This window comes from Ammospiza nelsoni, chromosome 14, assembly GCF_027579445.1.
Source record: "Ammospiza nelsoni isolate bAmmNel1 chromosome 14, bAmmNel1.pri, whole genome shotgun sequence".
Classification (NCBI taxonomy): domain Eukaryota; kingdom Metazoa; phylum Chordata; class Aves; order Passeriformes; family Passerellidae; genus Ammospiza; species Ammospiza nelsoni.
This window is the reverse complement of record NC_080646.1, coordinates 2,337,088-2,468,437: the sequence shown is the minus strand read 5'-3', so window position 1 is coordinate 2,468,437 and position 131,350 is coordinate 2,337,088. Positions and strand designations below refer to the sequence as shown.

The window sequence follows — 131,350 nt, the reverse complement described above, 5'->3', positions numbered from 1 at the left end:
TTAGTATTTTTTTCCGCTTTTGCCACGGGAGAGCGTGGAGGGTACCGGCCCGCCTTCAGCAGCCGCGCTCCCCTCACGGTGCTTCCCGGGGATGCCTCAGCCGGCCCCGGGAGCGGCTCCGCTCCCTGAGGGGGTGGACGGCAGGTGTGGGACTCTTACGCTCGCCAGCAGCTCCACAAGCCAGAAACATTTGTAACATTTTATGTGTATTTTTAAATTAATATTCCACCCCCCACCTCTTTAGGGTTTTTTCCCCGGTTTGCCACGGGTGAGCGCGGAGGGCACCGCGCAGCTCCCGCCGTCGCGCTCCCCTCACGGTGCTGCAGGGGACGCCTCCCCCGCCCCGCTGCCCGTCGGGGCTGCCGGAGCTCAGCGCGCCGAGCCCGGCTGGCAGCGGAGGCAAACGGACACCAGTAACCGCATCGCCGTGGCTTTGTTGGGGTTCAGTTTCGAGCCACACTCCTTCAGGTGTATATTGTTCATTGGTCGTGAACCTTGCCTGTGCGGCTCAGCCGACTGTAAAAATAAAGCAAATAAAATACATGGTGTGGCATGTCTGCACCCCATCGCTGAGGAGAGAGGCAGGACCTACCCACCAGCTGAGCCAAGCAGTGGAAATGAGGCAAGGAGATGAGAGATGGAGCCCAAATTTGCTGCCTTCCCGTTTGGCTTGGCTGGGTCCCAGACACAAACTCGCACCAAATGTGTGTGCGTAAAGCCACAGGTGCAGGTTTAATCCTGAGAGCACATGACACCAAGTCCTTTAGGCAGTGGTACCTGGCACCAAACACAAGGGCAGTTGCATCCAGAGTGGGTCTGCTTTGCCCTCCAAAAGGGTATAAAGCTGTCCAGCACAGTGGCACGTTTTATCACAGCAGTGTGGAATGTGGAGGGAGCTTCAGTTATGGAGCATATGAAAAAAGAAACCTTTTTAATCCACACCCTCCTATTTATTAACTAGTATAATGAACTATAAAAACTTAAATGAAACCAGAAAGGCTGTGTGGTGGGAAGTAGGTTTCCCGGGAGTGTGAGTTACGCAACTCCAAGTTCATACTTGGCACTGCCAATACAGACAAGCTCTGAGAGGCAGCAGCCCCCTACTCTGAAGGGATGTGCAGAGGGGCTTTGCCCAACATCAGGTGGGCACTCACTGTGCACCTTGCTGGGAAGGAATGCGTGATAAGGCCACAGCATTCCACTGGCCCCATTCCTGCACCATCTCACCTCCCTGTGGAAATGAAAGTGGGTAGTAATATCCACATCCTTTTCTGCACCAGTCCAGCATGGAGGTAAAGATTACAAACCCTTCTTTCTCTCTGAGTCCTTCCCACCTGCTCCTTTATGTGTGAAGTGGTTTTAAGGGTGCTGTCAAATTGCTTTAACTAGGCTGTAAAGAAATATCTGCTTGTGTCTGCCAGTGGTTTCCTTCAGACACATCCCTGCCCATTTTTCTTCAAAACCCAGACATTTCTTCCTTTAAGGAAGAAACTTTACCTTGCAGGGAGGCAAATCTGACATTAATATAAACAAGGAAAATTGCTAGTTGTCTACAAAACACTGCAAATTCTGGCTAAAAGCACTTGCCTGTGTTAAGGTGTTGACCGAGCTCCATGTCAACAAGCTACGGTTAGCCAGGCTTTGAAAGACCCAGGTTTAACTCCTGTCTTAGCTCTCTACCTGATCTTAGTGTTACTTGATTCCTCTCTGGCACCTCTTTGTCTTCCTGCATGTCTGTGGAAACAGGAATGAAACCAGTATTTCGACAAACCCAAGCTTGCAACATATATTCTTTGAATATCTGTCCCTGGGGAAAAGAAAAAAACACGACTTGGCAAACAGCCCCTGAACTGAGAGCAACAGAAACATCACCCCGAGCACCAGCTCCTTCACACTGACACCACCTGTGCTCTGCAGGAGCAACACCAAGTCCCAGCATCTGCTCGCAGAGGTGAAATGATTCCCTGTGGCACTTCCAGAGGGAGAGCCTGGCTAAAGAGCCACTCAGTAGGTTTGGGAAGGATCAGGTAACTCCCTGGCTGTCAGTCCTTAAAGAACAAAGTGGCAGCAGGCATGCCAACAGAAGGGATGTTCCTTCCCAGACAATGGCACTTCTGCTCCAATACTCAGGCCAGCAAACCCCCCATTTATGTGCTACAGACTCCCCAGTGTTCCTGCTCCTGCTGACGAGGCACTTTTGCCTTTCAATAGCTGCAAGCTTTCCATACCTTGAGAGAAGAAAGTGTGACAGGTGAAGCAGCAGCAGTAAGTGGCAAGTGTTTGTAGTTCAGCTTTTTGTTCCCCCTTTGAGAGACACTATTTCTGTGCTACAAAAATTTTTTGGTGAGTCAGGTGTATGGACAGTGTATCGTACACATGTATTGGTTTTTATAAGATCCCAGGAATAACACCTCACTAGGGAAATCCAGCAAACAGTGCTATAAATTTATGTAGCTCAGCAGGAATTTTGAACATCCAAAGACACATTTTTTTAGGGTGTAAAGTCCCATTTTAATGGTCAAAGCCTCATTTTTTTAGTGTTTTTCCCATGCAGACAGCCTGTAGCCAAGGGGGATCCATGCTTCTTGTAAGGCTGTAGTAGTGCAAGAGACCTTGGAGCACAGCAACACATTACAGAGGGTTCAGAATCAGAACTTCTCCAGCCTCTGAATCCAAACCCACATGAAGAAGCCCATGTCTACTTCCAGCTGGCAGCTGTGGGATTCAGACTACCAGGTTGTAGTTGTATGAGTTACTAAACAAATGCAGGTAAAGAATAACGCCTGCTCCATAAAAAGTCACCCTAAAATAAAAGAAACCTGAACAACAAGGAGAAGGTATTTCAGAGAAAAAGCAGTGAGAAGCAAGAAGATTCACAGCTTAGATCTTTTCTCTCCTAAGCAGGATTAAACTTCCCAGTCTCTAATGCAGCCTTGCTCCATCCCTGACTCCAGACCTGTCTGCAGCGAGGTTGACATTTTATGACGGATTTAAGCAGCTCTAATTACCAGAAGAGTTGGCTGCTCTTTCCTTTGTGACGGCATTAGTGCTTGAATGAGCCTGGAGCTGGACAGAGGAAAGGATGGTGCTGAAAACTTAATTGGCGACAACATTAACAACAAAATCAGGGCCCTGCTCCAGCTCCCTGTGCAATCACTCAGGAGTTAGTGCCAGCACGAGGAAAGCAATGGGAATAGACAGACACAGACATGAGGAAGTTTTCAACAGCAGTACAAAGCTGGATCAGCTCAAACTCACTGCAAGACTTCACCCTTGGTCTTCCCAGAAAAGGAGTCTCTCAGGGACCTTTACCACCAGGACTCACTTTGTTCCCAGACTTCTTCTGGTCTGGCAGCAACTTCAGTGCTGGAGGGAACATTGACTTCCAGACGAGGAAAGCGACGGTGGCCTCCTGTTCCGTATGCATGAGCAATGCCAAACAGGAGCAGCTGGTTGCACATAATAACATGCATGGTGTAAGTGAGCAACACAATGAGCAATTTGCTCAACAACCCAGGGACATCAGGACAATTCTGTATCACAGAGAAGAAAGAAAAGAGGAAAAAAACATGTGATGACCAAACCCTAAGGGAGACTCAGCATCCTACACATCCATTTCATTACGCTTGCTCTTATAAATATTTATTACCCAGCCTATCTCATCATTCTTCCAGGAATGGGTGTTGTGTTATTGTTATACCCAGGGAGGGCTTTCCTTCTTCCTCTGGTCCTGCTGCAGGCAGTCAGCAGTTGCCAAAGATAGATTGGGAGCAAGAGTGTGACATTAACTATGGAAAATGCTGCTTAAAATGGAGCTCAGGGGCAGATATTGGCAGGTGCATTGTTAGGAGGAAAACGAATGGAAAAGGCAGCACGTAATGAGATTTGGAAACTTGTATTTAAAATGTGTTCATGGCAAAAGGGATTTCAGCATGCAAGGGCCCTGGTCCAACAGCCAGAGCCACGGGTGAGGAGGGACTCACACCCTGAAAAAACCTGCACAGATCCAGGATGGGGGAGTTATGATGTAGACAGTGCCAGGCTATGGAGCAGGAATGAGAGGAGAGTGGATTATAAGTACCAATATCATCCCTGTGCCTGCACATGGAAAATATCATGTTAAAATAGGGTATAAAAGCTCAGCATTTACTAAGGTTTGCAGATCAAACTTGGACTGGGTTTTTATGTCTTTGATTTGTATTGCTGTTGGGATGTCCTGGTGCCCTGTTTCTTGCTCTTCCTGGGACTTATAACCGCGGGTGAGGCTTTGCTAAATCAAATGTGAATTTGCCTTACACAGAGACACATCAACTGATTCTGAAGGGAGCCAACAAGAAAGATGGAGAGGGACTTTTAACAAGAGCATGGAGTTACAGGACAAGGGAGAATGGCTTCACAATAAAAGAGAGTAGGTTTAGATTAGATTTTCTAGGTTTAATCTTCCCTGTGAGGGTGGTGAGGCCCTTGCATAGGTTATCCAGAGAAGCTGTGGCTGCCCCATCCCTGGAAGTGCCCAAGACCGGGGTGGGTGGATGGAGATTTGAACAAGCTGGTCTAGTGGAAGGTGTTCCTGCCCATGGTAGGGGTTGGAATGAGATAATCTTCAAGGTCCTTTCCAACCCAAACCATTCTGGGATTGTGTGATCATTCGAGACAAGTGACTTGGGTTGGATTGCTGACAGTCCAACTCAGAAAAAAACATACCAAGGCTGAGATTTTCGATTACATCAATCTGTTTCATTTCAGTTATTCTCCCTTGCTGTCACAGACTTTTTTTGCTGTGTATTTATTAACCAGCTCATTCACTGTCAGCTACAACCAAATAAAAACCTACTAGAACCATCCCAATGAGCCATAAAGCAGTCATGCGGAACATCACTGTGTTGTAAACATACAGGACTAGGAAAAATAATATTTGCTCATAAACAACACCTGTGAACTTCTCCCTAGAGCAGTTACCAAGGACCAATAAAAGTTTTGATCCTAAATAGTCTAAATTTTTTATGCTGCTAAGGTACCCACTAACTGAGGCTGGGTTAGGCATAAAGAACACGTGTAACATCAAGGAACATGCTCCGTCAGAGCTGCCTTCAGAAACACCCGGCAGGCTCATTTGTAGTGGGAAATGTGCTCATGTGCCAAAAATAAGGATCTGTTCCAAAGTTTTATTGGATCTCAGAGCTGGCTATAAAATGCCATGCGGCGAAGCAGGGAGGCTGCCTGGTGCACATCCTCATGCCACCCTCTTGTGGCTAATCCCAGAAAATATAGTGCTGTACACCCAAGGACACAGAGTGTCACCATGGAATGTTTGGGCTGCCTTGCCCCCCACTGATGAGCTCATTATGGGGGCAAGCAGGAAAATCCAGCCTGGTGATACTTGAAAGCAGATTAGGAGTGAAAAGCAAGGTTGAAATAAAACCGTTCCTGCACTTGAAAAACCTTGAGATCTGGATCTGATCTGACTATGAGATTTCAGCTGGTCCAACACACTGAAGGCCTGCAGATGTTCATGGATGTTTGGACAGATGTTTCCACAACCCTGGCTATTCTCTACTCAGAAATTGAGATTGTATACCTGTCCAGTAATATACTTTCAGCTATAAAATTCTGTCCTTGTTAATATTTCACACAGAGAACTTGATGCTTTCGTGCATTTCTAAACCCTATTTCCTTTTACCTTCCAGGGAGTTCCCCAGATGAGCACCAAAAAGGTGACTGGGCAGCTCTCACACCCCCTGCCTCCATCAAGAGTTTACTCAGAAATGGCCAATCTGCTCCAAAAGCAGGTGGTGGCTTTCACAAGGTCCTTGGTGCCCTTATTGTATAATGCAGGCTATTCCCATCCATCACACAGTGCTGCAAACCTAAATAGATGATGTATTTATTTATGGATTACTGACCACCAGAAAGAGAAGCTTTGCACTATTGTCAACCTCACAGCCTTCGGTCTCCTATAAATAATGCATCATTGTTCGCTGTTGGTTTATGGTTTCAGTTCCAATGAGCGGCGCGGACCAGCAGACTCAGCAAAGATGAAGGCAGCACAGGGTATTAGGAAGAGAAATGGGACCATCTGAGCAAGAGTGTTAGAAAAACAAAGCAAAAATGTAATGTTCTTGGAGTTATTTTAACGTCAACTTCAGCAGACCTGCTTTTACCTCTAACTGGGAACGGCACAAATCTCTGCTTATCCCCTGCTTTTCACTCTGCTTTCTCCCAATTGTGAGCTAATTCGATTTCAGATAAACACTAATTAACACAAGAGGTCACTGCCGTGGCCAGCAGGCACCGTTGCAACGTGGCATTCAAACACACCAAGAGATCAAAAGAGCCTCCGCTGCTTCCTTTGAACTACCCAATTAAAACTTGCACAAATAAAGCTATTGTTTTACATCTGCCTCATGCAGGCAGGAGAGAGGGCAGAGAGCTAAGAGATCGTTGCCTTTAATTGGGCTGTTTTCCCTCTCCTCTTACAGGCTTCCTCCATGTGGGTTTTTTCTTCAGACCAGTAGAAGAAAATGATGGCCAGGCCCTTTGCGATGCAGCGATTACACGGCAAGGCTACAGCAGACTGAAAGCAAAGCCGTGGGGAATCCAATTTCCCTCTTGTGAGCAAAAGGGCATCAGTGCCTTTCTTGGAAGGTTTGATTGATAGCCCTTAAGAAGGACTCATAAAATGTGCCTCTCTGGCTATTTAGGCAATTCTCTTTTGAAGATGAAGGAGAATATTAGATTAATCCAACTGCTGTAACAGCATTATCTCCTGCTTTTAAAGACAACATATTTTATGGCGTCCACACTCTAACGGAAACAACCTGCGGCTGCAGGAGCCCTGGGCTGGGGCTTTGCTGCTAGACATACCATGGGAGCCTTGCAAGGGCTTTCATCCACATTCTGGGGAGCTGCTGTGAACACCAAACTTGTACCTCCATCCCACATGGACAGCTTGTGGACAACAGAGGAACCAAGGCTAGGGTGCACCACAGGGTCTGAATTCCACTCCTATCCATAGGGGAGCTCACTTAGACTAAGGCAAATTAGCAGGAGTGTAGGGAAAAGGCTACACAGCAAATGCCTGGGCCCTACAGACTTGGAACATCAGTCTTGAGAGCTGTAAGCACAGAGCATTCTGGAAAAAAAAAAAACAGATGGAAACACTGTTTGAGTGTCTGGTGTTACCCATCTGGAAAAGGTTTAGGAACTGTCAATGCTGGGGAGAAGATGGGTGCACCCTTTTCGGAGCACCCTGCAAAGTGTCCCACAGGAGGGTGCATTCCATCCTCTCTAGAAGCAAGTCACAATAAAATCATCATCCACTATTCAGAATCATCCCCAAGGAGGAATAGATGGGAAGGGAATGTAGAGCAGGTAAGTCCCAAGTGGGACACGTCAGCTCATCTCCACCTCTTGCCTGCTCTGTTCCCAGTTTGGGTCTGCTCCTGGCCTGGGGAACACATCAGCTCGTGTCTGGAAAGGTCTCAGTCCCTTGAGCAAGAATAACCAATTAATGGATTATTCCCTCCTGGAAAGAAATGTTATCTCTTCTCAGTAGCACTGAAGGGAGTAAAAAATCCAGATTGTGACCACAACAGAGCTGGTGGCTTATACTCACTAATGTCTTAAACTCACCTTCTGAGAATTCATTTATTGAGGCCAAAGGATGAAAAAAGATCAGGACTCCCCAAAACCAGAGCAGTTGCCATGAATTTGTGAAGGCCAGCCCCTCACCTGGTCCAGAAGCTGTGATGAGTCCTACCCAGCTCCCAGGTCTCAGGGCAAAGCCAGAGTGTCTGTTTTTTGGCTTGCATCTCCTGTAGTTCCATTCTTGTCCCCTGATTCACCAGCTGAACAAAACTGACCCTGCAGTGAAGAAGCTGCTTTGCCTTAAAATACTCCTTTTCCTTGTGATGTCCTCCTGGATACTGCAAACACTGCCTTGCTTGTCCCAGGATTTAATCAGATTAATTAAGCTGCACTTGTATTAATTTAAATTACAAGTATCTGAGGGCTCAGCCAAATCAAGTGATTTATGGACCATATCAATCTAATTAATACCACCAACTCCTAAAATAAAAACCTAATAAATGAGTTTATTATACATCTGTAAGATCAACTTATTAGCTTTGGGTCTCTAGTGACACAGTCGATTTGATGGAAGTTTTATATCCTTGTTGGAAAAAGGTCTTTTTTTTTCTTTCCTTTCTACTTGCTGTATTTTTAAGAAGTATCTTCTACAGGCAGGAGGAAGGAGAAACAACACAAGCTTGGTTATCAAAACGCCAGCCAAGCCAAGAGATCCCCAAAGTCCTGGTGTACACAAACTGTGGGGGTTTTACACTGGTGAGTGCCCACAGGAGAACAGTTTATCTGACTTGTTGCAGGCAGAACCTGCCCTGGTCTATGCCTTCCAGCTAAGCAGCCTGAAACTGCAGTTAGGCAGGGAATGAGGATACAAAAGGAATAAGAAGAGAATTAAAAGCTTCTCAGAAGCAAATCTGAGCAGGAAGGAGCTGGGATGGCTGAGAAGGCACTGGTCATCAAGGTGACTTTGCTGGACTGACCTTGCACTGTCTGCAGCAGTGACTAAAATGCCACTTGCAGAGAGACAATTTAGAGATGCCAAAGCTTCCCTTTGTGACTGCAGCAAGGGACTTCAAAATTCATCATGGGAATTAATGCCAGGGAATGCAGGAGGCACCTCCAAGGAACAGTGGAGTAAAGGAGGAGCAGGGTTCTCCTCTGCCCTGCCCTTGCCCGCCAGTCCCTTGCCAGCTGGGCTCTGTGCTGATTGGCTTTTCAGCCATGCTTTCCCTTCAGTCCTGGAGTTCATGCTCAATTTCCTGAGCTGTAAGGTTTTTCCCTTGCTTTGCAAATCCCCTTGGAGCAAAGAGCCACGCAATGGAAACAGGAGCAGGCTCCCTCTTTACCCTTTGCTTACAAAGTAAGTTCTTCAAATGCATTTGTCGTATTGTGTTCAGGATAACAACATGCTCCAGCAAAGAGAAGGGACTGGGAGGCCTTTCTGGGGGAGAAAATGGGGCAATTTATGGAATAATTATATAAAGACAGCAGCATCCTGTGTGTCTGTCGCTGTGATTTATTATAGTTACACAGAAAATTGGCTGCTTGGACCATAAAAGATGGCTGCAGGCAAACGTGGACCCCTTTGCTTTCCTCTTTGCCACTCCACACACACAAGCCCAATGAATTAACTCAGCAAATTTGCAGTAATGACCATCATTTCTATTTTAAAAGAGGTGCCAGAGCAAAAGTGCTGTGTGGAGCAGTTGCTCAGACACAGCCGCATTCGCTGTCCCTGCTGCAAAGCCATGGGCTGGCTGTCGACATGGGAAACCTCTGCAGCCCCCCTGGCTCCTTTGCTGATGTACAGCAGGGTCTGGGGGCACTTTGCTCCATTCCATCCAGGGTTATCTGGATCATGGTGAGGGATTTTTGCAGTACCTCTTGCCTCCTCTCTGGCTGTTTCACCTTTGATGTGATCCTGCTGTTTTCCACCCTTTCCATTCGCTGCCCATAATTATTACTTAGCATTTGTCTACATCCAGCTGCATTTTCCATTTTACCACTTCACGTGGCTAAAAACAACCAGATCCCCTTTGTATCCAGACCAGGTGGCTTCTACTGCTTTCCACATACCACTCTCCTTTGAGTTACTTCTATTTATGTAAAATAATTTTAGCAACCAAAGGTGCCATTAGCTGCAAGGGCAGGGACTCTGCTTTGTAGAGGACCAGACAGGAGGAAATTTAACTTCTAGCTGCAAGGAAAAAACAAGCCACAGGATGATTTACAGATGATCCAGTTCCCTGCAAAGCCCAGTGGAGAAGGTACCTTATGCTTTCCAAAACACACCTCCTCTCCAATAATTCCTGCTCATCAGTGGTTAAACTGCTGCTGATCTTGCTGAAAGCAATAGGAGTTGTTGCTTCAGGCTGGTGGTTGACAATCATCAGCTTCTGCTCATCAAAAGAGTAAAGAAACATCTATTTTAGCTAAACCAGAACTCATTTTTATCCTTCCCCCAGAGGAAAGTTACTCACTACCACTCCATGCAGAGCAGCAGGCAAACCTCAGAGATTGTAACTTGCAATGATACAGCAAAACTAATTGTTTAATTATAAAATGCTTGGAAGAGGAAATAATTTGAGGTACAAATAGATTTTATTAAAAATAATTATATGCAGGAAGAGCAGGGACAGGTTTTATCCCAGCTGTGGTTCCAGACAGCATTTCAGGGTCATCATAGCAGGGCTCTGGTAGAGCCATGTCTGGATATGGGGCCAGTTATCACAGAGAAATTTCTGAGTAAAAGCCTGAACTAATCCAGAAATAGTGTTAAAAGGCATAAAATGGCTGAATTGCATGGAAATGTTTAAATTAGTCTTTTGCTAATGGGAAAACTCTGCACAATACAACCAACCGCCAGCAGAAGAGTCAGGTCTGGCCAACAAAGGACGAGAAACAAAAATAGTTGTGTATATAGAGAAAAAGTAACTTTTAGTTCAGTACAGTTTTAGCTGCATTGGAAAGGGTTGGGTTTCCTTCTTGGATGACCTGTATATAAAAAAACCAACCACTTTAATTTAGTACAAGGTCATAGTCTGGCTGCAAAGAAAAGTCAACCTTGGTGTGAAATACGATGATGAGTATGGAAAAATTGAAAACAGTAATCCTGAAAATCGTGTCTGAAAGCAAAACCCCGGGGGGCTGCTGCTCCCACAGCAGCACAGCACAGGTTTTGGGAAGAAATCACCTCTCTGGGATGCTTTGCCCTGCAGTAGCCTGGGGTGTGTTTGCATGTGCTCATGGGCATGAAGGTGCTCCAGCCAGAACAGAAGAGACAACCCAGGATGGAGAGGACATGGGCTGGGATCCTTCCAGGGCTGCAGAACACGCCCTGCTGGGCTGGAAAGGCTCTGGGAATGTGTTTACTGCCCCAGGGCAGCAGCAGGGCTGGTGCTGCCTTGGCTGTCCCCACTGATGCAATACCCAGCCGGGCCATGGACAGCTGCAGCACAGGAATGGGAATTCCTCCCGACCCAGAGAGTGCACAGCAGGGAAGAGCATAATCTCCGTGATTTACAGGCTGCATCTCTAGTTTAAAATACATTAAACTCCAACTATTTAATTACTGGGCACTACCAAATCACAGAGACAGAGGAGTCAGTCACGTCTGCTAATGCCAACATTTATCATCCTATTTATCTACTCCAGCTTCTGAGACCCATATCGAATCACTTTCCTGTATTAGCTAATAACGGATGGGTTTATTCCTTGTACCTCTGGGCGGCCCTCGATGGATATTATCACACTGCTGGCAGCACACATCCACCTAGGGAGAGATAAACTGGTTTAGAGCATATAAAGAATCATAATCACCAGCCAAAACTCAAATCCAAATCAAAGACTTTTTCCCTGCTGCCTCCTGCCCCCAGATACTAATTCTCACCAGAGAGTAAATGCAAACAGTGCTCAGCCTCTCTGGCTGAAAGGCTGGAAACCTCCTGATACCTCTGAGAAATCATTAAATACCTACATTTTATAGTTACAGATACAGAAAAATGAAGTGACTGACAGAGTGGGGGAGCTCCAGCAACATGCCCCTGATCTGCTCACCTGCACAGGGAGAGCAAAAATGAGCTGGTACAGGCATGGAGGCAGAATGCCCATGAAAGAAAATCAGTAGGTGATTTATCCAAGGAAACATACTGGGTGTTCAAAGAACAGCAAGAGGAGAGGAGAAACTGCCAGGTGCTCAGCAAAGCTGCTCCTTGTGCTCAGCCTGTTCCCAGTAAAGTCCTGATCAACTCAACATGATCTTCTTCTGTCTAATTTTCCCACTGGAAATGCTATGCTTTTTATTTTCCTTGCTTATGCTGCTTTTCATAAGGAAAACAATTTTAAATTGCTCTATATGGAAACTTTCAGCAGTCTTATTTTCAGAAGAAATGCTCAGCATCCTCTCAGCTTTGCACAGTTGTCAGTCCTTAAGCTGAGCACGAAGAGGAAGAAAAAGAGGCTCTTTCCTCTTCCCAGGGAGCCCAAAAAAAGCATAATAAAGCATATATCTTTTTATTCCATGGCAGGTTTTGTTGCTGGTGCTTTTACTTACATCACTATGATGATTATATCATTATAGCTTATTTATTTCCCCCTGTCATAAATATATATCTATATCTGTATCTATATCTATCTATCTAGCTAGCTAATCTGGTGATTTATTAACCCCATATCCTCTAGCTAATTCTATTAGCCAAGCAAGTAATCCTGCCTTTTGATGCTTGAAAAATCTGAATACACTGAGCTCTGACCAAGCGGTGGTAATGGAAAAGGCAGCTACGTAAGGAACTGCGGGGAAATCAGGGAAATTATCTGTGAATCTTCACAAAGTCCCCTGGAAGAGTTCAGACATGGAGCTGTCTTAATTGATAGCACGGCCACTTAGGGGACCAGTATCCATAGAAACTCCAGGGCCTTGACAAGATGACAAACAACGCCGCGAGAGCCTAATAATAGGAGGAATAATGAGGTGTGGCCAAAAAAAACCCAACAACAACAACAACAAGAAGCCAGTCATCTCATGGCATCGAATGGGTGGGCCCAGCTAATGAAAGCCTGGCAGATCTCCGTGACGGCGGGAGGGAGGCAAAGCGCGACGGGAGGAGGGAAGAAAAGAGTCGCCAAAGGCGGATGGGATTCCAGTCCCAGGGAGAAGCCCCGCGGCAGACGGTGCCACCGGGGATGTGGCTCTGGGGCTCTGCTCTCCGTGCACATCGGCCATGAACTGGGAGCAGCATCACTGGGAGCATCTCACCGATGATGTCGAGTTTTGCAAGAGTCACCCCATTGCCTGGCCTTGCGGGTGGTGTTTTGGTTGTCCAGTGAGGCTGGGACCCGGGGAGCCCTTGGGAACCGCGGCGGGTGGTCCCGGCCCCTTTCCAGAGCCTCTCGCCGAGCTTTAATCACCTCTCGACCCGAGCTCGGCTCTTCCTGCGCCGTTCGCGGCACAACTTTCCCAGGCGCGGCGCCGCAGCCCGGGCCCCGCCGCCGCTCGGGGCTGCGCGCACGCCGCTCCGCATTGTCCCGGCAGCCTGACCTTCCTCTTAATTAGCTTAAAACCGCACAATAAAAAAAAAAAAAAATCTAAAAAGGGAGAAAAAGGAAGGGAAAAAAATAGAAGGAAAAAACCCCTCGGTAAAAGCCAGTCGCAAATCAAAAGAGGCAACAGTGAGAGCAAGCAATGTGTCACCACAAGTGTCCGAGTCAATGGAAACCTTGTTAGGTGGGGAACAAGGGTCTGCGCTAACAAGCTCTTATCTGTGTTTTTGTTTTCTATTGAAGGTGCATGTCATTAGGAGGAGTGTTAACAAGAGCTCTCAATAGCTTCATATGGCCAATGGCCTCTGAATATTCATGAAGGTGTGAACAGAATGTGGGAAAGCGGTGGAAGAAAAGGCAAGAAAAGCGGCAAGAGGGCTGATTGTGCCGGGAAGAAAGGAGCCAGGGCTCTGTGGGAAAAAGGGATCCTGAATCCCTCAAACAAGAGCGTATTCCCTAGGCAAAACCTGTCCTTCAAGCTGTGGGACGGTATTGATGCAGCCAAGGAGGTGGGATTTTTCTGAGCAGCGCTGGCACGGAACCAGCTCCTGGCACTCGAGGTAACAGTGCCCAGGGTTTTTTTAAACTAAAATCACAGCAGCCACTGGCACCTGTTTTTGGAGCTGTGCAACCCTCTCTCCAGGCTTATTGGATCACAGGAGGGATCCAGAAGGTGGTTTTCCCTGGATGCCCGATATTGAAATGGGGAGGAACTCAAAGCAGATAGAGAAGACAGGAGGCAAAGGAGCAAGTCTGGATTCTGCTCTAGCACTGCGGTGCTCATCATGCCGAGGGAACAACTCATGTACACCCAGACAAAATCCTGGAATCACAGAATCAGAGACTGTTTCATTTGGAAGGAACTGCACACATCATCTCATTCCACCCCCTGCCATGGACAGGGATGCCTTCCACTATCCCAGGTTGCTCCAAGCCCATCCAACCTGGCCTTGAACACTTCCAGGATGGGGCAGCCACAGCTTCTCTGGGCATCTCCATGGCCTCCACATCCTCCTGATGTTGGGAGCCCCAGTCAGACACTGCACACCTGCTGCCCAGCACCTGCCTCCCCTCCTGCACCTCCCTGTATCCTCAGCTCTAGAGAAATCCCTCACTTGCCTCTGGCAAGAGCCCAGCAGGGCTTCCCAGGGGCAGGCAGGATAAGGAAAGATGCTTTTCCTACACACCACCTCTGCAGGCTGTGCAGCCGCTGCTTCTGCTCCGTCATGGGGCTAGGGATTTCAGCTGGGCTGGTTTAACACAGAGCTCTTGCTCTGCTCATTTTGGAGCAAAATTATACTGCAGAGTTGCCTCTTCTTGAAAGGCTCCAATCTCATGTGTCAGTGCCAGATAAATAGTTTTCATTCAACAAATCAATGAATAGAAACAAAGTACAGCAAAATAATGTCAAGTCATTTCACTGATAACGACAGCTGCTGGGCTGCAAGGAGACAGGGAGAGCAGGAGGGGGTGTGGGGGAATAGATTAAAAAATGTAAAAAGCAATGAATCACAGCTGGGGGGGAAATCATAAAACCACAAGCCACCGCAGCTCCCACACAAACGTACACGGTATTTACTCATCTCTTTCTAACAAAATTGCAAGTAGAATAGAAAGGAAAAGAGGGAGGGCAATGGTGAAAGCAAATTGTTCAAACTATTTTTGTTGGAAAAGCAAAAGGGCTTTTCTTCCAGCAGGAAGCAAACAGCATGGCTCCAAGAGCTGAGGGAGGGAATGCACTCCCGCCCCTGCACCACCACTCCTTCCTCCCACAGGTCCCTACCTTGCTGCTTTTGGGTCATCATTTCCTTGCTGCTGGTTTTCACCTTGGAGCAGTCTCTTGCTGTTTGCTTTTACAAGAGGAAATCCTGATTTTGGAAATGTGCAGCCACGTAGGGCCAGTCCAGTGGTGTGTGCCAGTGCTGAGGAACTCAACAGAACCAGCACTGGTTCTCCATAGGTCTGTTTGGCAGGAGCAGTCTGGAAAATTATTATCCTGAGAAAAGACTTGATGCTGGGGAGGAAAACACAGCCCTTTATTCCCAGCTGCCATTTGCAGTTTTGTTATTAATCCCATAAGATAACAGGAGGGTTAATTGTGCTCAGATTACAATTACAACAGGAAAGATTTTCCTGCTGTCCGCTCCCAGACCAGCACTAAACACTAAAAATATACCACGCCTTTAGCCTGAAAGAACTTTGCTAAATCTTCACTCCTTCCCCTCACACTTCAGAAGCTTTCACGGATGCACACTAAGGATTGCAAACTGGGAACCTTATATAGGAATGGGGCAGAGCACAAGCCAGTGCTTGCCCCCTCCTCCGGAACAGGGGGTGCTTCTCTGTGGGTGAAAAACCAGGAACGAATGAAAACATGAATTTTATCTGCCTTGAGCCACCCCCTGACCTTTTGGGATAGCACTACATGGAACTGGGGTGCCTGCAAAACCCATTCTGCTCAGAGACACAAACAGGAGGCTGAGCACAAGGTGACTGCACGAAGGGCCATCTCTTCTCCTGCACTGCTCATTCCAGTCACACAGGTTCCTCTGCCGGGGCACTGGGGCCACCTCCTCCCCGTGGCACTTGTCCCACCTCGGCGAGGCTGCGCCTGCAGTCCCCGGTGCGACAGCTCCGGCTGGTGGCTGCCGAGGGCTGTGACCAGCATTCACATGGAAACACAGGAGAGGGAACACGGCTGTGCCAAGGAAACGCCTGATCCTTCTGATGGTATCCATCTCACAAACCACAAGGGACAGGAACCATGGCAGATGCTTTTGTGGAACACCCGACGTGCATCAAACACACATCACTGCTGCTTTCCAAAGCACAACCAGGGCACAGATTTAATTACACACAACTCTCCTAAATCAAGGAGAGAGACAGCTGAAAATAGGGTGGAAAAAAACCCAACATTTAATTCAATTTATTTAGCAGCATCTTTATTGCAACAAAGGTTTTGTAATAAAACGCAGCAAAACTAATGTCTCCACTTTACATGATTAAAAGCCATGGAGCTCGGGAGGGGAGGGAGGGAGCCCAATAAACCCACTGGAGTGAGACATGCAATTCTGTTAACACAAACAGCAGGCACTTCATGTTCTCAAATTAAACACCTGAACTTCTACTGTGCAGAACAGCCAAGGAAAATCCGCAGGAAGAGCTCTCTGCCCCTTCCACAGGGGCACATGGAAAGTCTCTGTGGGGTTCTGGCACTCAAGGAAACAGGCAGCCCAAGGCAGGGCCCTCACCTGGCCAATGTTTCCCTTACTCAAACTCTGTCATTGCCTGGGCAGGGTTGGGTGTCACAGCAGCACCAGGACAGCCAGATACACAGACACATACAGCAGGAGCACAACCCACTTCTCCTGGCAGGGAATATGGGTTGGAACTTGGAGTGTGAGAATTCTCCATAATTTCCTACCCAGGTTCAGGCACAGGTTCTCCAGGGTTAAAGCATTACTACACTATCCCACTCAGAAAGTTTTTCCATAGCCTATTTCCAAATGCCACTAGTAAGTAGGGAATGCATTTTCCATTCTAATACAATGAAGTTAGTTATTTTCAAAGCTTTGCTTGGTGCTTTGAGCTCATTTTTCCATTGAATTTGTAAAAATTACGCAGTTCTGGGTAGATACTAATTTTACTGTGTTCTGAATAAAAAGAGATCATTGAGAACAAAAGGAGGTGGGGGTGAAACCCAACAGCTTTGCACATCCCACACTAACAAGGCATCACTGGAAGCTGCACTAAAATGGGGTGAAAGAACGTGCTTTCACCAGGAACAAACACAACCAAACCCAAGCACCTCAAAAGACAGGAAACTGCCTGCACCAACACGCCACAGCTTCAGCATCTCAGCACTCAGATCCCCATATTTCATATATGTTCTTAAACATATGAAAACATTCATCTCAAAGACACCTGTGACACTAAATATCCACCATGCAAGGAAGGCTCAGTCCTGCTTCTGCTCAGAGCAGGGCAGACACAGAGCCTCTGGAAGGCAGAGGGGCCTCCACAGGGACACAGCAACCTCTGCTTTGGGAGCCACAGCAAAGGCTCCTCCTCACAGCTTTTTGCTCCACAACCTCCCTTGCATTTGCTCCCCCAGGATCTCATCAGTTCTGCTTAAAACTCACGTTAACCAAGAGATTTTTTAACATGCAGGAAGTGATGAAGTACAATCCCAAATACCAAACAGATTGGAAACCTCAGTGACATTCCCATCTCCAGGACTGTACGGTACAGCCTTGTCCTGCTCCTAGGCCAGGCCAACACTTCCCGATATGAGGTGCAGGAATACCACTCCCCCCAAAAATAAGGATGCAAAGTCCCTCAGCACTAACACCTTCCTACCTCTGCAGTCTCGATACAACGGGGCCTTTCTCCACTGGGAATTTAGCTGGAATCAGACTTCATCTAAGGCACCTCTTTTGCAAGAACTACAAAACTCTGGTGATAAATCCTTCCAGCACTTCCACAGGATAAGAGAGCACGGGGTCTTAAAGTGCTTAACTACAGTAAAAAGAAAAGAAAATGGTAGGAAAGAAAGAATCCATAATTTATGTTGCAAAACAGAGCAGTTACAGTATATTGTACTTTAATAGCTTTTTGATGTATATATTTAAACATTGGAAGGATGCATTATTAAAAATTCTATGTCAGCACTTATAATCACATCCTGCCTCAAATCCAAATCCAGCCCAGTTTACTCACGCAATGTTTAGTTCTTCAGTCCCCCAAAAAAGCACTGTTTGATGAAGGCCGTTTTTGTTCTGTTTTTTAAACAAAAGGATCAATTTCATCTTAAAAATAATATACATTTACATTCAAGGGTAATCACCTCTAGAAAAAGAACAAAAAGATCCCAAAAAAGCAAGTTAATTTAATATTGAACAAAATATAAACAACCTTGGAAAAGGTGAATACTATCCATGGGTAATTTTATACATATATGTATATATGAACAGATATAGATATATGTATATATAATACAGCATAAACACGTTGGGAACACAATGGAATTCCAGAGGAACAGCTTATTTTTGTCTTTACCCACTGTTGTGTTGCACCTGTGCTCCTCTCTCTCGGTGCTGACTGTAACACTCCTCAGGGACGCTGCCCTTGCTTCAGCCACAATGAACCGCTAAGAGAAGACATCAAGAGAAGACATTCCTGGAGCTGGGCTCCTTCTCTGCCTCCTTTCCCAAAATCAACCCGTTATTGACTTGCTAATGGTGGTTTAAATCTGAAAACCAGCAAGCAGCCGAACCAAGGCTCCCCACTGCAAAGGAAGCTCCCTGCAGCCTGTTGTCTTTGGCTCCTTTGTGCATCCCAAAAACCAGATCCTGTTCTCACACACGGTTTTTACAGCCGTGCAACCGCCCCAGCTCCCCTCGGTTTAACTGAAAACCATGCAGTTTGATCCGATACAGCCAGACTCTGCTAAAGCCCAGAGTTCTGGGATCAAGTACAAAATCCAGGAAAGTACAAGGTTACAACATGTGGAGTTCTAAGAGCGTAAAGACCGATTCCAGATTTTCAGCAGATGAAAAGAAAATCACGCTCTGCTTCTCTCTAGGACCAAAACAGAAAGAAAAGGAAGTTCTTGGGTTTCTAAGAAAACCATTAAAACTTATCAGAGTCTCAGAGGCAAGTCCCAAAGGGAGAATTTTCTGGATTAAAGAAAAAAATTTTCTATGGATTTCTAGCCTAAATTACCTGTTGCCAGTTAAAAGTGCCTTCACACTCTTATGCTTTTCAGCCAAGCCTGCTGCTTAGTTAAAACCTCAGTAGCAAAAACACAACTGGGACTGCAATTCCTTGAGGGTTACCTGAAGCTGTACAGAAAAGGGTTCTCAAAGACAGCATCATCATCATCATGCACAGTAGTGCTAGAAAGGACCCAGGAACAGGGGACTGGACAGGGCATGAGCCTGGGAAATAGCCCCTCATACATGAGGAAGGTCAACAGAACAGCTCATATTGCCTCACATGTAAGGTCTCCCCACACATACTCTGCAGACCCTGGAATAAGAGTATTGAATTTCTACATTGTAACAGGATGCATACATATCATGCTGATGTAAGGGTGAGGAAGGAGTATTGCAAACCCAGCTCCAGAGTGAACATCAGGGAAACATCTCAACAGGATGCACTTTGAAGCTTGTTTGAAAGTTTACAGTTTCTGATTTTTAGCTTAAGTTAGTTTGCACCTCAGAATAAAAGATTGTTATGCCCATATCACAGTAAAGTATCAATTCACTTCTCCACTGAAATCAAGTACAATCAGGATAGGTTCTCAAGCTGCTGGAAGAAAAGAGAATTATTTATCCTACGGGAGAAGGAATCAAAGAACCTGGCATCAACTGATCTAAATCCAAACTTTAAATATGTTAAGAGGCAGCTTAAAAGTCTTTCTTCTTAAAAAACACTTAACATCTAGACAGGGGATATGTCCAACTTGTGACCACCTTCTAAGGAGTGAGACACATCCCTTTTCACAAAGCATAAAAGCTATATGATAGCATTTAAAATTAATAAAAGTTGTAACCATTCAGGTAAATTCTTGCTGTGTAGTGAGTAGATCATCCAGTATAATGTAATAAGATACCAAGGAACACACTGTAAAAATACATCAATTATGCCATAATTCTTCTAAAAAGTGAAGATCTGGTGCTATAGAAGTACGTTATTTTCAGTTTCAGCTCGTCCCCCAAGAGAACACCCATGGTACTGTATTATACCACAGACATTGGATTTTATTTACAGCTTAAACCTAAAGTTTAATAACTAAAGTTATTAGATCAGCGTACTTTAATTTCCCGTATGGCACCAAATTGACTTTTAAAAAAGTGTCTGTGAGGGTGTGTATGTGTGGCAGGCACCAGAAAGCAACGTTCCATTCTACTCTCTCTAGCTTGCTACACCTCCCTGTCCGGAGAGCAGCTGTGGAGCAGAGCTCTGAGGTCAGTCACATGGCCTTCATGGCAGCAATGCGAGAGCCCAGGTTCTCCTGCAGGTAATAGAGCAGGTGCAGCTCATAGTGCTCGCCCGACTCAGGCACCCTGATGCTGTGTCTCTCCTGAGGGTAGATCTGAAATGAAAAATAAAGTCATGAACATCCACGCCAGTTGAAGGTGCCAATGTCTAAATCAGTCCCAGAGCCACACTGCACATGTCCATGGAATGTCCCTGCAATAACTCTGCACCTGAACTGACACACCTCATCCTCCACTGTCTGAATTCAGGAGAACCCACTGGAATCCAGCTGTGCTGGAGGGGATCAGCCTGGCTGAGCAGAGGCAGCTCCTGGCCAGAGCACATTCCCACTTCTGCAGTGTGGTGTTGGATCCCTGGCCTCCACCTGCACTGAGCCACCAGGGTTTAATTAAATGCAGAACCCTTCATGAACACTGCTGCTCTGCCTTCCAGGTGCAGATCTCCTCAGGAACAGCCTTAACTGCCTATTTGCCCATTTTTTCTTTTTGTTAACTCATAAAATATTAACATTAAAAAAAATGCTTGGCTCAAATGCTACAATTTTACTCCTAGAATTCCAAGGTGTCCAGCACAGCCACGGTACAAGTTCCAATTCTGGACTCCTCCAAGACACACACATTATTACCTTTACCACCCTGGTTCTGGCCTTACCTGTAGGTCATAGGGTTTCCCAGCTCTCACCAAAAAGCTGAGCAAAATACTGGTGTGTGCAAAGTGAACGTTCTCATCTAAGAATCCATGTAGCAGCAGCAAGCGGTTTGGTCTGGGAAAGCAAGAGACAAACAGTTCTAGACATCATCCCACTCATTTCACAGTCCACACACACCCCTACAAAAACACTCCCCAGAAAAGAGTATTTGCATTGAAAGCAGTAATTTCACAGTTGTAAACTGCTCTGGATAGACACGTTTCTCAAACCTGCTCCTTCCTCCTCTGAAAGTTCTTCCTGCACATGCATATTACAGACAGACATTTAATCTGAATAGCTTATTTATTTCTCAGCAATGCTTCCTAGCTTGGACAATATGAGGCCTTAAACCTTGCTGATTTCAACTCTTCCGCAAGAAAGCCCATGGCCCCATCGTGCTCTGCTGAGACAGCCTCAGAACATAGAAAAACATCCCAATTAACTAATTTTTGCTTAGCTTAATGTAGCTCTAAAGTGCTAATCAAACTTAAGATATGTTTTTCATTTCTTTAGACATAAAATATAGTATAAAAAGGCTTACAGCAAATGGTCTGTAATTATGCAAAAGTTCATTTGAGTATTAAGTTTAGTAGTGTTGGGTATTGGTTTCTTTATTTTTTTAAATATTATTTAATGTGAGCATTTGTGATTAGAGAAATACCAAGAACAGGGAGAAAAAATGTGTCTATGGGGCTTGAACTTTCCTGGTAGGAAAAAGAAGACAAGAGCCAGAAGGAAACTCACTCAGAAGGAAACTTCTCAGCCTGCATGGCCACGGATCCCAGGTAGTAGCCCTGCTCGTTGTGCTCTGGGTGGCCCATGTAGCGCTCCGTGTAGCCCGTGTCGTAGAAAATCCACAGCGTGACGGGGGCTCCAGCTATGGCCACCTGCCAGTGCCACAGAGAGGGGAATGTCAGCACTGCCCCCTGAGCTGGGCATGGCCCCCTGAGCTGGGCATGGCAGCACTGCCCCCTGAGCTGGGCATGGCCCCCTGAGCTGGGCATGGCAGCACTGCCCCCTCAGCTGGGCATGGCAGCACTGCCCCCTCAGCTGGTAATGTCAGCACTGCCCCCTGAGCTGGGAATGACAGCACTGCCCCCTGAGCTGGGCATGGCAGCACTGCCCCCTCAGCTGGGCATGGCAGCACTGCCCCCTGAGCTGGGCATGGCAGCACTGCCCCCTCAGCTGGTAATGTCAGCACTGCCCCCTGACCTGCCCACGTCCTTCCCTTCCACGGCTCCATCCCACTGTAACTGTGGAAGGAGCAAAGCAATCCTGCTGTCCCTGCCCAGCTCACACACAGCACAGCTCAGCTACCATCCATGTGTGCTGAGAACCAGGAAGAGCCTACAGGTAAACTGGAAGCAACTCTAAGCATATCCCCTGCAAGGGATGCTGAGGGAAGTGCATTCTGTGAGGTTTTGTGGGTTTGGGTCCATTTGCATGTCTAACAGAAACATGCATAAACTACCCTAGGATTCCACAAACTACCCTGCATGGCTACCACCAGCTTGCAGAGAGGCTTATGGAAAAAAATACCCAGAAAAAAAAAACACTGCAAAACCAGCTAAAACGCTTTTGCAAGGCAGGTGTAAAGGTAAAAATACAACAATTGTTAAAGGATTGAGACAAGTAATTATTAAATGTCCCAGAAATATTAAGGTTGGACTTAAAGAAAGCAAGAGTAGCCACAAAGAACAAAACACATCTCAAGGGCTGTTGTAGTTGTTCAATAACCAGCTCTTCCTACACCGCTACCCAAAAGGCAGTCTGGCTGTTATAGTTGTCAAAAGTCAGGCAGGCACAAGAACCTCTCTCCAGTACCTCTCCCCTCCCCAGGCTGTCCTCCTGGCTGCTTCAGAACACACTGCTATGCAGCAGCATGGGCAATTTGATCTGGAAATAGATCAGTCTGCAAAGGAACTACTCTCTCAGGGCCAAACAGAGGATGAGAAGGAGGTGTTGTTTTTCACCAGGATAATTTCCCTTACCTGGTTCACAACACAAAGAGCTCAGCTGGCACAAAGTGGGCAGCAGTTGACACTACCCAAGGTACCTTCAGCACAGATAAGCTGAGAGGTACAGGAGCACAGCTAAGTCATTGCAAGCTCAGCAGTGCAACAGTTGCTAGAAAAGCAACTTCCCTCTGAAGTCACCCAAACAGAAGAGTGTTGAATGAAACAGCCATTGCACTGTGTCTTAGCTTGTCTAGAGCAAACTCCAAGGTTTTTGTGCTGTCACCACCCATGGAAGTCACACTATTAAAAGAAAAATTCTGTCTGCACCACCAGAGTAAGTACTCAATGCATGAACATACCCTGAAGATATCTGACCTCTGTGTTAAAGCCATTAGGGAGAGGTAGCCTCCATAGGACCAGCCGTGGATGCCCACACGCTCCAAGTCGATGAAGTCGTACTGTGATGCCAAATACTGCAGCCCTTCCACCTGGTCATCGATTTCTATCTGTCCCTGGCAGGGCAGAGACAAAGTTCTGCTAGTTACAGGCAAAAGTTACATTCTCAGGATTGCCCAAGGTAACCACATTCAGAGCTTTGGTACTCAGGAGTGATCCATGCTCAGAATACAACTGCCCTGCTTCATGTGAGCTGCAAATTGTATCTGTGAGGAGACACAGCCTCATTATGAACCACCCTCTCTTAGGATGCAGCTGGTTCACAACCTCAAACCATGACATTTTATCTTTCCCACATCAAGCATCTTTCCTCCCTCAACTCTCACCTATACACACTTCCTGTCCCCAGACCCCAGGAGTGTCACACAGGCAGTGCTGGGCTCCTTCAGCACTGGTAACACTGGCACTCAAACCCATCTCTGGCTGAGAACAGAGCCAGACTCAGAGCCCACTTACCATTTTGTACTTAAAGGCTCCTTCAAACTTCAGCCCTCGGTGGCAGGAGCCCCTGTTGTCAATGACAACGACAACATAGCCTAAAGAGGCCAAGGTGTTCAGTCGGAAGTACTTGATTCCTTTAAACCGGTTGTTCACCAGCTGTACCTGGAATACAAGAGCAGCACAGAAGCCAGAGGTCACCTCTTAATCAAATTTCAGGTTTTATTTATATTTACCTTCCTTTAAATGCTTTTAACAATTTTATAATGCAATGTTTTCAAGATCCCTACTGCAGGATTCCCTCTCTCTGCTATGCAATAAACTCCTCTCCCAGTAAAACAAGCCATTCTGCGTCACAGCTATGAAGAGCTCAGCTGAGGTCCAGTGAGACAGAACTGGGAACAAGGACTACCTAAATCCCTTTTGTCCCAGTTCCAGCTCTGCTACTCCATACCTGTCCTCAGACAAGTGGCAGTGCCTGGATGCATGACCTGGGAACAATGAATCCTTACAGCACCTTTGGCCAAGCACCCACTCACCAAACAGGCAAAATGTCACCTGCTGCCCTCAGGACAGAGCAGGAAGTGTTCCTCAGGAGAGCAGTGGAGTGATCCCTGCCAGCCCGTCCCACTGCTCACCAACTCACCTGAGGGCCTCCATAGATGAAGAGCACTGTGGGGTACTTCTTCCCAGGCTGCAGGTTGTGGGGTTTGTACATCATTCCATACAGTGTGAACCCCGTGGAGCTCTCAAAGGAGAACACTTCAGGGGGAATGTAATCGGGGAGAGGACCTACCATGGGAGGGAACAGAGAGCCTGGTTGTAACAGGAATGGATGAGTAACACAGCTCTGCTGCACCACTGTCCTCTCACCAGTCTCACTGCAATCCCAGGGGAGCTCTCCCACACTTTCCAGTGGGTGTAGCTGGATCCAGGCAGAGATTGGCAATGCCCCAGCCCCAGGTGAGCTCTCTGAGCCCTATCACATTGCCATCCCTGCTCTCCTGTGAATGACAGTAACTCTTCTCCCCTGACACAGCCATTACAGATGTCCCATCCCTTCCTAATCCCACTTAGGACTCCCTACATTAACACATGGAAAGCACAGGACATGGAGTATGCCTCAGGTAAGGAGAAATGAAAGGCAACAGAGACCCAGTGGAAGATTACAGCCCAAGAGCTGTCTCATGAAGACACAAGTAGGCAGCAGCACACACTATTTAAGAAGTGCACCTCCCTCCCCAGGAACACACTCTTTAGCAGGCACATCACACAGAGCAAGTGAGTGCACTTAAATCCCTCCCTGAACTAAAACTGGCAGGAGAAAATTGGTAATTTCCACTCTAAATTCCTTCATGGTCTGTTTATATCCATTTGTTGCTGAGCTGAAAATGTCCCTTCTGTACTTCACAGAACTCCTCATAAAAGCCTGAGTTTCAGAGACAAGGCTGGTCAGCCACAACAGCAAATCTCAAGCAAGCATACACTGGGATATCTTTCATCCTGTGATCCTGCTTGTCCTTTTCCTGTTCCTCACTCATGCCATTACCTGCTGAATCTAAAATGGTAGCCCAGAATTCCTTAGTCCTATGAGCTGCATCATCTTCTGATCCTGTCAGCCGGTACAGTGACACACAGTGGGGGTTCTTCTGATTACTGTACTTGCTGATGAACATGTCACAGTCCTGGAGAGAAAAAGAACACACCTTGGACTCCTCAGTGCACAGCCACAAGCAAGTGATCATTTATTTTGCATTTAGATCTTTCAGAAGATGCTTAAGGGCCAAATTAAACCAGAAATCTGAGCACTTTTGCCTCTGAGACACTACAGTCCAAACCCAAAGATACACCTGAAAATCAAAGAGTGGCATGAGGAGCTTGTCACACACCTTCTTCTGGGCCATGGATGGATTCCTGGAACTCCAGCCAATGCTGCTCAGGCTCATCTCCTCTGGTGATTGCTCTCTAGTCCACTGCAGGCAGGGAGTCAGGCTCAAAGAGTTTCAAACAATTCATCCCAGCTCCTTTTGCCTGAAGTGAGCTGGAGAGCAATGGAACCGGGAGGCCAACTCTGGTTTCCAGGGTGGTTTTACACACTGACTGTACAACGTACAGGAGGGCACAACCCTAAAATCTGCTTTTATTATGTATCACCACTGCCCTGTCTGCTGAGCCCAGGCAGGCACAGGTACCTGGCTGACACAGCAGGCGTGCGAGTACCCGCGCTCCGTCAGGCGCTTCACCTCCCCGGGGTTCTCGTAGTTAACAACGTACAGGTGATGCTCCAGAGGTGAATCTTTCGTGCCTTGAAAGTACACCAGCTTTTTGGCTTCATCCACATAGATCTGCCAGGAACAAAACAAACAGCACATCCCTCAATATCCAGTTCTACCACCTCAAAGTCTCCCCCAGTCCCTCCTGCCCCACTTCCATAATGCTGAGTTGGAGCCCAGCAATCTGCAAGGGATAAACCAAAATACTGTTCTCACTGTCTGCAACTCTGACAGTTTGATTCAAATGCTCAAAGAATTCATCCAGCTCAGAGCTAGAAGAGCAGTGGTTTGGGGACCATTCCCTCCCTCCTTGTGCAAGTTCACAAGTTACACAAAACAGAAGTACTGTGTATTTTGGCTAAAACCACACTGGATTAATAGATTTATGCTGATCCCTCCAAGGAACCATCTCCCTGCAGTGTGTGTGGCAGGATATCCATGAAGCAAGAGCAAGACTTACGTTGGATCCATGTCTGCCAAGCACTTCCCATTCCCCACTGGTAATTGCTATCTCCTCTTTGATGAGGCACTTAAAGTCACCTGCAAATAGCCAATGTACAGAGATTTTTATTACTAAAAATATTTTGTCACTTGCATAGAAATATACTGAATAATAGGCAGGCAAAGGAAATATGAGTTGTTAAAAATGGAGAATTTTGCAAGAACCCTGCTTTAATAAGATGATTTTATTTCCCTTAGAATGAGGGAGGTTTAGCAAGGAAAAGAAGTCAGATGCATTTAGAGAAATCGAATCAGCCCAAGATATAATGCTATATGGGAAAAAGACCTGCAACAGTTGCATGAAACTAGGACCTCTAGTAAAATTAAGTGTATTTTTTGTGCATACAGAGGTCAGTAGGTGCCTTCAACACATACTAAGTAAATTAAGTATCACAGCATGAAACTGTGAATTTAAGAACACATGCTGTGGAAAAAACCACTCTGGGAGCTTTGCACACAGCAATTTCCTGCATCTGAGCAAGACCAAGTTCCAGCAGTGAAGAGGAAAAGCCAACTATGTCTCACAGTATCACAGGGAGCTTGTTTCCCATCTGGTTTTTGGAAACTTTTCCTTCTAGTCCATAAGGAAGGATCAGGGTTAAAACTAAGGCATGCTGAAAACAGAATAATCCCTGTACAATTTCCAGAGGAATCACTGTGCACTGAAGTGCTTTCCTGGACAATAGCAGAAGTTTCCAATAAGACCCTAATTCCTGCCAGCTGGAAGGACATTTATTTCCTCACAGGTCAGCAACAAATGCCCAATTAAAGCCCCAGAACAATTGCCCTTACTCGGAGCAGGGAGGCTCCCACAGGACCGTTTGTACTTGCTCTCCTTCAGAACCGACGTCACCTTGTACAGGTGCCGGAAGCCCGTCTTGCACTCGGAGGCAAAGATGAACTCTATCTCATCTTCGTGGCTTTGAGGGAACACATGGAAGATATCGTGGATCTGAGGAGACAGAGCAGTGGGTTATTGTTGTCAGCAGGACTCTGCAGTCACACAAAATATGTTCCTCCTGCTGCTCAACACAGACCACGCAGTCCAGGCTAAATGGATGCAGCACTGTTCCTTACTGGGAGAACCAGTCACACGTGGGGCCAGGGGGGGTCTGCAGCCAGTGCCACATCCCTGCAGCTCCAACCTTCTGCCAGTCTAACTCTATATCCTGGTCACCAAACTGATTCAGTTTTTCTGCACCTGCCCTTCTAGCTTAGACACAGAGGCGGGTCCAGCTCTGCAGACCTCTGTCCTGTGCTGCCTGCAAGTGAAGGATTATTCAAAGAATGATGAGCTGACATCATCTTCCCACTCATCAACATGCCAGCTCTTGCTGCAAGGGACAATCTCTGGAGGACTTGGGAGCATTTTTCTTCACAGTATGAGCTGCCAGTCAAGAACCATTTCAGACAGTAAAAATAATGGAGAAAGGGAAATTCACTGCACCATCCTGAAACCAAACAGTAAGGAGAGAATGTGGTATCTAAGAGAGCAGTATAGTGACCATTCACTGGAAGGCTTTGTGCAAATGCTCTCTGAAAGATGCAACCATGTGTCAGTGATTGAGGCTCCCAGGCACGCCTCCAACGGGATGTCACTGCAGAGACAGCATCTTTCTGTGCAGCAGTGTGAGGAGAGGCACAGTTTACAGCAGTGACCAGGCACACCCATGACTGCTCTCAGCACAGGCCCTGCAGCTCACCTCCCAGAACATCACACCCTTCATCTGTTCCACTAGACCAGATGTAGTTCAGGAGGGGTTCAGTGCCTGTTAGCTGACTCTCAGGACTGTTCACCCAGTGCCATCTTGATCCATGTTTGTTGCCTGGAGAATATTTCATCTGGTGGCACTGCTGGTGCTAACAATTGGCACCAAGAAACTGGAGAGTGCCAGTGACACTGGGGAAGGGGCTACCTGGGAACACCCAGAGCCCTGGGCTCTGCTCCAGGCTCTGAGTACTGCATCAACTCAAGCACAGCAGGTCTGTTTTCACCTCCCTAATCTGTTCTCTGCATCCTGTTTTCTACAGCAGGAAGCATTGAATATGCACAGAACTTGCAAGATGGGATCAATCCCCTTGGCAGCACAGTAACATCAACAGTGCTCAAATGCTACAAACTGTCAGAGAAAGCTGAAATTCAAATTCTTACATTTATCCAGATGTCTGTCGTTTCTTCATAAATAATGAAAGGTGTAACAGAATCTGGTACAGCATCAATAAGTTTCTGTCTTTCCATTGCATCATCTTCTGTGGGGATGAATAATGCAGGAGGGATCAGGACTATCTGAAGCCGAGTTTGGGAGCGATCCAGCAGGATGGACCAGATGCTGTTGAGGACACAGATATTAGAGAAAATAACATGCAACCATGAGTATGGCACAGGTCTGAAAATCCCAGAGACACTCAGTAGCACTAGGTGTTTTGAGGGAGTCAAGAATATTCAATTGCAGATTAAGTCACGTGCAAAATTTCACCCACATAAACAAATCTCTTCCATAATACAAGAACCTATTTAATTTCATTTTAATATTGCATAAGCACTGCAAGTTCAAAAGTTTAACTCATGCTATTCTCCCCGATTTGAATTGTGCTTCAAGGGAGAAAGAGAAAAGAAAAATCAGAGGGAATAATGAAGCAGAAAAAAATTTCAATTGAAATTTCAAGGTCCTTGTGAGAATACTATTGTTGGATCTACACCTGGCAGAGAATAACACCGGCACCCAAAGGGACTAGCAGCAGCCCCTGCCATATTCTGATGGCTTTATATGTAGCTCCAACAATAATTCTGCAAAAAGCAGGATAATACAGCAAATGTGTCCCTGGATTTTCTTTCAGATTTGGATGGGAAAGAAATTAAAAAGGTGAAAGCCATCCTTAGATTCAAAACCTGGAGGAGTGCACTTCTCTAAAACCATGGAAACATCTGGGTTGGAAAAGACCCTTAAGATCATCGAGTCCAACCATTCCTCCAGCACTGCCAAGCCCACCACTAACCATGTCCCCAAGTGCCACATCTACACAGCTTTAAAGTCCCTCCAGGGATGGTGATTCCACCACTGTCCTGGGCAGCCTGCGCCAGGGCTGGACAACCCTTTCAGTGAAATATCCTTTTGGAGAAGCTTCTGGTGAGTTAGAAACACTGTACTACATCATCTACAGGGTTAAAATGACATGCAAATGTAAGTAGCACTTACAGCAGGTTTTCTGATCAGTAAGTCTGGTCAGCAAGGATGGTCCAGTGGTTAGGGCGCTAGCCTAGGGCCTGGGGGACCTGGGCTCATTTCTCTCCTCAGCCACAGACTTCCTGCGTGACCATGGCAAGGCACTTAACCTCTCTGGGCTTCAGTTCCCCATCTGTAAAATGGGGATAATAGCACTGCACTCTCTCTCACAGGGATGCTGAGAGGACACACACACCAAAGGCTGCGAGTGCCCAAACCCAAAGCAGTAGGGCCAGGGAGCAGAGAAAGACACAAGGAGGGCTCTGGTTTGGCTTTTGGAAAAATGGTCCCCTTTGCACAAACAAGTTGGTAGCAATGTAAAAGTGAAAGCAGGCTTAAGCTGGAAGAAGACAGAGAGCACTACAATCTGCTTCTGACTGTATGACCCCAAACCCTCTGAGCAGAGACAGGATTAACATACGCACTATTTTCCTTCTGGCGTCCACCCAGCTCTAGCAATGTACTCTACTCCTTCAAAGAGGATCTCGAAGGGCTGAACTAGCTCTTTATCCACAACATCTGCAATCTGTTGACAAAGCAGCAATTCAGTGACACTGAGATGAACCCCCACAACCAGTTTTTCATGCACGACAAGAGCCTGGACACAGAAGACTTTCTCTGTGCAGCTCATGCAATTTAGATTGGTCAGCCTTTGCACCACAGGGGACTGAACCCCGTCTGGAGCCAGACCCCAGCACAGCAGGAGAGCTGCACACTGCCAGGACAGCCAGGGCTGGGACCAGAGAAATCTGGATGCTGCTCACAAACCCATCATTCATCTCTCACAACTCATTTGAATTCTCAGATCCCCTCTGTAAAGGGGAGGTGATTTGTACCGAGCTCTTTTGTAGGATTTGCATGGATAGATGCTGAACATGCTGCATGACACCCAGTTATCAATGTGGTTCTAATCCATGAAATGCAGCGCTGCAGTCTGTCCCTGCTGGGCTTGGGAACAAGTCCCAGTGGTACCCAAAGGGTCCTGAAGGGTTTCCCTGCCTGTACTGGCTGACACCAGCATCACTATCCCAGCAGGTGACTGCTGATGGCTGAAGTAGCTCAAGAGTTGGGAGAATTCCAGTAATTTATGGCTGCTAATGTATCTGTTTGATAAGATTAATTTCCCATCTGTCCAAAGATCTTGGACAGGTCTGTGCTGTGGAAATTTCTGCATCTGTTTAAAACATCCCAGGGCAAAAGCAAAGTTCAATCTCTTCCCATATGTTCATGCTTTTGTAAGGTGACATACTGTATTTGCGATCCAACTTTCCCAATACCTGCAGCCAATCAAGAGACAAATCACATAAGAAGGTCTAACCAGCCAGACCTACAACACTCTGCTCTGCAGCTGAGCTTACACACCAGAGGTAGCGAAGAAAAGCACAGCCTTGAGAAATACTGCTGCACACTGAGTATCTGCACATGAGATGAGCCAAGGGCACTGCCCCCAGAGAAGCCAGGAAGCCATCACAACCAGGAAAGTTCCTCTGTATTGAACTGGAAAATGAATTTTACAAAAAAAGAGTAAAATCACAGCAATTAAATGTATTTGGCAAACAAATAGAACATAGACTTACTCTGCCTTCTGCATTGATTGTCACTTCAGAGATCTTGAAAGTGACCTTTGGATTTGCTGTACCTATAAAAACAGATGTTAAGTCAGGCATCAATTGTTTGCTGTGTATTATTGTGGTGTTATTCATACAGAACTGGAAAAGGCAAACAGCAGAATGCTCTTGGATCAAATAGCCTGCATGTCTGAGAGACAGCACAGAACCAGGCAGGGAAAAAAGAAACTGCAAATGTGGGGAGATCCAGAGGATGTAATCCTGCAAACAGATCAAGAGTCACACTACTGTCCCAGTGAGTCCTCTCTCCCACAGTCGGTGGATGCATTTCCAGGGTGGATGTAAATGCTCAGGAGTGACTGGGATAGCAGAGCAAGCTTTGGTTCACTGTTTGGCTGCTATTCCAAGGTGGTACATAGAAAGTGATCCAGTCCTAAAGAGCATCTGTGAAAACTAAACACCTAAAAACCTACTGCCATCACCAGTGCCATTATGACAATAAAGCTACATATTGTTTGAGGCATTTGGGCTTTTGTTACCTTGTTTTCTTTGCATTATATAGAGCCATGGCAAAATACTCTCAGAAATCTGAGCATTCACAAACACCAAAAAACCACAAAGTGTCACCTCTTGCTTCCCAGCCTCACACTGAGCCTTCCTCTATCCTTGATACAAGCAGTAAATCAGGAAAAGCTTTTCCAGTGAATTGGGGAATTGACAAGATATGACTGAATTCTGCAGCTTGAGAACATCAGCCAATTACGAAGATTTCAGGAGCGAGGAAAGAGAGCAAACTACTGTAACCTGAGCAATGTGTCCTGCTGTGACAGCGGGACATCTCAAAAGGGTTGAACTGTTCAAACATGCCCCGCATCTGACAGTGAATCAGCCCTCAGCAGGTCTGCTTAAATCCCACTTCCCTGCTTCCAGTGGCACTCCACTTCAAGCCTGCCCTCAGCCCTTCACTGCTGAAGCCTCTGGACCACCCACCTGTGTGCAAATGTGACCTCAGGTGGTTTTCCTGGCAGGCTGCACCAGGATAGGTTTGCCGTTCAAAGTCCAAGAGCAGTCCTGGAGATCAGAGTCCTCCAGAACTTGAACTGCCAGGGCATTGCCAGCAACTAAACAGAAACCCTCCCAAAACCCCAAAAGGCTGTAATTCTGGAGCTGTTGCCCCAGAAACACAGGGCTGTAATGACAATCAACTCCTCAACAACTCAGGTCATCCAGGATCCCAGAGAGTGGCTCAAACAGTGACAATGAGAGAGGGTTCCTGCCAACTCCTGACACCCAGAGCCCTCAGTATCAGCACAGTCACCAGTGACTCACCCAGCCTCCAGAGCAGCTTCCCCAAACACATTTGTACCACCTAGACACCAATTCAAAGACTACTCAACACTTCTCTCCTCTAGGCTTGTAGAGTCACTGCTGTCAAGCACATGGAATAAAACAGGGGTGTAAGTTCAGGGTCTCACCAGTTTTGGGATACCGGAAGGAATCTGTTCTTCTTGTCTCCAGCATGGGTGATGTGACATGGATAATTTCTACCTCTGACTCATCGTTTTCTTCATAAAGAATTTGAAGAACTTTACCCCCATCCAGTGCTGTAAATGAATTAACATTACAGAATTACAGAACAGAATTATCAGTTATTGCAGGCATCAATACTCTCTCAGGAGCCTGAGCTGATTGGAAGGATGAAGAAAAACCCAATAAAGCCTGTGACTCATGTTTCATTAAGCAAAACACTGAGACTCCTACAATTCCCACCACTGTTGTGAGAAGGGAGCCTCTCCCCCCAGTGCTCACAAAGCCCCTGTAACCTGCCCACTGATATAGACAGCTCCAAAGGAGACAATTTATGAATTGCATAAAGGTAAGAGCAAGAGAGAGCTCTGCACTGGACAGGGCCTGTCAGACACCCTGGATCCCCACACTTACTGGGCTGTGCCTTTGGGCACCACCAGTAGCCAGTGTATCTGTCAAACTCCTCCTGCAGCACAAAAGTAGCCACGCCAGCAGATTTTGGATCCTCCTCAACATTGGCCAGTTCTAAAAAAAGACACAAAGAATTAGTTCATGATGTGCTGCAGAACCAAACCAGTTCTGCATTATCCCAAACACAGCCCAAGTTCACCCCCAGGGAACAAGTACATGATAATAAATCTGACTTCTCAGCAGATTTGTTTTCTGCTTCCAGCCTTCTCTGTTCATGTATTTAGGGAGGATTTAATCCTCTCTGACATGGCAGCTTCTTTTCGGAAAGGAAAGATATTCTCTCTTCTTACTTCTACCTAATCAGGCTCTCAATTAGGCAAGGAAAGAAAATGTTCTCTCTACCTGAGTTCAGTGAATTGGAACTACAACTTAAGAAAATCAAAACCTCAAACCTTTCTGAAGGACTGAAACTGAAGACACAAACATTCAGAAAAGTGAAAGCATCAGTATTTCGTTCACTGTACGAACCAAAATTAACAGACTTACATAACATCTCAACAGGATGACATATCCATAGGGCTTCAATATTTTTCCTGTTACCCTGGAGGTAACTTAGCAGCACTCCATAAATAATTATCATCTGAGAAGGAGTCATTGCTACAGTTTATTTTTACTGTACTTACATAATATTTTAATATTTAGCATTTAAATAGTCTAAAGCATTATTATGAAGTGTTGGAAATTTCAATTTACTAAAATTTAAATTATATAGTTTAAATACAAAATTAAATTGATTTTAAAAGTGTTTTATCCACAATTTCCCATTTTCTTTCTTCCAGGATAAATGCCTAAAACACAGTTGAAGAGGGTAAGAAGTGAGAACCTAAGTTATTGAGTATGAGGGGCAAGCAGAAGCCCCAGTGCTATTCAGAAACTGCCTAAATTGTTTCTAAAAGTCTCTGCAGCCTGATTTCACTGACAGAAACTTTCCTCCAGCTCTATTCCACCCACAGCTCCTCCACACAAAAAAGGCTGTTCCAGTGAAAAGCAATGTGCTGTGTTTCAGGAGAAGAGCCCTTCCATATGCATCCAACAAACAACTCATTCTGCCAGATTGCACAGTGCAGGGAAAAGAATCATCCCACAATATCTGCACTACAGGAAGTCTATAAATGTGATAAACAAGGTGGAAAACAGTGGCCATTGCCCCCATTTCAGAAGAACCTTTAGTGCCATTGCTCAATGCAGTCTAGCAAGAACAAGTGCAGAGGAGGTAGAGGGATTTAATTGAAGATGCATTACCATTGTGCACAAACGTCAGCCTCCTTTCTTCCCTGGATTCTATATTAGATATCCAGATATCATTGCAATGGATAAATGCAATCCAATTTGGATCAGCTGGACAAAGCTTGGGATCCATCCGGATATTTGGACAACTGGTCTCTACCAGAATGGGTCTTAAAGGCTGTTGCTATTTGGAATGAAAAAGAAAAAGAAACACAGTAAGATATGATAACACAGGAACACACCACTGAGTAACCTGGATTTCAGAAGACCACAGCAGTGGGGACACTGACTTCTAATACATGTTTAGAGAGAAATCTATCCGCTTTACACACAGAAAAATACTGTGCAGATATTTTATAGGGAAAATTGTGCCTCTGCCATGGTCCCACCAGGCCTCTTTCCCCAGAGCTGAGGATCAGCCCCAAAACAGAGGGGAGCTTGTGTAGAGAAGCCTGGCACTCTCTTAAAAACAGCACCCTAAGAGAGGGCGGCAGAACATGCAACCTTGTCCTCTAAAAGCAACTCAAGATACAGTAAATTACCCCTGACAACAGGGTTAGACAAACACCAGGCTATAATAATAATAATAATAATAATAATAATAATAATAATAATAATAATAATAATAATAATAATAATAATAATAATAATAATAATAATAATAATTTCAGCTTTGAAGGCCAGCTTCAGCAGAGTGAAGGCTGCTTGTTCTGCAAGTTGTACAGTCAAATGGTGTAAAAATGGTGTAATACATTCAGCACTGACCACAGAACAGTGACCTGGAAACTGCAGCCCAGGGACAAAAGTTGTCTCTGATGCGACATCTGACTCCATGAAAGGGCACAGAGCCTTTTGTTGCTTTTTATGGACACTGCTAGTCATGAAAAATCAAACAATCCGGTGTCATGCCCTGCTGCCACAATTTTACCACTTCTTATAGCCCTGCATTTGAGTATCTACTACCATGGACACACACCCCTGTGGATAACCCTGTTTCCAGGGTTATCAAGGTCACTTCCTGTGCCAGGGCAAAAACTGCTGCTGATCTGCTCTTTGCTCTCACTCCAAGCCAAAGGAGGAAACTCACGGTGAATCCATGGGGGCCTCCATCTTTGACATGATAAATCCCACTCCCTGCCTGGAACAGGAAGGTGCCGCTCTCTCTGTGGTAATCATAGGAGGCAATCCCAACGGTGCCGATCCGCTTCCTCTCCCGCAGCAACTCCTCTTCCCGGGAATACATCCCATAGTCCAGGATGGCCTGAAAACAGGCAGAGAAGCCCAATCAACACCTCTGCTCTGCAAGCCTTACCCTGCTTCCAGGAGCAGATGGCTGAGCAGACATCCTCCTCCTCCAGAATCCTGCTGCCAGCTGGGAGCCCACTCCTGCTTTGCCTCTGCCATCAGCACTCGTAGCTGTAGGCCACGATCAGATCCCACACAAATATAAACTGACAGCCACTCCTACCATAGCAAGGCCAGCATTATTCCCAGTACTGCTTGGTATAAGAAAGCTCAGACTGAGGGTCTGTTATTTCTAGAATGAGCAGGAGAGGCTCTGCTCACTTTCACAAACATGCAGAGACTGGTCTGGTGGGAGGAGAGCACAGCCGGAGTTTCATGTCTGGCTGACAGCCCCGGGAAATAACACGGGGAAAAATCCACCTCATTCCATGTGGGGTTTGTCCCACCTCCTCCAGCCTGCCGCGGTGCATGGGATGGGATGGTGCAGGCTTGCTATGCGCAGCAGGGAAAAGGGAATCCACATCCCAGTGAGTGGGAAAGGGATCCTCTGCTCCAGCATGAGTCACGGAGCCACTGACTGATCCTTGGGGGAATCATCACTTCTCCTGCAAGACAGCAGGGAAGTGATTGGAGGCTCCAGGCTCCTTCAGCAATCCCCAGGATCTCACAGCACAGGACTTGATGCAAATTAGCACCTGTCATCTCTGCCAGCAAAGGAATCATCCAGCACACAGAGGGGATGGAACTCTAACCACTGAGGAGAAAACTGTGCTTCATTTTGGGATGGCTGCACGCCTTGCATGTACAAGGAGAATCTTTAGATTTCTAAGACAATAAACTTCAAATTTTCACTATGAAAACCCCAAATCCCACATGCTTGAAGCAAGAAAGAAATCAGGACCCACCGGAAAAAGATCCAGAAGAGGCTTCCAGGAAAGCAGCAAGACAGCAGCTTTGTTTATGGTTTTGGGAATTTCAGAGTAGAAGAGCGTGTTCTCTCTGTTCTCCCCAGACATTGCTATTGTGAAAATGAGATGAAAAAAAAGTATATTAGCTTTCTGTTAATAACCCAAACACTCTCAAAGGATGCCCAGGAACAGTTTCCCAGGCCCTTCCTACCAGCAGAAGTACTGATGGTCTCTGCACTGCAGCCTCACTCTGGGAATTCCCTGCTTCACAAAAGTGCAAGTCACAGAGCACAGAAGGCAGGGAACAATGACACCCAGGCTTACCCCATGCTGCTCAAAGCACTCTGTGCTTCTTACTGCCCTTTTACTCCATAAGCTTTATAAATCAAGGAGGGCTTTTGTGCCAATCCCTCTGTCTGGGATACACAGACTGTGACCTTTAGGGAGGCATCCCTGTCCTGCTCTTCTCCCTCAGTGATATTCAGATTTCTGAAGGCTCCTGCCCAGACACATGAGGATCAGCCCAGAGAGAGCCAGGAGTATTCCAAGGGAAGGCCAAGCCAGGAAGTGGCACTTGGGAAAGCAGAGCTCATCCTAGGGGAATCAACTTCAACCCACGCATGATGTGCTTGAACTCAGCATTATCCAAGGATTATGACCCCCATCTTGTGAAAAAAAAAAAAAAAAAAAGAGAAGCAATTTTTTGACTATGTCACTGCACAGCACATGCAAAGACTCTGTGAATCACAAACCTGAGCTTAAGCAAGCAGCCTAAGTGGCAAGCACTGGGGCTAGAAAATGGCTTTGACTCTTAGTCCTCTGCTTCAGCCATTGCTTCTCTCTCTAATCCAGGTTTTCATGGATTTATGTTCAGCTACTGCAGGTCCTGACAAAAGCATTCCCCCACCACAAGGCCTGCTCCAAAACACCACTCAGAGGGTTGCTCACAGTACCACTTATGGTGCCAAATCACTTCTATCAAGTGAACATTAATTAGTGAAACAATGCACAAGTGAGGCACTGAATCCAAGAACAAACTACATGAAGTTTTTTATTATTAAGACCAAAAATGTTGAGAAAAGTATTTACTCTTTAAGCTGCCCCTGACCTATGCTGCTATTTATTCCCCACTGGATTCCTGGAAAACCTGCTCCATCGGTAGCTGAGGCACAAAGGACTTTCAAAATTACACTTAAAATCTCTGCTTTGGAAGAAAGCTTTGAAGGAGAACAAGGCTCCACCCAACAGCTGTAATAAGAGAAAAGAGATAAACCTTTCTGCAAAGGCTTCTTTATCTCTGAAAGGAGATAAAGCTCCTGCACAGCTTTTGGAGAGAGTATGACTTGGAGTGACAGAAAAGGGACTGAACAGGCTTCCAGCCTGGGAACATGCCCCAAAGGACACTTCCCAGCTCTTTTCCAGGCCTAATGGGTCACCTCCAATCATGCCACTCCCACAGGAGATGAACTCACAAGTTTTAATGAGCTATTACAATCACAATCATGACTTCTGACCAGCAAGTGTGGCATGGAATCCCTTTAGATTTAACTGCCAGGAACAGCTGTCAGGAACAGTCAATCCCAGAGAGCCCTGCAGTGACACTGCCACAGCCAGCTCACCCAGATAGTAGATCCTATCGGAATGCGGTCCTTCGGGGTCATTTTTTTTCACAAAGGTGAAGTCATGAGGGGCTTTTGCCATCATGTATCCATGATACTTCCGTGTGTCTGTGAGCAGTTTCCGAAGCTGGCTCCAGGAATGCCTCTCTACATAGAAAGGTTCCAGTTTTGGCTGCTCCTCCCTCGGGACCTGCTCCTCATGACCTGCAGTCTCAAAGATTTCCAGGCCCGGCTGTTCAGTTTCCATGGCTGCTGCCATGTTGCATGTTTCTGGAAAAAACAGAGCAGCAGAGCTTCAGCTCCAGCAAACCCTCGCTGCACACTCCCAAAATGCTCCCCATGGCAGAAATGCTTTAAGAAAACCATCCTTTCACATGGGGAATAAAACCCACAGCACAAGGAAGAGAACTAGGAAATATTTTTCTGCTCTGGAAAATAGGCTGGCACCACCCAGCCTTTCAGAAGGGACCAAAGACTTCATGGAGCCACAGATTTATTGTTGTGTTTCCCGTGCCCACACATACCAACCACTCATGTTAGGTCACAAAGTGGATAAATTCTTCCCCTTTAAGCTCCCACCTGCTTCTTTCCCTCCAAGACCTCCACAAATCACCTCACTGCACTGATACCAGAGGAGGGGATCATTAGGAGAGCAGCAAGAGCTGGGACACACAACTGCTCAGAAGAAATAACACTGGTGGCTGATCTGGAACCATCAGGCCACACAACAGGCTTAGGCAGCTTGTCCTTATTCCCATTATTCTCCCATAACTTCTTGGGTTTGTTTGTATCTCCTTTCAGACTAAGTTCAGAAGGGTCTAGCAGAGATCACCACTATTACATTGTCCCAGTTACAAATACCAGAAGGGGACACAGAGAAAAAAGCATTTCCCAAACAGATTTATCTGCAACACAAGCCTTATCTGCCCAACAGGCTGTTAATTCAGCACATATCTCTTCCTACAGGGCTTTACAAAGTGTATCTGAGCTGAAATTGTCAGCCCAGACGTCTGGCAAGAGGAAACCAAGTCCTCCCACTGTAAATCCCAGAGCTGAGGGCAGCTCCAAAAGGATCCGAGCTATGAACTCCTGTCACATAGTTCATTCCTGGAGAGCCCAAGGTGCAGGGTTGTCAATCCTCAAAGGCAGGGAGGGGGTGTCTATATATAGCCTGGAAAGACTGCACAAGTGTTGTGTACGCTGCTGGGGCAGAGCATGCTGGCCTGAGAAAACACTAACACAGCCTAAATAAAGCATTTCCCTCGAGCAAACAGGCACTGAGGACTGCTGGAGCTCAAGGCACAGGCTTGGGCAGCTGGCAGAGCTTTCTGCTGGACTGGCTCCTCCATGGCTCTCCAGAGCAGCTGAGACATCTCCCCAAAGGAGTGAAAAAGATGTGATCTGCACCTTGACACAAACCCATCTTAACACAAATAGCTTAGTTTCACCTTTGGCAACATAATCAAAACAAACACTGGTTTTTCTTCTGCTCACACTATTTACAGCACAAAAATCCAGAACAAAAGAGCCCTGTCCAAATGGAAGAAGGATCCAAGGCAGGCACTGAGCAGTGCTGTGCTCGAGACAGCGTCAGGAGCTGACAATGAACCTTCAAACCTGAATTGCAAATCTCGTTTCATCTGAAGAATTCCAACAAAGAACCTCCTTTCCCCACCTACCCCCAGATGCTGCTATTTCTTAACCCGACCTACATCTCGCAGGAAAAGGGATAGAAACCGAAGAGCAGTAGACGTTAACGAGCCAATGGCAGTGGGAACGGCCACCAGGCACGGGAATGTCAGCCCGGGGGATGCCCCCGGGGGTTCCTCCATGGCCGGGGCAGGTCCCGGGGGGCCGCGGGCACACCGCGGGGGTCCCTCCACGGCAGGGGACAGATCCGGGGGGACCCTGCACAGCCCACAAAGGACCTCGGGGCGTCCCTCCACGGCCAGGGGCAGATCCCGGTGGGCCCTCCCCGGCCAGGAGCACATCCCGGGGGAACCTGCACGGCCAGGGGCAGATCCCGGGGGAGCCTCCACGGCCAGGAGCACATCCCGAGGTGCCCCCAAGGCCGAGGACAGATCCCGGCATGGAGGCGGGCAGAACCCGGGGATCCTTCCACGGCAGGGGCGGCGGCCGGGTGCGGAAGGGGGGCCACCCCGGGTCAAGCCGCCTCCTCTCGCCCTCCTCAGGAGTCCCAAGGCCCCCAGGGGTCCTCCCCGGAGCGGAGCCCCCTACCCGGCCCCCGAGGTTCCCCCAGTACTCACGGAGCTCCGCGGCGGCGCTGCTGCCGAGCCGCCCCGCCGGGCCGCTGCTGCCGCTTCCGCTTCCAGGAGCGGCCACGGGCACCGCGCCGCACCGGGCACGGCGCCGCCTCCCGGCCCGGAGGAACAAGGGCGGGGATGCGACATCCCCCGGGGCGCGGGGACCGGGACATGGGACACGGGGACCTTTGCCCAGGGACTGGGACACACGCACTACACCATGCACGACAGGCAGGTCATGCAACCCCCCAGTGCACAGGGACACACTGCAGTTTCAAAAACCGCGGTTTTGTCCTGCCCAAAAAATGCTGCCACGTCCACACTGATATGCTTCCCACAGGGGAAAGAAATTCCCAGCTGTAATAAGGAGTGTTAAACACCGGGTACATCCAGGCTCCAGTGCAGTGAACCCCCAAGACACACTCAGGCTCCAGCAATGTGACCCCCCCAAAACAACTGCAGGATCCAGAGCAGTGAGCCCCCACCCAATGGTTCTACCCCCAAATTTCCCTTTGCAAAGGACAGTCCCCTTTTTTTTTCCAAAGGAAAATGTTTTTTGAATCCCCATAAACCAGAAAAAATAACTTTCTGCAGGTGCTCCCTCCTAAATTCACGTGCAGGCGGAAGCTTGGGGTAACACTGGGAGCTGAGGGCTGATTTTCCCCACATGTTGCCCCAAAGGGTCTGTGGGGTTTGTGTTCCCAAATAAAGCCCCTGGGACCATTGCTACAGCTCACCCCACCTTCTGTGGTAGCTTCACAGCACCAGGGGCTGGCAGAGGGTGGAATCCTCCGTGCAGGGCCAGGGTGGGCCAGGGACCTGCATTCTCCACAGCAGAGATTCACACGGAAACCCTGAGGCGGGGAGAGGCCATGGCAGGATGGGGCTGAAGGAGAATGGATTTGCTCTTGGAATGAGGATGGCTGTGGGTGAGGGGCCCTTGTGTGAGCTGCTAAGGAGGGAGTGGTGGGCTTTTTGAAAATAACAAGGAAATGCTGTCTTTTTTTAGCCTTATTATGATAGAATGGTCGAATTATGTGAGTTGGAAGGGACCTTAAAGCTCAGCCAGTTCCAGCCATAGGCAGGGCCGCCAAAATCAGGTTGCTCCAAGCCTCATCCAACCTGGCCTTTAACACTTCCAGGGATGAGGCAGCCACAGCTTCTTTGAACAGCCTGTGCCAGTGCTGGGCCAGCCGAAAGTTCTGGGGCACAAAATAATGACAGTGTAAGAGCTGAAACAGGTTGCACGGCTGCAGGATTGCTATTTGCTAAATTCTTATCAGTCTCTCCTGTCATGGCTGGGATGGAGTCACTCTCTTCTACCAGGCAACACGCTACAGGACAAGGGAAATACGCTTAAGTTGTGCCAGGAGAGGTTTAGTTTGGATATCAGTGAAAATTTCTTCACAGAAAGCGCTGTTGAACAGCCTGTGGCACAGGCTACCCGGGACAACAGTGGAGTCCCCATCCTGAAGGGATTTCAAAGCCGCGTAAATGCGAGCATGGCTACCGGTGGCCTCGGCAGTGCTGGGGAACGGTCAGACCGGATCCGGGAGGGTTTTGCCAGCCCAGCAGACGCTGTGGCTCAGTGACTCCCACCGAGAAGGGCCCGGAACCCCTGAGGGCTCCCGGCCATGGCGGCCCCGCCCGCCCCCCGCGGCGCGCGCAGGCGCGGGGCCCTCCCGGCGGGGGTCGGAGTGCGCAGGCGCGGGGGCGCCGCGGGCCGGTGCGGGCCGGGACGATGGCGGGGCCCAGCCTGCGGCCGCACGTGCACTGGGCACAGCGGCACCGCGAGCTCTTCCTGCGAGTGGACCTCAGCGACGTCCGGGTACGGCCGCGACACCCGGGGACACCGGGGGACACCGGGGGAACTCACCTGCGGGGGGCATACTGACCTGGGGACACCCGCGAGGGGACGTCGGCGGACACCCCGGGGGTGACACTTGGGGGACGCCGGGCGGGGACACCTGTGGGGAACTGGGTGAGGGGGGAGACTCACCTGGGGGACCCCGGGGGAAATCACCTGCGGGACACCTGGAAGGGCTCACCTGCGGGGGAAATCACCTGCGGGGGAATCACCTGCGGGACACCTGGAAGGGCTCACCTGCGGGGAAATCCCCTGCGGGACACCTGGAAGGGCTCACCTGCGGGGAAATCACCTGCGGGACACCTGGAAGGGCTCACCTGCGGGGGAAATCCCCTGCGGGACACCTGGAAGGGCTCACCTGCGGGGGAATCACCTGCGGGCGGGGAGCACCTGCGGGACCCCCAGGGTGGCTGACCTGCGGATCCCCGCGGGGACAGCGGCTGCGGGCTCGGCGGTCCGGGCTGGGCTGTGGGGACCCCCCGGGTGGGTGCACTGACCCCGTGAGCTGTCACCTAATGCATGTTCTCCCTCCGCAGAACCCGGACATCACCATCACCGATAATGTCCTGCACTTCAGAGGTAGGGGCTCCATCGGGGGGTCTCAGCCTGGCCCCCACCCCAGGGCTGTCCCACTTGTCCCCATGGCGGGGTGCCTGGTCCCCATCAGTGGCAGGAGCCACTGTGCTGGGCATGTCCAGATCTGCCACATTCCCACCCACAGCCCTCTGTGTTCCAGCCCTGGTAACCACAACAGGCCCTATCTTATCTAACAAGAAAACCCCAACCTCCCCATATTTAAATACCAGTGGAATTTCCATATATCCTTCCCATCCTGGGCCAGCCAAACCCTGGAGATAACTCACAGTAATTTTTCCTTTCACAAAGACCTTGTGTGCAATTCTTATCAAGCCTCCACATCAGGAACTAGTGCTCCATTTGGAAACTAAAGCAGATCTTGCCCTGAAAGATGTTTTTTTTGCAGCTGGACAGAATTTTTTAAGATGTCTCATTAGGAGCTGCTGCCTCCTCGGTGAGCCACAGCCAGGCCATTTGATAGGCGGGTGTTGCACATCATGTTCTCCTTGGGATCAGTTTACAGCGTGGAAGGGTGGGAATTGTACACAGTGTGCAGTTTTGGAGCCTTTCTGGGGACAGGATCAATGTGGGAGATAACAAACCCTGATAAGTGCCCTTCTGCTGCTGGGAGGGACTCCCCATATCACCCTCCTACTCACCCAGCAGCACCCATCTCTCTGGGTGCTCTGTTGTGCAGAGGCTGGATCCCCCAGCAGGAGATTTTCTGCTGGATTTGAGTTATCCCTGAGCAGCCTTTTGATCCCCTCTTTTGGGAATTTGACATGCTGGCTTCCTGCAGCAGGGACCCTTTTGCAGCGTGGTGCAGACTTGCAGCAGCTTTAGCTGCTGACTCCTGCATCTGCCCCTCCAAGCAAGGTTTTGGTGTCTTCCCTGTAATTGTGTGGTTTCCTCTTGCCTCTGAGGAAAGCACGAAGAAAGTGCTGTGAGTAAGTGCTGAATATTTCTGTGTACAAAGCATCCTTTGCAGGTGGAGTGTGTGGAACCACACTGACTGTCAATTCTTGTCTTTTAGCCCAGGGTCACGGTGCCAAAGGAGACAACATATATGAATTTGAGATCGAATTCCTTGAGCCAGTCGAGCCTAAGGTAGGTATTTTTACTTCTCTAGTTCTTGCAAAGAAAAAATAAATTTTGAAGAACTTGAAAGGGAAATGGCTGTGCACAAAGTTCCCACTGTACTGTTCAAATTTTTCTGTTAACTCAGTAACAGCCAGCTTTGTGGCAGTCCTGTGTGCCATTGTCTTGTTTTAATGCAAATCACCTCACTGGAGCTGCTGCTTGCATGGACCAGCTTGAGTAAGCACTTGCTTGTCACTTGTTCCACAGCAGTTTAAAGTTTTTTTAAGGATTTAAAGTGGGAGAATCTGGCAATGTGTTGTCTGATGTAACCTTGACTGGAGCTCAGGGGAACACTGTGCAGTTAGTATGATGTTTCATGGCTTCTTTTGTAGCTGGACAAAAGAAGAAAGTCAGGAGAATTTGTTTCTGGCTTGAGCAGATTTCTTAGGCTGTGGTATGTTGTGGTTCCTGCTGGAGAAGTCTTTCCTTAATCCCTGTTGCAGTGTGAGTGGGAGGAGCTGTCCCTCTGTGTTACTCACAGGTGGCTGTGAAGTCTGTCCCCACTCTCAGAGCCTGGGGCACAGGAGAACTTGGGCTTTGCTCCTGGGGCAGGATTTGTGCTGCTTATTCCTGGCTGAGTTTGGGATAGCTCCAGTCAGACTGGGAGCCACCGTTCACCTCTGCTCTTCAGCAGGGAGGGAGAAGGGAAGGAGACCATCAGAGGGGAAATTTCCAGGCTCTGTCAGCAGGCATGTTTCTGGTGTGGCTCCTGCCAGGTGTGGAGTGGCAGACAGTGAACAGCTCTTGGTTCCAGGGTCTGGTCACTGCCTTATCATCTGCCTGGCCCACAGTGTGGGAGAGGTGCCTGTCTCTGCCTGTGCCTGTCTCCTGTGCTGGCAGACACAGGCTCTGCTGTGAGCCAGGCCTGGAAGGCAAGTCCTTGTCTCTGCAGAGCAGCCTCCTTCCAAAAGTTGTCACTCTGAGTCACTGTGGAGGGACTGGAGAACAGACTGAACTCTGTAACTACAGATGGTCAGGACCAGGCAGCATCACAGTCCAGGTTTTTCTCCTTTAGTTTTGATGTGCAGCATGAGTTCCCCTTGCTGGTGCCAGCAGTGAGAAATGGAGCCTGTGGCAGGCAAGGATGAGGTGTAGTAGCTGTAAATTACAGCAGCAGCCTTCAGATGTGTGAGGAGCATCCAGGCAGCCTTGACAGAGCAGAGCTGCTGTAACATGCTCAGTTAGGAGTGCAGCTTGTGCAGCAGTTTCAGCTGGTCTGACAGGCAGTGCCATGTGGAGCAGCCTCAGTGGTCAGAAGGGCTCCAAGGTGACAGTGCCATGGGCTCCAAGGTGACAATGCTATGGACTGTAAGGATGGAGAGGTTCTGGGCTGCCATTGTGCAGGTGGAGAGGCCTTGTGGGGTGGCAGTGAGCACACTGCTTGCTCTGTCAGCTCACCTTGTGTCCAGGAATTCCCTAAGGCTCTTAGCTCCTTCTCTCGGTGCAGCAGGGGTCACCTGGGGTCCCCTGTTTAGACAAGTACCTGTGGCTGCTGGCAGTGTTATTTTTACTGCTGGCTATAGGAGGTGGGTGGCTCACAGTACTAAGTGCAAGAAGGTGTAAAGCCAAGATCAGGGGTCTGTCTAAGAAGGCTGGCACTGGGGTCTCTGCTAGCTCTGTGGTGGGATGCAGTGGTGCTGTGATATGGGCAGGCTGCTCATCAAGTCGTGCAGCTATCACAGCTGCCATCTTCAACTGGACTGCCCTTTGCTTCCATGTCTTGGTTGGCAGAGAGACATTTGTGCCACCACAGTTGTGTCATCCCTGCCTCCTTGATAAGGGGAGCTTGGCTACCAACTCAGCCTCAGAGCTTGTTTCATTGGACTTTTGCTGATGTGTCTGCCCCCAGCCTGTGTGCAGGATGACCCAGAGGCAGGTGAACATCACTGTGCAGAAGAAAGAGAGTAACTGGTGGGAGAGGCTGACCAAGCAGGAGAAGCGCCCGCTCTTCCTGGCGCCCGATTTCGACCGCTGGTTGGACGAGTCGGATGCTGAGATGGAGCTGAAGGAAAAGGTGAGTCCTGTGGGCACCTGGAGCTTGTGCTGCCACTTACAAAGTAAGGGCAGCTGTTCTCCTGTGCCTGAACCTGCATTCTTCATTTACCAGGAGTTCCTGGCATGTTGATTGTTATTGCTGTTCTATATAGAGTTGGTTAAGTGTAGCATCCCATGAACTCTCTCCTCTAACCATAGACTAGTCCTCCTGGGAGGAAAAGACAGACTCCCACGTGGACTTCCCCTGGTTTCCCCTTTGCCTGTCCCCTCACTGGCTTGGTACCACTGGTGGCTAAGGAGAACAACCCCCTTTGCCCTGCCCTTATCTCCGCCCCCCACCCCTTCCCCTTCTTAAGCTGCCTGCGCTAGTGGCTGCCCTCTTTCTCACCGGGTTCCCTTCAGCCACATGTGATACACTCTGCTGGAATAAACCCTTGCAGAAAGGAGCCTTTCTTGCCTCTCTCGCTGACCAGCTGTGGTGAGTGTTGTGTGGGGATCTGACTGCCCTGCCTGAATGTTAACCCAACGTGCTTTTCTACAGGAGAGGTTTGTTGGGAACAGGTAGTAGGCAGCAGCACCCACCATTCAATACCAGCTTTTTTAGTTAAGTGGTTCAAATTGTAAGTGGGGATTTGGAAATACGCACGTTTCTGGTTAGAATTGGAACTGGAGGCTGTGTGCTGGCTCCTTGCATGTGCCCCTTGCCCAGTGTGCTGATCCACAGAGGATCATGTCACTCTGCCATGTGGAGCCCAAAGGAGAGAGTCCTGGACATTGTCTGTGTGGGAAGCAGGGATTGCTGAGGCTTTCCTGAGCCCCTGGCTGGCCCTGCTCGTGCATTCCCACCATCTGGTGAGCTTGAGCAGCTTACTGAGTGGGGAGGTGCAAGATGGACTTGGAAAAGGCTTGAACAGACCACGTTCCTGCAAATCCTTTTTGCAAAAACACTGCCCTGTTCCCCTCTGCAGCCATGAGCTTAGCAGGGAGCAGAGAGGGGCACTGCAGTGCCAAGGCCCAGGAGCTTTGGGAGAGGCAGGCAGAGAACCTGGGCTGGATGTTCTTTGTTCTCCTCAGGTTGCTGGTGGATCATGTAAGACACAGCACAGTCATAACTGAGAATTAACAGAGAGAGCCGAGGCTCTTTCAGCAAAAGCATCTAATTACTAGAACAAACCACATGGTGAGGGCAGGATAACTGGTTAACACCCTCTGGCTTTTACTGTACTATAATTTCTGGATGATGAATGTTCTGGTTTATGCTGGTGAAAATTTAAACCTTCTAGCTACTGGGTGCTTGGCTGAGTTTTAAACCCACCAGCTTTGCAGTAGTATAGTTAACAAATCACTTGCTAATTACAGTAAGTCTTTAAAACCTTATCCTTCATCTTAAGGAAGAAGAAAAGATTAACAAAATGAAAATAGAATCCAGAGTCCCAAAAGACCGTAAGTAACTGCATATTTTTAATGGGTAAAGTGGGATTTAGGAAGTTTGTTCACACTTTGTGAACCTTGACTCTTAAGGAGTTTTGAGTGGCTTGGTGTCTTGGAGGGGGATGTTTGTTTTGTGAGCTATTAGAAATTTAATAAAAATGGACTGAAGTTTCCAAGGAATGTCAAAAATCTGACTAGCAAGTTCTGGAGTTCTGGCAGATAATGGCAAAAGCAGAACCCCCAGTGCACCCAACAGTGCTTTTATCACAATCAATAACTTCCCTTTTCCTTATAAGCTTTACTCTCAGAAATCCTGGTATGCAGCTCTGTTAGCATTGTACTCTGCTCACCTAATGTGTTTATTATTGATTTTAGCTTTCAAACACCTGAAGAAGGGATACCTAGTCATGTATAATCTTGTACAGTTTTTGGGATTCTCTTGGATTTTTGTGAACATGACAGTACGACTGTTCATCTTAGGAAAAGGCAAGTAATGAACACTATTTTATTTATATTGGAGGGTTTGAGTTGATTTTCAGTGTTGTTTTTAAGACCTTTTAAATGGCAAAATCTAAAGGGAGATATCTTTAGGAACTAAACCACAAGTGCAATGCCAAAGAGCACAATGAAAGCCTTTCAAAGGTCATCAAAGTGTCAAGGGCAGGAAAATACTGTCCCCTTGTAAGTCACAGCTGTGTACTCTGTGAATGATACTTGTGCTCTGCCAGGATCACTTCTAACAAAATCAGCTGAAGCAAAATGTCTCGCTGACTGCAATGTTAATGTTTTTGAAAATGATCTGGACAGAATATTTTGTTTTTGTAGCAAGAACAATCCATTCTGTTGAGGTACAGCACTATTGCCATTTTTGTAAAGCAATTACTGAAATAGCTCTTGATCCTTCTGTGTGTGAAATGGAGCAGTGTTTCTGCCCCAGCTGCTGTGAGTTCAAGATAAGGCCTGTAAAGAACTTATGTAATTATTCATCATGTTTTTCTCAAAAACAGCTAGAATCCTGTTATCACAAGCTGTGCTGCTGCACCGGCTTCCTGAGCATGGAAATTCATTTGTTCTAAAATGCTTGGTTTTCTGTGTCTTACAGATTCCTTCTATGACACATTTCACACCATTTCTGATATGATGTATTTCTGTCAGACCCTGGCATTAATGGAGATCATGAATTCACTAATAGGACTGGTCAAATCACCGCTGATCCCTTCTATAGTGCAGGTTGTATTTCTAAATTCTTCTCCTTGCACTTATGTTTAAAAGTAAATGTTTATTTTACACAAGTGTTGAGACTCTCCTAAAATAAGTGATGCAACCTCCTGGCACTGCACTAGAGGATTTCTTATTCACAAGGCAGGAACCCATGCCTTGGCTGTGACAGGCTGTCTGTCTCCTTCCATCACCTGGGTAAGGGAGTGCAGGACGGCAAAAGCAAGAAGCTGATAAAAGTACATGATTTTGATTTGGTGCCAGTGCCCTTTTTATCCTGGTTGTGGTTGTTGTGCATAAAAATTAGATGGCTGATTTGAGACTGGATCCCTTGGATTGGACCTAAATACAGGGCAAGATTCTTACTTGTAAGAAGTAGGTCACAGCTCAGCTGTGAGTTAGTTGTATGCTCAGAAGTGTGAGGAGTAGATATCTTGTGTTTCTGTCAGCAAGGACTTGCCCTTCCTTCTGATGAAGAGTAAATGTTCCTTAATATGTTTTTCTTTAATAGATATTTGGAAGAAACTTCGTTTTGTTTGTTATCCTTGGAACCTTGGAGGAAATGCAGAGCAAACCTGTGGTGTTCTTCATATTTTATTTCTGGAGTATCATTGAGCTGTTCAGGTTGGTGGGATTTTCCTCCTACCAAGTGTGCACAGAACAAAGTGGTTGTTCCCAAGAAAGAAGATTTTGATCTTTGTATTTTTTGGAAGAGTTGGCCCTAGAGGGCCCTTGAGTCATGGACTGTTCACAGCCTTCCTTCATCTGCCAAAAGCTGAGGCAAGGCTGGAGTCTGGAAGTGATACTGCCCTGTTGTTTATTTCTTTGATGCTTTGAATTTCCATTGTTAAATGAGGCCTTTATCTTTGAACCAAAGTAATTTTGAAGGTTTTATTAGGCAGCCAGGCAGTTGCCTTCATGCCTGTGTTCAGAATGGCCTGAGCTCTGTAAGCTGCCCAGTAACTCTGTGTCCATCATCATCCACAGGGACAATGCCTTGAATATTCTGGTGTCATTTGGGAATTGTGTTGAGCACACAGTGTAGATACACAAGACCAATTCTCGTAGTAGTTACCATTTTAAAGTGTTTGTTTCTCCTCACACTGTAGGTATCCCTATTACATGCTTTCCTGCATTGGAATTGAATGGAAACCACTCACCTGGCTCCGTTACACTGCCTGGATCCCTCTCTACCCCTTAGGGGGCTTGGCAGAAGGTATCTCCTTAAAACAGTTTACTAAATAATGAATTCAAGGCTGGGAAAATAGCTCAATTTCTTTTTTTTGGCAGCTGGACTTAAAATAGTAAAATAGAGCAACAGATAAATAGATTTGCTTTGAGGTGAACTGAATATAAGCATTTTGTCTTTCATACTGAATCAGATATTATTTTCAATTTGATGTAAATCTTCCTTTTGGAGGAAAGACTCTTCCTGGAGGGGGAAGTAAAGGCAATGATGGGTTGCACGAAGAAATGGAATAAGAACAAGCTGCACAGGAGGCCAGTGCTCACTTCCCTCTGCTGAACCAAAGCTTTGTCTGCTGGGCCTGACTTGCTCAGCCTGGCCTGGGTTCACACCAGCTCCCAGGTCTTGATATTTCTTGTAAATGACTGCAGAGGACAGGCAGGGGCTTATTCCTGTGTTGCAAACCCGTGTCTGTGAGCCAGGAGGAGCTTTGGGCATTGCCCAACACCAAGCAGGGGGAGGAGTGTGCCTGTTTCATTGCTGGGGGTATTTCTGGATGGCAAGTCCTGCTGGCACAGGCCCTGGCGCTGCAGCTGTGCCTGAGAACAGAGTCTCACCAGGAAGGTTCCCTGCTGCACCCCCTCAGGCAGGTGATTCCCAGCCTCCTGCATGTTCAACACCTTCAAAATTGCTGTCATTAATCAGCACTGGCAAATTAGAAGGGACTATGCTGAAATAGTTGGTGTGGGCTGGGTAATTATACATTTTATCTGTACTTGGTAATGATGGTGGCCTTCTGCTTTCAGCTGTCTGTATTGTTCAATCCATTCCAATCTTCAGTGAAACAGGGAAATTTAGCCTGGGATTGCCAAATCCACTGAATGTCACAATCCAGTTTCCATTTGTGCTTCAAATATATCTTATAGCCTTGTTTTTAGGTAAGTATTTAATTCTATTTCTCAATATTGAAATAAAAAGTTTCCCCTGAATAACTTGATTTGTCAAAGAAAATGAAATCCCTGCATCTTGGGGACCATGGCAACACAAAATTGCTTGAGATTAAGTGTTATCCTTGTGGATTGTTCATGTAAATTTGTCAGTGATTGAGGGGAACACACCCCTAATGAGAAAAAGGTGATCTTGGTAACAAATTAGCAGCATAAACTTGGGTTAAAGAAATAATTTTTACATGCATTTATAACCATAGTATACTTAGTTTCACCTTTTAGGAGGTATTTGAGCTTTAGAATTATGTAGTGGCAATCTAAACATAATTTCAAATTAAAGTAATTTAGTTAAATGTTGCAATATAATCACAAATGCAACATGATTTCATGTTTTCCCAGGAAACAATATAGAACTTTCTTTTAATAGTAATTTAAAGAAGAAAACCTGCTTGAGACATTGTTGGATTCTGGTGTTAATTTGTAAACACAATTTAAATTCCTGGTACCCACACTCATGCTGGGTATCCACAACTCACCACAATCTAATCCAGAATTTTAAACTGAACTTTCACTAGATTTCTCCTGCTCACAGACATTGCTTAAAGCCACCCTTCAATTGAGTTTCACTCTGAAATACCTGGTTCATCCTCCTTAGCTCTGCACAGCTGGTGTCACAACTTCATGTTAAAGGTGACAAACAAACCTTCTAAGCAGCTCTTTGCCAAACAACCTGTGCAGCAACTCCTGCCTCAGCCAGCCAGACAATACTTGCATTAGCTTTCACTGCTACACACACCCCTAAATAATTTATTTTGTTGTGTGGTGGTTGGGTTAGTTGCGTTCTGTTATTTTTCCTTTAGATCTGGTACAGCCATTTAGCATAAAAAGACGCAGTGATGTCCTACCTAAACACTTCATTCTTTCCCAGGGGTATTTGTAAACTACCGTTACCTCTACAAGCAAAGGAAACAGCACCTTGGACCAAAGAAGAGAAAGATGAAGTGAAGCAGGACTGCAATGATTTCTTATCTCACTTGGGGACAAGATAAGCCTCTAATTCTTACGGTTTTACCCACTGTAATGCAAGAATTTTGTAAAATGAAATGACCACGCTAGATTTCATGATTTCATAGTGAATTCAGGTAACATTCCCTTATATTGGATTTTGTTCCCTTTCCATCATCTATGCATGGCATTTACCATTGAACATTTAAACGTGTATCCTGTCAACCAGCATATTAGAAAGAAATCCTATTATCTGCATATGATATGCTTATAATCAGTGGAGCAGCACTAACTAGAAATAGTGTTTATCTTTTAATTGGAGATTTGCTCTTTCAATATTGCATGCAGATAGGGCTTCTGATGTGGGATATGCTCTTTGCTGGCCTGTGCTGTTCCTGGGAGGCATCCTGATGGCAGGAGGAGGCACAGTCTGAGGCCACTGTGCAGTGTTTGGGTGTTTATCAGCCACTGGGATAAACTTGCTCAGTATATAACCCCCCTTTTCTTCTGCAGCATTATTGATGGTACAGAATTAAAACTGGAAGTAGTTAATGCTGATTTAAATGCTACAACTTAGTCTGTTTCTAGTTAAGCCTTGACAGAATAGGAGCTCTGTGTGGACCATAGCAATGTGTATTCCTGTAGCAACACATCCTGTCCAGTCATTAGGGAAAGGAAGCTGCCACTGAGGGCAGAAATGCTTCCCTGGTTGGTAGAGCAAGCACTGAAATGTAACAAAACAAGGGAACATAGGTACCAGCATTCCCCTGGCATGTGAATCCAACAGAACTCCATCCAACCCATGCAAAGGGAGAATGGGGAATTCTCATGGGACATGGGGCCCCTCTGATCCATCCTGCCAGGGCTGTGGCTCCTGTATTTACAGCCTTCAGCAGGGCAGCAAAGTCACTCTTCTACCTGCATTTAGGGGTGCAGCAGAGAAGTTGGTGTGTGTGGTTGACTGGCTCCTGGGGGGATGGAACAGGGGGGTCAAATAAACTTATAAATAAATATCAAATCTTAGTAAGGGAGGTCCCACGCAGGTTTGAAGGACCCTTTTCTCTTTGCTTGCTTTAACCACCACCACTAAAGAGAAGCTCCCCCCCACATTTCAGGTCATCTGCTGGCTCACCTGGAAACCTCTGGTTCAGCTGACTTTATTTCAGCATGTCCTTCTTCACACTGAGCCTCCTGTAGCTGATCCCAGATTCCTCTGGCCTCCTTAACTCAGCTTAGAAAGGTACAGCAAGTTTAGTTCAAACTGCACTGTGGTTATGAACAGGTTGTTTCCCAACTGCCACTGCCTCAGGCACTGCAGAGCAATGCCAGCAATCCAGGACAGACACAAGCTGAGATTAGCTTAGTGCCATGTTACTATTTATCTTTTTCTATTGCAAAACAATATGAACCCTCCAGAAAATTATTTTATATATATTAAAAGTAACAAACTGCAGAAGGTTTGTGATATGGACCCAGTGCTTGTTACTGTAAATGAAATAGTGTTATGAGACTAACATAGAAGCAGTACAAGCTCCACGCTGCATTTCACAAATTGTGTTCTGTCAACAAGAGGCGTGATACAACTTCTCTTTGGGAGAAGCACAGCCTACTTTACTCAGGAGAGTTGAGCACTATTTACACAATATTTCACTTAACACACACTGTACCTATGTTTGAAGTATGTGAAAGGGTTGAATTAGCTGAGTAACAGAACAGCAAGGATCACTTTCATACTTTGATTTCTTCTCTGGGCATTTAAACCTCTGTTATGAAATCCGTATGTATTCATCAGTGAAACTGTGGTACCTAGTGCAAGCTGTCATGGATCTTACACTACTGAATTTTAGTCCTTCAGAAAGAATGTGTTTCTATTAATAAAGATTTACAACCAAATTTTGTTTTAGTTCAGTTGTTTGTTCTTTCAAATTATACAACTTCCTGAGAAGTTATATAATTTGATATTTAACTTGAGATAAACAGCTGGGACCTGAGCCTTCACCAGGTCAGTCTTTTGGGCCACACCGCCCACTATGAAAATGGAAAAAATCCAACTTAAATTTTCATGAAGAATTACTCTTTATTTGCATTATGCAAATAAAAAAAACATATGTCCCAAGATCAAGTTACTTTCAGAAGCATAAGCACTGCAATGCAAGTGATAATGCTTAGTACAAACAGTCTGTCAAGTTGGGCATAAAGTCAGGGCCAACGCCCCAAAATCAGTTTTGTGTCTGATCCTGCAGGGTGCTTTTCACACCTTTCTTTGGACTAATCAAGTTGATGTTTAAAGTGTAGTAGCTGCCTTTTAGGATATTTTCACCAGCGAGTTCAGTTGTGCAGTAACTGCATTTTGGGGAGGCCAAAATCCAAGAGCTGCCAATGGCATTTTTTTCTCTCCTCACATGTACTAAATAACTTCTACCCATCATCCAACACCACCACTGGGTTTGGGACACTTTCCACAGTTTCCAGGTCTGACTAACAGCCACCACAAACGAGCTACGTTTGTTTAGAGAGCACTGATGCAAAACTTCCCCGTTTGGATAGGAAGTTCTTCAAACAGCGATTGAACAGGCCAGAAGAAAATCTGAACTGCTTGAGCCTTAATCTAGAGAAGCTCCCAAAATGGAGACTTCACATTCTCTCAGTGCTGCTACTGGAAAAGTCAGTCTGCAGAGGAGCAATGTTGTGATCATAGGCAGCATATTCTGAGGCCCCAGTACTTGCCACCTTGAGCTGCTGGGCCGCGTGTGTGAGCTGGAAGGCGGCGTCGGGGTGGGCGGTGTCGGGCAGCAGCGTGCACTCCCGCTCCAGCATGTCTGCCACGCCCTTCAGCAGCTCCAGGAAGCCGAAGGCCAGAGCTGCCTTCCGCAAACGGTTCAGCTCCTGCAAAGACACAGAACCCTTTTAAAGTCACTCCAAGCCTCGACATCAAACGTGGGTTTCTTGTATCTGTTTTTAAAGGTGATGTTACTCACAGTACAGCTGCTGGAAAGTGCCCAGCTGCTCATGGATGATAGAAAATCAGGGCTGAAGATGACAGTGGTCTTCCCTTGATTCTTTCCTATAAACCTCCACTTCTTCCTTTTGTGCATTCAGCTATTGTACCTGCCTGCTTTGTCTGTGTCCCAGCAGGGCTCCAGCTTAGGCTTCACTGACTGACTGCTGCCTTTGACCACAGTGTCCAGTCAAATGTAGATACATTGATTTTTCTTCCCTATAAACTGAACAGTGCTTAGTGCACTTAGGCAGGCTATTCATTCTTCAGGTCTCTGGAGGCTGCAATACCAAACTGCTTCAGCACTAAGCTTGCAAGAGGAATAATTACCTCCAGCTAGTCTGCTTATGGATCATTATGGTGTGGCCAAATGTGCCTGGAACTTTGTCATTCTCTGCTTCAGTTGTAGATAAAATGGAGGAGACATTTTCAAGACTCAGAATGACATCAGGGTTCCTATTCCTCTCTGATCCCTGTTAATTTCTGCCTGGACAACAGCACAGAAGTTCACCATGGAAGTAGCAGAGGTCATGAGGGGCACTTGTAGACATGACACATCTGTGCCACAAAATGTAGTGCCAGACCATTGAAATGAGACCCCCTTGTCTCACCCAACCAGCCTGTAAGTTTTGCAGAGCACTGCAAGCCTGAACAGAGCACACTGTGGTTCCTCTGTCAAATGCATCACCATCGCTGTGGATCAAACTTGGCCACCCTGGAATGTTACTCACTTTATAGAAGGTCTGTGTTTTTTCAGGGAGTTTCCTTGCATTTCTCAAGATCTTCTGTACATCTGTCTGCAGAAAAGAGAAAAAAAATTCAAAAATCTTGCTAGCTTCTGGGGGAAGCTGCAGAACAACCCCCAACGCTTTATGGATAAATTATCCTGACCATTGACAAAACTGCAGCTCACAAAGGCTGAAACATAACTGGTAATTATACTAAATCAAATAAACCAAGCCAGATGCTCCACTGGAGACACAACTCTCATTAAACAAGCTATGCTTTCTGATTGCATTTTAATCATGACATTGTAAAGAGGCAGTGTTTATAAAAATGAAAGAAAAGCAATAAAGCAATTACTCTAAATGGGCAAGACATGCACAGACTGCAGTTCCTGCTGAGATGGCTCCTGCTGCTCCAGGTAAAGCAGCACACCCTGGCTGATTACCTGCAGGCCACTGGGTTTGATCCACACAGTGACATTCTGAGCGTAGCTGCGCTTGTTCTTGGGCTGCAGAGGGAAAGGGCTCTTGTTGTCATCCTCTCCATAAGGATTTTCTTTTGCATCTGGGAGAAAAAATAAATGATAGACTTAGCAACCAAAAATTGCCAAGATCATTCACACAGTGCTGCATGTTTAAGAGTTACTCAGAGGAGTGTGACCAGCACCTGAAATGGGGCCAAGCTGTGCCATCTTCCCCAGCCATGGGAGGGGCTCAGGACCAGGTTCAAAGAGTGACATCATGAGGTTTGATTTCTTCTTGCTATCAGCTTGTGAATAAAGCATTCCATACCACTCTGGCCTGTGAAAAAGAGCAAACCCTCAAAGGCTGAAAATCTTCCACCCCTCTGCATAGAATGTGCCTCCCTCTCACTGTGTGGAGGCTCAGTGTTTGCAATTTGTACTGACAGAAACAAATCTGCAATTAAAAATCCACAGCTTAGTCTAGCAGTGCAGAGTTCTGCACAGAATACAGATATAAATAAGCATAATTTATAAATAAAGCCTAAATGAGCAAAGTAAGAGATTTTTCAGGCAGACATCCAGCTCCATACCCCAACTGGACGAGAGCCACCATGCCTTCCACTTTCAGGCTGCCATGTAATAAAACACAGAAGTTGGGGATTTTCCCAGCAATCTGATTAGCTGAATTCTCATCTTCAGTGTCATCTGTGATCCCAGGTCCCACCTCATCCCCCTCTGGGGAAGAATCAAAGCAAACAAAGAGAAAACATGAGAATAAATTCAAACACAAGAGATCTGTTTCCATGACATTACCCTTTACTGTCTGCCTGCAAGAGTTAATTAATACTTTTGTAGAACAAACAGCTGCAGAATGAACTGCTTGGGCAAAGTGGCACACTAATGATACATAAATGTTCCACTGCATTGTACTCAAGGGCATTAAATATTAATCTTGCACCACGTATTTCATGGCTCATTATTATTCTGAACTGTATGTTTAGCATGTTCTATTAATAATGATGTTGGAAGGACCCTGGCCCCTCTATGAACTTCACAAAGAACACAGGATGCAAAACAAGAGAGCTTGCGGTCAAGGTTTTAATTTTAATGCAACCACACAAATATGTGATTGCATTAAACCTGTCCAAACCTCATTACAAGGGAAGCTTAAAGTAGTTTTTGCTGAAATAAACCCAACTTGCTCACCTCTGTTAAGTGCAATGGGCAGTACCAAGTGTCTGGACAAGACAGGAGGGCTGGAAATGTCTGCAATATCTACAAACCCAACAATTTCTAGATCTGCAGGGAGATAACAGATTTAAATCAGATTTAAGACAGTTTAAGTCATAATTGGAAATAACTGAAATGTATTCAGAGGCTATTGAACATCACCACCACCAGGTTTTCTGAAGCAATGACTAAAGGTGGCACAAGAGAACCCATACTGAACTGGAGTGCAAAGGTGTTAATAAGTTAGAAATACATAAAACACACAACTTTTGAAGATGATTTTCAGCACACACAGACTGCTAACTGCTGCCCACGAGCTGTGCTGCTGGACAGTTACAGAACTGAGCACCTTGATATTTACACTGCACACAATCCACTGCTGTCTTACAAATTCCAAAAGAGAAAAAGCAAATACCTGCTGCTCATGGGAGCTGTGTCCACTAACGGGAGGGCTGGGAAGGTTTTTCTTTGCACAGTTTTTTTAAAAAATAATTTGTCTTCACTGAAGCTTATGAGGGTGTTCATGGAAAGCAGCCTGTGGCTGTTTCCCACACTCTACCCTAGAAATTGTCACCCTGGGCTCTGAAAGTGCCTCTACCTTACTGTACCCCACATGGATGAAGCAGGATGGTATTTTTGTTCCCTGGTGTCACACATACATCAAAAAATTACACAATTGGAGACTGATCCTTGCAGAGACAAAGTGGATGAAGTGGATGAAGTCCACAGGATGAGAGGTGGTAGTGAAAGGGCAGAAATCAAATGGATTTTAGTAAAAAAGCAATCAAAGATTTGTTACCTGTATTAATTGCTTTAGGAATGGGGTCTATTTCCTCATCTATAATGAAAGGCTCTGGTCTGGGAAATACTTGCACATCAGATGTTAAGTGGCCACACTTGAGGACAGCATGGAATGGTGTATAAGCCAGGTCTATTAGCTTTCTAGAACACAGGTATTAAGGAAAACATAATACATATTAAATGAAAATAGTTTGTCTAAGGCACACTAATTTAGCTCCCAAACCTTTTTTAACTACAGTTAATTCAATAGTTCAAATGTTGCTAAATTATGAAACAAAGCAGCATTATCCCAGTCATGGAAAATGAACAATAATTATGGAAATTACTGTCTTCTATCTGCCAAGCATAAACAGATGCCACAATTTGGTTACAATGACTAAATAAATATTGACCACAACTAGTGAAGGCCAAGATGAAATTACAGTTAACAAGATCAAAAAATAAAAATAAAGAGTTTAATTAGAACATCTAATACCATCAGATTTCTTATTGTTTGTGTTTTTCTTTTGAGATACCAACTGGGGACCTTCCCAAAAGTCTGTTATCTACAAGTGCACTCACCCAAACATGGACTGCACGTTCTTCAGGCACAGGGGGCCATCAATGGTGAAAATCTGCCCTTCCCCATTGTTTAAATCAATGAGCCGTTCCAGGCAGTCTAAGGAATCTGTGCTTTGAAGCTGCAGAAAAAGAAAGGAAAATATTTTTGTTGAGTGTTCTTTTTATTCTCTTTTGTACTAACCAGTATTTTTAAAGAAAATATACACAACACAGCAAAAAGCATCTGATTGGATGCTCCCATGATTTTTTGTTCTCTCTCTCCTTTCCAAATAAACCAACATTCTTTGTCTCCCAGGCAATGTTCTCTTATTACTTATCAGAAATAGATTATTTATTTTAAATATTTATTTTAAATATTTTCCCAGTTATTTTGAGACGTTAACAGTGCTTCAATCCACCAGCTTAATCAAAAGGATCATCCTTGACAGAGACCATGAAGCTGAGATATCTAATTGATGCCTAAGCACAAAACCCTTCTGTGAAGGACACAAGAATACAGGTGTCAAATCAAAAGCAATGCTATTAATAAAACTTAATCTAATGAATATTAGTCAAATAGGCTTCTTTTTAAACAAATGTTTATGCAGCAGAATTCTAACTCCTGTGAAAATTTTTAAAGCTGGGATTGAAATTTGCAAGAGAAAGAGAAAGGAGGAAGAAAATGACACCTTTCCTTCAAAACTAAGGGAAGGTGTTTTGAACACTGGCTTGGAGACTTCAGTTTTCCCCTCTCACATTTCTACATACAGCTACTGTGTCTTGAGTGTTAAGCATCTTTGCAGCACAAGTAATTTATTCAAGAACTTAACTGTAGATTAAGAAGAGCCCCAAAAGCATTCAATGTGATTAATGCAGTAGTAATATAAACAGAGACATTAAAATCCCATAATATTCCCCAGGGACAAACTGACATGATTTATAAAGACTATGGTAATAAAGCAGTAGCAGTAGATATTAACAGTGCAATAATAAACCTTTAATTCTCTTTCACCCGTAACTAAGCACCAGAATGTCAACTAAACCTTAAGCACGGGAACATCAACACAAGTGGCCGTTAGCTCAGACAGGACCAACAATTTCCCAATGCAACAAAGAATAAGCCATCACCTCTTCCAGGTTGGCCATGCACATGACGTAGAGCTTGGACGGGAACGGGAAGGGCAGTGGGAACCTGTTGCTGTCGCTGCGCTGGCTGTGGGTGGCCAGGGAGTGGCGCAGGGAGCCCCGGCCGATGCCCAGGCAGCCGTCGGTGACCAGGACAACCTGCGGGGACCGGGACAGTGAGAGACACTTGCGGCTGCACCGCGCACCCTGCAGGAGCCTTCCTGCAGCACCTGCTCCCACACAAACTCCCTATCCCAGCAGGTTTCCTCCACCCAGCTGGGCAAAATTTCCAGAAGGAGCCCCACATCAAGGAGAAGTTGAAGACTGAACCCTCGTGGTTTACACAATGTGCATGGTAAATAAGTGTTTTCTTGGCATTAGGTAATTGCACCAACATTTGAATCTCATACATTTAAGTGTACACTACAAGCACGGTGGCTACACAGCCAAAAACCAGCCTCCTGCGGCTGGACTCAAGGATTCCAGGTTTATTGTCAGATGAATGATAAAGCATCTTTTCTGGATTTCTTCTGCAAAATCTGGAGAGCAACTCAACTTCCACTACAAGCCACAGAAACCTCAAAAAAGGTGATGTTTCCATGGCTTGTAGTGGAAGTTGGGTGATCTTAATGCTTTGCAAATACAGCTGCATTATCCTCACATTCTGCAGCAGAACTACTATATCAAAACCACACTTTTTCATTCAATTGCACATCCAGAGTCAATCCCTGTGGAAACCTGCACTAATTACACTGAATAATGGGATTATTTACACTCAGCTGTGACCCAGCTTCCAGAGGAGTAAAAGAGCTGCTCCTTCAATGCTGCATGGCAACAGCAGGCATGACTTCTGGCTGCTAGGTAAGGAAAATCAAACCCAGCTGAAACTCCACGTGTAATTGCTACATCCAGATTTGTATTCTCCCTGCATCCTCAGTCTCTCTCAGTGTCTCCTCAGAACTGGTGCTCACCAGTGATGTTTTCCACTACTCCAAGGCTGCACAGTTCATTCCTCAGTGCCCTCCACCACCCCAGCAACTTAAGTGCCAGTAAAATCAGCTATGGCACAAATGAGACACAAAACAGTTGAGGTCTAAGCTCTGCCTGGTTTTCACATCTTTCTTGTTGTTTGTTTTCTTTTCTGTCCCAAGGTGCCCTTTGTCCATGTTGGATGATGAAGCAGTGCCTCACCAATAAACCTCTATCCTTTTTCTCCTTTAGGAATATTGCTTCAGGCATCTCCCCACCTCACTGAGCTGCAAAATTACTGAACTTAAATCAAGTGTCTGAGAAAACCAAGGGTTTTATGGCAAACCCTGCCATAAAAGGCAGCAGATTTGGAAGGCTGAGAGCTTGCAGGGCTGAATGGGGGCTGTGAGCAGCTGCATGGCAAATGACTCATTTGGGAGAGAAGTCAGATCAAAACACAGCAGCAGCAGCCCCACGCTGTTGGTAGAGATCTGGGATTGTTAAAGCCCTGGAGGACTGGAAGGGAGAGGCTCCTGATGTGGGACTACACCCTTTCCAAATGCACTGAGGCTCCTGGGACAGCAGACTGCATCCAGATCAGACACCAGGCCTGCACAGAGTGCTCCTGCGCCACGTTTCACAATCCACTGCACCACAAGAACACACTGGGCAGGAAACAGCCTCATTTTTTTTTTGTTGCTGAATATTTTTATAAAGCTCACCTTCTGTTCATACTGCAGGTTTAGCCAAAATACTAATTCTTTGTGGTTTTGCACAAAGCATGCCTGAGAGCATTCCAAACTTTCAAATTACATTTACATTTCTATGTGCAACTCACAGGAACAGAATCAATCACAGAATCACAGGATGCTTCAGGTTGGAAGGGGTCCTAAACATCACCAAGTTCCAATCTCCCTGCCAAGGATAACTGAACATGCAGTGAACTAAACCTAAACCAGAGCAATCAGCCTTACCTGGCAAGGAATTGCTGCCCCCCACTCCTGCTGGACAATATTGCAAACCCCCAGCAGCGCCGACTCCAAACAGGTTTTGTCATAATCATCCATGTTACTGAGGGCTTCCTGCAAAGACAAACACCACAGTCACTGCTGGGGGAGCATCCCTGCCAGGCACACCAGCAGGCACTCCTGCCTTTCAAGGAACTGCAATATTATCAACATATTATCAACTGTATTAATATTATCTTTATATTAATTTATTTGTAGTATATTAACTGTATTAATATTATTAACTGTAATATTATCAGCACAGCTCTTTAACAGTGAAAAAACACCTCTGCATGTCTTAAAAAAGTGAAAACCTGAGGCAACATCTAACACGAAACATTTAGCTGAGAAAATCCTCCCAGGTGTCAGAGCAGAGACCACAAGGAGTTTATTTCCAAAAACTCTTTGGCAGAGAGAGAGTGACAAACCCAAAACTCACATCTGCATCCATAAACCAGCTTTCCTCTTAGAAATTAAAGCCTCACACTTAGCATCACCAGGGTGCAGCTGTGAGATGAACTTGCTAAAGGAGCTGGTTGGGCTCCTGGCTTGTGAAATTCCTCAAACGAACTCTTAGGAAAGTGAAAATTAATCAGAGAGGATGCACTGGCACTCTCCTGCTGAACTGCAAACATAACAGAGAACAGCTTTAAAAATCTCTTTGCCCAATGGACAAACCCAAACCATGGTGCCCTGTGAGAGCAATGTGTCATTTCCCCCTGCATGTGCGGGTCAGCTATAAATGTACAAATTTTACTGGATTCACAGGCTCCAGTGCCTTACTGCATTCATGTGAAACTTCCCTCTTGGACTTTCCACTTCCCATTTCCTCCTCCCAAATCCCACCCCATCTTTGAGGCCTAAAATCACTCATTCTCACTCTTGCACTGTTTTGACCTCAACACACTTTTAGCAGCAGCTTCTCTCTACCAAAGCCTTTCTAAATGCTCCTGTCAGCTGCATTGTTTACCAAGAGCAAACCAACAACCACACATAAAAACAGGGACATTACAGACCCATTTGGGGAGCTTCATCAGGCAGCCCTTCCCTCCATCCCATTTTTAACTCCATTCCATTTCAGAACCAATGAGCCACACCTCAGTGCTCACCTGCAAAGTGCAACTGGCAAAGCACACTGATTTCACCTGCCCTTAAAATGAGGACAAACTCACTCAATTCACAACGTTGTGCACAGCATGATACCAAATCACACAACTTCACCTTGTTTTGATGGCACAATTGGCTGATTTTTAAAAATGTCGACGATTTACTGCTTTAGTGTTCAAAGGCCCTACCTGGAGTGTGTTGTAGTCTCTTGTGAAGGGCACCATGAGCTCCCAGAGGGATGAAAACACCACCAAGGCCGTGAACTCCAGCTTGTAGTTGGTGGCCATGTGCTCGAAGAGCATGGTGAGCCCGTGGGCAGCCAGGTGCTTGCGCTGGTACTCCTCGGAGCCCTCCACCGACACGGGCCGCGTCATGGACAGCGACACGTCCACCACCACCACCGTGGGCATGGCGAGCCGCCCCTGGGCCGCCCTCACGGACGGGCTCGGCCGGGATCAGCTGCCTGCAGGGGAGGAAGGCACAAATCACCACCAAAGCTGCTCCTGGGGAGCCGCGCGTCTCTCCCCCTCACGCTGAGCCCGGGCAGGAGCGACAATTACCCTTGTCCCCCTCAGAACGAGGGGCTGAGCACGGATTAGGTGAATGCACGCTGAACCCCGCACGGCATTTCCAGCCGGGCGCAGCGCGAGGCCTGGAGACGGCAGGAGCCTCGCCTCGCTGGGGAAAGGGCGCAGCGCTGCCGCTCTGAGGGCGGTCGGGCAGGGATCCAGCCCTCCCGGCGAGCCTTCGCCCTCAGCGGGGCTGTCTCGGAGCGCTCCGGGCCGAGCGGCGGCGGGCACGGAGCGGGGCGGCGGAAGGGAAACGCTGCTGCACACCCCGTCCCGCCGCGCCACCATGCGTCCGGCATGGAAATCGTCCGGTCGGATGGCGCGGCCAGGGCGGGAAGGGCCGCGCCTCACGCAGTCCGCCCGTGAGGACTGACCCCGCGTAGGAAGCGGGAATGTGGGATGGCCGTGCTGGGGGAATGTGGTGCCCACGTAAAATAGCGCCACAAATGACCGCTATGTGTGGAGAAGAGTTTATGGATAAGCATCCCGGCTGGGCAGTGCGCCTCCTTCTCCCGCTTCTGCACCTGTGGGAGTGGGGGAGCGGGAGGCAATGAACTCCAGTGCAAAACTGGGGTGTACTCCTGAAACTGTGTGTTCAGACAACAGTTTGCTTTAAAATTATCAGAGAGGCACAGGGTAGTTTAGCCGAAAAAGCCCTCTAAGATCGTCAAGTCCCACTATTGTCCCAGCGCTGCCTAGGCCACCATAGGCCATGTCCCCATGTGCCACATCCATCCAGCTTTAAATCCCTCCAGGGATGGGGACTCTAGCACTGCCCTGGGCAGCCTGCTCCAATGCTGAACAAGCCTTTCAGCAAAGAAATTTTCCTTAATATCCAACCAAAATCTCCCCTGCTGCAACTTGAGGCCGTTCCCTCTCCTCCTGTCCCTGTTCCCTGGAGCAGAGCCTGACCCCCCGGCTGTCCCCTCCTGTCAGGAGTTGTGTAGAGCCACAAGGTCCCTCCTGAGCTCTCTCAGCTCCCTCAACCACTCCAGATCCTTCCCCAGCTCCATTCCCTTCCCTGGACATCCTCCAGCACCTTGATGTCCTTCTCGCCATGAGAGACCCAAAATCAAATCACACATTTCTAATTCCCCTGCAATAAATCTGACTATTAGACTGCTGTGGCTGTTAAATCCTTGGCTAGAGATGATGTTATTTCTTCCCCTGTGAAGCTGCACCATATCAGTGCCACAGAAGAGTCCCAGGTCCCTGCTCTCTCCCTCTGCCTCAGTGCTCCTGGCACAGGCCCTGAGGGATTTTCCAGCAGTGAATGAGTTTTAAACCTTGCTCTGGCATTGCAAAATGGTCACATACTGTGGCAAAGACCAGCAGAGCTGCTTGTCTGGCATCTGGCCTGTCAGCCACAGGAGATGCCTCAAAGTGTTCCATGTTTAAAAGTGTTTATAAATGTGATTTAGCCGCTGCCAGGGCCGTGAGGGTGATCCGTGTCCATGGCTGGTGCTTCAGTGCAGGAGTTTGTGAAGGGGATAATCACCTGTCCTCACACTGAGAATAACCTGTGGTAGCAGACAAAGGTTCAGAGATAGACCCAAATCTATACAATACTATTTAATCTTCTTAGGGGCTGTGGGTATTAAACTGGATTGGGAATTCCTCCACTAACATGTCCTTCACACCTGACCCGCTCTTCTTTTGGGACTCTGCCAGCAGAGGAGACATCCTGAAAATGGGATCATTTTCACCTGCCTCTCTCTGCAACAGCATCTCCCATCTGGTTGTTAAGTACCAAAGAAGTTTCCAGCAATACACTCAGCCTCTGGAACTCCCCTTCCTCCTGGACAGACCTTTGGAAGGTAGGCTGGGGAGCTTTGTGTGATTGCTTGGATTTCGTGTTACTGAGACAGGAGGTTAGAAAAGGAGTTTATTAGGAATTGACCTAAACTTAGAAGACCAGAGAAACAATTCTGAATTCTTCTGGTCAGGAGTTGTGAAAGGCTACAGAGCTCTTAGAACTGATCCTAGTTTTGGATTTCTTTCTGTTTGCAAAACATCTTTTAAGCAGCTTGTTTTGGAGATTTTAAAATAGGAGTGTGTGCATAACTATATTCTCTCTCTGCCTTTTAAGTCTCCTGTCTTTGTTAGGGAAAGTTATTTTCTCTTAACATGCAATTTGTTATACCTCTTGTGCTGTTCTGCCACATGTATGTTTATTTTCTTTTTATGTATGAAAAGCAAAGCTTGTATTATCTATTTATTTAGGCATTCCCATAACCCTCTCTTACAGTTGCCTTACTGATTCTTCCAGTTATTTAAATTAACATTGCCTGTTTTGCAAGGAATTTAGGCTGTTAACTTCCCTGGGTGTTATGCAAGAGGGTGACTGTGTGATAACTTGCATGAAGAGCTTATCTGAGAATGGTTTAGAAAACTATAATTCACAGCTAAAGAATAATGTAACATGCCCACTCTGGGGAAAAAAATAATCCATGAAGAGTGTCATTCTAAGGTAAAACATTCAAGCAGTGCTGAAGAGTGAATTCTGTCCAGCCCCAAATCCTTGTTCCTGTGCTGTCACAGCTGCAAGCACTGTCACTCTGACATTTACAATTTCTCCCCCTTTCTAAATGCTGTTCACATAATTATGCAAGAGATGCTAATTACCCTCTAATAAAAGGTATGATTACAATTCCACTTTGCCAGTTCTGATTTCAGAAAGCCCTGAAAAGATGTAGTCATAGAAACAAATGGCTGCTCAGCACCCCCAGTTTTACTAGAACCACCCTCTGCTCAAACTGAAGGAAAAACCTCACCCTTGGATGGTTTCCTGGAGAGTGAAAGGCTGGAAAGCCATGGAGCAGCATCACATCTAAACCAGTTTCCATCCCCCTGAGGTTGTTTTGGTGAATAACTGGTTTAGCAGAGATATTTGAACAGCTTGGTCTTGTCTTCAGAGCATCATTTTTAGCAATTTAAATTTGGTTCCTTGACAGAAGCCGTATCCACTCCTCCTGCACCACACTGACCCAATTGATAATATTACAGAATAACAACTGGACTCTGCTCAATGCAGTCCTTAACAGCTCCTGGATATGGGCATTTGATGGAACCAGAATTCAGCTTGGATTGGACTGCCTCAGCCAACTCCACTCTCTTAAGCTAAATCTTTCATTATTAATCAGCATTGCCTACAGTCATATTAATAAATAGACTGAAATCTGGATCCAGATCTCTCTTTACTCATTTAAATCCATTTCTTTTTATAGAAAAATAGACAAGCAGTCAGTGAAGGGCTGCTGCCCAAATGCTGGAAAGTTGCAGTACTTTGTTTTTCACACTAGATTTTCTTTTGCAGGATTCCCCATTCTGTGCTGTGCAGCTCCACTCCTGATGCTCCAGATCAGCTAGAAATTGTGCTTGCAGTTCCAATCCTGATGCTCCAGATCAGCAAACTGCTGACCAAGTGAAGTCTTCAGTGGCTTCTGGACACAGGTCTGAGTTTGGAACTTTTAGGAAATGCATTTACCACGCAGGAGGCGGCTACGGAGGAACCGAATCCTTTTCTTGCTTGCCACAGTGTTGGTCCTCTCCTTCTACCAGCTCCAGTCCAGCCCCTCTGCCCTTCCAGCATCACACAGAGCCCCCCAACCCATGGACCCTGCCAAAGTGACCTCCAGGGACCTCCCCAGCAACAAGACTGCTGTAAGAGGCAATGGCACAGCACCCAAAATAAGGCACTGCATCTATGTGGATCCTGAGCCAGCTGTGCCCGTCACCACATCAGTGGGCACAACACCACAGCAAGAAAATTCCAGTGAAAGCTCCCCAGATGAAAAACCATCCTATGAGTCCAAAGGAGAATATCCCCAGGACCTGTTCAGTGTGGAAGAACGCAGGCAAGGGTGGGTTGTACTTCACATCTTTGGCATGATGTATGTATTTGTGGCCTTGGCCATAGTCTGTGATGAGTATTTTGTCCCTGCTTTGGGAGTGATCACTGAGAAGTTGGAGATCTCTGAAGATGTGGCTGGAGCCACCTTCATGGCAGCAGGTGGATCAGCACCAGAACTCTTCACGTCCCTCATAGGTGTCTTCATCTCACACAGCAATGTCGGCATCGGTACCATTGTGGGCTCAGCAGTGTTTAATATCCTCTTTGTCATTGGCACCTGTGCCCTCTTCTCGAGGCAGATACTCCACCTGACATGGTGGCCCTTATTTAGAGACATCACATTCTACATTGTAGACTTACTGATGCTCATCCTGTTTTTCCTAGACAGTGTCATTGATTGGTGGGAAAGCCTCCTTTTACTGACTGCCTATGCCACATACGTGTTCACCATGAAACATAACGTGTTCCTGGAGCAATGGGTGAAGCAGGAGCTGAAAAAGAAGCTAAATGCTGTACAGGCAGCATCAGCAGAGCATATGCGGAAGGTTGGTGTCCTTACAGTTCAGAGGGCAAGTTGGAAATAACTTTTAGTGTAAACCACAAAGAAAAACTGCATCTCCTTCACAAAGCACATATTCAAACCTCAGAATGCAGGTACTGGTCAATAATTATGGGTTTAAAATGGGGGAAATCCAAACTAGTGAGATCTAAGAAAGTGGAGACCGTCACTAACAGGGAGTTCTGCCTGTGCAATTACTAAATATCTCTTGGCTGCTTTCAAAGGTGTGTGGGATTTTGCTTACTTTGTTGTTCAAAAGAAGTTTCAGCAAGAACACTTGCAGAAACACATTTTTGGTCTGGGAATAAGGTTGGACAATTCTGGTACACAGGGTAGAAAAAGCTTCTGTCCCAGCCTCTTGCAACTGAGAGATGTTGGAGGAAATTCTCTTTTCTCTCTCTGAAGCTAGATGTGTTGCTGGGATGCTGGTGGTATCACTCCTTACCTGATCAGCAGCACAGAAAGGCATCTGGCAGTTTTAGCAACCACTGCCTGCTCTCCTGGGCAGCATTCACAGATTGAAGTGCCCAAACCCAATTCCATGGCAGCAGATTTCAAACTGTCCCCTGGCACTGCATGCTCTGCTAGTCAGATGTGTCCCTGGCCCTCAAGCATGCTTTGCCTTCAGATCCTGGCACTTCACTTCATTTAAGGAAAGGAAGGAAGCAGATAAGGAAAGTCAGGGTAGCTGAAGTGGTGCAGAATCAAGAAACTCCTTCTCTTTCCTATTCCTGGTTTGTTGTTCAGCCAGTCCTCACAGCTGGGAGTCCTGAAAGCTCCTGGGTTACATTTCAGTGGGATACATGTGCAAGAAACTGCAGTGACACACACACATCACTGTGGACATCACCGAACATCACAGATTGAATCCAGCCCTGCACTTGAAGTTTGCAGAGAGCTCTCACTAATGTTTAGTAGCATGACAGAGAGCTGCTGAACCTATCCCTTGGGAAAAATTAATCACAGAAATTATAAATGATGGAAAGTAATGCTAATCACTGTAAAAAAACCCTGTCTTTGAACCTTCTCTCTGCTGGAAAATGAGTAAGCATACACATGTTTGGGGATGCAGTCTGGGTCTATCTGTAGCTACAGGAATCAGTTGTGAGTCTGCCCTCAGGTGCCTGCATCCTCACTGGGAGGCTTTAGGTAGAATCCTGCTTTATTCAGAAGCCAATGGGTTTAAGGAGGCTCATGGCTTTGGCTCTTTCAGTAGCATCCATGGACATTTGTGTCAGCTGTGCCACTTCCCCAGAGGCAGCAGCCTGGAGGATCATTAGATCTTGAAGCAGCAGAGGTGATTGGTCATTTCTGTTCTTCATTGCTTGCAGACAAGCAGGGCAGTTGTAGATGATGGAACAACGAAGCCACCAGATGTGAGGAAGCTTCAGGTAGGTCTAAGAAACTTTACAGGGATCTGAAGTAATGGTATTTTGAATCTCTCCCCTATGTCAGGTCATAAATAAAAGTGTCAACTCCTGTGTCAAGAAACCTGGACCAAAGCCTGTACCATATCAGGCACAATGGCCACAGTTTGCTCAAGGAGACACCTGGCAGAATCCTGTCCTTTAAGGAATTTTTACAAAATTTAAGAGACAGCTCAGGCTTCCCAGGTGGATTTAACTAGAAGAGTGCTGCTCATTCTCTGCTATAAAACAGTCGTATAGAAATTCAGACAGTGACTCTTCTTACCTGGTTTCATGGCCAAATTTCTTCCTGGGCTGTCATAGCAGCAGCTGGTGGGGTCTGTCCTTTCCCTTTTGCTCAGCAAACACTGAGCACTGATTCCTCTGTTGCTGTTGAATTGCTGCCCCATGGCCTGGAGAGGCCGTGTCTGGTGTAGAGGACCAAGAAGCTGGAACTGAGTGGTTTTGTGCCTTCCCACAGCCTGGCCCAGCCCTGCAGCGGGGCAGCAGCTCGGCCTCCCTGCACAACTCTCAGATGCGCGGCACCATCGTCCAGCTCATGATCCACACCCTGGACCCCCTGGCAGAAGGTGAGTGCATGCTCCACACCACAGGGCCTTGGCTTCACAGCCCTGAGTGGTTTCACTGGGAATACAATCAGTATTTTGGGGTCAGTAACTCACCCTTGGGGTGCAGCTGAGTATCACAGGTGGTGTCAGGTGCAGGGAGCTCTGTGACAGTGGGATGTGCCCCTTCCGGTTGCGTGGCTGCCAAGGACAAACACCTCATGTTTTGGTCCTGCCATGCCTGCTTTTCCTGTGCCCAACTGGTTACTGCTGTGGTGGCAGCTGCTGCTGGGGTCCCTGGAAGTGGTGACATCCTCTATCTCTGCTGTCTCTCTGATTGCAGTGCAGTTAATGTGAGTTAAAGGCTCCCCCTGTCCCATAGCACATCCCATCTTCCTCTTCTTAGCTCAGACCTCATCCCAGCCCTGAAAGAGCAGCACAAAAAGAGGATAAATCCCTTGAGGAATTCTCTTTTTGACAGTGGTTAAAATCCCAGCTGAGATTCTAATCCTGATGGTGAGGCCAATTCTGTGTGATTCAGGCTGACACCTCTGAAATCCCACCAATCATCACTGCCATGGCACAGTGTGCCCACAGCCCTGTGCAGGCAATGGGCAGCTCCCCAGGGCCAGGGAATGACCAGCTCAGATCCAAGACCTCTTTTAAACTGCCCAGGAAGCCTCATCTCCAGACAGACCAGGGTGTTTGTACACAGCCTTTTAATGTGTTGCTTTATATTAACTTTAATCCAATCACACTGTGGAGGTTTATTTTCAAAGGAGTGAAGCACATTAATAAAAAACATCTTTAAGATTTTCTTTCCTAGCCCAGAACATGCCCCACCCCTCCACTGCCCTACTTGTTCTAAAGAGATTATCTGCTGCTCATTCAAAGAGAGATTGAAGCTAAGCAGATCAACACCTCTCGTGTCCCTCACAGAGGTTACAAAGAGGACTCTCCAGATCAGAATCCCAGCTGCACAAACTGATCAAGAGAACAAGGAGGCTGGAGGAGGACAGCAAGGCAGATCAGTGTCTGCTTTGACAGATTCCAGTGAAGGCACCCAATGTGTTATCAACAGTAGCCTAACAAGAGCCAGACTCATCAGGGTTTGTTCCTTGCCTCCTGTGCCTCCAAAAGGTTGTATCAACAGCACCAGCATAGACCCAAAACCTTCCAAGAGGATGTGCCATTGCCTTGAGCATCAGAAAGTGCCAGAATTGAGGGGCTACTGCCACTCAAAAACCTTCCATCACCTTCTCATCCTTCCCACACCTCTAAATGTCTCTGTGCAGTATCTACCCACCCAAGGCCACCACAAGTTTGGCTTTCTGATCCAGGTTGGTGCCCTGGTGAAACTCTGGGACCCCTCAGCAGGAGAGCTCTGAGGGGCTGAGGTTGGCAGCCAAGGCCAAGGAGAGCCCCAGCCAGTTCAGCCCAGAAGAGGGAGCTTTCCCCTGGCCTTGCTGAAGAGGCTACTGCTCCCCGGCCTTGTGAATATGGAATAAACAGGACCTGGCGACCAGTTTGGATTTTCTCTCAAAGAGAACTTGCCTACTCATTTCATAGAATCACTGCATCCTTTAGTTTGAAAAGGACCTTTAAGATCATCAAGTCCGACTGTTCCCCCAGCACTGCCAAGGCCACATGTCCCCCAGTGCCCCATCCACACATCCTTTAAACCCCTCCGGGCATGGTGACTCCCTGTGCCAGGCTTGAGAACCCTTCGGGTGCAGGAATTTTTCCCGGTATGCAGCCTGCGCCGGCGGCCCGGCAGGATGAGTTCTGTGTGTGCAGCAGCCACTAGATGGGAGTGTGACCGTGTGTATCTGTGCCCGATACTGCAGGGACCGTGCGGGGATGGGCTGCAACAGCCTCTCCTGAAGGGTTTTATAAACCAGAGCCTCTACTTTAATAACGCCACTGAGCTAATGGCAAAACCTCTGCCCCAGCTACATGCCTGCTGCACTCAAGGCTGTGAGAAACAGGACACCACCTAACAAAATATAACAATAAAATTACTGATATTACAACAGCTCAGCACTCAAAAATCAAGGAGCCAATGTGTCAAATCCTGTGTGTCTTGTAGGAGATACTCCTTAATCTGATAACTTCCTACCTAAAGAAAAGAGTTTGGAGAAAAGGAATTTCTGCATAGACTGAGAAAACTAAGTGCCTTGAGGAGCTTGGCCAAAGAGATGGAATAACATCCCAAGGAAGGATCTGGAAAAGGATTTGAACCTGCAAGGCATATGAGGGCTTGTGTTCTGATATGTCAATAGCTCCTAGTCCTGTGTTAACAGCCCTGCAGCCCTGTGGGACCCTGGGGACAGCTGTGCCTGCTTCCCATGGATCTCCAACACTGTCCCTCCCTTTGCTGGGTGTGCAGCTCTCTCTGTACCAGGCACATTTCTGTAATTAGGCCGCCACATAAAAGATGATCCCAAAGCAATATATCTTTCCTCAAGGGCTCTTGTTCCTTCTTGCCAAGGCCTGTGGCATCAGCACTTACAGGCTGTGGAAATGAACACTCAACAGAAGGAAAAGGTTGCCAACAGTTGCTCAGCAGTTCCTCCCTGAACCTGCTGCAATCAGGATTCTGTAGGGTTTCCTTCTTTCAGCTGCCCTTGCTTTTTATTTGGGCAGCACAGAAGTGGTTTCAGGGCAGCAAGGCCCAAAACATAGAAAAGCTGCCAGCACTGGGCCTCCAATCCCAAAAGCAGGGGCAGAAGTCTTGGAAATGCAGGAGCGTGAAACACAAAGCTGCAACACCCCTTGTGTGAAACAAAATTTCTCTTTTGAAGAGTGGATTGAGTTCAGAATGTGGAGTTATTTCTTTTTGTATTAGGAAGGTATCATTATTTAAGTCTTTGTCTCAGAGAGACTACGCGTTTACTTTGGAAGTTCTAATATTTACATGGCATCCTGAATTATATTTTTGATAGAACTTTTTACCTTCAATGTGCCTTTTTTTAAATTAGGAATTTCTAGCAAGTTTGTTCTCTTGTCCTTTTCCCCAGTTCCTGTGAAAATGAGTAGAAGAAGAGCATGAGATCTTTTCCAGATCATCCCATTAGAGACCAGAGGGAACTGTTGGGGAAGTAAAGGCAGTGAGGATTTTGGAAATGCTCAGGAACCCTCTCATTTCTGAACCTCTAGCCTTACCACCAGACTCTTTAAACTCTAGTCACACAGGGAACAAAGCAGAAACCTACATTTCTTTTTGAATGAAGCAGAAGGCTCCAGCAGAGAGGTTGTCAGAGCTGCGTGCCCTCACTATGCCCCAGTTAACAGGGTAATGATTTTGAAAATTAGACCAGAGCAGTGGGCACTGTTGCAGGCTGGAGAAGGCTGAAGGCAGCTACAGCTTCTCCTTGCTTCATTAGCATTCCAGATCCAGAGGGCAAAAAGGAATCACAAGACTTTTTTTATACTTCCACTTTTATATAGCAGAATCTCCAAATCCTTCAGGCTCATGCCAAACTGTAAAGAAAAAATCCTCCCTGCTGATTGTGTTGCCAGTCCTGTTAGAGTGAATATTAGAGCCAAAGAGTGAATTAAATGTAAGAGCCAAATTCAAGGTAGAAGCTCAGCTGCTACCTGAAGTCCATCCTGGATGCTGTCAGTTCAGAGGACAAGACTTCTCCTGGAGAGCCTCTCAGGGCCACTGGACACAGACATGTCCTGTGTGATGGGCTCTCAGCCGTGGGGACAGAGCGGCCAGCAGTGAATGGCCCAGGGGACTGAGAGGGACACTGCCTTGCACAGCCCATGGACATCCTTCCTCCCCATGCTGACCTGCAGATCTGGCCAGCTTAGAGCCAGCTCTGCCTCCAGTCTCAGTCCCTCCTGCAGGAATTGTGTGCCAGAGGAATTACCACCCTTTTAAAGGAGGCTGATCTCATGAGAACTGGCCAGTGGCCTGGGCCTAATCTGTTTATCCTGACAGAGATGCTCCTGGGCTCCTCCCAGCCTGGGGCCTGGCTGAGGGCAGCGAGCCAGGAACTGGAATTTCCATAATCTCAGGCTGAGCCTGACCCTGCTGACTGGAGCTTCTGCAGCAGCTTCAGGGAAAAGCCAAACAGAAGGATGCATTGCCCAGTGCTTAGAGGAGACTGGGAGCAAAAGGTCACCCCTGCACTGAGGGATGTGCTTGTGCACAAGCACAGGGGGAAGGAAGCCAACATTTCACATCCCCTCCAGTGACCTTCAGTATTGACAAGGAGCATGGAAGAGTCAGGCTCTTGAGTCCCAGCCAGCCTTTCCAAGGAGAAGAAATGATAATTTGATTAGAAATTCTTACCTGCAAGGGTGGTGAGCTCCCAGAACAGGGTGCCCAGAGAAGCTGTGACTGCCCCTGGATCCCTGGAAGTGTTCAAGGCCAGGATGGATGGGGCTTGGAGCAGCCTGGGATGGTAGAAGTTGTCCCAGCTCATGGCAGGGGTGTGGGATTGGCCTTTAAGGTCCCTTCCAACCCAAACCATTCTGGTACTCCATGATGGTTTCATCCTAGTCCAACCATTCCAGTGCTCATTGGAAATCCCAGCTAGTGAAAGATGTTTCTGTCAGACAGCAGCAGGAATCTCACCAGTGTAGGACTTGTCCCCTGAGGTCTTCCTGTCTGGGCTGGGCCCAGTTATTGGACATACAGCAGAAGTTACTGATTTTCACAAGGTTCAGCTCACAACAATAGTTCTGCCCACATGGCTGGACATGCTATTTCTATTATCTCAGTGTCACAGTGATTAATAAAATGGTAGGGCCCCACCCTTGAGGCAATATGACAACTGCACCTTCTGGGTGCATAGTCAACAACACAGTAGATTAAATCAGTGTGATAAAACTTTCAGAGAAAATTATTTTACAGCCCTGCACACAAGCCAAACACAGCATTGGCCAATTCTTGTGGCTACTGCCCATGTGCAAAGCCAGTAACCCTCAGTCATTGTGTGTGCAGCTCAACAGAGGACAGAGATTAGAGCAAAATGGGGCTTTTCTTTGAGCCCATTCTTGTTCACTTTCACTGAGAGCAGTAAGACATTTGAGTAAAAAACAACTATAGAGCCACACAGTTCCACAGTTCACTGTAAATCAATAAAAAAAGCAGCTCAGCTGAGTAAGGCAGAGCTTGGTTCACAGTGGAAGAATCTCTCAGCAGTCCCAGAAATAGAGCACCAGACCTGTGCTGCTGAAGAACATCTCTCAGACAGCCTGAACCATGCTGAACCTGGATACCAGGAATTTAGAACAGCTCCAGCAGGAGACACTTGTGTATACTTAGAAAAATCAATCATTTTCCAGGGAATGGGAACATAAAAGGTGTTTATTTTCCATTCCCTTCAGGTGCCCAGGCTGTAAGCAGCACCCTAAAGCCTCTTCAACAGCCACATGGCAGGAGGAAGGTGTGATTTTTAGTTTGCTCATAATCTAGCCTAGGAAAAAAATCAATAGTCCATTGTGATCATGATGATATTGCACTGAAACTCCCCATCTGTTCTTTCTGCATTTTATTCCTATAAAGTACAGATATCCTTTGTATTACTGACCTGAAAAGGATTTCTCATTCCTCTTGATGCCTTGAGAGGCTGGCTAGAACAGAGGCTAGACAGTGTTAAAGGAATAAAGTAGGGATTTATTAAAAGGCCTTCAAAGAATACACCTTGGGCAGTACAAGAGCCTGGCCAGGGCTACACCCGAGATGGACAGCAGGTCACACATTTCCACACTTTCATAAGTTTTGGTCCATTTCCATATTGGAGTTAATTATCCAATTGCAGCTCCGGGTTATGCAGCCCCATCCTCCCAGGTTGCTCTCCTCAGTTTGCTGTTGTTTGCACTTTTTGGGCCTGAAGCTGCAATGGTGTCCTTGGTTCTGGGGCTGGAAAAGGAGTTTTGTCTGAACTGTAAAGAGAACTTGATAACACTGTATATGAAGTTTAGAGTTATGTACTAATGCAGTACAGAATCTGGAAAATATAAAAGCTAAAAACTTTAGGCATCACTCTATATTCTCCTTAAATAGTTCTGTCAAATTGCTGGTGTAATTGCTGTAGCACCAAGCAGTTAAATCCAACAGCTATGAGCACCTAGCAGCAGCCAAACCTGAGCTCACAGCTAGAACAACCCTGGGGCAGCACCTGCAGGGTGAAGGGGGCAAGAGCTCGTGAGTGTTGGGGGAGGCAGGGCCAGGGGGGCTTTGCAGTGACAGCCCCTGATGATCGTGTCCTTCTCACCCACAGCAAAATTTAAAGACAGGGTTGACACCCTGAGCAAATTGGCCAAGGCCAAGGATGAGACCCTGGAAGGACAAGGCTCCCAGCCAGGTGAGTGCAGGAAGAGCCAGCACTGTTTGCCTTGTTTTGCACTGCAAGCCCTCACCCCTTCCCAGCACGCAAAGCCCAAGGGCAGGCAAGGAAACTCTGGGGTGTAACACAAATTTTGTGCTGTTTCTGGGCACAGATGGCTGCTGTAACAATGCAGCAGGAATCGATTGATGCACGCAGCCATCCCCAGAGGAGCTGTTAGTGAGGCAGGGCAGGGAGAGCTGCAAGGGTGGACTGCAAATGCCAGAGCTGACCTGTGCTACAACACAGATTTGTGCTGCCAGCAAGGCTGAAGATTTTGAACACCAAGAAACTTTGGTGTGGAAAGTGCCAGCTCCACACAACCCAGGCACCTGAGCACCTCACAGAGGTGAATGAGCCCAAACTTGAGAGAAACACCGTTTAAAACCCAAGTAAATTCATGGTGTGTTCTATAAATACCACACTGACTTCACTCCCTCATCCCTGCTCCGTGTTATCCATATTTCTGCTGTTCCCAAGAGGTTTCCGTGTTCCTCTTGGCTATGCAGGTTAATGCAGGAACAGCAGGACATTGCAGTTATTTCCTTGCATGTGTCAGCACTTTCCTATTTGCTTTTGAATACCCACCAAAAGATCAGGGATTAAAGTCTGGCAGCACATCCTGGTCATTTCTCAGAAGCCTTGAAGAGTATCGGGTCCCTGGAGAATGCTGTGCTCTACAGAGGGAGGGGGGAGCTGGGGGGAAACCCGAGGAGCAAAGCTTTACATCCTTTCTGGGTTTTAAGGATGGTTTTAATACAAACTTCAGAATCCAGAAAGAAACCAAGAAATGCCCATCAGCTGTAGATGAGGTAATTAGCATTTCCCTGCCCCTTACAGCAGTTCTGCATGAAGGTCAGAGGAGCACCAAGGTCTCAGTCTGTTCCAGGTGGGCCAAATTCTGCCCAGATTTACTATACACAATCACAGCAATCATGGAGGACACGCAACAAACCAAAGCAATCTGAGGGTATTTAACCTGAAATGCCACCACTGTGGGAGGGAGCTGAGACCCTCTGCTGGTCACAGGGAAGGTGATCCCTGATATGGTGGGCACTCATCCAGGATGACTGAAACCAGCATTCCTTCTTATTGCTCTTGCAGAAGAGGGAAAGAAAGCACCAAGCAACGTCCAGGTGACTCCTGCCACTGAGTCTGAGCCCAGCAAGGACACACAGAAGGCAGATGTGCCACAGGATGGACAGGTACCCAAATCAGGAGCACAGGCACTGAGTGCCCACCCAGGCTGACCTTCACATGTCCTTTCCTTCTTCCCTCTCCAGAGCTGTTGGGACAGGACCCAGCCCATGTCACTGCCATCTATAAATAGGCCCTGTGTGTAGTAATCTAAGATGCTGGCTGAAACACTTTGGCTTACAAACACAAATTGGGTCCAAACGATGACACCAAGTGATACTGGATAGTATTGACCCCTCAAGTGACTCTTCTGAGGGTACTCCAGGGTAAGGAGAGATAAGAGCACCTGCCTGTCCTGTGCTCACCAGCAGACTGTTCTGTTTTGCTCCCCAAATCCCTTTTGGGTGATTGGGCAGTTCCAATGAATAAAAGTTTTTTTCAAGGACATGAAATATTTGTTTCTAAAAGGTGGTTCTAATTAATGGATGCCCATTAGTTAACAATACACAGGTGCTGGGTTGGGGTGTGCCTGGGTCCTGTCCCACAAGAGCTGTGACTGCCCTCAGCAGGTTACAAATGTGAGCTCTGCTCAGGTGAGGCCACAGTGAGTAACTGCAGCTCCTTGTTCTGCTCCTTGGGCGAAAATATATTGGCTTTTTGATTTTTTTATTCTGTGTACAGCCCCCCCCGTCAAGCAGTGACACCTCAGACGACAGCAGCTCTGAGAGCCAGGAGGACAGTGATAGTGACAGCACAGAGAGTGATGAAAACGATGAGCCCTTGTCTCTGGAATGGCCAGAATCAAGGACAAAACAAGCAATTTACCTCTTCCTCTTTCCCATTGTCTTTCCTCTCTGGAGCACTCTGCCTGATGTCAGAAACTCGGTAAGAATCCATCTTCCTTCTGCTCCTGGAGGCATGAACTGAGCTACAGATTTCCTCTGGGCCAGAGTCCCTGGGTCCATTTTCCCATGTCTGGAGTCTTTGCATGGCTGAAGGGCTGTAACTACTGCAGGGAGTGGGACAGGAGCCCCAGCTGCAGTGTAATGTCATTCCAGACTTAATTTAATAAACCACAAATTCTAGCAACTACAGGTCACCTAATCAAGCTGAAAAAGAGCAAACAGAGACCAGGGTCCAAGTTAAAGCAATCAATTGCAGTGAAGTGTTTCAGGTGAATAGTTTTCAATGGGGACTATTAACTTCCCTGAAACTTCTCTTTTTTCTTTCCAAACTTGATTTCAACAGGAATCAAAAAAATTCTTTGTCATCACATTTTTTGGATCCATCCTCTGGATTGCGGCATTCTCTTATCTCATGGTGTGGTGGGCTCACCAGGTGAGAGGTTTTGTCCTTCCTGCAAATCCCCATTTCAGATCAAGTAGATGGAGTGAGGGGACAGAATTACTGTGACATTTTATCTGATTAATTACAGCTGCAGTCATCCATCACAACTGTAGAAACTTTGTTTTGTTAGAACCCAAAAGGGAATTTTTGATGTCCTTTTTTTTGATTTGACAAAGATGCATTCATTTCTGAGAGCTTCTAACAGAGTTTGTGCATCAGTAAAAGCACCATCAAGATATATCTTAATTCTGACTTTTCATTAATGAATGTTTCTGTGCAGAACATAATTATCCATTACCTAATTAAAATTCTAGGAAAATATAGGTTCTGATTCTGGAAGATGCTAAATGTTCTTCCCTCCCCCATCTTAATATTCACCTTGTATTCTGGGAAATAACATTTCCATCTTGTAGGAACAGCCCCCCAGTCTGTATTGAGTGATATACAGCACATGCACAGTAGATCTGATCATTCCATAAATCCAAGGGCTGTCATCTCCAAAGGCCCTTAGATCTTGCACAACTGATGTTAAATTTGCAAAGGTAGACAACATCCAGAAGAGGAGGACTGAGGACAGGAAAATTGACCTTGGCTCAGTGCTGGCATCAATGTGGTCAGATTTCCTACACTACAGAGCAAACCCAGAATCAACAGACACAGTAAAATGGAAATTATTAATCCTATAAATCAGGAAAATGCTGCCACACTTATGGGACTTAGAATATTTTAACTCAAGTATGGCACAAACCCTTAACACTGCACAGAGCAATTGCACTCCATGTTCCACTGCTAAAGCCCTACCCAACATTGTGTTGATTAGGTTGGTGAGACAATTGGGATCTCAGAGGAGATTATGGGGTTAACCATACTGGCAGCAGGCACATCCATCCCTGACCTCATCACCAGTGTCATCGTGGCCCGGAAGGGCCTGGGGGACATGGCTGTGTCCAGCTCTGTGGGCAGCAACATCTTCGACATCACTGTTGGGTGAGTACCAGGGCCATGCTAAGAGCTGCATTTCTTCTGAAACACAAAGTTACCTGGTTTGAAACCAACGTGCCTCAGTTAATTTCATTTTAGCTGTAGTTAAGTGAAGGGCAGCTGAGCAACCAGTTCCTTTTGAAGAAACCCAACCCAAATCCAAACCCAACCAGGAAAGACAAACTGTTGTAACTCAGCCCACTATCTTCACCCAATTAACCAAATCACCATTCAACACAAAATTACCAATTTTTCAAGACAAAAATGCAAGACATCTTTGGCTAATGTCCAAGTTGTACAGGAGCCTTACCTGGTCACTCCGACATTCATCTCCTGGGGAAGGTCAGTATCAGTGCCTGCATCTCCCATCCTCAACCATCAGGACATTTCTTTATTATAGCTCACCAAGGCACTTGATCTTAGGTATTATTTTCAAACCCTTTTACTCTTGGATTGCATTATGATAGTGCAAGCATTATCCAAATGTATTTTTGACAGGAAAAACATCCAGTTTAGATTTATGCTGAGTTATATTGAATACAATAATGCATTTTTCCCCCTGTACCAGTTTGGAAAAATTGCTTAGTTATGATGCAGATAACAAACTGCCTTAAAACATTTATTTCAATTACTTTTCCCTTCCTTGCAGCCTACCAGTTCCCTGGTTCCTTTTTTCTATCTTCAATGGCCTCAGCCCTGTGGCAGTCAGCAGCAATGGTTTGTTTTGTGCAATTGTTCTCCTTTTCCTCATGCTCCTGTTTGTGATTATCTCTATTGCTATCTGTAAATGGAAAATGAACAAATTACTGGGGCTCACCATGTTTGCTCTTTACTTTGTGTTTCTGATCATCAGTGTGATGTTAGAGGACAAGATAATATCCTGCCCAGTGTCTGTATGACATGTGGACACTTCAAGATGGCTGTGAGGATCCAGCAACATCAAAAGGGGGCTGAGGTAGCAGTTGTTCTACTGAAAAAAAGCAACCAGAATTGTAACAAACTTACTGAAAATAAGATTCCTTTAACATGCTAAAAAATAAATCATCTTAACTGGTGTGTCAGCCTCTACGGTTTTTCTTTAGGATCAGAACAGTATTAAATGACCAATATTAAATAACACACACTCAGGCACTCGTGGAAAGGCCGATACAATTTAGATGCATCAAAATTTCACTATGGCTGATCCTCTCAAGGTAAAGGAGCTGATTTTCACTCACAGTAATATTTACTCATGACAGGAAATTTTCAGGAACATGCTCAAAATTAGTCAGTGAACTGCTCAAACTCCCTGAAACCAATGAATTTTGCTTCAGTGGGAGGAGAATCAGACTGATGTGGCTGGGCCTTTATGGAACTACTCTGCTTAAAATCCCTGTGGGGACACTCAGACTGCATCGCAGCAGAGAACTCCCTCAAACTGCACCGAGCTCCTTTCAGATCTGTGCCTGATCTTGCAATGCAGTGCCTAAAACTCCTGTAAAGTGCCACTGGTACAGGTGTGATGGCACCTGGGTCTTGCTGCAAAAAAGACTGAAAGGCTCAGGGGTTAGAACAGCACATTACTCCAAATCAAAACTGAAGCCAGGAATCAAATACAACAAAGGAGTTGAATGCTGGGGGTTTGTTTTCATCCTGACACTAATCTCTGACAGTTACAGGTTATTTAGCCAGCACTAATTCCTCTTGTTAACACTGACTTCTATATAGACAAGATGAAAAAATGCCAATGACATCACCAAACCTGAGAGGTTTATTGTTAACACCTCATGGGAGCACACAATGTGGTTAAGAGTTGCAGACATTTCTGTCACTCTAATCAATCTAATAAAATGTTAATGGAAATAACCAGAAAGATTTTAAGCTTTTTATTGACTCACTGTAAAACATCTTTTTTTTGGGATGAGACAGAAAAAAACCTTAACATTGTGAACATTGACTTTGCATATTTTAAAGGAACTACAAACCAAAGCAAACATCCAACATACTGGTTTTTGGTAAATAAAATTTAAACATTACATATTTACAAATCTACAACCATTCATTTAAAAAGTGCTGCTTGCAGACTAACAAAGTACCATTTTTAAATCCCAGTGAGATAATATCCAGAAATACCCCTCTCTATTATTACTATTTGCATCTCCCATTTGTTACACTAAGACTTTACATGCAGGAATTTTCTCTTTTTTGGGATACAAATCATTTAATTTGCCAGTGGAAGTCAAATTCATCAGGCTGTAACTGTACCAACAGCAAGACTTCTCAAATGGGACACAGCAGTGTCAGAGAAACAGCACAATTTCTATTCACATTTCAGTATTTCATCTCCAATAATTATTCCAGTGGAACCATAAGTAAAGCAAAATATATATTGCACTGCAAATGTAAAACCTTTGTTTCAGGTTTTGGACATAAGCCTTATTTAGTACACAAAAGGAGAAAATTAACTTCATACAAAATTTTAAATTGAAAATATGTCTCAAATATTTTATTTATTAATCTTTGTGGTATTGGAAAATATAGTCAAATTGCTTTTCTAATAAAGGAAAATGAGATTTGAAAACTGTTTCAACACTGAATTGTATGATGCTCTAAAAATTATCGACCTCAGGATATGTCTGGAACATTGTGACTTGAATGAGGAAAATTTCCCACTTATAATATGTTGTTATTCTGACTCTGTTTTTATACATTTCTACAGTGGACTGACTTGCAACAGACTTTATAAAACAATTCATTAAGTATAATGATTTCACTTGGTGAGCTACTACATGATAGCATAATTTCAAAGCACACCCAAATTAACACTGGCAGCGCTTCAGCAGAGCCGTGCCGGGGATGCAGGACCCGGGGATGCAGGATGTGTGAGGGCTGCACGGACAGCCCTGCTCCCAGGGCAGCATCCACCCCCTGCCAGTGCTGGGGATGCTGGAAAGAAGTCAGACTGGTTGGGTTATAAGTCTGAAGGCAGTTGGAGTCCTTACAAGGAGGCTGGGACGAGGATGGAGGAAGGGCCACGTGTGACAGTGCTGCCCTGTGCCGTGTCCTGGGGATGGGGACCGGGCTCGGCTCTTCGGCCACCCCGGAACGGGAGTGGGAAGCTGGGTCATAGCTCAGCCCCTCTAACACCCCACGGCAGCTCTGGAAAAAGCACTTGCTCTCTCTCCTTTCATGGTTTGAAGATCCTATAGAACAGTGGCTGCCCCAGTGGCAAATGGGAAACAGAACCGCAGGGAGCTGGGAACACGACCTTCCACAGCACACCCAGCTATGAGCTTAAGTACAGCAACTACTGGAGGCAAGATTTCCATGGTAATGCAGCATTCCTACTGTACAGAGCAGCCATGCACACTAAGGGGTACTTACAGGGAATGTGTTCAAAAATAGCCTGTTTATTTCACAATAGTTCAGAGGAATGAAGAGGATATCTCTACCTTGTACCTGGGTGAAAAAAGGAGCTTCATTTCATGCACAAGGGTACTGTACAAGCGTGGCAGTACAAAAAGAGCATCATAAATTGTTAAAATAAATTAAATGTGAAAGATGTTGTAAGTGTAGCATTGCTAGCTCCACCTCAGGTGGGGGGATACGTTCAAGAAGGTCAGCTACATAATTAGCAGCACGTTAGAGAAGAGGCATTACCTGATGGAAGCTGTATCCAAGACTACATCCTGCAATTATCATCAGCACATACCTGCAGCTCTACAGGTTTGAAATCCTTTCTTAGGGCAGCTTCTTCTTACAACTTTACAGAGGTCTGGGAGGAGGTTACAGAGCTTCATAGCAGCATTACTTTTCATTTAAGCCATTAAGGCTTGCTCTATTTCACTTAATAAAGTAAATCTAGCTTTAAAGTTTATCACCTTTCTGCCTAAGTATTGCTGGTTTATTATACTTGCACACTAAAGATGTTTTTAAAAACATCTACTGGTAGGCAGACTGCAATATAAAATCTAACGTAACAGTTGAATATTTGGAAGTATTATAACAGCAACAACTAAAATTAGACGTGGAAAATAATTAAGATTACTTAAAATAAATCTATTTGTTAAAACATGATTTAAATTTGTTTGGGGTGTTTTATACAGTTCAATGTCTGTTTTCCCACCTCCATGCAAGACTTCTGATATTTTCCCTGTAGCCTACCTTCTGGTGAGGAGTTGCTACGTGACTGAGAGCACAGAACATTTTTTAAATGTCTAGAACAAGAAAACATGAGGCAAAAGCCATGACTCCACCACAAGGACTGATATAGCAGTTTTCTACAAAGGAAACAAAAAGTTGTTTTTCCTGTGAAATAGAGACAGAACATTCCAAGTATGTTTAACTAAGCTTAATACGCCCCAGTAAGTTACACTCCCTATAATTCCCTGTAGCAAGTTTGCTGGATGTACTTGAGTTAGCAGCTTTGGATGGGCATTATGTGGTGCTGTACTGAGTGCCTCAAACACAACCTCTGAGACTCTGAGCGCTGCGTGTTCATGGAGAACTCACTGCAGGCTGGCATTTGCTCCAGCTCACATCTGGAATGAGCCACACCAACAAATGCCAACAGCTGAGATGGGCTGATTCCACAACAAAATCCATAGGACTCTTCAATGTGGTTTCCCTTTCCTAGGGAGTGGGGAGGGAAGGGAACAGGAGAGGAAGAGGAGATTTCTACAGAAGTGTTTCACAGAGACATCAGTGTATTTGTTAGAGTTTTGCAAAATTTACCATACCTTCCTTCTGACTGCTGTGGTAACATGTTTTCCAAGTGTGCATGAGAGAAATCCTGGATCTCCAGTACTGTCTAGGTGAAGGTTAACATTTTCTATTATGCTTTAAAAACAAATCACTCTTCAAAAAGTAACTGGACAAGTTACTATAAATAGCAGTGTACTGCAAAAAAAATAAGCACTGTATTGCTTCTGCAGCAAGTCCATTTAAAATTCACTCCAGTAATTTAAAAAAATTAAAAAAATATCAACTTACTATAAACAATTTAAAATATGTATAATACAACTTTGTATGCTCTTCATAACATCATGAATATTCTATGTAAACAATAGATTCTGAAGAATTTCCTTCGCTCACATTAGTTTCAGTGCATTGTTTCTGTCCACCTGTTACTTAATTTATTTTTTTTTTAAAGGGAGCTGTAATATGTTGTCCCAAGTCAGAGAACTGATTTTGTTTACAGCCTGCCTCTCCACACACTGATTTGCAGAAAGGACAAGGACAGGGAAATAATATTTGGCCCATTTTGCTCTCTGTCCATCTCCACAACCGCAGCCAGGCCGAATTTCCCGAGGCCTCGTGCCGCAGTCCGTCGCACATTCCTGAACACTGAAGACTGAGATGTTCCTTGTGACTGAAGTGGTTATTTTACACAGGGATACGTCATAGATACCACCTCTTTAGCCAGGTACATTTAAAGATATGGTTCTCCAAAAATCTTTCTGCATTCCATCACCCCAGTGCTGGGTGGTCTGTCGCAGTTATGAGTGTTCTTCACCTGACTGGCGGTGAGACGATCATAGGCCATTTTGTACTCTCTGTCAAAAGCATCTGCAGCAAGGGAAAAACAACTTCAGATAGCAAGCTCAAAAACACCACCCAAATGCCACAACAGCTGCATTTATCAGCACAAAATATCTGTAAAGTCCTTTTTATTTGGCACTTATCACAGAGTGGCACACATCTAATCTACAGATTATTTTTTTCTGGAAGCTGTACAACTAAGTTTGCATAAATTCATCATCTGTGCTCATTTGAATAGTTGGCAGAACTCACCTATATCAATGTTATCTCTTCCCAGGGCAACAAGTGAAAGAAACAGTATTTCTCTGTAAAGGCTCCTGAAATGGTAAAAACCCCAGTTTATATACTGCACTGATACAGCACAAAACCATCTCTATTAAAAATAGATTGAAGCATTTAAAGGCAACTTATTTAAAAAACGGCATTTTGAACATAACTCCTGATTGTGCCTCCAAAATATTGTCGTTTCTGAGCTCTGGGGAATGCCCTGGATTCCTCGTGGACATCACCCATGGTAGGTCCCCTGGAAGCTGCACCAAGTGCGTGCAGAGAGAAACACGCACTTAAACACTCAACCAAATTCCACAAAATTTAACCTGGCAAGTAATTTGCTTTTTTGCATTTTCACATTAGCTTGAAAAAGCAGGCAGAGAAGCAAATAAACACCTTGTCAGTGCTCCAGCTGTTGACAAGCCTGTTGTATATCCTAGTATAAATCAGTAAATCCAGGCAAGAAATGAAAATTCACAGAAATTAATGTTCACCAATTCCACTGCTAATGGAAAAATACCCCTGCCTAAATATGAAACATAACTTCTCTTAGCTCCTTTTCTGTACACCCTAGAAACAAGTGTAGGGTTTTTATTTTAAAACACCTACTAATTTATAAATAACATTCAATAACAAAATATACAGATATATACACGATCCCTAGTTCCCACTGTTCAGAGGTAAGAAAAAGAGGTGGCTGTAAAGGGGAGAAGAAAAAGTAAAAAATGGAAAAACTAAGTTTGTGGAAGTTACCATAAAAAAAATTTACCAGAGTGATAAATTTTGAAAACACTGGTGAAAAACACTGGGTTTTTATCTTAAAAAAAAACACACTAGGAAAATATCATTCACCTTAATAAACTGATTATTGCCCAACTCTGCTCCAGCTAGGCACATTGGTTTGTCTTACCTCTGTCTTTTAACATGTGGCCACTTGTTGAGCCTCTCGAGTATCTGACTCATTGGTCCATACACATCATTCATCTTGATGCTTTTCACCATACTCCTCAAGAGCTCCTGGTTAAAGGAGTCATCATCTTTTTGCAATAACTGGACCATTGGGTACTTCTGGGCTGAAAAACATTAGAAAGGCTGTAAGAATAAACAAATTCTTTGTGTAGCAAGTATAGAGTTGTAAAAAAAAAGGCCACAAAATCTGTGAAAATATTGACATGTATGCAGTGAATAAAACATCAGGTCAAACATTATCAATGTAGAACACAAAAAGCACATAAAAAACTCAATGGATGCAATGGGCCATGAGCTATTTTCAGGTGTGTGATCCAATACCAGCAACAAAACTCTGAGTAAGCAAATTCTAAAAATAAGAACACAAGCTAAATGGATGATCAACATCAATGAAATGTATTCCCTCTCATTCCTCCCATCCCAGTGAAGAAAAAGCCACTGGCAATACCAGTCAATGATTTGAAACAGAAATGCTGGAAAAATAAAACTTGTTCAACCAGTTTACTGCTAAGCACAGAAGCAGCCTCCCTCCCAAAACAAGTCACCCAAACTGAGAATAGCAACACCAAGCTTAACACTCACTCTCAAACAAAAGAGTGCGATTTTGACCTGCAAGACAAAAAGCAGTATGATCAAAAATCACTATTGTAGCTCGTGTGAACAATCCACAAAGACATCTTTTCTCAACACAGATGCTTCAGTTGTTCAAAATGAAAATTGTTCTTAAAAAAGAGCACCAAAATCCACACAGAACAAAACTTACTCTGAGCATTCCACAGAATATACAGAGGCTGCCTTGGATCCTGATGCAATTTCATATTGTCCCATAGCATCTGAATAAGAACATATTTACTGTCCTCTGACATACAGTTCCGTGGAATCTGAACCAGAGAATGCACAAAAACATTTTATTACAAAGTCATGACAGAGGAATTCTGTATTTAACATGTATCTTCATGTCTCTATGTCTCATGGTAAAAAGCTTTGCTATTAAAACTACATACAGAAAGCTTAATGAGATAATCAGTGACATGACAAACAAGTGTTTTGCCTATTTTCTACAGCCCTAATATCTCAACTTCCTCCTTCTACTGCTTAGCTACTCAAATAGCAACAAAACTGTCTAGCAACTTATCCCCCTTGAAACCAAGGATCCCAAATTACAGTGGGATGAGTAAGAGCTGAACACTGCCCCCCCACAAGGACTGCTGAGCACATGTTCCAGGGTTCTGAGCATCTTCCCTCAGCTGACACATTCTTTACCAATTCAGGACTGGGCTCAGCACAGTGCATGACAAATTTCCAAGAGCTACTCAATCATGTAATGATTTCCTACATGGGAAAGCAGCCATTTCTCACGTGTCTGTGTTTCCTAGCAGATCCCATACCTTGGAGTTCTTATTGCAGTGCTCTGAAGAAAGTATCAATCCTGGTAAGTTACTGGGCAAGTCCAAGCGCCTGAAATACCACACCAAATTCCAGAACACGATGGGGTGATGATCTACAAAGTCTGCCACTGTTATTGCATGATCCCCTTCATTTTCAAGTAAGCTTTCAAGCTCTTTCCATACCACGAGAGGACTGAGGTAAGGAACTGTTATAGGATCAGGACTAGGCAAGCGCCATTCCAGGCTCAAGGGATCCTGCAGGAACAGAAAACACGCCATCAATTGTAACTAATGTAATGAAAACAACTGTCTTTACAAAGTCTTATAAATGCTTTTGCTCTCTATGACACACACCAACATCTAAAAGCTAGAACTAGCTTTAGTTTAAATAATACAACCTAGCATTTACTGCAATTGAGGAAGGTTAATGCTGTTACACATCTCTAATCGATGGCAAACATGAAAAAATGACTTAAGGTAGAAAAACTACACACAGTTGGTCCTTGCAAAGTAGCAGGCAGGCTACCAGTAGGAATGATATGGCTGATCTTCTGGTTTTCCTTCTCGTCTTCTTCCAAAGGACCAAAAGTACTGATGCTCCTTGCTACAGGGTGACTTGTACATTCTGACCCAGAGGCATTTTGTCTTCTTCCTGAGGGGATCTGGATACTTCTGGCATAAACATTGTCATGTTGCTTGGATTTGCTAGAGGAGAGGAAAAAAAGGAAGAAAAAAGAATCTCAGCTTTTTGTTTTACTGTGAGTGCTCCAACATGTACAGAGACAGACAGAAATTAAATGGAAATAATGGACCTGACAGTTTGAAATCTGCCTTGTCAGTCACCACACTCATTTGTGTTACAGTGCAAGTTTTATTCCCTCTTGCACTGATGAAGAACACAAACATCTTCTAAAGAGTTCATAAAACTTGCAGAATTACAAATACCAACATGAATTTTTGTATTAGGGATGAAATTATGCGTATCAGGCAGAGAAAGCATGATGTGGGCAGATGAGAGATAAGGGAGAGGCAGCAGAGAGATCCTCTCACAAATCAATCTCTCCTTTTCAAAGAATATAACAAATTTATTTCAGTTGATTAAAATACATGCATATGCACAGAGAAGCTGAGGAATTCACATTTACCTATTTGAATTGATATCCTCTTGGACAGACATCAGGGATGTAGTGAGGCCAACAGTGGCTGTGGTGTTACAGGACTTCCCACTCTGATTGGAGAAAAGGGATGGGAACTGCATATTTTCTGTAGAAGGGCTGGATTTCAGAAAATACCTGCAGGGAAAGCAAAAGCTTAACATCCAAAAAAGCCCCCCAAGAAACCTAAATCCCAAAAAAACCCCACATCCCAATATGAGCATTTAAAATTGAGGAAAATTCCAATATTGTTATTACCGTCCAGGCCGCCGCAGATCTCTGATTTCGATGCTTAAAAAAGGCAGAAATAAATTGCCACAGAAGGGACACGTGGTATTGAGATTTGAATCGTCTGCTGTCCAGCCTGCCATGATTTCTTCATCGTGAACCAAACAGTCACAAGTCCGACACCGAGAACAGCTCGAGATGAGGACCTGCACAGGGCAGGAACAGAACCCACTAGAACATGTTCCCAAAGCTACTTTTGTGTCACAAGGCACTTAAAACTACAGCCAAAATCTCTGCCCTTTGATGAATATTCCTCCCACTTGCATACAAGTTCATGCTTTAATTGCTTCTCAGATTAAAATCAACCAGCTGTTTAAGAATATTAACAATAACATGTTATCTATAATCTGCAAGCATAAAAGTAAAGGAATATTTATGCAGCTACATAAATTATGATTAGAATTTAAATATGCTTTTCTAGTGACTGTCAGTATTATAAAAATGGGAAAAAAAAGATGCAAATGAATAGTCATTAACCTAAATCCAGTGGAGGAAAGGGGGGACCAAAGAAGATAATGAAGAGCCACCTCAAACAGCCTAACAGTGAAAAGAAAGTTCTCTTACTAGAAGTTACACCAAGAAGTAGCCACTTCTCTCTTCTGCATTTTTAAATGTCCAGGGCTACTTCACTTACTATTTTCACTTTGAACAAATTTATCTCCACAAGGGATTTAGATACCTGAATTCAATTGCACCCAAAAGCAAAATCTTGAGAACTCAAGCTTAAAGGACCAAAAGATGTGACTGAAATAAATATCTCTCTAGAGCAGGATTTGAAATTAAATCTACTTTGTGACAGAAATATCCATCTGTCTTTCAGTGCTTTAGTTTGGAGCTTTGAACTTCACCAGAGATACAGATAATATTCATATTTAAAGACACATGTTCCAAGTCCATCAATTAAATCAGTAAATCATCCTGTACCTCCATGGCATAGTTCTGGAACACGCTGGTACTGCTGGTGCTGCAGGAAGACACCAGCTCTGATTTGTCAGGTAATGGGAACTTGGAAAGAGAACCTGTTAACAGGAGAAACCCAAAGTACCAGTTATTCATAAAATGCATTTTTAGCACCCTGTTTTTCTGCTCAAACAATACTGCAGTTATAATAAAATGTGTGATGGAAGATGCAACAAATGAGATACACTGGTACGGAACTGTGGAGTGTGAGGCTGCCATCTGCCCAGCACCAAGCAAGGCAAAAATAAAAGCTACAAACAAACTATTTCCATATGTTCACTTGTCTTTGTAACCAACAGTTGGTACCTTGGAAACAAATTTTAATTCATAGCCACACCTTCTGTGTGGACAAAACCTAGGGAAGGGCAAGCACTGCTGTTTGTACCCTAAATTATATCAGAAAGTGATACAACAGTCATGATCAATTACCCAGCACAGATTAGAAAAAAAATCTACAGTCTGTCTGATAATCAGCTTCAACAGTGGCTTCTAGAAAATAACAGATTTTTAAAAAGTATTTTTACTACTTTTAGAAAACAGAACCAGACCAATGAAGTTACCATTAGAATGTTTTTATGGATGTTTTCTGGAGCTGTACAACTTACACAACTAAGGTGTTTACATGAATACTCAAGGACTCAAAAGATTTCCCATTTGAGTAAAAGTTTACAGGTAGTAAAAGAAAAATTTACTTCTTCCACAAAAAGGACTAATGCCTAGGGTGTTCCTAAACTGAGAATTATGAAAGAACAAGTTTTAAAACTGGAATGTTTTTGCTCAGATTGATGAATGCCATGCAAAAGCTGTCTCTTACCACACTGGTCAAACTGCTTAGCTGAGCTGTCATGGGAAGCTGAGCTTTCCAGGCTTGTCTTGCTGATGCTAATTCCCTTAATTTCTGAGGTGGTGTTCTCCTGAGGAGAAGCACTTTCAAAATCATTACAGACATCTTCATCAGTGAGAGAAGTAGATTCTGAGTCCAGAGCTCCAAGAGATGAAACACTTGCTCGGTCTGAATTTTGATCCTGAGAAAAGAAGTTACAGTGAGAAAACAAAAGGAAAGCAAAAATTTTTCCCCAAAAAAGTGACAGACTTCCGTGTCCCAGTAAATTCCAGGCATGACCCTCCCCTCCTTGGAGGATCACAGACCTGTATCAGACCTAATGCAAGACAAGGCAAGTCCCTCTCTAGGTTAAACAGCCACACCAGGATTCTTTTTTAAAGATTCGCCTAACAAAAATAACTAGGTGAAATCATAACCATTTTAATCCTATAATTTTTTTGCTCCATTCCTACAAGAATTATCAGCAGCTGTAGGAATACATTAGGATGGACAAGGCAAGTGTCTCTCTCCATTCCCAAGGACTGGGAACAAAAGTAGTTTTGGTTTGAATTGGTAGCAGCAAATAACATTCTAAGAAAATTACTTCAGATCAGAACTAGCTTGAAATTATTTTGGCAACCAATACAACCAGATTTCCCCCTACTCATAAGAGCAATAAAGACTTCAAGCCAGTATTTGTTTATTTAGTGTTTCTTCTTTAGGTTAAACAGGGAAGACAGAGCAGTCTTTGTTCTGTCAACACACTTATGTTCTCCCATTAAATATATTCAGAACCCAACCTAGACTAAAATCTTATTCCGGATATTAAAATCAGGATTCTGGTATACCAAACATGATTAAAACAACTTAATGTACCCAGTCTACAAGGAGACATGTCATGCAAGGGATTCATCACATGTGAGTCAGTAATTAAACCTTTACAAAGTTTTTTCCTTAAATTATTAATAAACATTTACCTTTGCAGATGCAGCATACATTGCAAATTTGGAGTACCACTTGCTTGCTTTCTCTGCAACTCCTTTTCCAGCAGAGAACATGCTGCTTTTCAGAACATCAAACTTGGGAGTCAGCAGCGTGTCCAGGTTGAACGAGGGTGATGACACAAGTGTCAGGGCACTGCTTGTGTCCTGCTCCTTGGCTGGGCTGTTTGGGGAATAAGCTGGGGAAGACCAAAGCCTGTCCCTTGGCCTTTCTTCATGTTTTGCGTGGTAGCTCTTGGATTTGGTAAGGCTGGGTGGCCTTGGGGAGTTTGGGGGAAGGCTGGACCTCCTGCAAGGCTGGATAATGGTTGGGCTCCTTTTATTGGCATTTCTGTCATCAAAGGGTTTTTGCAGCTCAATGCTTGGGGCACGACTGGACAAAGGGCTGCTCATGTTGTTCATGTACATGACTATTTCTTCAGCTAAATCTCTTCTTGCAGATGGAGTAGAGACACTTCTGTCATCATCATCCTCCTCCTCCTCTTTCTGCTGCTCTGTCTCAGCAACCAGCAGAGACAATGGATCAAATCCAGTTTCAACATCTGTTTTTTCAACTGGTTTTACTGGAAAGCTGCTCTTCCTTTGTAATTTTTTAGATTTTCCACTGGAAGTTTTCACTGCTGTAGGTGTTTCAGGTTCTCCATCCAGGTCTTCCAGATCAAAGATAACAGGAGACTCTGTTTTATCTGTAAAACTGCAATCAAAGGCTGCATCTTCATCACTGGATTCTTTCTCCAGGCTTTCTCTCTTAGACTCTAAAGAGGAAGATCTGATATTAAGAGTTTTTGGCCTTATACTTTTCTGTAATGCACTAGATAGAATTTTGGCATCAGCTCCCAGTTTTTCAACCATTTCTCCAGGGTTTGCTTCCTGGTTGATTCTGTTCATCATGAGTCCCACTAAGCCATCCCCACTCAGGTTCCGGTTCCTGCCTTCCCAGGGCATCTCCCTTAAGTCAGCTTCCACTGCACTTTTATGTCTCTTTCTTAAGGATTTGCTTTTTATAACTTCTGCTTCATTGGCATCCTCAAAAGATGATGTAAACAGCAACCCTACAGAGCTCTCTGAAAAACAAATGGAACAAGGTGCTTTATTTGTTGCTGTACAAGAAAACTGAATGAAATACAGAAGAATGCAAATCTGTCTCATCTTTCCAGCACTTTACAACACAGAGATGGAATTCACTGTGCTGTGCTAGAGGTTGAAATATTGAGCTGACCATCCTAATTTTAGGAAGGGACAGACAATAAAACACTTAAAAGGGAATAAAATCATAGAACCTAAAGATCATTTTGAGAGACATCATCAGATCTCCATTGTATTTACTTCCCTCTTTTGGGGACATTACTACAATGTTTGAAAGCTAAGGATAGCACAGGTATCAAGGAAATTGCAAAAAAAAGCATCACTTTCTAACTTCATGATTTAGAAACAGAGCCAACAAAAGGAATTATTGTCAGAGAAATCTCCATTGTTTTGCCAGAGCATAAAGATGCAGACTTTAAAGTACATTATAATATTTCAAGCATAGCTGACAGTATTATAATAACCAGAACTGACATTACTAAAGACTCATGAAAATGTCTGAAAGTGTCTTTTTAATTTTACTGCATAGAAACCCCTTGTTCATCCTGAAGGAATTAATTACTTGCTGGAGATTATATGAAAAAAACCAAGATTTTGGTGTTTTGTAAGTAGATGCTAAACTACAGCAAAGAACAGAAGAAAATCTGGAAGTGCAGGATATTGCCATGCGTTCTCCTGACACAGCATGTGCTGACTCCAACCTAAACACCCTCCCCCACTTTTCATCAGCCACTGCTATTACAGCAATAAAATACTGCAAGTTTAGTGGACAACAGGACTTAGGAGCACTCCTCAGAAGTCATGAGTAACAGACTGGACAGATGTGTATTTCCCCTGCACTCACCCCTGCTCCCCTGTGCCATGGTGCTGTCAATGGTGCCGTTGAGCCGCACAATGCTGGAAGTGCCTTTGTCGTTCCCAGAGTTCTGGTAATTCAGTTTGGGCAGGCAGTCCCCACTCCCTTTTGTGCTCTCCACTTCAGACACTGCAGGCAGAAAAGGACAGAGTTTTGTAGAATCCAAGCAACATCCCTTAAACCTCAAGTCCCCATTACCCAGTGGACACCTCACAGAGGACTGAGTGGCACCTTGTTGACTCATCCCATAAGGCACAGGCTGATCTCTGCCTGGGCACAGGTTTTCACTATGGAAATTTAACTCCCAGCATTACTTCTGGAATGCTCCAAAAGCTAGAAGTTCCACAAGCTTTGCTACACAGAGCCCAAAAATAATTCTAAAATATCTTGTGGTTGTAAAGATTAAGACCACCTTTGCATAGAAGAAGTGTAAGAGTATTTTTCCTCCTGCCTTTGCAAGAGCTCAGCTTCACACAGATCTCATTTCCCCCAGGACTACACAGGAGAAATGAAGTAAATGTGAATTATTTATATTCAACTCTTTTACATATGAAACAAAAACTCCATTGCAGGTGACTACCCAAAATAAAGAATTACTTCTCTAAAGGATTTCAGACAAGTTTAATATTATCAAGCTGTTTTGAAAAGTGCAAAATGTTTCAGCACATCATATTATAGAGGGCTACATTTGTCTTAATTATGGCCAAAAGTAATAAATTAGGGAAAATTCATTTTGTGCATCCTCAAAAGCTTTATTAAACCTAAATAACTTGTCTGTAATCTTACATATATGTTCTCATGATCATGGGCAAGACAACTTTTCAAGAAAATTGAAGAAAAAAATACTAGAGCTAGAAGGAAGATTGTGGTAAAAACACTGAACTTAGTCCATACGTCCTCAGACTTTTATATCACTTGATAATGGGACAGTTAACCCAAATAGTAGCAGAAAGTCCACTAAAAATGTACATAATTATATTATTAGGGGAACATTTACTAAGAAGGGTATTTTCCATGAATATACATGGGAATCTGTAGTGCTCGTACCATTTTACTACACAATCTGATCTTCTATGTACTTGCATGAAGTTGATGCTGCTCAACTGCAGTTGAAGGAAACAAGAGCAGCAGATGCAAAACCTGAAGAAATTCTGATACATCTCCCAAACTTTGAGAATTCCAAGGAGCTGGGTAATTTAGACTTCTCAGACTTGCAAAATTTCAGCTGCTCTCCTATTACAGGATTTATAAAGAAACCAGACTGGTAGAAAATGCTTTTCTGTAGATTATGCCTATGAGGCAATTTCATTTTTTTAAAAGACAAAAACATTAGGCTATAATTATCATTAAGCCTTTATGCTCCCATTATCACTTATTTGAAACAGGAGAGAAAAAAGAACTGTAATTTTCCAAGTGAAACCATTAGACATCCAGAAAATTACACTTAGAGAAAGAACTTCAGGCAGTGGCATAAACTGGCATTATCACACTCACTCACTGTGAGGAATCAGCTGTCCCACTTAGCTTTTGCTGGAATCCTTATTTATCCCCAATGAACCAGATATCTGTATTCACAAGATACGTACAAGAACTGGAGTCACTCTCCCTCTTGTCCTCCTTTTGTTCTTGGATGTCTTGAAGACAAGTTTTCCCTTGCTTGGCTTCTTCTTTGAGTGAAGTGTTATTGGCAGTGTCTGAAAGTCCCCCTATCAGTGCAGGGCACCATCAGAATAAAGACAGTTATGGCATTTAATAGTGTGACATTGTTCAGGGGAATAAATTGAATACCAACAGTAATTCAAAGGCCTCTTATCAAGAACATTCCAATTAACAATGAACATTTTACCACCAAATTAAAAAAAAGAAAAAAAGGATTGGCTTATTAGAGTATAAACTAAAGCGATGCTTTAGAGGATGAAATTAAAGAGGTAATGGGCAACCTTTCTTTTTAAATACTGAACTAGAGCACTGTTTGATTTTAATTCTGTTGCCTGGTTTATTTGATCAAAAGGTCACATCTCTTCAAGAGCTCCAAGAGGCATCTAAACATGGTTTCATTTAGTGTACAATGTTTCTCAGAAACATTAATGTTAACAGAGATGTTAATGCATGTGATTCACATGGTTTTACTCTAGATAAAAAGATTTAAACAATGCGGTGGCAAACATGGGTTTGTCTGCAAAAATAGATTAAAATGAAACTAACCACCATCACTCCAAAACCCCTGCAAACATTCAAGCCACTTATCTGGTCATTCTCAAGCCAAAACACTGCCCAGGTGTAATTAATATGGTCTCTCTCCAGGATCAAGAGGGTCCAATGTAATTAAAAGTTTCTTTCTCTCTTTTCCCTAAAGAGGCTGCACTGAATGGCAACTGACAGGGTAAAAACCTTGTTGCTATGGTAAAGATAAGAAAAGATTCTGTAATTTATGGGAGTTTTTTGGATTTCCTGAGGAGTCAGCACACATTCCAGCTGTGAGGTTTCATGCAAAGTAATCTTGAAATGTCAGATGATGTCAAAAGCAAATGCTATTAATTATATAAGTGACAGTTATTTCATTAAGGATTATTTACACTTCCTTGGTTTACATAGTGTGAGTTGCAACCAACATTGCTAAGCTCTTGTACAGTGCTTTGCATGGCTGCCTTTCAATGAAATGGTTTATCAGGAAGCTCAACTCCATGAAGAACAGGCAGAAATAAAGCAAAATTGTTCAAGGCCATCCATGAGGTTAATGATAGAGCCAGAAATAGGACTGGAGTCTCTGGGGTCCAGAGAAATAATCGAGCCATAAGGCCATCATATATGTTCTGTTTGTCAGGGCAAAGATTTATTTGTACACATTTGGAATTACAGAACAGCCCTGGATGGAAGGACTTTGAAAGCTGAGTCAGATGACCCACATACATTTATAAAAGTATGTTGTAAAGGTCTTCCAAGGTCAGCCTGCCCTAAACTAAACTGCATTGCTGCTACTTTACAATGTACCATTGTACTTTACTACCAGGAAGTTATAAATATCATGGAAAGTAGTACCTTTAAAAAATACCAATTACAGGCATGGCCATATGACCATTTGATGCTCACATTACCTAAGTTTTCACTGGAAAGAAAAGGAAAGAACCCCCAAAATTTACAGCCTCACATATTTTACTTATATTCTAGATAAAAACAAACATGATCACTGCAGGTGGTAGGCAGAACCAGCAACCAGTACTGCAAACTCAAGGACTAGTTCTAGTTGCCTCTCAGCTAACATTAAAAAAAGGGGAAAATTAAAAAAGCAAGGCTGGACAAAATTTTCTGCCAATCACGCTGGACAAAATTTTCTGCCAATTATAAGACTAGTTATTAGATGAACTAGGATAATTATAACAAATTTCAGTTTCATATTTTGTCTCCATTTGTCTCATAATCTATTCACTTATTATATCAGCTATTTATTTAAGATTCAAAGGCAAAGGAGACTGCTTTTAAAAATTACACAGGAACTACTGCCTTTTTTCTCTGAAACAGTTTTATCAAGCTCATAAAAGAAAGATTTTTGAAATAAACTTCCTCATCAGCATGAAAATAAAAAAAACAGAAGGATGTGAAAACTTTACCAGAAACAGATGTATGTGCAGCGCTTGCTGGTAGCTTTTTCAATGCTTTTTTAAACTGTGCTATTCCTAAGACAACATTTCGTATTTTCATCCAGAGGAAGTAGCCACCTCGATTGCTTGAAGGCCAGGTGCTTTCCAAAACAGCCTATTTTGGAAATATCAAAATCAAGCAGTCATCTTCAGGAACAGCGAGGTGTGAAAACAGAAGCTTAAATTTCAGACTGAGTTACACTGGCAGTAATACAGCCTATTTCTAAACCTACAAAACCAAAACCCACAAAATGATTCTGTCTTGGGTTTCTCCAACTTACAAGAAGTGACAGAACCACACCTGAAGTGCTCTGCATTTTTTCTCCCTTCTATTTGCCTGGATCAAAATGCATTTTTGTCCCCCCCATCCCCTCTCAAGCACACCTTGTTGTAGTAGCCATAGGTGATGGCATTGGGGTCGATGCCAGCCTTCTGCATCTCGAAGAGCACGCGCACCGCCAGCACGGGCTGCCCGTACTGCCCGCACAGCTGCATCAGCACGCGGTAGCACACCTGCGAACACACACCTGTGAGCCTGGGCCCCAGCACTGCCCTGGGCTCACCCCATGGAGCCCCCACGGGCTCCTTCTGCAGCTGGGCCTGCTTTACCTCGTCAGGTGGGTCTATTTTCTTGGTGTGCATTTTCTGTAGCACGTCATAGGCAGTTCTGAGAGCCCTGACTTTGGAGTGGCAGACCTTCACATAGGCAGGGAGGCAGATGAACCAAAGGCCGTAGCAGTGACGGAGCAAACACCTGGACCACATCTGGGGGATGGAGGAGTACTTCTTGGCAATTTTGTGGGCAGATTTAATTTCCTGGAAAGAAACACAGATTATTTGTGTATGTTTATATCTACATCACACAAAGCTACACGTTAAAAACTGAACATGTACTGTTATATTTATGGAAACTGCAACGGTAATATTAACAATAGAATAAAGTGGAAAGGAATATGAAAGCAGTGAGAGTGACACCAACAACAGTCATTGTGCAATATTCCACTGCTAAACCCTTGCATTTCTTTAAATCTCTATTACTTTGAAAGTTAGAGTCCCTCAAGGTCCTGGCCAGTGAAATGCAGTCAAGAAGTGGACATGGAAAATTCATGGAGAACAGTGTGAAGAAAGGGGAAGGGACAGGGACAGCACAGCAAGCAACAACCTGTACAGGGGCCCTTGTACGGTGCAGGCAAGAAGCACATCCAAACAATTTACACAGTGACCTTACAGTCACCAGATCAGTAAAGAACTGAAGAACCACCAGGCTGCAGGCACAGCCAGTCAAGCTGTCACAACCCAAAATCAAGCTGTCCCTTTCCAGAGCACCTCACATGCCAAGAACACCAGCAAGTACCTGTTTAGTTCTTCTGAACATTGGTGATGGGCTGTTGGGGCTACTGGCTTTTGAGGACAGTTTGTTATTTGGTGCTCTGAGAAATCCTTCAGGTCGTTCAAACAATTCTAGCTTTAATACTGGAAATCCATTATAACTGTAAGACAAAAGTGTCAATTCTGGTAAGTCAGCTCCAAAGCAAACACATCACATAATAGCAAAGGAAATCAACTACACACTTGCACCAGAGGCTTCCCAGGAAATAAACACAAAAGTAAACCTTTCATGACATCACTGACAGAAGTGGTTCACTAATCCCTCAGCATGGGTTCATATGCTTGCACAGACTCAACCTGTTATTCAGGTTAGCAACTTAAACTGACAAACGTATTTACTGTCATAACATTTTCTTTAATTAATGTGTCAAATGCATTAGTATTGATTCTAGTTAATTAAATAAAATAATCTGTGTGGCTTAGCCCCAGTGAGCATCACATGACTGAGGCTTATGAAAATCAATGGGAACAATATCAAACTATCTAAAATATTAAATCATATTAGATATGGAAATATTTCTCAGAAATAATGAAGAAACTAACAAACTCCTCTGACACAATTACTATATTAGTAACACTAGTCTTCAGCAATTCTTTGACACGTACCCTCTCCTTCCAAAGAGCATCCACAGTTTGTATCATTATCAGTAATAGCAGAAGGACAAAAAAGGAAGATTGGGTCCACTAATCTCAACTTTAAGCTTAAAAGGTGTCAACAGGCAGCACAATGTAATGTGATCATTACCAGCTTTATTAATTGTTATTGTTTCTGTGTGTACACACAAAATTAAAACTTCTAAAGAACTGCCACAACAGCCATTTCACACACACCTTTTACATGAGCAACATAAAGGGACAGGAAAAATCTCTACTTCCTGACTCTCACAAGAACCTAGAAATTAGACTCTACAAGGGCAGCTGTTAGGATTGGCTGGCATCCTGCTGTGTCCTCAGGCTACCTGTATTGCAGAGGGTGCTCTTCCCCATTTGGCAGATGAGGGATTTCAGGGGGTGTTATGAAAACTGTGTGCTCACTCTTGTAGGACTCATCCAGCTCTATAAGTCGTGTTTCCCCAGTTTTGTCCATATCTACCTGGAGGAGGAAGGTAAAAGAAAAAGTAGTTACCAGAGGCATTGCATTTTCTGCTGTTAACAGCTGTATGATCAACAGGACAGTCTGCATTAGCTTCAAAGAGCAGCATTTTAATGAAAGGACACCTTGCAAAGTTACAATGACAATAATAAGTGTGGCATTGGTTTTGTGAACTTCATCCCAACTCAATAATGAGTGTTTAATGGTATAGTCTGAATTGCCTGTTTCCAGGTAAATATTTTAAGGAGTATGTAGAGATTAATCCTTCTGAACACAACCATTCCTAGAACTATGCTTCCAACAGCAGGAGTAACTTGAAATTTATTTTTAAATATGAAAATAAGGTATTTTCCTCTCTTTTAAACATTAAAAACAATACCAAGCTTTATCAAATTGTCTGATGCATACAGAAGCTACTACTAGCACCATCCACAACTGCAGTCACCTCACAGCACTTAATGTCTTGACAGTTTGCAGAGACTGCAGAAGTACACATGCACTGCAAGAGAATGAAATATAAACGTGTGACCTTACTGAAGTTTAAGGGAGACAGACACAGCTTTGTTTTTCTAATTTAAATTACTTAAATGGTTTAAATGGCAACCAAATGACAGCCAAATGGTAGAATACTTCAAAGAAATGAATAAGCAACCTGTGGAACCCAAGAATGCATGTTTTTTATGCCTTAAGAATTTGGCAACAGAGAGTTAATGTATAAAAAGAAGCATATTCCACAGTTCTCTCCCTCCAGTGAGGTGCAAATGTATCAAGTAGTTTCAGTAAAATTCTTGAATATTTAAAGTTTGATAAACATACAAAGAGGTGTCCTTAATTACACATTTTGCTGCATGAGACAGATGGAAAGCATTAGCAAATTGAACCAGCCAAGTAGCAAGAACATATGGCTCCTGAGAAGCAGCAGTAAACGAAACCTTACTTGCAATTTAAATACTTCTAAGGATGTAAAAATCCCACAGCTACAAGTTTTACCAGTGAAATATAATAAAGTCAGCAGCTTAAATGTGTGTTGAATTGAGGTAATTTTTGAATTCCTGGAAAAATGAAAACTTGTGAGACAATTACACTGTATCTTTCAGCTGACAAAATGGGTAATCAATTACAATCTGCTGCTTGTCTAGGACCAAATAACATAGAAGAGATTACTCTTCATCTTAAACTATTCTCACAAATTATTTAAGATAGGGCTTAGTTGATATTTTATAGATAACTAATTTCACATACATAAAATTTGTCTCAAGGCAGTAGTCTGTAACTACCCAGAAGAAAGCACTGTATCACCTTTCAACTCATGACATCACTCTCTCATCCAAAACCCTGTCAGCTACTGGTTCACCTAATAAAAGATTAAATATAAATATTGGCTTTACTGGAACAATTTAACTTTGATATCTGGTCTTGGCTACAGCTTGAGTTGGTACAGCAGCCCTTGCTATACTTCCACATTTTGATTCTGTATGTTACTGGTAAGAACATCAGAAATAAGGAGAAATCAGGGAGGAGAAGCAGAAAAGAGATGAGGCAAATATATCACTGTTCAAAGAAATCCTACATGGGAACCTGCTCCCTCAGTCAGTGAATATCCAGTTTCACAAGCAATTCTAAAGCCATAGCAAATCCTTAAATCATTGCAATGCCAGTGCCTCAGTTTTCCCACTCTTATCCCTGGCACAGAAGTAGCCATCCCATTAATAAACCTGAATAAAATCCTCACTGCCAGCAATGGAAGTTGGGGAAGTGTACGTGCATTCTGGAAAATTTGCTCTCACCAAACTGTCACGAGCATTTTTATAGTGGAAAGAAGCTGTCCAGGGCATCAAGTAGCAAAATACCTGGCACTAGGACAGACAAGTCTCTGTTTCAGCTGTACAAATGGCTACTTAACCTTTTCTAAAAGGTGAAAGCTGCAACAGCTCCACAGATTATGTGCAGTCTCACAGTGACATCAGCAACCTAAGCATGACTTTTTGGAAAGAGATGTCTGAGTTCCCAGACAAGATAACTTTAGTTTAGGGCATCAACTCCAGCACCCTCACAAACCATTCTATAAAATGAAATGCATCAGATAGAATTTGACACTTACAGTCATTGCATTCTGAATAAACATCCTTTTAAACATCAGCCAGAGAACTAAACTGCAGCACAGAGGAAACCAAGTGCTGCTCAGCAGTTCAGTCACTGGGGTCTATTTCTGTCCAGGAGAGCTCCTGTTTCATGCACAAATTGGCACATGGCAAAGCAAGCACTATGTGTTGAAGGGTTTCTAACAGAGCTATGGGATTGACTCAACATTACAGAAATGTTTGTAACTAATTCCATTTACAAGCCATGAATACCTGCAAATCATACTACAGAACTGGGAAACAGAGTTTTGGAAACTGTTACTACTAAAATATTGAGACTAGCAAAAACCAGAAAGAGCCTTAAATATCATTATTCATGCTTTCACATTTCTCTTAAAGTTCACTGTTTTCAGGCTTATTTTCAAAACAGCTCCTTTTAGCTCTTCTGCACTTCCATGGAAAAAACAGTCATAAACAGGAACTGTAAACAGCATTTATCAGTCTTCAGTATTAATTCCCAAGGAACAAACAGCAGGTGACATACTTTCCAGGAAATCCCAGCAGTGTCCCAGAACAGAGTGGTACAGGTAACCAATAAGATGACAACAAGGTGTGGAACTTCTTAAAACAACCACCAAAATAGGGATGTAAGATTCTGGGTTTCAGTTCAGTTCTCCTTCTTGCACTTCTTACAACAAGCCAGTATTTCAGAAGTGTACATACCAGTGAAAATTAGCACCTCTAATTTGTTCTCATGGTGTTTCATTTACATTCAAGAATGTGAAGCAAACAAGGAAATGAAGCCCAATAAAAAAGGAAAATGGCTACAATGATGAGAAAGTAGGAAAACAAAAGCAAAAACAAACTTGCAGTTCAAATGCATTCTGGTAGATAGGGAGACAACAGCAGAAGTTAAACACTGTAGGCACACCAAGACCTGCTTACTTTATCCACACAGTCATCAAAGAAGGCAAGGCTGGCATCCTTGTCACTGACAAAAGAACATTCCTCAATGAAGCGAATGAACATCTGGGTTTTGGTCATCAGGGTGTAGAACTTCTGATGGGAACGGTCTCTGCTCTTCAGGAACCCTGCAAAGTGCAATCAGCAGCACTGTCAGAATGCACAGAAGGGAAAAGCCTTCACCAGAACTCACTGGTGGCTCTACTCACGTGCAAAAAGCTTCCTGCAATCTTTGCCACTACTGTGCAATTTTGTCTGCACTTATATTTTCCCCCACCATTTACAACACTAACTGTAGATAAAAGAGAATATAAAATAATAAACTAATACAAACAAAACAAATTTATAACTTTTCACCTTGTAGTTCAAAGAGAGAACTTGCATCTGTGGCTGTTTCAGAGGGTGCCTCCGTTATTGGCCTGAGGTAAGACCTGTAACCTTTTAGGATTGAAGCCATGAAACAGAGAAATGCTTCCTGGATCTCCAAATCTAACAGATGCAATTTCTTCCCAGAATTAAAATCATAATCATTCATTGCCAATTCCATTAATGCATCTTCTCTTGGTCGCTGTTGCACTGTAAACAGAACAACATTATAGTGTTTTAATTTTTTTCCCCCTCTCAATACTGGCCAAAAATATTCTCTTTAATTTACTAGATTCAGTGATTAGTGAACTCCATTACATTTAAAATAGGTTAAAATATATCCAAATTCACTCAGGACATGAGACAGTGGATTCCACTTGACCTTCTGTACCTCATATATCTGTGGCTAACACCAACAGCAGGATGCACTGGCCTGCTCAGCACAGGAGTTACTACAGTACCAGGGAACCAGTGAGGACAGAGCTTTAAAAAGCCCTCAAAGAAAACTGTTTGTAAAACCATGGGAAAATTTAGACAGGAGCTGATTAAAGAAGCATATTTTCAGGATAAACACACGGATGAGATGTATTTTTTTTGATTGTGCCTTTCATTTCAAAAAGCAGATAATGCACATTCATTACTGACATACACAGAAAATCACCACTTAGAGGCAAAGTGGAGCCATTGAAACACAGCACTGCAAAATGCTGCTACAGACAAAATGTGGCTCTACAAAAACCTGTGTTCTTTAAGTACGTGCATCAACATTTTAAAGCCATCAGAACTCTAGCTGAGACTTCACTGCTACACACAGAGTTTGGTAACATTCTAATAACATCTCAGGAAAGTGAAAGGATCATTTTATCACTGTCTTTCCACATCATATAATTACAGCTAATCTTACCTCGATATCATTTTTAAGCAACCTACTCTGTAATAAGATTTAAGTTCATTACCACTCTATTTTTACATACAGAACATAAGGTTTAGAATTTTTTCTAAAAAGCCCTTGCAGAAAAATGTATCAAAATTCTGAAGCATCAGATAATTTTCACCACCCATCAGCTACACACTTCTTTGTGCAGCATATCCCAATAAACTGTTTCTGTAAGCTATAATCAGGACACAAATTCTTGTGAGCTCAACAGCTAGGATTGTATAAAGAGCCTTTTAAAAAAGTGGTTTTTTTTTTTAATGAATTTCACTAAAACCACCCCTATCCAGCTTTTTTTTTTTTTTTTTTTTAATGAGGCTAACATTCATAGGAATGGATATCTATTAAGTATTGTCCTCAGTATAGTTATATATGTGAAGTCTCTTCTGTCCCAGAATTCCCCACATAGTTTCTAATCTCTGGATTTAGAGCACAGATTTTGCTATTCTGTAAAAATAAATATTTAGTGGAACTGATAACTTTGGAACATATTTAAATAGCTACATTTATCTGTTTTTGTGGCACACTGTGCCCAGCGTAAAGTTTACTATGTACTTTCCCACTCACATTCTGCCAGTTGCTGATATAAAGTATTCAAAGTGTTCATCAGATTTTTACAAGGTTTCTTTGGTAGGATCTTCCATGCAATAGTTTTCTTGTCTCCAGTTCTGGAAAAAAAACCAAGCCATTCACTGAAATGTGTTCAGAGGTTGTTCCATCACAGCAGAGAAGGAAGTTTCACTCCATTAAAACTGGACTGAGAAGGATTGCAAACCAACTAACAAAGTCAAATTTGATTTACTGTGTGGAGATCTGATCAGAGCCATCCAACCAGTGCCCCATATTTCAGGGTGATGATTACACTGCCACACTCTTCAGCACTGAAATCAATCCAGTTACAACTCACCAGAGATGGATTAATGGTATTAAGCACCTGTTATTGCACCAGCAACCACCACTCATGCCATGTTCTGAGCTCTAATTACTTAAACTGGCACAGACAGAAGGAAAAAAAGTTGAAAGAAAAACTAAAACACCCCTCCAGGTTTTGCCAAAAAGCCAGTTTTAGCTTTTGAAAAGAGAAAGCAGTAAAAAATATACAGAGAATAAAAACTGCTGATGAAAACTTACTGAGAAATTGTGTTGGTATCCAGGTCAACACAGCTGACATCGGGTGGGGGGTCATAGAGATCAAAGTATCTGGAATCAATTCCCACTATGAACGGGCACGGGGCACTCAGCACATCTGCCAGGGCCAAGGGACACAGGGGAATATATGGGCAGGGCCAGTGGAAGGGAAATATCATCTTGGAAAACATGCAGAGACAAAACCACAGGTTAAACATGTGCAATACAGCCTATGCAGGAACAAAGCACTCTTCACTAACTTCAACATTATTTACCATGGCAGATTGCTGTTACTGAGAATCTAGATGTAGATTATTAATTAGAAACCTCACTCTTTTCTCTAAAATTCAGTTTGTAGGAAAAAGCTCTTCAGAATCACAGATTGCACACAGAGGCAGCAAACAATGCTTAGTGATGACAGGCAGGGAAAATCCTGCATTTAAAATTCCATAGGAACAGATACTGTGCTAGTTGGGAAAATCAGGAACTCTTACTTAATGCACTGTGATGATCAAACACTTGTTTACAATATTTACACACAAATAAACAACAATTTATCTTCTCTCTTCATAGGATATTGTTACAACAATAATTTTCCTCTCTAGTGATCTTTATTTTAATTCCTATTTTTAAGCAACCTTTAAGTTTAACAGCACTAATACAAAATCTAGATGTTATCTCAGAAGCATTCTTTCTGTCCTTTTACAGGTGCATGACTAAAAGCTGGTACTTACAGAGACCAATGCCTCTGTCACACTTGTGAGGACAGAAGGTCGCAATGAGTGGATGAGGATTTTATGTTCTGTCACAGCAAACACCAACAGAGTTACTGCATTTTCAGGTCCTAAATTCTGAAGTAGTGTAGAAAACTTGCCACCACTGTTACAGGACACAAACACACCGGTGAGTTACAAGAGACAGTAAAAAAAAGAAATGTTTGATAATAAAATAAATGGAAATCTGCAAATCTTTCTTTTAGAGAAGATTACTTGGTAGAATACTTGGCACACTTCACTGTCCAGTGAGGAATAGTTATTTCCCAACAGTAACCATGATTCCTCGAGACTTGACTCAGTCTAGACTATTTTCAGGACACAGGCATAACAATTTTTCTTTCTGAGAAGCAATTTACAGGGAGACAACATGTGTTTCTTAAATCAGTCTCCTGCACTGAGACGTGGAAGTCAAGACAGTAACAGAATTCCTTCAACTCCCATCCAAAACAAAACTGAACTATCTTGGGAGCCCAGGGATGAACTCCTAAAAAGGGGATCTAACAATATATATTCTTCCTCAAGAACCACTAAAATTATTTTAAACCCCGCCAGATACATTAATAATTGTGTATCCTTGTCAGGGTGCAGGTCTAATCACATGAATAAACTTCAGATCCACCAGCTTCCAAAGGCACCAGACAAGCTGAGTTAATTTACACAACTGCAACTCAAAATAGCAAATCTTTTCTGTAACACAAATCAGAATACCTCTGAGAATTAACAAGATACTGCTACTTGCCTTAGTGGGAGTGGTGATGACACAGGCTGGCTAAGAATCAAGTTATCGTGTGGAGATAGCTGGGAAAAGATTTTAAAATACATTATTTCTATTCTGAACTTTGGAAATATTTATCAGAAATAACACAACTATAACAAAGAACACTAAAATAATCCAAATTAAGCCGAATTTTGTATACCCCAGTTGTGTATCACTCTAAGAAGTGCTGTGCAATGATATGCATCAGGATCTTTTAGTAAAAACTGGGCAAAGCATGATCTTCCTTTCTTGGCCAGGACTGAATACATTGCATATTCATAAAGAAGACTTTAAACTAGCTAATGCTGCAAAAATTTGAATATATTAACTGCTGAAAAATGAAGCCTTCTGTACTTTAAGGGCTGTGAGAACCCATATTTCATATACAGTTTTCAGGAGCTGGGGGGAATTCTTTCTGGATTTAGGGGTAAAGATAGGGATAAAAATTCATAAAGGGGAGAGATGGCAGCTCATAATGTAAAGCTATATTTTCTTCAGAAGGCATATGAGAGAGAATTAAGCTCTCGGCTGGTAGAAACTGCTCAGCTCTGATAGAATCTTTAAAATGTGCATTAGTTGATGCAAGAAGATTTTACTAAATCACATTTCTTTCTTACAGTGACATGGCATCAAGCAAATCATTCACATATTCAGCATGAATAGGAAGAATCAGGTAAGTACAAAAATAGCAATAGACAATTTATCAAAGCCCAGCTGATGTTTCCAGTCATAGTAAATCCAGAGTAACAAGATACCAGCTGGATTAATCCTCCTGCATTTTCTGTTGTTTAAAAGCAGTAATAACTCAGCCATAGTAAGTTGTACAACTGAGCTGCAAGTGCAGACCACTTTTAGTAACATTTCAGGTCTGAATGTGTTTCACCTTAGACCCACTGCAGGTGACTAGGTAATAGAAGCCAGGAGACAAGACTGATGACTTAGAAGCTCAAAGTCACCTAATGCTGTGCCTGGAGAGTCACCAAACACAGGGAATTAATAAGGAGAGTCTGCAATATTGTTTCCCTGCACCTCTCACATCCCACTTCCCTGACAAATGTGGATGGCCACACCACAGGCTGGATTTGTCAAGTAAGTCACCCTGGGAGCACCAGCACCATTAGCTTGTGCAGTGGCAGAATTCAGAGGACTCATTTTTCCAGCCTGAGGCAAACCTTCATAAACCACTCTCTGAAAGGAAGCATCAGCCTGACATTCTCTGACTTCTGTGCTCCAACAAAAGCACATAAACACAATGAAGCATCTATTCAAGGGGCACATCTCCCTCAGGCAGGAGGGGCAATTATTACCCCCCTTCCCCAGGGGGAGAAACATTTTTCCATGTGCTCTTGAAGTCTGCAGGTTGTGACACATTAGCACAGCAACCTCTGTGCAATGAGGGGATGCAGCACAGAGTCCAGCAGATCTCAGGTCAGAAGGAAAGATCTTGGGTCAGAAGGAACCCATCAAGACTGGCAGCTGGAAGCTGGCAAATAGGAACATTCTGGAGTGTTTTACTAATGGCTATAATTTCTTTGAGATTTAGAAGTTTAATTGCTTAGCAAAAGCCTACCACATTTTCCATTAACAGGCTTCAGAGAGAAATGGACTCCTGAAAGCTTGCCATTTTCAATGCAGGCATTTCCCACACTAATTCTGAGGAGATGTCTAAGGCACAATCACCTGTGATTTTATTCAGTGCAGTTTCTAAAACAACTTAAGTCCCTGGAAGCAGCTGGAAGGAAGAATTTATTCACAGATCTCAATTACCACTGCCTACTGTCAAAGCAGTGTTTTCTCCATCTGTACTATCAGCTCCTAAGGCTGTACTAATTTAATGCACATAACATTTTGAAAATAAGGTATAACAGACATAATTTTCACATCACTTATAACTAGATCTTCAGACTTCGTTCCAGGATATAAACCCATATATACTTTGACTAAATTCCCTTAAACTTCAGACAAAAAAATTAAAAAGTTTTTCTCTAAACACAATTATAATCTCTGTAAATAGGTGTTTAGTATTTCCTAGCACAAACATTTTATTGAATATGAATAAAAAAAACCCCAAATCTAAAACAAGAAGTAAAAATGCTTGGTTTTGAATTGAACCTTAAAATCATAAGAAAAGGGTGAGAAGTGCCCAATACAGTTTCAGTATAAATGTTCTCTAATCCCTTTCCAGTAAGAGTAATAAATATCACCCCTTTAGAATACACTAAAGAGGATCTTCAATATTCAGTACGTGCTATAAAGACATAACCCAGGATTGTATTTGCTCTGAAAGACTTCACTACCATATGGGCTACACAATTAAGGCTCAGAACTGCACAGGGCTCTCTATATTTTATGTTATACAAGTAATAACAGAGAATAGCATCATTTTGTAACTATTTAATCAAAACCACAATTGGTAGAATACTATGACTGCAACAGAGCTCTTTTCTCTGCAATAAAAATTTTAACACCTCTCTTATTTTGCCTCTTTAGGAGGAAATATAGAGATTTAATAACACTTGAGAAGTCCTTGAGACCAGGATTTTTTCTCTCCTACCAACAGTGACAGGGCTGAAATTTCAAAGAGCAGGTAGCAATTCCTGTGATTATTTCCCTCCCACAGAGCCCTGCAGGGAGGACAGAGCAAGGGCCAGGTTTGATAAAGGGGCTGTTACTGGGTGTGGCTCTGGCAGCCCTCACTGAGAGCACAAAGCCCTTGGGAAGAGGGGCAATCATGGATGCACATTTCACATCTGGTTCATTCACATTTTAGTGTTATTTATTTATTTTACACTCAGCCTTCATACAGTAGCAAGAAGAAAACAGTTTTAAAGCTATTGCAAAAGTCAGACCAGATGCTGACTTGGAGTAGTCTTTCATTAATTTCCATATACTCTGAAAAAAAATTAAAGTTCTGAGCTCACTAAACAGCTTCTTATTATAAATCACTGAAGTCATTAACTAAACTGGAAACAGAAGTCTCACATAATGTATATGAATTTAGGAAAAAGAAATCCTGAACAAAAATAATTTGGGCGCAAAAATTACATTTTCCATTTATTAACCTGCTTTATCTTCACCTTAGACACAGTTATTAAAGAAAATTACACTTACCTGAACTAGAATTCTTGGCCTCTGAGGGGATGGAAAAGGTACTTTATGCATGAAATGGGAAATGTGTCTACAGGAAAAGAAAAATACTGATTTAGTAGAAATTAAGCTTAAACTACTTCACCTCAAGACAAAATTTTTGACAGTAAGAGAAATTATTATATAAAAATGACACATACTCAGAAACCAGAGCAAAAATTCCAGCACCTAAACCCTAATGGAATATTTTGACCTTGCAAACCTATTTTTCTACTGGTCACAAGAAAATGGGAGGGCAGATGCTCTCTCAGAATACAAACTCTGTTTGTGAAACTGACAAAGTACAAGGTTTTTTTTATTAGTAGAAATATTGATATTTGAACATCACGGCCCCATTTTAAAATCCTACTTCTGACAGAGTTTGAAATAGCACTAAACCTCAGAGACTAGAACTGGTTACTTGCAAAAAAATATTCATGGCTGAATATCAAGGAGAATCATTAAGCTCATCCATTTTCTTCAGCTATAAATACAAAATGTTACATAAAATTGCTGATGAAAAAGCTTTAAAATTCTTACACATACTACAAATACAGAAAAATGTTTTTAGAATTTGACAAAGTTCTCAGTTTCACGAATTGATTAAACTTACACAAGTTCTAGAAGTGTAATTCTACACAAGAGACACTTCCACATTAAAAGAAGCTACATGGGGTAAAAACCCATGAGAAACAGGTATTCCATCCTAAATTTCACCTTATAGCACACATTTTACCAGGATTTCTACAAATGTTACCAGTAGTATGACACAGGTAACTACATTTGGAAGAAATTCAGACAAATGCAGAAATAAGCATTGATTTGGGTTTTATTTTATTAGCAGTGTATGAAGATGGTGGCCAAAGTATGGAACATGCCACACAACAAGGGAAAGCTGCTCTTGGCAGCAGCTGGGCTGACTGGAAATGTTCAGGCACAAACAAACCTTCATCATCATTAAAACAGCCAAAGGAAGTAGGCTGGATACTACATTAGCATCCTATGTTTAAATTACCCACAGCAAACTGATCAGTTTACAAATCAGAGAAATTCAAATAAACCCATAAAATCCAAATTGATAAAGGACTTCTCATACCTACTTATTTTATTCATTCTCAAAAGTTAAAACATCAAACTCCTGAGCTTAAAAACAAAACAAATATATATATATACACACACACACATATGTTTTTATCATTGGAAGTTTACTCCACCAGAACTTTCAAACAAGTTCAGTGATGGGAACTGTAATAATGAAGGGGATAAGCAATCACAAGAAATACTTAATCCACATAGTCAAAGTCTCCTGAAAGTTAATATTTAAACTGAAGCAGAAAAAAACTGATGTGTAATAAAATAGAAAAGTAAATAGTGTATTTGAAATCTGCTGCATTAAAAGATTAGATTATCCTAGAAATGTTACATGGCATTACATATCAATTGCAAGTATTGACCATTTCTTGGTGTAAGGATTTCCTCTGCATTTTATAATGTGAAATCCTTTATGTGAGAAAGAAATTAAGTTTATTTATCACAAATACAAGATATTCAATCTGCTTTATCATCTCTCGTTACACTACAAATAGGCATTTGAAAAAATGCAAATCTACTCACTTAATTTTCCTAACCTGATGTGTGCAAGATTAAGAAAGGATTTATAATCTTGCTCTTTGTAATCACTATGGCTAAAGGGTGCAAAGCTAATTAAAAGAGCTTTCAGAGACCTTTGCAGGCACTTAAATCACAAATAAAAATCTAGACTTTTTCAGAAAGTAGGTAAAGATATGTTAATCAAAGGAGAAAAGTGCAGCCATTACATTTAATGTTTGAGTACAGTAAAAAGGATATTACAGGAAATTTAGAACAAAAAACCCACCCTCCTTTCAACTGCAATTACTGTTATGAATTTTGGAAATTACTTACTTCTCAATGGGGAGGACATGTGGCCCAGAAATGGAGTAACGATACAGAAAGGTGAGAAACTTCTTGAAAGCATCAAAGAAAGGCCAGTGAGAGAGCAGGCAGATGCATTTATTTGTCTGCACTGTTCTGCACGTGTCTTTGCCCTCGACAGCAGCTGCTAATCCCAGCTGAGATTTTTGTTTCTCTGTGAGGTTCTCTTCAGGATACAGTTCATAAAACTGAATAGCAGCACCATATACCTGCAAACACACATCGTGGATGTGAAGTCAGTAATTCTGCCTCGATCCTCAAAGCAATCTAAGAAACCCCAAACACACAGAAAATCCAGTCTGCATTACTGTTTGAAAAGATACATCAATGCAAAAGATGGCAATCTTTTGAAGCAACCCATTCTGGAATATTCTAATGGCTGTGAAAATCCAGACTGCCTATTATTTAATTAAAACACTTAATATCATATGAGAAAGAGAAATTTACAAAACAATTTATTTGAGAGAAACATAATGATTATAAAGAGTACAACTGCAGTCAACTGCTCCTCCAATTGCCTTTAAAGCTATTTTAAGAATCCTTTACACACAACTCAAAGCCATACCCCCTGACATCCAATTTACTTTTCAGAACAAGTATGTACATGCAAGGTCGTTTCCATGCTTGCAATAAAAACAGCATTACTTGCATGTATATGCAATGCAATTTTACAGCTCTCCAGTTTCACAGGCTAACAGGAATGCAGAGGAGCTCAGGTTTATGATCAACTGAACTACTGCAAGTCACTCTTCAAAGCAGCCTTGGAATCAAGCCAAAGAGAACAGATTCAAGCTCCTCTATGAAAACATTCATTATCATCATCCTGAACAGATAAACAACTGAGCTTTTCAATTAAATTAATAACTTTTTTTTTCAAGGTTTCAAAATACCTTTTCTGCAGAAGCTCCAGTTAGTACAAATGTAGAAAAAACTGGGAGAGGGTATTTACTGTTAGATGGCCAACATTCAATCGTTGCACCCATAGGGAGACAAAAAAGAGGCACAGATTCTGGTAATGGGAATGATTCATAATCTTCTTCAGGATATCTGCATATTAAACCTATAAATAGAATGAGCAAAGAAGCAGTTATAGAAAAGCCAGCAGAAACAGGTTTGCAATAGCTCATTCCATAAAATAATTGCCAGAAAATTCATATATGAGCACACAGTAACTTCAGAAGATGAGTGAAGGTGTAAATAATTAGGCACAGGGAATAGCTGGAAGGGTCAGATGCCCCCATAACCTAAGGAAAATCACCTGACTAAAGCATTACACTGAAATCCTGCTTTCCATTCTAGAAACTATTCATAACTGATTTATCTTTTCCTGTTTTCAGGCTGTGTGTATCTCACCTGTTATTATATAATAGTTCACATTCATCGTGAGTATGAGCAAAGATTTAAAATCTAGTTTAAAAAAAGGTAATGTGAATACTTGAGGAAAAAGACTGATGTTTTCAACTCTTCACCAATTAATTCTGGCCAACAAACATTCCCTGAACAATGTATGTTTGCTATTAGATGGTTTTTTAATACCAAAAGAATCAAGTCAATTAAGCTGATCCACCTCAGCTGAGGACTCAGCTCTTGTGCTGCCAGGCCACAGTGTTTAGCTTATTTAAACACAGCTGTAAAACAAGAAGATCTGAAGCAGAGGCTTTTAGCACACAGGTCCTCAGTTACAAGGGAGGCTGAAGCAATCCATCCTGTCTGACTGCCAGCCCAGGGGACGCCCACTGAGAATGGATACTGCATCAAAGGATTTAGGATTTCTCTGTTAGACAGCACAATCTCTATACACTATTCTAACAGAAATGGAATATTAATAAGCAATAAAAATTTGTAACCAAAAAGGGCAGTGGATCCTTTCACGGCAAGAATCAAAATCTTGTGCAAGCCATCACTAGATGAGAGGCCTTTTAAAATTTTGATTTGTTTACAAATGTACTGTCCACCCTTTAGTACGTCCTGAACTGCTGTTTACAGAGAGCAGCCTCTAGAAGGGATGTAAGTGGATTAAAGCTTCAGTGTGAATCATGCTCATGACTTGTGTGCCAAACAAAATCAGGGTTTAAAAAAAACCCAACAACAAATGCAAAGCTAACACGTTTCACCAGTCATACCAAATCCAATTCTGTCTTATAAATAAAACAATAAAATAAAGATGATACACGATCCAAAAATACTTAAAGAGCTCAGTGCCAATGATGCTCGAGGCAGTGTGGAAGTCTGCAGGATTCTTCAAAATGTTTCTTAAAGAAAGCAATCGTGAAAATGCATCAAATAATTTCTGTGATATTTTCTTCTGCTTATACACACATGTCCTTAAGAGACAGCTACTAGTAACACATACAGAGATGGGAGACACCCAGGTTTGTAGAACCCTATCAAAACACACATGAGCTTCCGAATTAAACACAAATTTTAAAACAGCATGGTCATGATACCCAGTTCTAAAGCCTCTTTTCTGACATGATTTTAAAAGAATTCTTTAGGGAAAGATTCCTTTTTGAATAATGGCTAGATAGTGTCAATTCTTTAGTACAAAATGTATTACATTACAAATGAGCCTGGACATTCCGAATTGAAGATAAAAAAGGCTACACAGTAGTTACATACCAGCTTTATATGATATGGTGTTGGTTTTTGCCACAGACTTTTTATAACATAAATAGACGGCTGAGCCCCACTGTAAAATAAAAGAAGTTACTGGATTAAGTGATGGAGTATAACAAATAACAGTATATACAGAGTATAACTGACTATAACTAATAATAATGTTGATAATTATAAATATTTAAATTCTCAATTTCTGGACATGAAAATAAGGAATAAGGAAAGCCATAAGGAAAGAATAAGAAAAGAGCAGCACCCATAGGGGGAACACAGAGCTTTTACAGAAGGGAAAAAGGTGTAACAACTTCCAAAAGACAGCACTCCCATAACCCAGTCAACCCAGATATGGCAACTATCAGAACTGAAAAATCCACTAGCTAATGCCTACAGGCATTTATTTAAAAGCAAACACAAATCAATTCCCGTGATCTTGATCTTTTTTACATGATCCCACTTGCAGAGCAGTCAGCATCCTTCTCAGCACACCAATTTCTGAGGACCCTGCAAGAGCCAGCACATGGAGCTGCAGATTTAACCAGGAAACACCTAAATATTCAGTTCTGCAATTCAAAGTTGTATGAAACCTCAGTATTTTAGCAGATCAGGCTTTGGAACCATATTAAACATTTAAATGTGCTTGTAGTCAACAGCTTCCAACATCACTCACTACAACTTTCTTTAAATAAGAAGTCTGTGAAACTACTGAGGAGAAAAACATTTATAAAATAGCATTGGAGGTAAAGGGAGGAGTTGGAAAACAAAACAGAAGCTGGTTGCTAGATATGGAATTCCCACCACAACAGTAAAAGCAGTGTCAGAAACAGCCACATCTGTAAAACCTCCAGTTACACACAGCTACACAACAGGTTCTAAAGGACCAATCGAAAGATGCTGGAGTCAGCATTAAAAAAACCCAAACATTTGCTCTAAGGCTTCCAGAAACACTTTGTTCCAAGTAGGAACAAAGGAATGCAATCCTCCAACTCTTCCAATATTTGATTTATCTCTGGAGACCTCTTATGACAATTTTTCACAGGTACTCCAAGAGCTGCCACAAGTACTCCAACAAGGTCACATCAGTGAGTACCAAGTGTTCAAAGCCCAGCTTTTGAATCCTACCATGCTATTGTTCAGATTCTTGTCCACCTTGCAGAAGGTGTGTGGAGGAGTCTCTCCCTTGCTGGGGATGATGATGCAGATGTCTGTGACAGCCAGGGAGTTCTGGGTCATGTTCTCAGCAGCCCTGCGGTAGGTGATGTACACGCGCTGGGACGAGGCGCTGCCGCTGATGTTGGCCGGCCGCCCGTACGGGGTGCTCTGAATGATTTCACAGCCTTGCTTGACCCTTTCTTTGCCATCATATAAAACCCTAGGTAAAAGGGGAAAGAGAAAAGTCACATTTTAAAAACACTTCGAGTTTTAATCACAGCTCTTGTCTCATTGCTGAGCAAAACATTTTTACTGACAAGTTTAGGTCACATTATCTCCAACTGTATTCTAACAGAAAAGCTTCATTATGAAACTATACTGATTTTCCTCATGTATAATTGCTTTTACATTTTGTTTACTGCAAAATAGTGTTATTTTCACTTCTACTAAAGATTCATTGCCTGATCCTAAGACTGTCATATAACTTATCTCTTTCCAATCTGTGTTAAATAGGTTAAGCACCTTATCCGAATCCAAACATTAAAAATTATAAATGGCTTTGAAAACTCCAGAATGGGAAGGATTAAATTTGTCATTAAAACCCACTCAGCATGCATTTTCCCTTCCATACTGGGTTACAGTATTCTCAAGTCAACAAATACCTTCCTGTTTAGAGTTTTCCCTTGTATTTAACAAGTATGGCATTTCCGTAAGGCTGCCTTATCTGCTCCTTAGTCAAATAAAAGTGAAAAGCACCCAGTGGAGCAGGGAAAGCACTCACCCCAAATCAGTGAGTGGAGGCTTATCCCTGCCTCGGCGATAGCAAAGGTATATCTGGGGTCCTACGAGGCTGCCATTATTGAGATCTGCAGACAGGCCCGAGGGAGTGACCTCTATGCATTTATAGCCCTGAGGAACCTCCTCCCCCAGGGATTTATTGAGGACTGTCACGTCTGTGATGGGCTCTTTTGGCTTGGCGATTTTATGGCAGGCATCATTGAAGTGGATCTCCTCCTCCAGGGGCTTTGAGATATCCGTCAGTCCTGCGACCACAAAGTAATCAGCAACTCGGGCCCCTTTGTCTTCCATCTTCCATCACAAGGTGTTGCAGCTTCTAAGAAAGAAATACAGGTCAGAAATGATAAAGTTATGGCTACTTTTAAAACCAGAAATCATAGCTTGCAAATAAAGAAAATGCTTTCTGCTCTCGCGTGAACATTGAGAAATAGGCTAAAAATGTTTTTCCAAGACACCCATGTGCACTGGAATTCTGCTAGAGTAGCTTCAGGAAGTTTACTGTCATCAAGTTCCAGACTTTTAAAACCAGACAAGCTATTTAAGACTCCCTTTTGTTGAATTAATTTTGTTTGGGTGCAGAATTTTATTGCAAGAGAAACTATTACCACACAGGAGTTTCAAGAGCTTGCTGACATTCTGAAACTGAACAATCAGAATTTGAAACAGTTTGAATGGTTGACAGAAGACTTCAGTTTTCATGTAACTTTTATTCCCATTGCTTTATCTCCCTTTATTCTTTCCTCTAGGTAGCAAGTATTAAGACTTATCAAACTTCATGCCATCATGACTCTTGGATTTGACCAGGATTTTTGCTCAAACATAATAAATTCAGACATTTCTTACTGGTAATTTGGAAAATTATGTCCCAATTTGATAATGTGTATTTAATCAAATTGTTCCAAGCTGGCCTCAGATTTCCAGCACCAGCCCCTGCTCAAGCAGGAGGAATATCAGGCTGTGCCTGGTCACCTCTACCAACCTCATCCACCAGCACAAGAGAGGCAATTCCCTCTTCCTGCTCTCATTTTGTAGGTTGGTTGTGTTTTGCTGGACTGGCTTGAGAAGCTTCTAACATAGCAAGGAAATGGGCACAGGTTTTTATTTTATGCTTATTTACATTGTTCTAGAAAATGCCAAAAAGAACCCCCAAATTTCCTTTTCTTTTTCTATATGGCTAATAAGCACTATGGGACACTTTAACAAACATGATTACTGGCAAGCAATCACCAATATATAGGAAAGCAACAGTCTGATAATAACTTCAACTTGTGTTTGAAGAGAGAAGGCAGTTACAAAACTGAGTTTAGCTTAACCTACATCCAGTTATTTCAAACACATCTGGAATATGTTACTCAGCATATATATGAAAGTAATAGCTACAAATTCAAACTCCTCCCTGAGTGATATATTCAAGACACACAAACTCAACCTCTGCATATGCTGCCTATTATCTCTCTGTCCATCTGGCTCCAGCAAACCCAGGCAGGCTGGGAACAAACGCATGCAGAGAAGGAGATGTTTAACAAAGCATCCTTAAGCTCTGGCATAAGACCAAGCACTGACATCTTTCAGCTAATATGACAGAAGTTCTAGGTATTTTGTGACATTAACAGTGCTCTGTGAAACTACACTATAGCTATTGTAACATTGAGGTTTTTTCCTTTTCTTACCAGCACCGTTTCACAGAACTACACTGATTTCTAGAGTGATTCAGTATGCCTTTTAGAATGAAATTATGTGTAATTTTTGATTACTAAACACTTTAGTAATCAGAAATTATACAAATGATGGCTGTTAAAATTGCAAGCAGGACCTATAACTCCAGTGTATTAACAGCCCTACTCTAGTTTAATCACTACAAATTATTAAACTCCAGTTTAGCATTACAAATAAACAGAATCATATGTGTATGTACATATATATAAAAACATATTGAAGAATCATACCTTTACACTATTTAAACCTCACCATTATTCCATATAAAGTTTATACCAAAAGTCCTAAATTCAAACATTCCTTTATTCCCAAAAGCACTTTCAAGAAAAACTGGGACAAGCTCTCCTCATTTAGAGATAGTTAAAATTAGAATCCCCTACATACAAACACCTGCTATCACATAAATTTGCTTCCTAAGGTTATAGCACGTAATACACAAGTCAGCAAGACTTTCATAATTTAATGCAGATTTTACAGAACTGAGGGGAAAAAAGGGCCTGGCTGATGATGAATTATCCCTTCATATTTACCCATCCCTGCAAGTGTCCAAGGCCAGGGTAGACAGGGCTTGGAGCAGCCTGGGATAGTGGATGGTGCCACTGCCTATGGCAGGGGGGGAATGAGATAATCTTCAAGGTCCCTTCCAACCTAAACCATTCAGGGATTCTACAATGGTTTTATTATTTTTGTTTTTAATACAAAGGCATACAGCTAAAAATGGGATAAAAAAGAAAAGTTTGAGTGGTATTTTAGTCTAAGGCTGACTTAGACATTACTAGAGCTACTGCGATACTCAAATTTTCAATATTGGGTACTGGCAGAGCAGATCTATACAAACTCTATGCTATAGACCCTAGAAAGAAGGTATAAACTGTGAGCTAACTCAGTGACAAATAATCCTTCTGTGAAGAGCACTTCACATAAACTGATGGAGAATTTCTGTAGAAACTCCTACCATGAAGCCACTCCACAGTGATTTTACTTGTGTATCTTACTCGGTGATTGGTGGTTGTGCCTTGCTGGTGTGAATCTCAGGACAGCACCTGAGATAACCCTGGGATGGGGACAGGCATCAGTCCAAGGAGAGAGATTTCTTTCCTTCTCTCCCCTGGTTTACAGCTGCTCTGTGGCTCTATCAGCTAGAAAACCCAGGAGCTCTCTCCTCTGCAAGGGTTTCAACACAGCCTGGCCATGCGGTCTCCACTCCACCCCTTGGGTTGTGTTGCGTGGGAGGTCAGGAATGCTGCTCATGTTCCATCAGGGAGAAACTGATTTTTCCCTACAACTTCCATATTGTAATCTTTTTACCCTCACTCATCTCCCTATAACATCTCACCACATTGCAAGTCATCTTTGAGGGCAAAAACACTCCCAAACCAAACAAACATGAAAAACACAGCAGAAAAAGTCACACTGCACAAGAAGGTTGCTTGAGACAACTAGTTCCAGGTGAAATTCAACTTAGGAGTGCCACACTGAGAAGCTTCCATAGCTTCTCTACATTTCAGTAACCTGGGGACAAAAGGCTGCACACTGAAGGCAATGCCATGGGATCATAACCATAATCTCTTACAAAAGTCCCTGGAAATTAATGTAATATATGGTCTTTGAGCCACTTCATGATAATGATTTTTAATGGATGTCATATAATACGACTGTAAATTAAACACCATAAAGACACGTGTAAAAAAATTATTAAACACACACACTCTAGATCATGACTATATAGATGAGAGAGCTTTTTGTAACTTCTAAAAATGAAGGATCAGGAGAAACAATCAGATAATCTCTCAGATCCACAAACTATTAGCTTGATTACTTTGCTGAAAGACAAAGAGTAAACACATCTTTACTTTTTATTCAATGTAATTTTCTAACATCCTATTTTTTCATAAACATTCAGGAAATACTAACTGAGGATTTTTGCTGCTTGTCACCACTGTTGTAATTCATTCAGTGTCCAAGCCTTTTGAACAGATCACATTCCTCATTGAAATACTATAAGAGGAAAGCACACATCAGCTTTTTCCCATCACATGACCAGAACTGATGTGGATGAGCCATATATTCCATCTGTGCAGCAGGAACAGGCACGATGCCTCACCAAGTACAGTGTACTACACATGCACTACAACATTTGCAAGGAAAAATGTACTGATCTAATCCCTACAACCTGCTCCTCCCCACAGAATTCTGCAGAGATAACTTAGAACTGCCTGCAGACCAGAAGAATTGTTCCAGCCACACCAGTTTCTTGCCAGGAGCCAACTTCCCCAGGCAGCAGTAAGGACCCTCTGACTCCCTTAAAAGAGTTTCTGCCAGTCCACCTCTGGCAGACAAATACAACAACTGCTTTGTAATCTTTTCATCTGCCTTGCTGTCATTCTCATTCCTTCCTGCATGTCCCTTTGAGAATATTAAATTGCTTATTAATTTGAGTTCCTTATTAGATCCCTTTGCTGTCTAAACCAGGTGATATTTCACTTTGTAATCCTGACTCCAAAGAGGTTCCATGTGTAAGCAAGCAATGAATGTCTCCTAGAGTGCACTGGAAATCAGTGCAGGGCAATCTTCTTTAAAACAGTTCAACGCTGGTGATTTATTTTTTTTAAATATTTATTATACAATAACACTCAAAGAACTTACTTCCTTTGAAGGAACATGAAGAGCAGATGAACAGAGACACAAATCGGAGGCTAATTATTCAAAATTGCCAGTAAAGTTCTAACAGCCCCCAGCATCTCATCTCATCTGTGCATTGCTGCACTAGGCTGTTGAAGTAACCGGCCCAGAGAGATGTGTCAGCTGGGCAGGCAGGAGCAAAGTGAAGTTAACTGCATCAGTCAGTCCTGCTCTGGCTACTCAGAACCACTTCTCAGACATAACACCACACAAATCACATGGGAGTTCAACGTCTCAAGACATGGGAGTAACTGCAGTTACACAACAAAAACACTTCACCCCAGCTCTGTACTGCCAAAATTGCCTGGCAAAATTGTCAGACAAGCCTTTTTCCCCCCTCAATATTTTCTTCACAGCAAGCAAACGATCCTGGGTACAAAGCAGCAGCCCTCTAATTTCACAGGAATTCCCAAGGCAGAACACAAGCCTTTTGCCCACTCTACCAATGTGTTCCCTACCTTTTCATCAGGGCATTGCTTCTACACTTTTCCTCTCTTGCTGTCAGCCAGGCTTTAACATAGACTTCTTGTTAAAGTTTCATTCCCTATAGAAACAGTAAAAATAAGAATCAAACAATGAACACATTTGTTGAAACTTACTTTCTGCACACTTCACTGCACCAGTCACATGAAATGAACACTGTGGGTTGCTGTAGGACTCCTGGCTAAGATAAGGTTATGTATCACTTCACCAAAAAAGTAAATTAAACCAGACTTTAAAGCCAAGAAACAAAATATCAAGTTTTATGCTGGGTTGATATTTTAAGAATGCAAACAACACTTAATGCTTTAAATCAAAATTAATCAAAGAAGAGATGAGCCAGCCACTTCAAATTACTTCACCTCTTCCATTATTTTCTGACAATCAATACCTTCTGTGTCCATTCCTAGGTGTTAGCCAGCTATCAAAGTGCTCTCTCAGCCCAAGAACCTTTCAAAATCTACTTCAAACCATTTTTCTTTGCAAGATTCGGATATTTAGGCAGATCCTTTTTACTCCACAATCAGCATCTGTCAGCGAGTCACCTTACCCCAATTCCTCTAGCAGTGGGTGATACAGTCTTCTTGCCCTTTACTGCCACAATTCAGAATTTTTCTTCAGATGTGGTGAACACCACCATGGCCACTCTTAAACACGGGTATCACCACAGACAGCTTGAACTTGTGTTTTACACTGAGGAACTTGCAAGCCCAGTGCTACCTTGAGCATTCTGAAGCAGCAGTTTTGCTGCTTCAAAGTCCACAGGACTGAGGACAGCACCTCACTGGAGGCACTGAGGGCTCCCAGAACAAGTCATTAGCACCAGCAAGGCTGTAGTCAAAAGTGAACTTTCTTTAAAGGAAGCTTCTATTCCCCCAAGACTTGTAGAACACCCTCAGAAGAGAATGGTGAGAAGACTGCAGCAAACAAAGTGTAACATAAGAGAGGCTGGGAACAAACACATCTCAGGAGGGTTGATGCAAACCATGAAAGATTTGCTTCCATTCCTGAAGTGGAAAAATCTGGGGAATTAGATTATCAGAATTGTATTTTTGGGATCACAAAGTTCAAGGTTCTGTTTGTAACACCAATCTACAAGGCCACTTCTTCAAGATCTCACAGGAACAATCAGCATTGTTAGTTCACTGCTCTGACAGCCCAGAGTGAATCCAGCCCCAGTGACTTCAAACCCACACAGCACCATGGACCTGCCCCACTTACAGCCAGGTACTTTCCAGTATCTGACTTTGAACATTTCCACTCAAGACTACAAAGAGAGAATGCAGGAGTAGCACAACATGATTTTCTCCAACTATACAATCATTAATATCAAGCTTCCAGGAGTGCCAGAAATTAGAAGTTTTGGGATCACCTGCAGACCTCAAGCACAGCTGAAAAAAGTCCAAGAAGCAGGCAGCATTAACACATGATTAATTTCCCCACGGACACTTCAAATGCTTCTTTTCTAGTCAGCTCTCTGGAAAACCAGTGAGGAGACTTAAATGAAAGCAAAAAAATATAGATTAGGCATCACAAGGAACACAGCCAGAACTGCTGCCAGTGTACTTGCAGGTCTATTTTCTATTACTTGCAGAACTTATTTACAACTAGTTTCTTGTCCTCTACATATCAAATAAAGGATCTACTTCTTCAAGAAACAAGAATGCAAAGGACTTACATCATTACCCAAATACAAACAGAACTTCTCACAGCATTTTCATTTTTAGTAGGACAATGTCTGTACTTCTTCTTCCCATTTCCTACTACAGTTCCACAAAAAACAGCAACAGAGAAAACAGGGCTAAAGTGATAAATGGCATTACTTTTTAGACCCTACTGCACACATCTGCACTCAGGGATGTTAGACAATACAGTAATTCTCAGAGCGCCACCAGCCTCCACTAAACTCCCTTTGACTGCATCAATTTTTATTCGAAAAGAAGAAAATCGACAATAACCCAAGAGAAAACCTAAGATTTTTCTGCCCTGCATCACTGGACTGGAAATGCTACCAAGTGTTCTGCAGGCCCATTCACAATCATCTGCACCAAGTCATGGTTTACATCTCTGATCCAACAGCTGAGGGGATAATCAAGAGAGCTCAGAAAACTTGGCAACAAAGGATCTCTAAGAGGTGCGGGGAAACAGCAAAGTGCTGGATAAAAGCACAGGGACAAAACAAAAGACCATGAATTCGGGAGAAGAAAACAGGAACGGAGCCAAGAACTGAGGGACAAGCAGACTTGCTCAGCAGTGCTGAGGAATAAAGAAAGATTAGGCCTAAATTCAGAGGCTAATCTAGATTCAGGAGGATGAATCTAAGTGAACAGGAACTGGACACCTACAGCACCAAAGCTCACAGGAGGAAGCACAGTGAGTGCCAGGGAGAAGGCAGGAAGGAACAGACTTCACCCTGAGGGTGAGATCTGGCATGTCCCACATCTCCTACACATTTCTCCCTCACTCACCAAACACTGCTTGTTTGTTTTTCAGTGCTGTTTGTAGTCTCAATCAAATCAAATCAAAGCATTTACTAAGAGGGTCTAACAATCATTTCAGTTGTGCCACAGAAAAATCCTGTGAAATTCAATCCTGCCTACAAAAATTCAGGAAAGAGATGTTCCAGTATCCCACAAGATTCATGACAGAGACAAATCTCAGTAGGGCCAGTTTGAAAACTCCCACTTTTCTTTCTAGATTACAGTATTTATGGCCAAAAGGCACCACCAAAGAATGGAAAGGATTTCTGAAATACAACTGTGTTTGTAGGGAGGGATGCAGAAAACAAATTGTAGAAAATCAGGGGGAGGACAGCCAAAATAAGCACTATAAAATGTAAATATTACTTCATCCAAAGCAGAGTTCAGCAGAGCAGCTTGTTCATGTTTTTGTATAACTATTTACTATACAACAACTTTATAAAAGAAGTTCCCCAAACAAAATGTTTTATTTTTCTTGACACAGTAGATAAAGGCAAATAAGAATAGAAAGTCTTCCAATATTGAGCTTCAAACCCAAAACCTGACACTGAAAATGTCAAACCCCATCAACCAAGAGTGACAGAAGTGACCTGCTTTCACCCTGCCGCATTTGGACACACATGCCAACCTCAGTTTTGTTTTGAAACCATTCTCTATCCAAATTAAATTTTGAATTCATGATGTGATAGAAGAAAAGACAGGTGGGGATTGTTTCTAACACTTTTTTCAACACTTAAAAACAACTTAGAGACTTAGAACATTTTTTGTGATTTTTTTTTCCTTTGGCCAGCAAAAATGTTCTGTAACATGAGAAAATGGGACCCAACCACACTGCAAATTATAGGCAGGGACAGCCATGGACAGACTGCAACTGCTGCCTGCAGCTCATCTGGAGCCCCCTGGAAAGGTTTAATGGAGGGATAACACTCACTAAAACCTCTCTCACCAGCAAAGCTCTACATCCACTTACCAAAATGTTCAGCATCTATTCCACAGAAAATAAGTGTGCAAGTACCACTACCAGCTCAGCTGCAAATACATCAATCAATTACCACCTATTGCCAGCTAAGCAATAAAAAACAACACTAGAATCTCCTCCAGAAAATCACCATAAATTAGCTGAGGAGCAATGACATGCCAAGGTAACTACTGCTGATCCTGATCTTGAAGTTAGGAATTTTGAGAATAACTCCTTAGGCCCACAGGTTTCTTCTGAAGCTCAAGCCAAAGCCAAAATTCAAGAGTCCAGCCCACAAAACCCTTCTCTGTGTTTGCATAAAGCTTGCACACAAGGTGGAGGCCATCTCTTGGGACTTTATTTATTTACATACATGTACTTACACATCACACTTATTGCCTGCTCACTTTCATTTCAGATGGCCAAACTGAAATAACTTTATTAATTAGTAATAATGATTTCCCTGACCCAGATTTTTAAAATACAAGATTTATGGTAAATATTAAACAGGGAGGCTATAACTGGCTAACTTCTAACATGCTCCTTATTCTTCTCATCCCATTTTTAGACCACAGTTCCTCCTCCTTTCACTCCCCTGCCATTATTACTTAGTTCACTCTGTATCAGCCTCCACAGTAACCATTATCTAATATACTCATTAGACACATGGACATTTTTCATAAATGTATTAGATAATGCAATATATTTTACATCTAATATATTGAAAAGGTAAAAATACAACATTTAAAATAGTCAAGCCAGCCAACACTTTCTGAAGTCTTTCATTTCCACTTCTCAATTTCCTCCTGGTACTGTTTCTGAGCTCTTTAGGGAACTACCAGTGACTAGTTCTGCATCACACACTGCTACTGAAATGAGTGTTATAGATCAAACCTCTGGGCATCACTGCCCTGCATGGTTTAATTTTGACTCTGGAGTCTGTGGGAGCACTTAATAAGCATCAGCAGCCTATTTCCAGAGCAGCCACAGACCAAACTTTCAAACCAGGCACAGACTGAACCTGAACTGAAGGACAGCAGAAAACATCCAAGGATTATTATGCCATACAGCAAAGAGCCTCATTAATTTCAAGTAATTAATTGGTCAGTAGCAGTGCTAGAAACAGCTGATTTTTAACAACAGTTGAACAGTAGTGATGCCTTCACAGCTTACACATATTCATCCCCTACCTGTTGGCTGTCATCAATTAAAATAAGGCATAGCTGGCCTTAGCTTCCACAGGGTTTGCTGCTCTTAGTGTGCCAAAAACTTGTGTCACAATTTGTGTCTGCAGTAGCAGATATTATTGCCATACAGAACTGATGTATAAGTGAGGAGACCAAGGGCATTTTCTGGGCTCTTGTCACCACCCAGTGCAGCTACAGCAGAAGGACAAGGGACAGGTAAGCTGAGCCCTGCACCCCTGCATGAGGGCAAGCTCAACCTCAACTTTCTTCAAGGGTCCTACATTTTTACAGGTTTGGTTTTGGAGGGAGACTGCAAAGTGGGGAGGGAACAGCCTGATTTGGATTTTGGGCTTTTTTTTTTGTTTGGATTTGTTATGAGTCAGCTTAACAAAAGTTTGAAGTTTGAATACATCCCAGAGAAACTGATTAAAACACTGCAACAAGCAAGATAAACATACTGGAAACACACCAATCATCACAAATTGCATCATGCTTTGTCAAGGCAGTCATAAAGAAATTATTTTAGTGTCTTTTTTTTTTTGCTCCTTTCATTATTAGTATTATTCAGTATTACGGTTCTTTCCAGGAAACTTCAGAAAAAATACCTCAGTTTTACAGCAACACGTGTATCAAAACCTTTACCACTAGAACCCTGTCACACAGCAACATAGCTGGAAACCACCAAACATAAATTTGAACTACATTACAAAGCTATATTGACTTTTTATTTTTTAATCCAACCTCAACTGGGCAACATTTGGCCTCCAAATTTCTGGTCATATCAACACCATATTTAAAGACTCAGGTCAAAGTTGAGGAAAGGACAAAAAACGGAACAAAGGCTTCCTGCAAGTCTTCACTTCAGGAAATAAATTTAAGATTGAGAAAGCTTTTGACTAAGTACCTATTGTGCTATTCCCATTCCAACCTGCCTGTGTTTGGCCAGGAAGCACAAATGTTTCTGCAGCCAGAGTTATAAAAAGCATTTCAACCTACTATGACTTGCAAAACTAACAGCAACTCAGCTGCTGGGGAGCATGATGGAAATAAAAAAGGATGTTGAATATTTAAGTGACGCTGCAAATTTCTTCTTGTATTAAAACCTCAAGGTTACCAAACCCCATTATCATCCAGCTTGGTTGAGGAATTGTCTTCCTCCCTGAAGAGTCACAAGACAGTTTTCTCCAGCTATCACACACTACAGCAGGAATTAACCTAGAAATTAGTAAACCCTCAGTGCAAAATCCTGCAGATTAAACACTGACAGACGGGCTTCTGGCATGGTGGTGCCCACAGCTCTGTCAGAGTCACACAGAACAGCTGTATTAGTTACAACCTCACGCCCCTTAGGGACCAGCTGGCTTTACTCCCTACCTTTCTACTTTCCATTTCAAGCACATATTTGAAATAGAAGCAGGTTATTGACATTGTTTCTAAGGCTTGACCTGCATCAGCTGCGTGCACCTGAGCCCTAGAGTGTGTGCCAGGCTATGTCAATATTTGTGCTTTTTCTAACTAATAATTAACTCTGGCTATATTAACTAGATAACTGCTAATATTGCCATTAACACATATAGTAATTCCATTAAGCACCATACTGGGGTTATGTCATACAGAATGAGCTGAAACACAAACCTGCAACCATATGGCTACAAAAAATATCAATACTCAGAGGTATGAAAATCTCAAATACTGGGAAAACATTTTTAAATAAGTCCCTGTTTAAAGAAAATAGTCCTGGTGCTTTTTGTCTTACTGCTTGCAGAAGTAGATCTTCTATTTCGTGCTGCTTTCCAATAAATTCACTTTTTAGAAGAGGCCATTGGGTAAAGCCTGTTCCAAAGGAGCAGAGGTCACTCAAACTTGAGGAAAGTACTCATCCAGCTGGAGCACAACATTTCCACAAGTAAAACATGTACATCACAGAAGCTCTAAAGGCTGTAAAGAAGCTTAACCTTTTTTGTTCTGTCTTTGAGATTCCATGCAATTTTCCCCTTCCTGAAGCAAACCACAGAAACTCTAATGCTCTGTTTTTGATAATTAAACTATTTCAATGCCAAGTCATGATAGCCCCTAAAAAACAGCTCCCTTTACCAGAGCTCCACTTTAATGCTCACTTTAAATAAACTTACAGACTCCTCAATACTCTAAAAGCTAGATTAAGTTTCTCCAGTACTCTAAATATAAGACTTTTTTTTAAGAGATGAGAAAAGCAAGAGACTCTTACAAAGTAAGACTTGCATGCTAGACACACAAACCAGAAATAATCCATTTACTCCCCCTTGACCTTTCTTGGCTAGACTAACTCAATTAGTACCCCTAAACCACCAGACACTTGCCAAGATAACATATTTGTGTTTAATCATTCAAAAAGTGAAATATTATGTACTGTAACGTAACACTTTTTACAGAAACCTCCAGTTGAGCAACAGTTCCAGAAAAAATTGTGAAATGAAGTAAAAAGCTGCCCAGAACACCATACTTCCACTCAAGTTAATTCAAAAAAATTAAGTTTCAGTACTAGGCAGAAAGTCAAGACCTCATTTTTAGCAAAGTAGAAGCGGCACATTTTTAAACGCAGCCTGTTTGGAATAACTTCGGAATAGCAACCATCACTGGGAAGTTACTGAATGCCATCATTCCCTGGCCAGCAACTTGTGCCACACGCAGACCTCATGACAGAACGACGATAAAAATGCCAGGGCTGATTTCTACAGCCGCTTCCAGCGCGTTGCATCAAGCCAGGTATAGGGTAACCCAGGCTGCCCAAGGGAAAGCCGGGACAGAAAGAAGCACCGTGGGGCTGAGCAGCGCCGGGCAATTCCGGCTGACGCAGCGGGGCTGCGCGGAAAACCCGCACATGGCTCTGGGGACACGCACACACACACACGCGGATCGGGGCAACGCGCACACACGGGCTTTGGGGAGCGCACAGAGCCGGCTCTGGGGACTGCACAGACACCCGCGGATTCGGGGACACGCACACACAGGGGTTTGGGGAAGGCGCACACACACAGGGTTTGGGGAAGGCGCACACGCCCGTGGATTCAGGGACACGCACACACAGGGGTTTGAGGAAGGCGCACACACACACACCCGCGGATTCAGGGACACGCACACACAGGGGTTTGGGGAAGGCACACACACACACAGGGTTTGGGGAAGGCGCACACACCCGCGGATTCGGGGACACGCACACACCCCGGCCCGCCGGCGTGCAGCCCGTACAACATGGCAGGTCGGCGGCGAGGGCTCGGCCGGCCTCGCGGCCCCGCCGCCCGGGGAGCCCCTCGGGCCCGGCGGGGGCTGGCGGGAGCCTCGAGCCGACGGGCACAAGGAGAAAGGAGAAAGTTTTCCCCCTCCCACCGCGGCCCAGCGGAAAGTTACCGCAGCCCCCGCGCCGCCTCAGCCCCCGGCCCGCCAGCGCCGGCCTCGCCGCCCCCGCTGACAGCCCCGCGCCCCTTCCCCGGCGGCCCCGGAACGCGGCAGCGCCCGACCCGCGGCATCGCCTCGGAGAACTCCCCGGCCCGCGCCCCGCGGCGGTGACAGCCCCGCCGCGCTCACCTCAGGCGGGTGCCGCGCTCCTCAGGGCGAGGAGCGGGTGGTGAAGGGGTTCGGGGGGCAGCGCGCTCGGTGCCCGTGCCCTTATCTCATCCCAGCGGAGCCCGGCTCGCCCCCGCCGCCTCCCGCCGTGTGGGCGGCTCAGGCGGGATCCCCCCTCCCCTCCGCCGCCATCTTGGCTGTCACGGGGCGGGGGAGGCGGGCGGCGACCCGTGATCGCGGCGGGGCGGGCGCGGGACGGCACTCGCCGGGTCCCGCGGCTCCTGAGGGGGGAGCGGCCGTGCCCCGCCGCCCACCGGGTTCCTTCTGAGCGCTCCCCCTCGCACCGCGGGTCCGCCGCTCCCGCCTTCCCCCTCACGGAACGCGGCCCCTCCGCTCCCGCCTTCCCCCTCACGGAACGCGGCGCCGGCGGCTCCGAGCCATGAAGGGGGGAGCGGGGCTCCCTAAGCGAAAGCGCCCAAAACACAGCGCGCAGACCACGGGCTCGACTGTGCCTCCCCCCACCTCAGCATTTTAATCTAGACAGCATCTTTAATTTAAACCGAAATTAATCTCCGGCCCAGATAGGCCGGGATTTGGCTCACCTGCGGCGCCCGTCGCCTGGACCCGGAGGAGGTGCCGGCTGTCTGGAAAACAAGGGATGAGAAAACCGAGGGATTTTCTGCAGGCTTGATGTAACCCGCAGCAGGCTGTTGCATCAAAGACTAGAAAAAGAACTCGAGACAAAAATAATCTTTTAAGAGCGTGCAGCTAAGATTAGTGCAGCGTGTCAAGATGTTGCTGAGCGCAACAGAACGAGTCCTGCCTGTGCCCACACAGAAATAAATACTACTTTTCTGGTACCTTGTCCATTACAACCCTGAGTTTCCTAATTTTATACCAAAGTGCTGATTAGGGATAGGTTCCAACCATACAATTTTGAGCTTGAATTCAGTCTTACCTCAGTTCTGGATGTTTAGCTTAAGGGTTTAGATGTGGCTCGTTGTGAAAGACATAAAATTCATATGAAATTCTGAATTTGTAATTACTGTGAATTTATCAAAACTGAACTGTTAATACTCAGATATGTTCAGACCTACTCTCTTGGTTTACCTCATCCCTTTGAAAATCTGACCAAATAGGAGAATGCAAAAGCCAAAAAGTATAAAATAACATTGGTTTTCCCCACATGCTTTTATTAATTAGATTGTTTGTAGCAGAAATGCTGCTCCTCGTACCCCCCATGTAGGAAACGTGGCTGGCACTAGTTGGTGTCTACCTGGGCAGCAGCACCCGTGTGCAAGCCTGCACATGCAGGCACAGCTCTGCGCTGCCAGGGTTGATGTTTGGGAGCTAAGTCTGTCTTGTTTTTTTCTCAACAGGCAGCAAACCGAGTAAGGAATGTGTCAGGGACTACAAGAACGTTCCCATTCCTTGTGTTTCTACGTGAAATGCATTTCCAGCCACACCCATAAAGAACTTGTCTCTCCAGACAGTACACAGTGGGGTAAGTGAGAGACCAAGAACCTAGAATGTCACTATTCACTACAGCAGGATGCTCTGTGTCCTTAAATTATCTGTTCTGGTAGAGACTTTTCTAAATCAATTTCCAATATATTTTAATCCTGGAAATGCTTT

General features: G+C 44.0%; 5 protein-coding genes across 6 annotated transcripts; 2 read left to right on the top strand and 3 right to left on the bottom strand.

Moving 5' to 3' along the window:
* Window positions 1-17,686: 17,686 nt before the first annotated feature.
* On the bottom strand, window positions 17,687-38,489 carry DPP8 (dipeptidyl peptidase 8). The gene is made up of 19 exons (XM_059482171.1): window positions 38,231-38,489; window positions 36,609-36,721; window positions 35,546-35,719; window positions 34,474-34,642; window positions 33,175-33,285; window positions 32,709-32,837; window positions 31,243-31,304; window positions 30,091-30,191; window positions 28,594-28,771; window positions 27,234-27,393; window positions 26,401-26,480; window positions 25,860-26,012; window positions 25,217-25,352; window positions 24,314-24,459; window positions 23,686-23,832; window positions 23,133-23,285; window positions 21,560-21,702; window positions 20,779-20,890; window positions 17,687-20,221 (listed from the first exon to the last, which is right to left on the bottom strand). Exons 1-19 carry the CDS (start codon window positions 38,487-38,489, stop codon window positions 20,099-20,101), a joined length of 2,649 nt encoding a protein of 882 aa, XP_059338154.1. The 3' UTR covers window positions 17,687-20,098.
* A 3,705-nt stretch (window positions 38,490-42,194) lies between these two features.
* Window positions 42,195-53,752, top strand: HACD3 (3-hydroxyacyl-CoA dehydratase 3). Its single transcript, XM_059482028.1, has 11 exons — window positions 42,195-42,322; window positions 42,898-42,940; window positions 43,971-44,044; window positions 45,927-46,091; window positions 47,464-47,515; window positions 47,879-47,989; window positions 48,606-48,733; window positions 49,233-49,345; window positions 49,831-49,937; window positions 50,714-50,845; window positions 51,783-53,752. The coding sequence occupies exons 1-11, from the start codon at window positions 42,236-42,238 to the stop codon at window positions 51,857-51,859; spliced, it is 1,089 nt and encodes a 362-aa protein (XP_059338011.1). The 5' UTR covers window positions 42,195-42,235; the 3' UTR covers window positions 51,860-53,752.
* Window positions 53,753-53,916: 164 nt separating this feature from the next.
* Window positions 53,917-63,624, bottom strand: INTS14 (integrator complex subunit 14). Its single transcript, XM_059482027.1, has 12 exons — window positions 63,386-63,624; window positions 63,014-63,288; window positions 61,686-61,793; window positions 59,746-59,901; window positions 58,639-58,757; window positions 58,076-58,218; window positions 57,253-57,345; window positions 56,637-56,781; window positions 56,250-56,383; window positions 56,029-56,147; window positions 55,589-55,654; window positions 53,917-54,745 (listed from the first exon to the last, which is right to left on the bottom strand). Exons 2-12 carry the CDS (start codon window positions 63,233-63,235, stop codon window positions 54,494-54,496), a joined length of 1,557 nt encoding a protein of 518 aa, XP_059338010.1. The 5' UTR covers window positions 63,236-63,288; window positions 63,386-63,624; the 3' UTR covers window positions 53,917-54,493.
* A 3,247-nt stretch (window positions 63,625-66,871) lies between these two features.
* SLC24A1 (solute carrier family 24 member 1) lies at window positions 66,872-80,486 on the top strand. The gene is made up of 9 exons (XM_059482356.1): window positions 66,872-67,792; window positions 69,138-69,197; window positions 69,694-69,802; window positions 76,018-76,101; window positions 77,227-77,327; window positions 77,941-78,144; window positions 78,508-78,597; window positions 79,427-79,593; window positions 80,237-80,486. The coding sequence occupies exons 1-9, from the start codon at window positions 66,872-66,874 to the stop codon at window positions 80,484-80,486; spliced, it is 1,986 nt and encodes a 661-aa protein (XP_059338339.1).
* An 828-nt stretch (window positions 80,487-81,314) lies between these two features.
* Window positions 81,315-129,913, bottom strand: DENND4A (DENN domain containing 4A). 2 transcript variants are annotated; one of them, XM_059481800.1, is made up of 33 exons: window positions 129,737-129,913; window positions 121,526-121,611; window positions 116,653-116,985; window positions 115,842-116,091; window positions 114,726-114,795; window positions 112,997-113,166; window positions 112,077-112,315; window positions 110,139-110,205; window positions 107,010-107,068; window positions 106,229-106,373; window positions 105,498-105,673; window positions 104,934-105,034; window positions 103,424-103,642; window positions 103,049-103,194; window positions 99,889-100,022; window positions 98,895-99,030; window positions 98,150-98,356; window positions 97,925-98,053; window positions 97,511-97,655; window positions 95,489-95,608; window positions 93,891-94,031; window positions 91,937-93,024; window positions 90,951-91,161; window positions 90,101-90,195; window positions 89,147-89,322; window positions 88,880-89,026; window positions 88,229-88,439; window positions 87,735-87,989; window positions 87,110-87,227; window positions 86,929-86,955; window positions 86,288-86,450; window positions 85,360-85,424; window positions 81,315-85,134 (listed from the first exon to the last, which is right to left on the bottom strand). In XM_059481800.1, the coding sequence occupies exons 3-33, from the start codon at window positions 116,958-116,960 to the stop codon at window positions 84,998-85,000; spliced, it is 5,655 nt and encodes a 1,884-aa protein (XP_059337783.1). In that variant the 5' UTR covers window positions 116,961-116,985; window positions 121,526-121,611; window positions 129,737-129,913; the 3' UTR covers window positions 81,315-84,997. The 2 variants fall into 2 exon arrangements, with proteins under 2 accessions (XP_059337783.1, XP_059337784.1); XM_059481801.1 differs by lacking the exon at window positions 86,929-86,955.
* Between the last annotated feature and the right edge of the window lie 1,437 nt (window positions 129,914-131,350).

Coding starts and splice junctions, on each gene's coding strand:
- DPP8 (XM_059482171.1), bottom strand. CDS start 38,489: ATGGCAGCAGCCATGGAAACTGAACAGCCGGGCCTGGAAATCTTTGAG. Junction 35,720..36,608: donor CTCTTCTGGATCTTTTTCCG/GTGGGTCCTGAT, acceptor GCCTGTTTTCAG/GCCATCCTGGACTATGGGAT. Junction 33,286..34,473: donor GCTGACGTTTGTGCACAATG/GTAATGCATCTT, acceptor GTCTTTTTTTAG/AACTGGCCAATGTTGAGGAG.
- HACD3 (XM_059482028.1), top strand. CDS start 42,236: ATGGCGGGGCCCAGCCTGCGGCCGCACGTGCACTGGGCACAGCGGCAC. Junction 42,941..43,970: donor TAATGTCCTGCACTTCAGAG/GTAGGGGCTCCA, acceptor CTTGTCTTTTAG/CCCAGGGTCACGGTGCCAAA. Junction 50,846..51,782: donor TCTTATAGCCTTGTTTTTAG/GTAAGTATTTAA, acceptor ATTCTTTCCCAG/GGGTATTTGTAAACTACCGT.
- INTS14 (XM_059482027.1), bottom strand. CDS start 63,235: ATGCCCACGGTGGTGGTGGTGGACGTGTCGCTGTCCATGACGCGGCCC. Junction 58,758..59,745: donor GCATGGCCAACCTGGAAGAG/GTGATGGCTTAT, acceptor CTTTTTCTGCAG/CTTCAAAGCACAGATTCCTT. Junction 55,655..56,028: donor TCAAACCCAGTGGCCTGCAG/GTAATCAGCCAG, acceptor TCTTTTCTGCAG/ACAGATGTACAGAAGATCTT.
- SLC24A1 (XM_059482356.1), top strand. CDS start 66,872: ATGCATTTACCACGCAGGAGGCGGCTACGGAGGAACCGAATCCTTTTC. Junction 67,793..69,137: donor CAGCAGAGCATATGCGGAAG/GTTGGTGTCCTT, acceptor CATTGCTTGCAG/ACAAGCAGGGCAGTTGTAGA. Junction 69,803..76,017: donor CCTGGACCCCCTGGCAGAAG/GTGAGTGCATGC, acceptor TCTCACCCACAG/CAAAATTTAAAGACAGGGTT.
- DENND4A (XM_059481800.1), bottom strand. CDS start 116,960: ATGGAAGACAAAGGGGCCCGAGTTGCTGATTACTTTGTGGTCGCAGGA. Junction 103,643..104,933: donor ATATCAGCAACTGGCAGAAT/GTGAGTGGGAAA, acceptor TTCTGTTTACAG/TGCAACAGCGACCAAGAGAA. Junction 97,656..97,924: donor CCTATGGCTACTACAACAAG/GTGTGCTTGAGA, acceptor TTTCCAAAATAG/GCTGTTTTGGAAAGCACCTG.